The following is a 144,179-nucleotide window of genomic DNA, read 5'->3' as shown; positions in this document are numbered from 1 at the left end:
ATTGAGTGAGTGATTGTTTCGAACTTGAACTCAGAATATCTAAGCACGTAGTCCTTTTATGATCGAGTGAGTGATTTCTTGAACTCGAAGTACGATAGCCCTTTGACTTTAATAATTGAGTGAGTGATTGTTGCGAACTCGAACTCAGAATATCTAAGCCCGTAGGCCTTTTATGATCGAGTGAGTGATTGCTCGAACTCAAAGAAAGATAGCCCTTGGGCTTTAATTATTGAGTGAGTGATTGATTCGAACTCGAACTCAGAATATCTAAGCCTTTTATGATCGAGTGAGTGATTGCTCGAGCTCAAAGTACGGTAGCCCTTAGGCTTTAATAATTGAGTGAGTGATTGTTTCGAACTCAAACTCAGAATATCTAAGCCCGTAGGCCTTTTATGATCGAGTGAGTGATTTCTCGAACTCAAAGTAAGATAGCCCTTAGGCTTTAATAATTGTGTGAGTGATTGTTTCGAACACGAACTTAGAATATCTAAGCCCGTAGGCCTTTTATGATCGAGTGAGTGTTTGCTCGAACTCGAAGTAAGATAGCCCTTAGGCTTTAATAATTGAGTGAGTAATTGTTTCAAAGTCGAACTCAGAATAACTAAGCTCGTAGGCCTTTTATGATCGAGTGAGTGATTGCTCGAACTCGAAGTAAGATAGCCCTTAGGCTTTAATAATTGAGTGAGTGATTGTTTCGAACTCGAACTCAGAATATCTAAGCCCGTAGGACTTTTATGATCGAGTGAGTGATTGCTCGAACTCGAAGTAAGATAGCCCTTAGGCTTTAATAATTGAGTGAGTGATTGTTTCAAACTCGAACTCAGAATAACTAAGCCCGTAGGCCTTTTATGATCGAGTGAGTGACTGCTCGAACTCGTAGTAAGATAGCCCTTAGGCTTTAATAATTGAGTGAGTGATTTTTTCGAACGCGAACTCAGAATAGGTAAGCACGTATGCCTTTTATGATCGAGTGAGTGACTGCTCGAACTCGTAGTAAGATAGCCCTTAGGCTTTAACAATTGAGTGAGTGATTTTTTCGAACGCGAACTCAGAATAACTAAGCCCGTAGGCCTTTTATGATCGAGTGAGTGATTGCTCGAACTCGAAGTAAGACAACCCTTAGGCTTTAATAATTGAGTGAGTGATTGTTTCGAACTCGAACTCAGAATAACTATGCATGTAGTGATTTTATGATCGAGTGAGTGATTGCTCGAACTCGAAGAATGATAGCCCGTAGGCTTTAATAATTGAGTTAGTGATTGTTTCGAACTCGAACTCAGAATAACTAAGCCCGTAGGCCTTTTATGATCAAGTGAGTCATTGCTCGAACTAGAAGAAAGATAGCCCTTAGGCTTTTATAATTGAGTGAGTGATTGTTTCGAACTCGAACTCAGAATATCTATGTCCCGTAGGCCTTTTATGATCGAGTGAGTGACTGCTCGAACTCGTAGTAAGATAGCCCTTAGGCTTTAATAATTGAGTGAGTGATTTTTTCGAACGCGAACTCAGAATAACTAAGCACGTATGCCTTTTATGATCGAGTGAGTGACTGTTCGAACTCGTAGTAAGATAGCCCTTAGGCTTTAACAATTGAGTGAGTGATTTTTTCAAACGCGAACTCAGAATAACTAAGCCCGTATGCCTTTTATGATCGAGTGAGTGATTGCTCGAACTCGAAGTAAGACAACCCTTAGGCTTTAATAATTGAGTGAGTGATTGTTTCGAACTCGAACTCAGAATAACTATGCATGTAGTGATTTTATGATCGAGTGAGTCATTGCTCGAACTCGAAGTAAGATAGCCCTTAGGCTTTAATAATTGAGTGAGTGATTGTTTCGAACTCGAACTCAGAATAACTAAGCCCGTAGGCCTTTTATGATCGAGTGAGTCATTGCTCGAACTCGAAGTAAGATAGCCCTTAGGCTTTAATAATTGAGTGAGTGATTGTTTCGAACTCGAACTCAGAATAACTAAGCCCGTAGGCCTTTTATGATCGAGTGAGTGACTGCTCGAACTCGTAGTAAGATAGCCCTTAGGCTTTAATAATTGAGTGAGTGATTGTTTCGAACGCGAACTCAGAATAACTAAGCACGTATGCCTTTTATGATCGAGTGAGTGACTGTTCGAACTCGTAGTAAGATAGCCCTTAGGCTTTAACAATTGAGTGAGTGATTTTTTCAAACGCGAACTCAGAATAACTAAGCCCGTAGGCCTTTTATGATCGAGTGAGTGATTGCTTGAACTCGAAGTAAGACAACCCTTAGGCTTTAATAATTGAGTGAGTGATTGTTTCGAACTCGAACTCAGAATAACTATGCATGTAGTGATTTTATGATCGAGTGAGTGATTGCTCGAACTCGAAGAATGATAGCCCGTAGGCTTTAATAATTGAGTTAGTGATTGTTTCGAACTCGAACTCAGAATAACTAAGCCCGTAGGCCTTTTATGATCAAGTGAGTCATTGCTCGAACTAGAAGTAAGATAGCCCTTAGGCTTTTATAATTGAGTGAGTGATTGTTTCGAACTCGAACTCAGAATATCTATGTCCGTAGGACTTTTTTGATCGAGTGAGTGATTGCTCGAACTCAAAGTAAGATAGCCCTTAGGCTTTAATAATTGAGTGAGTGATTGTTCCGAACTCAAACTCAGAATAACTATACATATAGTGATTTTATGATCGAGTGAGTGATTGCTCGAACTCGAAGAATGATAGCCCGTAGGCTTCAATAATTGAGTTAGTGATTGTTTCGAACTCGAACTCAGAATATCTAAGCCCGTAGGCCTTTTAAGATAGGGTGAGTGATTTATCGAACTCAAAGTAAGATCGCCCTTTGGCTTTAATAATTGATTGAGTGATTGTTTCTAACTCGAGCTCCGAATATCTAAGCCCGTAGGCCTTTTATGATCGAGTGAGTGATTGCTCGAACTCGAAGTAAGATAGCCCTTAGGCTTTAATAATTGAGTGAGTGATTGTTTCAAACTCGAACTCAGAATAACTAAGCCCGTAGGCCTTTTATGATCGAGTGAGTCATTGCTCGAACTCGAAGTAAGATAGCCCTTAGGCTTTAATAATTGAGTGAGTGATTGTTTCGAACTCGAACTCAGAATAACTAAGCCCGTAGGCCTTTTATGATCGAGTGAGTCATTGCTCGAACTCGAAGTAAGATAGCCCTTAGGCTTTAATAATAGAGTGAGTGATTGTTTCGAACTCGAACTCAGAATAACTAAGCCCGTAGGCCTTTTATGATCGAGTGAGTGACTGCTCGAACTCGTAGTAAGATAGCCCTTAGGCTTTAATAATTGAGTGAGTGATTTTTTCGAACGCGAACTCAGAATAACTAAGCACGTATGCCTTTTATGATCGAGTGAGTGACTGCTCGAACTCGTAGTAAGATAGCCCTTAGGCTTTAACAATTGAGTGAGTGATTTTTTCGAACGCGAACTCAGAATAACTAAGCTCCTAGGCCTTTTATGATCGAGTGAGTGATTGCTCGAACTCGAAGTAAGACAACCCTTAGGCTTTAATAATTTAGTGAGTGATTGTTTCGAACTCGAACTCAGAATAATTATGCATGTAGTGATTTTATGATCGAGTGAGTGATTGCTCGAACTCGAAGAATGATAGCCCGTAGGCTTTAATAATTGAGTTAGTGATTGTTTCGAACTCGAACTCAGAATAACTAAGCCCGTAGGCCTTTTATGATCAAGTGAGTCATTGCTCGAACTAGAAGTAAGATAGCCCTTAGGCTTTTATAATTGAGTGAGTGATTGTTTCGAACTCGAACTCAGAATATCTATGTCCGTAGGACTTTTTTGATTGAGTGAGTGATTGCTCGAACTCAAAGTAAGATAGCCCTTAGGCTTTAATAATTGAGTGAGTGATTGTTCCGAACTCAAACTCAGAATAACTATACATATAGTGATTTTATGATCGAGTGAGTGATTGCTCGAACTCGAAGAATGATAGCCCGTAGGCTTTAATAATTGAGTTAGTGATTGTTTCGAACTCGAACTCAGAATATCTAAGCCCGTAGGCCTTTTAAGATAGGGTGAGTGACTTATCGAACTCAAAGTAAGATCGCCCTTTGGCTTTAATAATTGATTGAGTGATTGTTTCTAACTCGAGCTCCGAATATCTAAGCCCGTAGGCCTTCTATGATCGAGTGAGTGATTGCTCGAACTCGAAGTATGATATCCCTTAGGCTTTAATAATTGAATGAGTGATTGTTTCGAACTCGAATTCAAAATATCTAAGCATGTAGGACTTTTATGATCGAGTGAGTGATTTCTCGAACTCAAAGTAAGATAGCCCTTTGGCTTTAATAATTGAGTGAGTGATTGTTCCGAACTCAAACTCAGAATATCTAAAGCCACTGTCCTTTTATGATCGAGTGAGTGATTTCTTGAACTCGAAGTACGATAGCCCTTTGACTTTAATAATTGAGTGAGTGATTGTTTCGAACTCGAACTCAGAATATCTAAGCCCGTAGGACTTTTATAATCGAGTGAGTGATTGCTCGAACTCGAAGTAAGATAGCCCTTAGGCTTTAATAATTGAGTGAGTGATTGTTTCAAACTCGAACTCGGAATAACTAAGCCCATAGGCCTTTTATGATCGAGTGAGTCATTGCTCGAACTCGAAGTAAGATAGCCCTTAGGCTTTAATAATTGAGTGAGTGATTGTTTCGAACTCGAACTCAGAATAACTAAGCCCGTAGGCCTTTTATGATCAAGTGAGTCATTGCTCGAACTCGAAGTAAGATAGCCCTTAGGCTTTAATAATTGAGTGAGTGATTGTTTCGAACTCGAACTCAGAATAACTAAGCCCGTAGGCCTTTTATGATCGAGTGAGTCATTGCTCGAACTCGAAGTAAGATAGCCCTTAGGCTTTAATAATTGAGTGAGTGATTGTTTCGAACTCGAACTCAGAATATCTATGTCCGTAGGACTTTTTTGATCGAGTGAGTGATTGCTCGAACTCACAGTAAGATAGCCCTTAGGCTTTAATAATTGATTGAGTCATTGTTCCGAACTCGAACTCAGAATAACTAAGCATGTAGTTATTTTATGATCGAGTGAGTGATTGCTCGAACTCGAATAATGATAGCCTGTAGGCTTTAATAATTTAGTGAGTGATTGTTTCGAACTCGATCTCAGAATATCTAAGCCCGTAGGCCTTTTATGATCGGATGAGTGATTTTTCGAACTCGAAGTCAGATAGCCCTTTGGCTTTAATAATTGAGTGAGTGATTGTTTTGAACTCGAACTCAGAATATCTAAACCCGTACTCCTTTTATGATTGAGTGAGTGATTTCTTGAACTTGAAGTACGATAGCCCTTTGACTTTAATAATTGAGTGAGTGATTGTTTCGAACTCGAACTCAGAATATCTAAGCCCGTAGGCCTTTTATGATCGAGTGAGTGATTGCTCGAAATTAAAGAAAGATAGCCCTTGGGCTTTAATAATTGAGTGAGTGATTGATTCGAACTCGAACTCAGAATATCTAAGCCTTTTATGATCGAGTGAGTGATTGCTCGAACTCAAAGTACGGTAGCCCTTAGGCTTTAATAATTGAGTGAGTGATTGTTTCGAACTCAAACTCAGAATATCTAAGCCAGTAGCCTTTTATGATCGAGTGAGTGATTGCTCGAACTCAAAGTAAGATAGCCCTTAGGCTTTAATAATTGAGTGAGTGATTGTTTCGAACTCGAACTTAGAATATCTAAGCCCGTAGGCCTTTTATGATCGAGTGAGTGTTTGCTCGAACTCGAAGTAAGATAGCCCTTAGGCTTTAATAATTGAGTGAGTAATTGTTTCAAAGTCGAACTCAGAATAACTAAGCCCGCAGGCCTTTTATGATCGAGTGAGTGATTGCTCGAACTCGAAGTAAGATAGCCCTTAGGCTTTAATAATTGAGTGAGTGATTGTTTCGAACTCGAACTCAGAATATCTAAGCCCGTAGGACTTTTATGATCGAGTGAGTGATTGCTCGAACTCGAAGTAAGATAGCCCTTAGGCTTTAATAATTGAGTGAGTGATTGTTTCAAACTCGAACTCAGAATAACTAAGCCCGTAGGACTTTTATGATCGAGTGAGTGACTGCTCGAACTCGTAGTAAGATAGCCCTTAGGCTTTAATAATTGAGTGAGTGATTTTTTCGAACGCGAACTCAGAATAACTAAGCCCGTATGCCTTTTATGATCGAGTGAGTGACTGCTCGAACTCGTAGTAAGATAGCCCTTAGGCTTTAACAATTGAGTGAGTGATTTTTTCGAATGCGAACTCAGAATAACTAAGCCCGTAGGCCTTTTATGATCGAGTGAGTGATTGCTCGAACTCGAAGTAAGACAACCCTTAGGCTTTAATAATTGAGTGAGTGATTGTTTCGAACTCGAACTCAGAATATCTAAGCCCGTAGGCCTTTTATGATCGAGTGAGTGATTGCTCGAACTCGAAGTAAGACAACCCTTAGGCTTTAATAATTGAGTGAGTGATTGTTTCGAACTCGAACTCAGAATATCCAGGTCCGTAGGACTTTTTTGATTGAGTGAGTGATTGCTCGAACTCAAAGTAAGATAGCCCGTAGGCTTTAATAATTGAGTTAGTGATTGTTTCGAACTCGAACTCAGAATAACTAAGCATGTAGTGATTTTATGATCAAGTGAGTCATTGCTCGAACTTGAAGAATGATAGCCCGTAGGCTTTAATAATTGAGAGAGTGATTATCTCGAACTCGAAGTCAGAATATCTAAGCCCGTAAGCCTTTTATGATCTGGTGAGTGATTTATCGAACTCGAAGTAAGATCGCCCTTTGACTTTAATAATTGAGTGAGTGATTATTTCGAACTTGAACTCAGAATATCTAAGCACGTAGTCCTTTTATGATCGAGTGAGTGATTTCTTGAACTCGAAGTACGATAGCCCTTTGACTTTAATAATTGAGTGAGTGATTGTTGCGAACTCGAACTCAGAATATCTAAGCCTGTAGGCCTTTTATGATTGAGTGAGTGATTGCTCGAACTCAAAGAAAGATAGCCCTTGGGCTTTAATAATTAAGTGAGTGATTGATTCAAACTCGAACTCAGAATATCTAAGCCTTTTATGATCGAGTGAGTGATTGCTCGAACTCGACGTAAGGTAGCCCTTAGGCTTTAATAATTGAGTGACTGATTGTTTCAAACTCGAACTCAGAATAACTAAGCCCGTAGGCCTTTTATGATCGAGTGAGTGACTGCTCGAACTCGTAGTAAGATAGCCCTTAGGCTTTAATAATTGGGTGAGTGATTTTTTCGAACGCGAACTCAGAATAACTAAGCCCGTATACCTTTTATGATCGAGTGAGTGACTGCTCGAACTCGTAGTAAGATAGCCCTTAGGCTTTAATAATTGAGTGAGTGATTTTTTCGAACGCGAACTCAGAATAACTAAGCCCGTAGGCCTTTTATGATCGAGTGAGTCATTGCTCGAACTAGAAGTAAGATAGCCCTTAGGCTTTTATAATTGAGTGAGTGATTGTTTCGAACTCGAACTCAGAATATCTATGTCCGTAGGCCTTTTATGATCGAGTGAGTCATTGCTCGAACTAGAAGTAAGATAGCCCTTAGGCTTTTATAATTGAGTGAGTGATTGTTTCGAACTCGAACTCAGAATATCTATGTCTGTAGGACTTTTTTGATCGAGTGAGTGATTGCTCGAACTCAAAGTAAGATAGCCCTTAGGCTTTAATAATTGAGTGAGTGGTTGTTCCGAACTCGAACTCAGAATAACTAAGCATGTAGTGATTTTATGATCGAGTGAGTGATTGCTCGAACTTGAAGAATGATAGCCCATAGGCTTTAATAATTGAGTGAGTGATTATTTCGAACTCGAAGTCAGAATATCTAAGACTGTAAGCCTTTTATGATCAGGTGAGTGATTTATCGAACTAGAAGTAAGATCGAACTTTGACTTTAATAATTGAGTGAGTGATTGTTTCGAACTTGAACTCAAAATATCTAAGCACGTAGTCCTTTTATGATCGAGTGAGTGATTTCTTGAACTCGAAGTAAGATAGCCCTTTGACCTTTATAATTGAGTGAGTGATTGTTGCGAACTCGAACTCAGAATATCTAAGCCCGTAGGCCTTTTATGATCGAATGAGTGATTGCTCGAACTCAAAGAAAGATAGCCCTTGGGCTTTAATAATTGAGTGAGTGATTGATTCGAACTCGAACTCAGAATATCTAAGCCTTTTATGATCGAGTGAGTGATTGCTCGAACTCAAAGTACGGTAGACCTTAGGCTTTAAATATTGAGTGAGTGATTGTTTCGAACTCGAACTCAGAATATTTAAGCCCGTAGGCCTTTTATGATCGAGTGAGTTATTGCTCCAACTCGAAGTAAGATAGCCCTTAGGCTTTAATAATTGAGTGAGTGATTGTTTCGAACTCGAACTCAGAATATCTAAGCCCGTAGGCCTTTTATGATCGAGTGAGTGTTTGCTCGAACTCGAAGTAAGATAGCCCTTAGGCTTTAATAATTGAGTGAGTAATTGTTTCATAGTCGAACTCAGAATAACTAAGCCCGTAGGCCTTTTATGATCGAGTGAGTGATTGCTCGAACTCGAAGTAAGATAGCCCTTAGGCTTTAATAATTGAGTGAGTGATTGTTTCGAACTCGAACTCAGAATATCTAAGCCCGTAGGACTTTTATGATCGAGTGAGTGATTGCTCGAACTCGAAGTAAGATAGCCCTTAGGCTTTAATAATTGAGTGAGTAATTGTTTCAAACTCGAACTCAGAATAACTAAGCCCATATGCCTTTTATGATCGAGTGACTGACTGCTCGAACTTGAAGTAAGATAGCCCTTAGGCTTTAATAATTGAGTGAGTGATTTTTTCGAACGCGAACTCAGAATAACTAAGCCCGTATGCCTTTTATGATCGAGTGAGTCATTGCTCGAACTCGAAGTAAGATAGCCCTGACGCTTTAATAATTGAGTGAGTGATTGTTTCGAACTCGAACTCAGAATAACTAAGCCCGTAGGTCTTTTATGATAGAGTGAGTCATTGCTCGAACTAGAAGTAAGATAGCCCTTAGGCTTTTATAATAGAGTGAGTGATTGTTTCGAACTCAAACTCAGAATATCTATGTCCGTAAGACTTTTTTGATCGAGTGAGTGATTGCTCGAACTCAAAGTAAGATTGCCCTTAGGCTTTAATAATTGAGTGAGTGATTATTCCGAACTCGAACTCAGAATAACTATGCATGTAGTGATTTTATGATCGAGTGAGTGATTGCTCGAACTCGAAGAATGATAGCCCGTAGGCTTTAATAATTGAGTTAGTGATTGTTTCGAACTCGAACTCAGAATAACTAAGCCCGTAGGCCTTTTATGATCAAGTGAGTCATTGCTCGAACTAGAAGTAAGATAGCCCTTAGGCTTTTATAATTGAGTGAGTGATTGTTTCGAACTCGAACTCAGAATATCTATGTCCGTAGGACTTTTTTGATCATGTGAGTGATTGCTCGAACTCAAAGTAAGATAGCCCTTAGGCTTTAATAATTGAGTGAGTGATTGTTCCGAACTCAAACTCAGAATAACTATACATATAGTGATTTTATGATCGAGTGAGTGATTGCTCGAACTCGAAGAATGATAGCCCGTAGGCTTTAATAATTGAGTTAGTGATTGTTTCGAACTCGAACTCAGAATATCTAAGCCCGTAGGCCTTTTAAGATAGGGTGAGTGATTTATCGAACTCGAAGTAAGATAGCCCTTTGGCTTTAATAATTGATTGAGTGATTGTTTCTAACTCGAGCTCCGAATATCTAAGCCCGTAGGCCTTTTATGATCGAGTGAGTGATTGCTCGAACTCGAAGTATGATAGCCCTTAGGCTTTAATAATTGAGTGAGTGATTGTTTCGAACTCGAATTCAAAATATCTAAGCATGTAGGACTTTTATGATCGAGTGACTGATTGCTCGAACTCGACGTAAGGTAGCCCTTAGGCTTTAATAATTGAGTGACTGATTGTTTTGAACTCGAACTCAGAATATCTAAGCCCGTAGACCTTTTATGATCGAGTGAGTGATTGCTCGAACTCGAAGTAAGATAGCCCTTAGGCTTTAATAATTGAGTGAGTGATTTTTTCGAACTCGAACTCAGAATATCTAAGCCCGTAGGACTTTTATAATCGAGTGAGTGATTGCTCGAACTCAAAGTAAGATAGCCCATAGGCTTTAATAATTGAGTGAGTGATTTATTCAAACTCGAACTCAGAATAACTAAGCCCATAGGCCTTTTATGATCGAGTGAGTCATTGCTCGAACTCGAAGTAAGATAGCCCTTAGGCTTTAATAATCGAGTGAGTGATTGTTTCGAACTCGAACTCAGAATAACTAAGCCCGTAGGCCTTTTATGATCGAGTGAGTCATTGCTCGAACTCGAAGTAAGATAGCCCTTAGGCTTTAATAATTGAGTGAGTGATTGTTTCGAACTCGAACTTAGAATATCTATGTCCGTAGGACTTTTTTTATCGAGTGAGTGATTGCTCGAACTCACAGTAAGATAGCCCTTAGGCTTTAAGAATTGATTGAGTCATTGTTCCGAACTCGAACTCAGAATAACTAAGCATGTAGTTATTTTATGATCGAGTGAGTGATTGCTCGAACTCGAATAATGATAGCCTGTAGGCTTTAATAATTTAGTGAGTGATTGTTTCGAACTCGATCTCAGAATATCTAAGCCCGTAGGCTTTTTATGATCGGATTAGTGATTTTTCGAACTCGAAGTCAGATAGCCCTTTGGCTTTAATAATTGAGTGAGTGATTGTTTTGAACTCGAACTCAGAATATCTAAGCCCGTACTCCTTTTATGATCGAGTGAGTGATTTCTTGAACTCGAAGTACTATAGCCCTTTGACTTTAATAATTGAGTGAGTGATTGTTTCGAACTCGAACTCAGAATATCTAAGCCCGTAGGCCTTTTATGATCGAGTGAGTGATTGCTCGAACTCAAAGAAAGATAGCCATTGGGCTTTAATAATTGAGTGAGTGATTGATTCGAACTCGAACTCAGAATATCTAAGCCTTTTATGATCGAGTGAGTGATTGCTCGAACTCGACGTAAGGTAGCCCTTAGGCTTTAATAATTGAGTGACTGATTGTTTTGAACTCGAACTCAGAATATCTAAGCCCGTAGGCCTTTTATGATCGAGTGAGTGATTGCTCGAACTCGAAGTAAGATAGCCCTTAGGCTTTAATAATTGAGTGAGTGATTTTTTCGAACTCGAACTCAGAATATCTAAGCCCATAGGACTTTTATGATCGAGTGAGTGATTGCTCGAACTCGAAGTAAGATAGCCCTTAGGCTTTAATAATTGAGTGATTGATTGTGTCAAACTCGAACTCAGAATAACTAAGCCCGTAGGCCTTTTATGATCGAGTGAGTGATTGCTCGAACTCGAAGTAAGATAGCCCTTAGGCTTTAATAATTGAGTGAGTGATTGTTTCAAACTCGAACTCAGAATAACTAAGCCCATAGGCCTTTTATGATCGAGTGAGTCATTGCTCGAACTCGAAGTAAGATAGCCCTTAGGCTTTAATAATTGAGTGAGTGATTGTTTCGAACTCGAACTCAGAATAACTAAGCCCGTAGGCCTTTTATGATCAAGTGAGTCATTACTCGAACTCGAAGTAAGATAGCCCTTAGGCTTTAATAATTGAGTGAGTGATTGTTTCGAACTCGAACTCAGAATAACTAAGCCCGTGGGCCTTTTATGATCGAGTGAGTCATTGCTCGAACTCGATGTAAGATAGCCCTTAGGCTTTAATAATTGAGTGAGTGATTGTTCCGAACTCAAACTCAGAATAACTATACATATAGTGATTTTATGATCGAGTGAGTGATTGCTCGAACTCGAAGAATGATAGCCCGTAGGCTTTAATAATTGAGTTAGTGATTGTTTCGAACTCGAACTCAGAATATCTAAGCCCGTAGGCCTTTTAAGATAGGGTGAGTGATTTATCGAACTCGAAGTAAGATAGCCCTTTGGCTTTAATAATTGATTGATCGATTGTTTCTAACTCGAGCTCCGAATATCTAAGCCCGTAGGCCTTTTATGATCGAGTGAGTGATTGCTCGAACTCGAAGTATGATAGCCCTTAGGCTTTAATAATTGAGTGAGTGATTGTTTCGAACTCGAATTCAAAATATCTAAGCATGTAGGACTTTTATGATCGAGTGACTGATTGCTCGAACTCGACGTAAGGTAGCCCTTAGGCTTTAATAATTGAGTGACTGATTGTTTTGAACTCGAACTCAGAATATCTAAGCCCGTAGACCTTTTATGATCGAGTGAGTGATTGCTCGAACTCGAAGTAAGACAGCCCTTAGGCTTTAATAATTGAGTGAGTGATTTTTTCGAACTCGAACTCAGAATATCTAAGCCCGTAGGACTTTTATAATTGAGTGAGTGATTGCTCGAACTCGAAGTAAGATAGCCCATAGGCTTTAATAATTGAGTGAGTGATTTATTCAAACTCGAACTCAGAATAACTAAGCCCATAGGCCTTTTATGATCGAGTGAGTCATTGCTCGAACTCGAAGTAAGATAGCCCTTAGGCTTTAATAATCGAGTGAGTGATTGTTTCGAACTCGAACTCAGAATAACTAAGCCCGTAGGCCTTTTATGATCAAGTGAGTCATTGCTCGAACTCGAAGAAAGATAGCCCTTAGGCTTTAATAATTGAGTGAGTGATTGTTTCGAACTCGAACTCAGAATAACTAAGCCCGTAGGCCTTTTATGATCGAGTGAGTCATTGCTCGAACTCGAAGTAAGATAGCCCTTAGGCTTTAATAATTGAGTGAGTGATTGTTTCGAACTCGAACTCAGAATATCTATGTCCGTAGGACTTTTTTGATCGAGTGAGTGATTGCTCGAACTCACAGTAAGATAGCCCTTAGGCTTTAATAATTGATTGAGTCATTGTTCCGAACTCGAACTCAGAATAACTAAGCATGTAGTTATTTTATGATCGAGTGAGTGATTGCTCGAACTCGAATAATGATAGCCTGTAGGCTTTAATAATTTAGTGAGTGATTGTTTCGAACTCGATCTCAGAATATCTAAGCCCGTAGGCTTTTTATGATCGGATGAGTGATTTTTCGAACTCGAAGTCAGATAGCCCTTTGGCTTTAATAATTGAGTGAGTGATTGTTTTGAAATCGAACTCAGAATATCTAAGCCCGTACTCCTTTTATGATCGAGTGAGTGATTTCTTGAACTCGAAGTACTATAGCCCTTTGACTTTAATAATTGAGTGAGTGATTGTTTCGAACTCGAACTCAGAATATCTAAGCCCGTAGGCCTTTTATGATCGAGTGAGTGATTGCTCGAACTCAAAGAAAGATAGCCATTGGGCTTTAATAATTGAGTGAGTGATTGATTCGAACTCGAACTCAGAATATCTAAGCCTTTTATGATCGAGTGAGTGATTGCTCGAACTCGACGTAAGGTAGCCCTTAGGCTTTAATAATTGAGTGACTGATTGTTTTGAACTCGAACTCAGAATATCTAAGCCCGTAGGCCTTTTATGATCGAGTGAGTGATTGCTCGAACTCGAAGTAAGATAGCCCTTAGGCTTTAATAATTGAGTGAGTGATTTTTTCGAACTCGAACTCAGAATATCTAAGCCCATAGGACTTTTATGATCGAGTGAGTGATTGCTCGAACTCGAAGTAAGATAGCCCTTAGGCTTTAATAATTGAGTGATTGATTGTGTCAAACTCGAACTCAGAATAACTAAGCCCGTAGGCCTTTTATGATCGAGTGAGTGATTGCTCGAACTCGAAGTAAGATAGCCCTTAGGCTTTAATAATTGAGTGAGTGATTGTTTCAAACTCGAACTCAGAATAACTAAGCCCATAGGCCTTTTATGATCGAGTGAGTCATTGCTCGAACTCGAAGTAAGATAGCCCTTAGGCTTTAATAATTGAGTGAGTGATTGTTTCTAACTCGAACTCAGAATAACTAAGCCCGTAGGCCTTTTATGATCAAGTGAGTCATTACTCGAACTCGAAGTAAGATAGCCCTTAGGCTTTAATAATTGAGTGAGTGATTGTTTCGAACTTGAACTCAGAATAACTAAGCCCGTGGGCCTTTTATGATCGAGTGAGTCATTGCTCGAACTCGATGTAAGATAGCACTTAGGCTTTAATAATTGAGTGAGTGATTGTTTCGAACTCTAACTCAGAATATCAATGTCCGTAGGACTTTTTTGATCGAGTGAGTGATTGCTCGAACTCACAGTAAGATAGCCCTTAGGCTTTAATAATTGAGTGAGTCATTGTTCCGAACTCGAACTCAGAATAACTAAGCATGTAGTTATTTTATGATCGAGTGAGTGATTGCTCGAACTCGAATAATGATAGCCTGTAGGCTTTAATAATTTAGTGAGTGATTGTTTCGAACTCGATCTCAGAATATCTAAGCCCGTGGGCCTTTTATGATCGGATGAGTGATTTTTCGAACTCGAAGTCAGATAGCCCTTTGGCTTTAATAATTGAGTGAGTGATTGTTTTGAACTCGAACTCAGAATATCTAAGCCCGTACTCCTTTTATGATCGAGTGAGTGATTTCTTGAACTCTAAGTACGATAGCCCTTTGACTTTAATAATTGAGTGAGTGATTGTTTCGAACTCGAACTCAGAATATCTAAGCCCGTAGGCCTTTTATGATCGAGTGAGTGATTGCTCAAACTCAAAGAAAGATAGCCATTGGGCTTTAATAATTGAGTGAGTGATTGATTCGAACTCGAACTCAGAATATCTAAGCCTTTTATGATCGAGTGAGTGATTGCTCGAACTCGACGTAAGGTAGCCCTTAGGCTTTAATAATTGAGTGACTGATTGTTTTGAATTCGAACTCAGAATATCTAAGCCCGTAGGCCTTTTATGATCGAGTGAGTGATTGCTCGAACTCGAAGTAAGATAGCCCTTAGGCTTTAATAATTGAGTGAGTGATTTTTTCGAACTCGAACTCAGAATATCTAAGCCCGTAGGACTTTTATGATCGAGTGAGTGATTGCTCGAACTCAAAGTAAGATAGCCCTTAGGCTTTAATAATTGAGTGATTGATTGTGTCAAACTCGAACTCAGAATAACTAAGCCCGTAGGCCTTTTATGATCGAGTGAGTGATTGCTCGAACTCGAAGTAAGATAGCCCTTAGGCTTTAATAATTGAGTGAGTGATTGTTTCAAACTCGAACTCAGAATAACTAAGCCCATAGGCCTTTTATGATCGAGTGAGTCATTGCTCGAACTCAAAGTAAGATAGCCCTTAGGCTTTAATAATTGAGTGAGTGATTGTTTCAAACTCGAACTCAGAATAACTAAGCCCGTAGGCCTTTTATGATCAAGTTAGTCATTGCTCGAACTCGAAGTAAGATAGCCCTTAGGCTTTAATAATTGAGTGAGTCATTGTTCCGAACTCGAACTCAGAATAACTAAGCATGTAGTTATTTTATGATCGAGTGAGTGATTGCTCGAACTCGAATAATGATAGCCTGTAGGCTTTAATAATTTAGTGAGTGATTGTTTCGAACTCGATCTCAGAATATCTAAGCCCGTAGGCCTTTTATGATCGGATGAGTGATTTTTCGAACTCGAAGTCAGATAGCCCTTTGGCTTTAATAATTGAGTGAGTGATTGTTTTGAACTCGAACTCAGAATATCTAAGCCCGTACTCCTTTTATGATCGAGTGAGTGATTTCTTGAACTCGAAGTACGATAGCCCTTTGACTTTAATAATTGAGTGAGTGATTGTTTCGAACTCGAACTCAGAATATCTAAGCCCGTAGGCCTTTTATGATCGAGTGAGTGATTGCTCGAACTCAAAGAAAGATAGCCATTGGGCTTTAATAATTGAGTGAGTGATTGATTCGAACTCGAACTCCGAATATCTAAGCCTTTTATGATCGAGTGAGTGATTGCTCGAACTCGACGTAAGGTAGCCCTTAGGCTTTAATAATTGAGTGACTGATTGTTTTGAACTCGAACTCAGAATATCTAAGCCCGTAGGCCTTTTATGATCGAGTGAGTGATTGCTCGAACTCGAAGTAAGATAGCCCTTAGGCTTTAATAATTGAGTGAGTGATTTTTTCAAACTCGAACTGAGAATATCTAACCCGTAGGACTTTTGTGATCGAGTGAGTGATTGCTCGAACTTGAAGTAAGATAGCCCTTAGGCTTTAATAATTGAGTGACTGATTGTTTTGAACTCGAACTCAGAATATCTAAGCCCGTAGGCCTTTTATGATCGAGTGAGTGATTGCTCGAACTCGAAGTAAGATAGCCCTTAGGCTTTAATAATTGAGTGAGTGATTTTTTAGAACTCGAACTCAGAATATCTAAGCCCGTAGGCCTTTCATGATCAAGTGAGTCATTACTCGAACTCGAAGTAAGATAGCCCTTAGGCTTTAATAATTAAGTGAGTGATTGTTCCGAACTCGAACTCAGAATAACTAAGCATGTAGTGATTTTATGATCGAGTGAGTGATTGCTCGAACTCGAAGAATGATAGCCTGTAGGCTTGAATAATGTAGTGAGTGATTGTTTCGAACTCGAACTCAGAATATCTAAGCCCGTAGGCCTTTTATGATCGGATGAGTGATTTATCGAACTCAAAGTCAGATCGCCCTTTGGCTTTAATAATTGAGTGAGTGATTGTTTTGAACTCGAACTCAGAATATCTAAGCCCGTACTCCTTTTATGATCGAGTGAGTGATTTCTTGAACTCGAAGTACGATAGCCCTTTGACTTTAATAATTGAGTGAGTGATTGTTTCGAACTCGAACTCAGAATATCTAAGCCCGTAGGCCTTTTATGATCGAGTGAGTGATTGCTCGAAGTCAAAGAAAGATAGCCCTTGGGCTTTAATAATTGAGTGAGTGATTGATTCGAACTCGAACTCAGAATATCTAAGGCTTTTATGATCGAGTGAGTGATTGCTCGAACTCGACGTAATGTAGCCCTTAGGCTTTAATAATTGAGTGACTGATTGTTTTGAACTCGAACTCAGAATATCTAAGCCCGTAGGCCTTTTATGATCGAGTGAGTGATTGCTCGAACTCGGAGTAAGATAGCCCTTAGGCTTTAATAATTGAGTGAGTGATTTTTTCAAACTCGAACTCAGAATATCTAACCCGTAGGACTTTTTATGATCGAGTGAGTGATTGCTCGAACTTGAAGTAAGATAGCCCTTAGGCTTTAATAATTGAGTGATTGATTGTGTCAAACTCGAACTCAGAATAACTAAGCCCGTAGGCCTTTTATGATCGAGTGAGTGATTGCTCGAACTCGAAGTAAGATAGCCCTTAGGTTTTAATAATTGAGTGAGTGATTGTTTCGAACTCGAACTCAGAATAACTAAGTCCGTATGCCTTTTATGATCAAGTGAGTCATTGCTCGAACTCGAAGTAAGATAGCCCTTAGGCTTTAATAATTGAGTGATTGATTTTTTCAAACTCGAACTCAGAATATCTAAGCCCGTAGGACTTTTATGATCGAGTGAGTGATTGCTCGAACTCAAAGAAAGATAGCCCTTGGGCTTTAATAATTGAGTGAGTGATTGATTCGATCTCGAACTCAGAATATCTAAGCCTTTTATGATCAAGTGAGTGATTGCTCGAACTCGACGTAAGGTAGCCCTTAGGCTTTAATAATTGAGTGACTCATTTTTTTGAACTCGAACTCAGAATATCTAAGCCCGTAGGCCTTTTATGATTGAGTGAGTGATTGCTCGAACTCAAAGAAAGATAGCCATTGGGCTTTAATAATTGAGTGAGTGATTGATTCGAACTCGAACTCAGAATATCTAAGCCTTTTATGATCGAGTGAGTGATTGCTCGAACTCGACGTAAGGTAGCCCTTAGGCTTTAATAATTGAGTGACTGATTGTTTTGAACTCGAACTCAGAATAACTAAGCCCGTATGCCTTTTATGATCGAGTGAGTGATTGCTCGAACTCGAAGTAAGATAGCCCTTAGGCTTTAATAATTGAGTTAGTGATTGTTTCAAACTCGAACTCAGAATAACTAAGCCCATATGCCTTTTATGATCGAGTGAGTGACTGCTCGAACTCGAAGTAAGATAGCCCTTAGGCTTTAATAATTGAGTGAGTGATTTTTTCGAACGCGAACTCAGAATAACTAAGCCCGTATGCCTTTTATGATCGAGTGAGTGATTGCTCGAACTCGAAGTAAGATAGCCCTTAGGCTTTAATAATTGAGTGAGTGATTGTTCCGAACTCGAACTCAGAATAACTATGCATGTAGTGATTTTATGATCGAGTGAGTGATTGCTCGAACTCGAAGAATTATAGCCCGTAGGCTTTAATAATTGAGTTAGTGATTGTTTCGAACTCGAACTCAGAATAACTAAGCCCGTAGGCCTTTTATGATCAAGTGAATCATTGCTCGAACTAGAAGTAAGATAGCCCTTAGGCTTTTATAATTGAGTGAGTGATTGTTTCGAACTCGAAGTCAGAATATCTATGTCCGTAGGACTTTTTTGATCGAGTGAGTGATTGCTCGAACTCAAAGTAAGATAGCCCTTAGGCTTTAAAAATTGAGTGAGTGATTGTTAAGAACTCAAACTCAGAATAACTATACATATAGTGATTTTATGATCGAGTGAGTGATTGCTCGAACTCGAAGAATGATAGCCCGTAGGCTTTAATAATTGAGTTAGTGATTGTTTCGAACTCGAACTCAGAATATCTAAGCACGTAGGCCTTTTATGATCGAGTGAGTCATTGCTCGAACTCGAAGTAAGATAGCCCTTAGGCTTTAATAATTGAGTGAGTGATTGTTTCGAACTCGAACTCAGAATATCTATGTCCGTAGGACTTTTTTGATCGAGTGAGTGATTGCTCGAACTCACAGTAAGATAGCCCTTAGGCTTTAATAATTGATTGAGTCATTGTTCCGAACTCGAACTCAGAATAACTAAGCATGTAGTTATTTTATGATCGAGTGAGTGATTGCTCGAACTCGAATAATGATAGCCTGTAGGCTTTAATAATTTAGTGAGTGATTGTTTCGAACTCGATCTCAGAATATCTAAGCCCGCAGGCCTTTTATGATCGGATGAGTGATTTTTCGAACTCGAAGTCAGATTGCCCTTTGGCTTTAATAATTGAGTGAGTGATTGTTTTGAACTCGAACTCAGAATATCTAAGCCCGTACTCCTTTTATGATCAAGTGAGTGATTTCTTGAACTCGAAGTACGATAGCCCTTTGACTTTAATAATTGAGTGAGTGATTGTTTCAAACTCGAACTCAGAATATCTAAGCCCGTAGGCCTTTTATGATCGAGTGAGTGATTGCTCGAACTCAAAGAAAGATAGCCATTGGGCTTTAATAATTGAGTGAGTGATTGATTCGAACTCGAACTCAGAATATCTAAGCCTTTTATGATCGAGTTAGTGACTGCTCGAACTCGACGTAAGGTAGCCCTTAGGCTTTAATAATTGAGTGACTGATTGTTTTGAACTCGAACTCAGAATAACTAAGCCCGTATGCCTTTTATGATCGAGTGAGTGATTGCTCGAACTCGAAGTAAGATAGCCCTTAGGCTTTAATAATTGAGTGAGTGATTGTTTCAAACTCGAACTCAGAATAACTAAGCCCGTACTCCTTTTATGATCAAGTGAGTGATTTCTTGAACTCGAAGTACGATAGCCCTTTGACTTTAATAATTGAGTGAGTGATTGTTTCAAACTCGAACTCAGAATATCTAAGCCCGTAGGCCTTTTATGATTGAGTGAGTGATTGCTCGAACTCAAAGAAAGATAGCCATTGGGCTTTAATAATTGAGTGAGTGATTGATTCGAACTCGAACTCAGAATATCTAAGCCTTTTATGATCGAGTGAGTGATTGCTCGAACTCGACGTAAGGTAGCCCTTAGGCTTTAATAATTGAGTGACTGATTGTTTTGAACTCGAACTCAGAATAACTAAGCCCGTATGCCTTTTATGATCGAGTGAGTGATTGCTCGAACTCGAAGTAAGATAGCCCTTAGGCTTTAATAATTGAGTGAGTGATTGTTTCAAACTCGAACTCAGAATAACTAAGCCCATATGCCTTTTATGATCGAGTGAGTGACTGCTCGAACTCGAAGTAAGATAGCCCTTAGGCTTTAATAATTGAGTGAGTGATTTTTTCGAACGCGAACTCAGAATAACTAAGCCCGTATGCCTTTTATGATCGAGTGAGTGATTGCTCGAACTCGAAGTAAGATAGCCCTTAGGCTTTAATAATTGAGTGAGTGATTGTTCCGAACTCGAACTCAGAATAACTATGCATGTAGTGATTTTATGATCGAGTGAGTGATTGCTCGAACTCGAAGAATTATAGCCCGTAGGCTTTAATAATTGAGTTAGTGATTGTTTCGAACTCGAACTCAGAATAACTAAGCCCGTAGGCCTTTTATGATCAAGTGAATCATTGCTCGAACTAGAAGTAAGATAGCCCTTAGGCTTTTATAATTGAGTGAGTGATTGTTTCGAACTCGAAGTCAGAATATCTATGTCCGTAGGACTTTTTTGATCGAGTGAGTGATTGCTCGAACTCAAAGTAAGATAGCCCTTAGGCTTTAATAATTGAGTGAGTGATTGTTAAGAACTCAAACTCAGAATAACTATACATATAGTGATTTTATGATCGAGTGAGTGATTGCTCGAACTCGAAGAATGATAGCCCGTAGGCTTTAATAATTGAGTTAGTGATTGTTTCGAACTCGAACTCAGAATATCTAAGCACGTAGGCCTTTTATGATCGAGTGAGTCATTGCTCGAACTCGAAGTAAGATAGCCCTTAGGCTTTAATAATTGAGTGAGTGATTGTTTCGAACTCGAACTCAGAATATCTATGTCCGTAGGACTTTTTTGATCGAGTGAGTGATTGCTCGAACTCACAGTAAGATAGCCCTTAGGCTTTAATAATTGATTGAGTCATTGTTCTGAACTCGAACTCAGAATAACTAAGCATGTAGTTATTTTATGATCGAGTGAGTGATTGCTCGAACTCGAATAATGATAGCCTGTAGGCTTTAATAATTTAGTGAGTGATTGTTTCGAACTCGATCTCAGAATATCTAAGCCCGCAGGCCTTTTATGATCGGATGAGTGATTTTTCGAACTCGAAGTCAGATTGCCCTTTGGCTTTAATAATTGAGTGAGTGATTGTTTTGAACTCGAACTCAGAATATCTAAGCCCGTACTCCTTTTATGATCAAGTGAGTGATTTCTTGAACTCGAAGTACGATAGCCCTTTGACTTTAATAATTGAGTGAGTGATTGTTTCAAACTCGAACTCAGAATATCTAAGCCCGTAGGCCTTTTATGATCGAGTGAGTGATTGCTCGAACTCAAAGAAAGATAGCCATTGGGCTTTAATAATTGAGTGAGTGATTGATTCGAACTCGAACTCAGAATATCTAAGCCTTTTATGATCGAGTTAGTGACTGCTCGAACTTGACGTAAGGTAGCCCTTAGGCTTTAATAATTGAGTGACTGATTGTTTTGAACTCCAACTCAGAATATCTAAGCCCGTAGGCCTTTTATGATCGAGTGAGTGATTGCTCGAACTCGAAGTAAGATAGCCCTTAGGCTTTAATAATTGAGTGAGTGATTTTTTCGAACTCGAACTCAGAATATCTAAGCCCGTAGGACTTTTATGATCGAGTGAGTGATTGCTCGAACTCGAAGTAAGATAGTCCTTAGGCTTTAATAATTGAGTGATTGATTGTGTCAAACTCGAACTCAGAATAACTAAGCCCGTAGGCCTTTTATGATCGAGTGAGTGATTGCTCGAACTCGAAGTAAGATAGCCCTTAGGTTTTAATAACTGAGTGAGTGATTGTTTCGAACTCGAACTCTGAATAACTAAGTCCGTAGGCCTTTTATGATCAAGTGAGTCATTGCTCGAACTCGAAGTAAGATAGCCCTTAGGCTTTAATAATTGAGTGAGTGATTGTTTCGAACTCGAACTCAGAATATCTATGTCCGTAGGACATTTTTGATGGAGTGAGTGATTGCTCGAACTCGAAGTAAGATAGCCCTTAGGCTTTAATAACTGAGTGAGTGATTGTTCCGAACTCGAACTCAGAATAACTAAGCATGTAGTGATTTTATGATCGAGTGAGTGATTGCTCGAACTCGAAGAATGATAGCCCGTAGACTTGAATAATTGAGTGAGTGATTGTTTCGAACTCGAACTCAGAATATCTAAGCCCGTGGGCCTTTTATGATCGGATGAGTGATTTATCGAACTCAAAGTCAGATCGCCCTTTGGCTTTAATAATTGAGTGAGTGATTGTTTTGAACTCGAACTCAGAATATCTAAGCATGTACTCCTTTTATGATCGAGTGAGTGATTTCTTGAACTCGAAGTACGATAGCCCTTTGACTTTAATAATTTAGTGAGTGATTGTTTTGAACTCGAACTCAGAATATCTAAGCCCGTAGGCCTTTTATGATCGAGTGAGTGATTGCTCGAACTCAAAGAAAGATAGCCCTTGGGCTTTAATAATTGAGTGAGTGATTGATTCGAACTCGAACTCAGAATATCTAAGCCTTTTATGATCGAGTGATTGATTGCTCGAACTCGACGTAAGGTAGCCCTTAGGCTTTAATAATTGAGTGACTGATTGTTTTGAACTCGAACTCAGAATATCTAAGACCGTAGGCCTTTTATGATCGAGTGAGTGATTGCTCGAACTCAAAGTAAGATAGCCCTTAGGCTTTAATAATTGAGTGAGTGATTTTTTCAAACTCGAACTCAGAATATCTAAGCCCGTATGAGTTTTATGATCGAGTGAGTGATTGCTCGAACTCGAAGTAAGATATCCCTTAGGCTTTAATAATTGAGTGATTGATTGTGTCAAACTCGAACTCAGAATAACTAAGCCCATAGGCCTTTTATGATCGAGTGAGTGATTGCTCGAACTCAAAGAAAGATAGCCCTTGGGCTTTAATAATTGAGTGAGTGATTGATTCGAACTCGAACTCAGAATATCTAAGCCTTTTATGATCGAGTGAGTGATTGCTCGAACTCGACGTAAGGAAGCCCTTAGGCTTTAATAATTGAGTGATTGATTGTTCTGAACTCAAACTCAGAATATCTAAGCCGGAAGGCCTTTTATGATCGAGTGAGTGATTGCTCGAACTCAAAGAAAGATAGCCATTGGGCTTTAATAATTGAGTGAGTGATTGATTCGAACTCGAACTCAGAATATCTAAGCCTTTTATGATCGAGTGAGTGATTGCTCGAACTCGACGTAAGGTAGCCCTTAGGCTTTAATAATTGAGTGACTGATTGTTTTGAACTCGAACTCAGAATATCTAAGCCCGTAGGCCTTTTATGATTGAGTGAGTGATTGCTCGAACTCGAAGTAAGTTAGCCCTTAGGCTTTAATAATTGAGTGAGTTATTTTTTCGAACTCGAACTCAGAATATCTAAGCCCGTGGGACTTTTATGATCGAGTGAGTGATTGCTCGAACTCGAAGTAAGATAGCCCTTAGGCTTTAATAATTGAGTGATTGATTGTGTCAAACTCGAACTCAAAATAACTAAGCCCGTAGGCCTTTTATGATCGAGTGAGTGATTGCTCGAACTCGAAGTAAGATAGCCCTTAGGTTTTAATAATTGAGTGAGTGATTGTTTCGAACTCGAACTCAGAATAACTAAGTCCGTAGGCCTTTTATGATCAAGTGAGTCATTGCTCGAACTCGAATTAAGATAGCCCTTAGGCTTTAATAATTGAGTGAGTGATTGTTTCGAACTCGAACTCAGAATATCTATGTCCGTAGGACATTTTTGATGGAGTGAGTGATTGCTCGAACTCGAAGTAAGATAGCCCTCAGGCTTTAATAATTGAGTGAGTGATTGTTCCGAACTCGAACTCAAAATAACTAAGCATGTAGTGATTTTATGATCGAGTGAGTGATTGCTCGAACTCGAAGAATGATAGCCCGTAGGCTTGAATAATTGAGTGAGTGATTGTTTCGAACTCGAACTCAGAATATCTAAGCCCGTAGGCCTTTTATGATCGGATGAGTGATTTATCGAACTCAAAGTCAGATCGCCCTTTGGCTTTAATAATTGAGTGAGTGATTGTTTTGAACTCGAACTCAGAATATCTAAGCCCGTACTCCTTTTATGATCGAGTGATTGATTGCTCGAACTCGAAGTAAGATAGCCCTTAGGCTTTAATAATTGAGTGAGTGATTTTTTCGAACTCGAACTCAGAATATCTAAGCCCGTAGGACTTTTATGATCGAGTGAGTGATTGCTCGAACTCGAAGTAAGATAGCCCTTAGGCTTTAATAATTGAGTGATTGATTGTGTCAAACTCGAACTCAGAATAACTAAGCCCGTAGACCTTTTATGATCGAGTGAGTGGTTGCTCGAACTCGAAGTAAGATAGCCCTTAGGTTTTAATAATTGAGTGAGTGATTGTTTCGAACTCGAACTCAGAATAACTAAGTCCGTAGGCCTTTTATGATCAAGTGAGTCATTGCTCGAACTCGAAGTAAGATAGCCCTTAGGCTTTAATAATTGAGTGAGTGATTGTTTCGAACTCGAACTGAGAATATCTATGTCCGTAGGACATTTTTGATGGAGTGAGTGATTGCTCGAACTCGAAGTAAGATAGCCCTTAGGCTTTAATAATTGAGTGAGTGATTGTTCCGAACTCGAACTCAAAATAACTAAGCATGTAGTGATTTTATGATCGAGTGAGTGATTGCTCGAACTAGAAGAATGATAGCCCGTAGGCTTGAATAATTGAGTGAGTGATTGTTTCGAACTCGAACTCAGAATATCTAAGCCCGTAGGCCTTTTATGATCGGATGAGTGATTTATCGAACTCAAAGTCAGATCGCCCTTTGGCTTTAATAATTGAGTGAGTGATTGTTTTGAACTCGAACTTAGAATATCTAAGCATGTACTCCTTTTATGATTGAGTGAGTGATTTCTTGAACTCGAAGTACGATAGCCCTTTGACTTTAATAATTGAGTGAGTGATTGTTTCGAACTCGAACTCAGAATATCTAAGCCCGTAGGCCTTTTATGATCGAGTGAGTGATTGCTCGAACTCAAAGAAAGATAGCCCTTGGGCTTTAATAATTGAGTGAGTGATTGATTCGAACTCGAACTCAGAATATCTAAGCCTTTTATGATCGAGTGATTGATTTCTCGAACTCGGCGTAAGGTAGCCCTTAGGCTTTAATAATTGAGTGACTGATTGTTTTGAACTCGAACTCAAAATATCTAAGCCCGTAGGCCTTTTATGATCGAGTGAGTGATTGCTCGAACTCGAAGTAAGATAGCCCTTAGGCTTTAATAATTGAGTGATTGATTTTTTCAAACTTGAACTCAGAATATCTAAGCCCGTAGGACTTTTATGATCGAGTGAGTGATTGTTCGAACTCGAAGTAAGATAGCCCTTAGGCTTTAATAATTGAGTGATTGATTGTGTCAAACTCGAACTCAGAATAACTAAGCCCGTAGGCCTTTTATGATCGAGTGAGTGATTGCTCGAACTCAAAGAAAGATAGCCCTTGGGCTTTAATAATTGAGTGAGTGATTGATTCGAACTCGAACTCAGAATATCTAAGCCTTTTATGATCGAGTGAGTGATTGCTCGAACTCGACGTAAGGTAGCCCTTTGGCTTTAATAATTGAGTGACTGATTGTTTTGAACTCGAACTCAGAATATCTAAGCCCGTAGGCCTTTTATGATCGAGTGAGTGATTGCTCGAACTCGAAGTAGGATAGCCCTTAGGCTTTAATAATTGAGTGAGTGATTTTTTCGAACTCGAACTCAGAATATCTAAGCCCGTATGACTTTTATGATCGAGTGAGTGATTGCTCGAACTCGAAGTAAGATAGCCCTTAGGCTTTAATAATTGAGTGATTGATTGTGTCAAACTCGAACTCAGAATAACTAAGCCCGTAGGCCTTTTATGATCGAGTGAGTGATTGCTCGAACTCGAAGTAAGATAGCCCTTAGGTTTTAATAATTGAGTGAGTGATTGTTTCGAACTCGAACTCAGAATAACTAAGTCCGTAGGCCTTTTATGATCAAGTGAGTCATTGCTCGAACTCGAAGTAAGATAGCCCTTAGGCTTTAATAATTTAGTGAGTGATTGTTTCGAACTCGAACTCAGAATATCTATGTCCGTAGGACTTTTTTGATGGAGTGAGTGATTGCTCGAACTCGAAGTAAGATAGCCCTTAGGCTTTAATAATTGAGTGAGTGATTGTTCCGAAATAGAACTCAGAATAACTAAGCATGTAGTGATTTAATGATCGAGTGAGTGATTGCTCGAACTCGAAGAATGATAGCCCGTGGGCTTGAATAATTGAGTGAGTGATTGATTCGAACTCGAACTCAGAATATCTAAGCCTTTTATGATCGAGTGAGTGATTGCTCGAACTCGACGTAAGGTAGCCCTTAGGCTTTAATAATTGAGTGACTGATTGTTTTGAATTCGAACTCAGAATATCTAAGCCCGTAGGCCTTTTATGATCGAGTGAGTGATTGCTCGAACTCGAAGTAAGATAGCCCTTAGGCTTTAATAATTGAGTGAGTGATTTTTTCGAACTCGAACTCAGAATATCTAAGCCCGTAGGACTTTTATGATCGAGTGAGTGATTGCTCGAACTCGAAGTAAGATAGCCCTTAGGCTTTAATAATTGAGTGATTGATTGTGTCAAACTCGAACTCAGAATAACTAAGCCCGTAGACCTTTTATGATCGAGTGAGTGGTTGCTCGAACTCGAAGTAAGATAGCCCTTAGGTTTTAATAATTGAGTGAGTGATTGTTTCGAACTCGAACTCAGAATAACTAAGTCCGTAGGCCTTTTATGATCAAGTGAGTCATTGCTCGAACTCGAAGTAAGATAGCCCTTAGGCTTTAATAATTGAGTGAGTGATTGTTTCGAACTCGAACTGAGAATATCTATGTCCGTAGGACATTTTTGATGGAGTGAGTGATTGCTCGAACTCGAAGTAAGATAGCCCTTAGGCTTTAATAATTGAGTGAGTGATTGTTCCGAACTCGAACTCAAAATAACTAAGCATGTAGTGATTTTATGATCGAGTGAGTGATTGCTCGAACTAGAAGAATGATAGCCCGTAGGCTTGAATAATTGAGTGAGTGATTGTTTCGAACTCGAACTCAGAATATCTAAGCCCGTAGGCCTTTTATGATCGGATGAGTGATTTATCGAACTCAAAGTCAGATCGCCCTTTGGCTTTAATAATTGAGTGAGTGATTGTTTTGAACTCGAACTTAGAATATCTAAGCATGTACTCCTTTTATGATTGAGTGAGTGATTTCTTGAACTCGAAGTACGATAGCCCTTTGACTTTAATAATTGAGTGAGTGATTGTTTCGAACTCGAACTCAGAATATCTAAGCCCGTAGGCCTTTTATGATCGAGTGAGTGATTGCTCGAACTCAAAGAAAGATAGCCCTTGGGCTTTAATAATTGAGTGAGTGATTGATTCGAACTCGAACTCAGAATATCTAAGCCTTTTATGATCGAGTGATTGATTTCTCGAACTCGGCGTAAGGTAGCCCTTAGGCTTTAATAATTGAGTGACTGATTGTTTTGAACTCGAACTCAAAATATCTAAGCCCGTAGGCCTTTTATGATCGAGTGAGTGATTGCTCGAACTCGAAGTAAGATAGCCCTTAGGCTTTAATAATTGAGTGATTGATTTTTTCAAACTTGAACTCAGAATATCTAAGCCCGTAGGACTTTTATGATCGAGTGAGTGATTGTTCGAACTCGAAGTAAGATAGCCCTTAGGCTTTAATAATTGAGTGATTGATTGTGTCAAACTCGAACTCAGAATAACTAAGCCCGTAGGCCTTTTATGATCGAGTGAGTGATTGCTCGAACTCAAAGAAAGATAGCCCTTGGGCTTTAATAATTGAGTGAGTGATTGATTCGAACTCGAACTCAGAATATCTAAGCCTTTTATGATCGAGTGAGTGATTGCTCGAACTCGACGTAAGGTAGCCCTTTGGCTTTAATAATTGAGTGACTGATTGTTTTGAACTCGAACTCAGAATATCTAAGCCCGTAGGCCTTTTATGATCGAGTGAGTGATTGCTCGAACTCGAAGTAGGATAGCCCTTAGGCTTTAATAATTGAGTGAGTGATTTTTTCGAACTCGAACTCAGAATATCTAAGCCCGTATGACTTTTATGATCGAGTGAGTGATTGCTCGAACTCGAAGTAAGATAGCCCTTAGGCTTTAATAATTGAGTGATTGATTGTGTCAAACTCGAACTCAGAATAACTAAGCCCGTAGGCCTTTTATGATCGAGTGAGTGATTGCTCGAACTCGAAGTAAGATAGCCCTTAGGTTTTAATAATTGAGTGAGTGATTGTTTCGAACTCGAACTCAGAATAACTAAGTCCGTAGGCCTTTTATGATCAAGTGAGTCATTGCTCGAACTCGAAGTAAGATAGCCCTTAGGCTTTAATAATTGAGTGAGTGATTGTTTCGAACTCGAACTCAGAATATCTATGTCCGTAGGACTTTTTTGATGGAGTGAGTGATTGCTCGAACTCGAAGTAAGATAGCCCTTAGGCTTTAATAATTGAGTGAGTGATTGTTCCGAACTAGAACTCAGAATAACTAAGCATGTAGTGATTTTATGATCGAGTGAGTGATTGCTCGAACTCGAAGAATGATAGCCCGTAGGCTTGAATAATTGAGTGAGTGATTGTTTCGAACTCGAACTCAGAATATCTAAGCCCGTAGGCCTTTTATGATCAAGTGAGTCATTGCTCGAACTCGAATTAAGATAGCCCTTAGGCTTTAATAATTGAGTGAGTGATTGTTTCGAACTCGAACTCAGAATATCTATGTCCGTAGGACATTTTTGATGGAGTGAGTGATTGCTCGAACTCGAAGTAAGATAGCCCTCAGGCTTTAATAATTGAGTGAGTGATTGTTCCGAACTCGAACTCAAAATAACTAAGCATGTAGTGATTTTATGATCGAGTGAGTGATTGCTCGAACTCGAAGAATGATAGCCCGTAGGCTTGAATAATTGAGTGAGTGATTGATTCGAACTCGAACTCAGAATATCTAAGCCTTTTATGATCGAGTGAGTGATTGCTCGAACTCGAAGTAAGATAGCCCTTAGGCTTTAATAATTGAGTGAGTGATTGTTTCGAACTCGAACTCAGAATATCTATGTCCGTAGGACTTTTTTGATGGAGTGAGTGATTGCTCGAACTCGAAGTAAGATAGCCCTTAGGCTTTAATAATTGAGTGAGTGATTGTTCCGAACTAGAACTCAGAATAACTAAGCATGTAGTGATTTTATGATCGAGTGAGTGATTGCTCGAACTCGAAGAATGATAGCCTGTAGGCTTGAATAATTGAGTGAGTGATTGATTCGAACTCGAACTCAGAATATCTAAGCCTTTTATGATCGAGTGAGTGATTGCTCGAACTCGACGTCAGGTAGCCCTTTGGCTTTAATAATTGAGTGACTGATTGTTTTGAACTCGAACTCTGAATATCTAAGCCCGTAGGCCTTTTATGATCGCGTGAGTGATTGCTCGAACTCGAAGTAAGATAGCCCTTAGGCTTTAATAATTGAGTGAGTGATTTTTTCGAACTCAAACTCAGAATATCTAAGCCCGTAGGACTTTTATGGTCGAGTGAGTGATTGCTCGAACTCGAAGTAAGATAGCCCTTAGGCTTTAATAATTGAGTGATTGATTGTGTCAAACTCGAACTCAGAATAACTAAGCCCGTAGGCCTTTTATGATCGAGTGAGTGATTGCTCGAACTCGAAGTAAGATAGCCCTTAGGTTTTAATAATTGAGTGAGTGATTGTTTCGAACTCGAACTTAGAATAACTAAGTCCGTAGGCCTTTTATGATCAAGTGAGTCATTGCTCGAACTCGAAGTAAGATAGCCCTAAGGCTTTAATAATTGAGTGAGTGATTGTTTCGAACTCGAACTCAGAATATCTATGTCCGTAGGACTTTTTTGATGGAGTGAGTGATTGCTCGAACTCGAAGTAAGATAGCCCTTAGGCTTTAATAATTGAGTGAGTGATTGTTCCGAACTAGAACTCAGAATAACTAAGCATGCAGTGATTTTATGATCGAGTGAGTGATTGCTCGAACTCGAAGAATGATAGCCCGTAGGCTTGAATAATTGAGTGAGTGATTGATTCGAACTCGAACTCAGAATATCTAAGCCTTTTATGATCGAGTGAGTGATTGCTCAAACTCGACGTAAGTTAGCCCTTAGGCTTTAATAATTGAGTGACTGATTGTTTTGAACTCGAACTCAGAATATCTAAGCCTGTAGGCCTTTTATGATCGAGTGAGTGATTGTTCGAACTCGAAGTAAGATAGCCCTTAGGCTTTAATAATTGAGTGAGTGATTTTTTCGAACTCGAACTCAGAATATCTAAGCCCGTAGGCCTTTTATGATCGAGTCAGTGATTGCTCGAACTCGAAGTAAGATAGCCCTTAGGCTTTAATAATTGAGTGAGTGATTGTTTCGAACTCGAACTCAAAATATCTATGTCCGTAGGACTTTTTAGATGGAGTGAGTGATTGCTCGAACTCGAAGTAAGATAGCCCTTAGGCTTTAATAATTGAGTGATTGATTGTGTCAAACTCGAACTCAGAATAACTAAGCCCGTAGGCCTTTTATGATCGAGTGAGTGATTGCTCGAACTCGAAGTAAGATAGCCCTTAGGTTTTAATAATTGAGTGAGTGATTGTTTCGAACTCGAACTCAGAATAACTAAGTCCGTAGGCCTTTTATGATCAAGTGAGTCATTGCTCGAACTCGAAGTAAGATAGCCCATAGGCTTTAATAATTGAGTGAGTGATTGTTTCGAACTCGAACTCAGAATATCTATGTCCGTAGGACTTTTTTGATGGAGTGAGTGATTGCTCGAACTCGAAGTAAGATAGCCCTTAGGCTTTAATAATTGAGTGAGTGATTGTTCTGAACTAGAACTCAGAATAACTAAGCATGTAGTGATTTTATGATCGATTGAGTGATTGCTCGAACTCGAAGAATGATAGCCCGTAGGCTTGAATAATTGAGTGAGTGATTGTTTCGAACTCGAACTCAGAATATCTAAGCCTGTAGGCCTTTTATGATCGGATGAGTGATTTATCGAACTAGAAGTCAGATAGCCCTTTGGCTTTAATAATTGAGTGAGTGATTGTTTTGAACTCGAACTCAGAATATCTAAGCCTGTACTCCTTTTATGATCGAGTGAGTGATTTCTTGAACTCGAAGTACGATAGCCCTTTGACTTTAATAATTGAGTGACTGATTGTTTTGAACTCGAACTCAGAATATCTAAGCCCGTAGGCCTTTTATGATCGAGTGAGTGATTGCTCGAACTCGAAGTAAGGTAGCCCTTAGGCTTTAATAATTGAGTGAGTGACTTTTTCGAACTCGAACTCAGAATAACTAAGCCCGTAGGACTTTTATGATCGAGTGAGTGATTGCTCGAACTCAAAGTAAGATAGCCCTTAGGCTTTAATAATTGAGTGATTGATTGTGTGAAACTCGAACTCAGAATAACTAAGCCCGTAGGCCTTTTATGATCGAGTGAGTGATTGCTCGAACTCGAAGTAAGGTAGCCCTTAGGTTTTAATAATTGAGTGAGTGATTGTTTCGAACTCGAACTCAGAATAACTAAGTCCGTAGGCCTTTTATGATCAAGTGAGTGATTGTTCGAACTCGAAGTAAGATAGCCCTTAGGCTTTATAATTGAGTGAGTGATTGTTTCGAACTCGAACTCAGAATATCTATGTCCGTAGGACTTTTTTGATGGAGTGAGTGATTGCTCGAACTCGAAGTAAGATAGCCCTTAGGCTTTAATAATTGAGTGAGTGATTGTTCCGAACTAGAACTCAGAATAACTAAGCATGTAGTGATTTTATGATCGAGTGAGTGATTGCTCGAACTCGAAGAATGATAGCCTGTAGGCTTGAATAATTGAGTGAGTGATTGATTCGAACTCGAACTCAGAATATCTAAGCCTTTTATGATCGAGTGAGTGATTGCTCGAACTCGACGTCAGGTAGCCCTTTGGCTTTAATAATTGAGTGACTGATTGTTTTGAACTCGAACTCTGAATATCTAAGCCCGTAGGCCTTTTATGATCGCGTGAGTGATTGCTCGAACTCGAAGTAAGATAGCCCTTAGGCTTTAATAATTGAGTGAGTGATTTTTTCGAACTCAAACTCAGAATATCTAAGCCCGTAGGACTTTTATGGTCGAGTGAGTGATTGCTCGAACTCGAAGTAAGATAGCCCTTAGGCTTTAATAATTGAGTGATTGATTGTGTCAAACTCGAACTCAGAATAACTAAGCCCGTAGGCCTTTTATGATCGAGTGAGTGATTGCTCGAACTCGAAGTAAGATAGCCCTTAGGTTTTAATAATTGAGTGAGTGATTGTTTCGAACTCGAACTTAGAATAACTAAGTCCGTAGGCCTTTTATGATCAAGTGAGTCATTGCTCGAACTCGAAGTAAGATAGCCCTAAGGCTTTAATAATTGAGTGAGTGATTGTTTCGAACTCGAACTCAGAATATCTATGTCCGTAGGACTTTTTTGATGGAGTGAGTGATTGCTCGAACTCGAAGTAAGATAGCCCTTAGGCTTTAATAATTGAGTGAGTGATTGTTCCGAACTAGAACTCAGAATAACTAAGCATGCAGTGATTTTATGATCGAGTGAGTGATTGCTCGAACTCGAAGAATGATAGCCCGTAGGCTTGAATAATTGAGTGAGTGATTGATTCGAACTCGAACTCAGAATATCTAAGCCTTTTATGATCGAGTGAGTGATTGCTCAAACTCGACGTAAGTTAGCCCTTAGGCTTTAATAATTGAGTGACTGATTGTTTTGAACTCGAACTCAGAATATCTAAGCCTGTAGGCCTTTTATGATCGAGTGAGTGATTGTTCGAACTCGAAGTAAGATAGCCCTTAGGCTTTAATAATTGAGTGAGTGATTTTTTCGAACTCGAACTCAGAATATCTAAGCCCGTAGGCCTTTTATGATCGAGTCAGTGATTGCTCGAACTCGAAGTAAGATAGCCCTTAGGCTTTAATAATTGAGTGAGTGATTGTTTCGAACTCGAACTCAAAATATCTATGTCCGTAGGACTTTTTAGATGGAGTGAGTGATTGCTCGAACTCGAAGTAAGATAGCCCTTAGGCTTTAATAATTGAGTGATTGATTGTGTCAAACTCGAACTCAGAATAACTAAGCCCGTAGGCCTTTTATGATCGAGTGAGTGATTGCTCGAACTCGAAGTAAGATAGCCCTTAGGTTTTAATAATTGAGTGAGTGATTGTTTCGAACTCGAACTCAGAATAACTAAGTCCGTAGGCCTTTTATGATCAAGTGAGTCATTGCTCGAACTCGAAGTAAGATAGCCCATAGGCTTTAATAATTGAGTGAGTGATTGTTTCGAACTCGAACTCAGAATATCTATGTCCGTAGGACTTTTTTGATGGAGTGAGTGATTGCTCGAACTCGAAGTAAGATAGCCCTTAGGCTTTAATAATTGAGTGAGTGATTGTTCTGAACTAGAACTCAGAATAACTAAGCATGTAGTGATTTTATGATCGATTGAGTGATTGCTCGAACTCGAAGAATGATAGCCCGTAGGCTTGAATAATTGAGTGAGTGATTGTTTCGAACTCGAACTCAGAATATCTAAGCCTGTAGGCCTTTTATGATCGGATGAGTGATTTATCGAACTAGAAGTCAGATAGCCCTTTGGCTTTAATAATTGAGTGAGTGATTGTTTTGAACTCGAACTCAGAATATCTAAGCCTGTACTCCTTTTATGATCGAGTGAGTGATTTCTTGAACTCGAAGTACGATAGCCCTTTGACTTTAATAATTGAGTGACTGATTGTTTTGAACTCGAACTCAGAATATCTAAGCCCGTAGGCCTTTTATGATCGAGTGAGTGATTGCTCGAACTCGAAGTAAGGTAGCCCTTAGGCTTTAATAATTGAGTGAGTGACTTTTTCGAACTCGAACTCAGAATAACTAAGCCCGTAGGCCTTTTATGATCGAGTGAGTGATTGCTCGAACTCGAAGTAAGATAGCCCTTAGGCTTTAATAATTGAGTGAGTGATTGTTTCATACTCGAACTCAGAATAACTAAGTCCGTAGGCCTTTTATGATCAAGTGAGTCATTGCTCGAACTCGAAGTAAGGTAGCCCTTAGGCTTTAATAATTGAGTGAGTGATTTTTTCGAACTCGAACTCAGAATAACTAAGCCCGTAGGCCTTTTATGATCGAGTGAGTGATTGCTCGAACTCGAAGAATGATAGCCTGCAGGCTTTAATAATTGAGTGAGTGATTGTTTCGAACTCGAACTCAGAATATCTAAGCCCGTAGGCCTTTTATGATCGGATGAGTGATTTATCGAACTCGAAGTCAGATAGCCCTTCGGCTTTAATAATTGAGTGATTGATTGTGTCAAACTCGAACTCAGAATAACTAAGCCCGTAGGCCTTTTATGATCGAGTGAGTGATTACTCGAACTCGAAGTAAGATAGCCCTTAGGCTTAAATAATTGAGTGAGTGATTGTTCCGAACTAGAACTCAGAATACATAAGCATGTAGTGATTTTATGATCGAGTGAGTGATTGCTCGAACTCGAAGAATGATAGCCCGTAGGCTTTAATAATTGAGTGAGTGATTGTTTCGAACTCGAACTCAGAATAACTAAGCCCGTAGGCCTTTTATGATCGAGTGAGTGATTACTCGAACTCGAAGTAAGATAGCCCTTAGGCTTTAATAATTGAGTGAGTGATTGTTTCGAACTCGAACTCAGAATAACTAAGTCCGTAGGCCTTTTATGATCAAGTGAGTCATTGCTCGAACTCGAAGTAAGATAGCCCATAGGCTTTAATAATTGAGTGAGTGATTGTTTCGAACTCGAACTCAGAATATCTATGTCCGTAGGACTTTTTTGATGGAGTGAGTGATTGCTCGAACTCGAAGTAAGATAGCCCTTAGGCTTAAATAATTGAGTGAGTGATTGTTCCGAACTAGAACTCAGAATACATAAGCATGTAGTGATTTTATGATCGAGTGAGTGATTGCTCGAACTCGAAGAATGATAGCCCGTAGGCTTTAATAATAGAGTGAGTGATTGTTTCGAACTCGAACTCAGAATATCTAAGCCCGTAGGCCTTTTATGATCGGATGAGTGATTTATCGAACTCGAAGTCAGATAGCCCTTCAGCTTTAATAATTGAGTGAGTGATTGTTTTGAACTCGAACTCAGAATATCTAAGCCCGTACTCCTTTTATGATCGAGTGAGTGATTTCTTGAACTCGAAGTACGATAGCCCTTTGACTTTAATAATTGAGTGAGTGATTGTTTCGAACTCGAACTCAGAATATCTAAGCCCGTAGGCCTTTTATGATCGAGTGAGTGATTGCTCGAACTCAAAGAAAGATAGCCATTGGGCTTTAATAATTGAGTGAGTGATTGATTCGAACTCGAACTCAGAATATCTAAGTCTTTTATGATCGAGTGAGTGATTGCTCGAACTCGACGTAAGGTAGCCCTTAGGCTTTAATAATTGAGTGACTGATTGTTTTGAACTCGAACTCAGAATATCTAAGCCCGTAGGCCTTTTATGATCGAGTGAGTGATTGCTCGAACTCGAAGTAAGATAGTCCTTAGGCTTTAATAATTGAGTGAGTGATTTTTTCAAACTCGAACTCAGAATATCTAAGCCCGTAGGACTTTTATGATCGAGTGAGTGATTGCTCGAACTCGAAATAAGATAGCCCTTAGGCTTTAATAATTGAGTGATTGATTGTGTCAAACTCGAACTCATAATAACTAAGCCCGTAGGCCTTTTATGATCGAGTCAGTGATTGCTCGAACTCGAAGTAAGATAGCCCTTAGGCTTTAATAATTGAGTGAGTGATTGTTTCGAACTCGAACTCAAAATATCTATGTCCGTAGGACTTTTTAGATGGAGTGAGTGATTGCTCGAACTCGAAGTAAGATAGCCCTTAGGCTTTAATAATTGAGTGAGTGATTGTTCCGAACTCGAACTCAGAAAGCATGTAGTGATTTTATGATCGAGTGAGTGATTGCTTGAACTCGAAGAATGATAGCCCGTAGGCTTTAATAATTGAGTGAGTGATTGTTTCGAACTCGAACTCAGAATATCTAAGCCTGTAGGACTTTTATGATCGAGTGAGTGATTTCTCGAACTCAAAGTAAGATAGCCCTTAGGCTTTAATAATTTAGTGAGTGATTGTTTCGAACTCGAACTCAGAATATCTATGTCCGTAGGACTTTTATGATGGAGTGAGTGATTGCTCGAACTCGAAGTAAGATAGCCCTTAGGCTTTAATAATTGAGTGAGTGATTGTTCCGAACTAGAACTCAGAATAACTAAGCATGTAGTGATTTTATGATCGAGTGAGTAATTGCTCGAACTCGAAGAATGATAGCCCGTAGGCTTGAATAATTGAGTGAGTGATTGTTTCGAACTCGAACTCAGAATATCTAAGCCCGTAGGCCTTTTATGATCGGATGAGTGATTTATCGAACTCGAAGTCAGATAGCCCTTTGGCTTTAATAATTGAGTGAGTGATTGTTTTGAACTCGAACTCAGAATATCTAAGCCCGTACTCCTTTTATGATCGAGTGAGTGATTTCTTGAACTCGAAGTACGATAGCCCTTTGACTTTAATAATTGAGTGAGTGATTGTTTCGAACTCGAACTCAGAATGTCTAAGCCCGTAGGCCTTTTATGATCGAGTGAGTGATTGCTCGAACTCAAAGAAAGATAGCCATTGGGCTTTAATAATTGAGTGAGTGATTGATTCGAACTCAAACTCAGAATATCTAAGCCTTTTATGATCGAGTGAGTGATTGCTCGAACTCGACGTAAGGTAGCCCTTAGGCTTTAATAATTGAGTGACTGATTGTTTTGAACTCTAACTCAGAATATCTAAGCCCGCAGGCCTTTTATGATCGAGTGAGTGATTGCTCGAACTCGAAGTAAGATAGCCCTTAGGCTTTAATAATTGAGTGAGTGATTTTTTTGAACTCGAACTTAGAATATCTAAGCCCGTAGGACTTTTATGATCGAGTGAGTGATTGCTCGAACTCGAAGTAAGATAGCCCTTAGGCTTTAATAATTGAGTGATTGATTGTGTCAAACTCGAACTCAGAATAACTAAGCCCGTAGGCCTTTTATGATCGAGTGAGTGATTGCTCGAACTCGAAGTAAGATAGCCCTTAGGCTTTAATAATTGAGTGAGTGATTGTTTCGAACTCGAACTCAGAATAACTAAGTCCGTAGGCCTTTTATGATCAAGTGAGTCATTGCTCGAACTCGAAGTAAGATAGCCCATAGGCTTTAATAATTGAGTGAGTGATTGTTTCGAACTCGAACTCAGAATATCTATGTCCGTAGGACTTTTTTGATGGAGTGAGTGATTGCTCGAACTCGAAGTAAGATAGCCCTTAGGCTTAAATAATTGAGTGAGTGATTGTTCCGAACTAGAACTCAGAATAACTAAGCATGTAGTGATTTTATGATCGAGTGAGTGATTGCTCGAACTCGAAGAATGATAGCCCGTAGGCTTTAATAATTGAGTGAGTGATTGTTTCAAACTCGAACTCAGAATATCTAAGCCCGTAGGCCTTTTATGATCGGATGAGTGATTTATCGAACTCGAAGTCAGATAGCCCTTCGGCTTTAATAATTGAGTGAGTGATTGTTTTGAACTCGAACTCAGAATATCTAAGCCCGTACTCCTTTTATGATCGAGTGAGTGATTTCTTGAACTCGAAGTACGATAGCCCTTTGACTTTAATAATTGAGTGAGTGATTGTTTCGAACTCGAACTCAGAATATCTAAGCCCGTAGGCCTTTTATGATCGAGTGAGTGATTGCTCGAACTCAAAGAAAGATAGCCATTGGGCTTTAATAATTGAGTGAGTGATTGATTCGAACTCGAACTCAGAATATCTAAGCCTTTTATGATCGAGTGAGTGATTGCTCGAACTCGACGTAAGGTAGCCCTTAGGCTTTAATAATTGAGTGACTGATTGTTTTGAACTCGAACTCAGAATATCTAAGCCCGTTGGCCTTTTATGATCGAGTGAGTGACTGCTCGAACTCGAGGTAAGATAGCCCTTAGGCTTTAATAATTGAGTGAGTGATTTTTTCGAACTCGAACTCAGAATATCTAAGCCCGTAGGACTTTTATGATCGAGTGAGTGATTGCTCGAACTCGAAGTAAGATAGCCCTTAGGCTTTAATAATTGAGTGATTGATTGTGTCAAACTCGAACTCAGAATAACTAAGCCCGTAGTCCTTTTATGATCGAGTGAGAGATTGCTCGAACTCGAAGTAAGATAGCCCTTAGGCTTTAATAATTGAGTGAGTGATTGTTTCGAACTCGAACTCAGAATATCTATGTCCGTAGGACTTTTTTGATGGAGTGAGTGATTGCTCGAACTCGAAGTAAGATAGCCCTTAGGCTTTAATAATTGAGTGAGTGATTGTTCCGAACTCGAACTCAGAATATCTATGTCCGTAGGACTTTTTTGATGGAGTGAGTGATTGCTCGAACTCGAAGAATGATAGCCCGTAGGCTCTAATAATTGAGTGAATGATTGTTTCGAACTCGAACTCAGAATATCTAAGCCCGTAGGCCTTTTATGATCGAGTGAGTGATTGCTCGAACTCGAAGTAAGATAGTCCTTAGGCTTTAATAATTGAGTGAGTGATTTTTTCAAACTCGAACTCAGAATATCTAAGCCCGTAGGACTTTTATGATCGAGTGAGTGATTGCTCGAACTCGAAGTAAGATAGCCCTTAGGCTTTAATAATTGAGTGATTGATTGTGTCAAACTCGAACTCATAATAACTAAGCCCGTAGGCCTTTTATGATCGAGTCAGTGATTGCTCGAACTCGAAGTAAGATAGCCCTTAGGCTTTAATAATTGAGTGAGTGATTGTTTCGAACTCGAACTCAAAATATCTATGTCCGTAGGACTTTTTAGATGGAGTGAGTGATTGCTCGAACTCGAAGTAAGATAGCCCTTAGGCTTTAATAATTGAGTGAGTGATTGTTCCGAACTCGAACTCAGAATAACTAAGCATGTAGTGATTTTATGATCGAGTGAGTGATTGCTTGAACTCGAAGAATGATAGTCCGTAGGCTTTAATAATTGAGTGAGTGATTGTTTCGAACTCGAACTCAGAATATCTAAGCCTGTAGGACTTTTATGATCGAGTGAGTGATTTCTCGAACTCAAAGTAAGATAGCCCTTAGGCTTTAATAATTTAGTGAGTGATTGTTTCGAACTCGAACTCAGAATATCTATGTCCGTAGGACTTTTATGATGGAGTGAGTGATTGCTCGAACTCGAAGTAAGATAGCCCTTAGGCTTTAATAATTGAGTGAGTGATTGTTCCGAACTAGAACTCAGAATAACTAAGCATGTAGTGATTTTATGATCGAGTGAGTAATTGCTCGAACTCGAAGAATGATAGCCCGTAGGCTTGAATAATTGAGTGAGTGATTGTTTCGAACTCGAACTCAGAATATCTAAGCCCGTAGGCCTTTTATGATCGGATGAGTGATTTATCGAACTCGAAGTCAGATAGCCCTTTGGCTTTAATAATTGAGTGAGTGATTGTTTTGAACTCGAACTCAGAATATCTAAGCCCGTACTCCTTTTATGATCGAGTGAGTGATTTCTTGAACTCGAAGTACGATAGCCCTTTGACTTTAATAATTGAGTGAGTGATTGTTTCGAACTCGAACTCAGAATGTCTAAGCCCGTAGGACTTTTATGATCGAGTGAGTGATTGCTCGAACTCAAAGAAAGATAGCCATTGGGCTTTAATAATTGAGTGAGTGATTGATTCGAACTCGAACTCAGAATATCTAAGCCTTTTATGATCGAGTGAGTGATTGCTCGAACTCGACGTAAGGTAGCCCTTAGGCTTTAATAATTGAGTGACTGATTGTTTTGAACTCTAACTCAGAATATCTAAGCCCGCAGGCCTTTTATGATCGAGTGAGTAATTGCTCGAACTCGAAGTAAGATAGCCCTTAGGCTTTAATAATTGAGTGAGTGATTTTTTTGAACTCGAACTTAGAATATCTAAGCCTGTAGGACTTTTATGATCGAGTGAGTGATTGCTCGAACTCGAAGTAAGATAGCCCTTAGGCTTTAATAATTGAGTGATTGATTGTGTCAAACTCGAACTCAGAATAACTAAGCCCGTAGGCCTTTTATGATCGAGTGAGTGATTGCTCGAACTCGAAGTAAGATAGCCCTTAGGCTTTAATAATTGAGTGAGTGATTGTTTCGAACTCGAACTCAGAATAACTAAGTCCGTAGGCCTTTTATGATCAAGTGAGTCATTGCTCGAACTCGAAGTAAGATAGCCCATAGGCTTTAATAATTGAGTGAGTGATTGTTTCGAACTCGAACTCAGAATATCTATGTCCGTAGGACTTTTTTGATGGAGTGAGTGATTGCTCGAACTCGAAGTAAGATAGCCCTTAGGCTTAAATAATTGAGTGAGTGATTGTTCCGAACTAGAACTCAGAATAACTAAGCATGTAGTGATTTTATGATCGAGTGAGTGATTGCTCGAACTCGAAGAATGATAGCCCGTAGGCTTTAATAATTGAGTGAGTGATTGTTTCAAACTCGAACTCAGAATATCTAAGCCCGTAGGCCTTTTATGATCGGATGAGTGATTTATCGAACTCGAAGTCAGATAGACCTTCGGCTTTAATAATTGAGTGAGTGATTGTTTTGAACTCGAACTCAGAATATCTAAGCCCGTACTCCTTTTATGATCGAGTGAGTGATTTCTTGAACTCGCAGTACGATAGCCCTTTGACTTTAATAATTGAGTGAGTGATTGTTTCGAACTCGAACTCAGAATATCTAAGCCCGTAGGCCTTTTATGATCAAGTGAGTGATTGCTCGAACTCAAAGAAAGATAGCCATTGGGCTTTAATAATTGAGTGAGTGATTGATTCGAACTCGAACTCAGAATATCTAAGCCTTTTATGATCGAGTGAGTGATTGCTCGAACTCGACGTAAGGTAGCCCTTAGGCTTTAATAATTGAGTGACTGATTGTTTTGAACTCGAACTCAGAATATCTAAGCCCGTTGGCCTTTTATGATCGAGTGAGTGACTGCTCGAACTCGAGGTAAGATAGCCCTTAGGCTTTAATAATTGAGTGAGTGATTTTTTCGAACTCGAACTCAGAATATCTAAGCCCGTAGGACTTTTATGATCGAGTGAGTGATTGCTCGAACTCGAAGTAAGATAGCCCTTAGGCTTTAATAATTGAGTGATTGATTGTGTCAAACTCGAACTCAGAATAACTAAGCCCGTAGTCCTTTTATGATCGAGTGAGTGATTGCTCGAACTCGAAGTAAGATAGCCCTTAGGCTTTAATAATTGAGTGAGTGATTGTTTCGAACTCGAACTCAGAATATCTATGTCCGTAGGACTTTTTTGATGGAGTGAGTGATTGCTCGAACTCGAAGTAAGATAGCCCTTAGGCTTTAATAATTGAGTGAGTGATTGTTCCGAACTCGAACTCAGAATATCTATGTCCGTAGGACTTTTTTGATGGAGTGAGTGATTGCTCGAACTCGAAGAATGATAGCCCGTAGGCTTTAATAATTGAGTGAATGATTGTTTCGAACTCGAACTCAGAATATCTAAGCCTGTAGGACTTTTATGATCCAGTGAGTGATTTCTCGAACTCAAAGTAAGATAGCCCTTTGGCTTTAATAATTGAGTGAGTGATTGTTCCGAACTCGAACTCAGAATATCTAAGCCACTGTCCTTTTATGATAGAGTGAGTGATTGCTCGAACTCGAAGTAAGATAGCCCTTAGGCTTTAATAATTGAGTTTGTGATTGTTTCAAACTCGAACTCAGAATAACTAAGCCCGTAGGCCTTTTATGATCGAGTGAGTCATTGCTCGAACTCGAAGTAAGATAGCCCTTAGGCTTTAATAATTGAGTGAGTGATTGTTTCGAACTCGAACTCAGAATAACTAAGCCCGTAGGCCTTTTATGATCAAGTGAGACATTGCTCGAAATCGAAGTAAGATAGCCCTTAGGCTTTAATAATTGAGTGAGTGATTGTTTCGAACTCGAACTCAGAATAACTAAGCCCGTAGCCCTTTTATGATCGAGTGAGTCATTGCTCGAACTCGAAGTAAGATAGCCCTTAGGCTTTAATAATTGAGTGAGTGATTTTTTCGAACTCGAACTCAGAATATCTATGTCCGTAGGACTTTTATGATCGAGTGAGTGATTGCTCGAACTCAAAGAAAGATAGCCCTTGGGCTTTAATAATTGAGTGAGTGATTGATTCGAACTCGAACTCAGAATATCTAAGCCTTTTATGATCGAGTGAGTGATTGCTCGAACTCGATGTAAGGTAGCCCTTAGGCTTTAATAATTGAGTGAGTGATTGTTTTGAACTCGAACTCAGAATATCTAATCCTGTACTCCTTTTATGATCGAGTGAGTGATTTCTTGAAGTCTAATGTACAATAGCCCTTTGACTTTAATAATTGAGTGAGTGATTGTTTCGAACTCGAACTCAGAATATCTAAGCGCGTAGGCCTTTTATGATCGAGTGAGTGATTGCTCGAACTCAAAGAAAGATAGCCCTTGGGCTTTAATAATTGAGTGAGTGATTGATTCGAACTCGAACTCAGAATATCTAAGCCTTTTATGATCGAGTGAGTGATTGCTCGAACTCGACGTAAGGTAGCCCTTAGGCTTTAATAATTGAGTGGCTGATTGTTTCGAACTCAAACTCAGAATATCTAAGCCCGTAGGCCTTTTATGATCGAGTGAGTGATTGCTCGAACTCGAAGTAAGATAGCCCTTAGGCTTTAATAATTGAGTGAGTGATTGTTTCGAACTCGAACTCAGAATATCTATGTCCGTAGGACTTTTTTGATGGAGTGAGTGATTGCTCGAACTCGAAGTAAGATAGCCCTTAGGCTTTAATAATTGAGTGAGTGATTGTTCCGAACTCGAACTCAGAATAACTAAGCATGTAGTGATTTTATGATCGAGTGAGTGATTGCTCGAACTCGAAGAATGATAGCCCGTAGGCTTTAATAATTGAGTGAGTGATTGTTTCGAACTCGAACTCAGAATATCTAAGCCTGTAGGACTTTTATGATCGAGTGAGTGATTTCTCGAACTCAAAGTAAGATAGCCCTTTGGCTTTAATAATTGAGTGAGTGATTGTTCCGAACTCGAACTCAGAATATCTAAGCCACTGTCATTTTATGATCGAGTGAGTGATTTCTTGAACTCGAAGTACGATAGCCCTTTGACTTTAATAATTGAGTGAGTGATTGTTTCGAACTCGAACTCAGAATATCTAAGCCCGTAGGACTTTTATGATCGAGTGAGTGATTGCTCGAACTCTAAGTAAGATAGCCCTTATGCTTTAATAATTGAGTTTGTGATTGTTTCAAACTCGAACTCAGAATAAATAAGCCCGTAGGCCTTTTATGATCGAGTGAGTCATTGCTCGAACTCGAAGTAAGATAGCCCTTAGGCTTTAATAATTGAGTGAGTGATTGTTTCGAACTCGAACTCAGAATAACTAAGCCCGTAGGCCTTTTATGATCAAGTGAGACATTGCTCGAAATCGAAGTAAGATAGCCCTTAGGCTTTAATAATTGAGTGAGTGATTGTTTCGAACTCGAACTCAGAATAACTAAGCCCGTAGGCCTTTTATGATCGAGTGAGTCATTGCTCGAACTCGAAGGAAGATAGCCCTTAGGCTTTAATAATTGAGTGAGTGATTTTTTCGAACTCGAACTCAGAATATCTATGTCTGTAGGACTTTTATGATCGAGTGAGTGATTGCTCGAACTCAAAGAAAGATAGCCCTTGGGCTTTAATAATTGAGTGAGTGATTGATTCGAACTCGAACTCAGAATATCTAAGCCTTTTATGATCGAGTGAGTGATTGCTCGAACTCGATGTAAGGTAGCCCTTAGGCTTTAATAATTGAGTGAGTGATTGTTTTGAACTCGAACTCAGAATATCTAATCCTGTACTCCTTTTATGATCGAGTGAGTGATTTCTTGAAGTCTAATGTACAATAGCCCTTTGACTTTAATAATTGAGTGAGTGATTGTTTCGAACTCGAACTCAGAATATCTAAGCGCGTAGGCCTTTTATGATCGAGTGAGTGATTGCTCGAACTCAAAGAAAGATAGCCCTTGGGCTTTAATAATTGAGTGAGTGATTGATTCGAACTCGAACTCAGAATATCTAAGCCTTTTATGATCGAGTGAGTGATTGCTCGAACTCGACGTAAGGTAGCCCTTAGGCTTTAATAATTGAGTGGCTGATTGTTTCGAACTCAAACTCAGAATATCTAAGCCCGTAGGCCTTTTATGATCGAGTGAGTGATTGCTCGAACTCGAAGTAAGATAGCCCTTAGGCTTTAATAATTGAGTGAGTGATTGTTTCGAACTCGAACTCAGAATATCTATGTCCGTAGGACTTTTTTGATGGAGTGAGTGATTGCTCGAACTCGAAGTAAGATAGCCCTTAGGCTTTAATAATTGAGTGAGTGATTGTTCCGAACTCGAACTCAGAATAACTAAGCATGTAGTGATTTTATGATCGAGTGAGTGATTGCTCGAACTCGAAGAATGATAGCCCGTAGGCTTTAATAATTGAGTGAGTGATTGTTTCGAACTCGAACTCAGAATATCTAAGCCTGTAGGACTTTTATGATCGAGTGAGTGATTTCTCGAACTCAAAGTAAGATAGCCCTTTGGCTTTAATAATTGAGTGAGTGATTGTTCCGAACTCGAACTCAGAATATCTAAGCCACTGTCATTTTATGATCGAGTGAGTGATTTCTTGAACTCGAAGTACGATAGCCCTTTGACTTTAATAATTGAGTGAGTGATTGTTTCGAACTCGAACTCAGAATATCTAAGCCCGTAGGACTTTTATGATCGAGTGAGTGATTGCTCGAACTCTAAGTAAGATAGCCCTTATGCTTTAATAATTGAGTGAGTGATTGTTTGAAACTCGAACTCAGAATAACTAAGCCCGTAGGCCTTTTATGATCGAGTGAGTCATTGCTCGAACTCGAAGTAAGATAGCCCTTAGGCTTTAATAATTGAGTGAGTGATTGTTTTGAAATCGAACTCAGAATAACTAAGCCCGTAGGCCTTTTATGATCAAGTGAGTCATTGCTCGAAATCGAAGTAAGATACCCCTTAGGCTTTAATAATTGAGTGAGTGATTGTTTCGAACTCGAACTCAGAATAACTAAGCCCGTAGGCCTTTTATGATCGAGTGAGTCATTGCTCGAATTCGAAGTAAGATAGCCCTTAGGCTTTAATAATTGAATGAGTGATTGTTTCGAACTCTAAATCAGAATATCTATGTCCGTAGGACTTTTATAATCGAGTGAGTGATTGCTCGAACTCAAAGAAAGATAGCCCTTGGGCTTTAATAATTGAGTGAGTGATTGATTCGAACTCGAACTCAGAATATCTAAGCCTTTTATGATCGAGTGAGTGATTGCTCGAACTCGATGTAAGGTAGCCCTTAGGCTTTAAAAATTGAGTGAGTGATTGTTTTGAACTCGAACTCAGAATATCTAATCCTGTACTCCTTTTATGATCGAGTGAGTGATTTCTTGAACTCGTAGTACGATAGCCCTTTGACTTTAATAATTGAGTGAGTGATTGTTTCGAACTCGAACTCAGAATATCTAAGCGCGTAGGCCTTTTATGATCGAGTGAGTGATTGCTCGAACTCAAAGAAAGATAGCCCTTGGGCTTTAATAATTGAGTGAGTGATTGATTCGAACTCGAACTCAGAATATCTAAGCCTTTTATGATCGAGTGAGTGATTGCTCGAACTCGACGTATGGTAGCCCTTAGGCTTTAATAATTGAGTGACTGATTGTTTGGAACTCAAACTCAGAATATCTAAGCCCGTAGGCCTTTTATGATCGAGTGAGTGATTGCTCGAACTCGAAGTAAGATAGCCCTTAGGCTTTAATAATTGAGTGAGTGATTGTTTCGAACTCGAACTCAGAATATCTATGTCTGTAGGACTTTTTTGATGGAGTGAGTGATTGCTCGAACTCGAAGTAAGATAGCCCTTAGGCTTTAATAATTGAGTGAGTGATTGTTCCGAACTCGAACTCAGAATAACTAAGCATGTAGTGATTTTATGATCGAGTGTGTGATTGCTCGAACTCGAAGAATGATAGCCCGTAGGCTTTAATAATTGAGTGAGTGATTGTTTCGAACTAGAACTCAGAATATCTAAGCCTGTAGGACTTTTATGATCGAGTGAGTGATTTCTCGAACTCAAAGTAAGATAGCCCTTTGGCTTTAATAACTGAGTGAGTGATTGTTCCGAACTCGAACTCAGAATATCTAAGCCACTGTCATTTTATGATCGAGTGAGTGATTTCTTGAACTCGAAGTACGATAGCCCTTTGACTTTAATAATTGAGTGAGTGATTGTTTCGAACTCGAACTCAGAATATCTAAGCCCGTAGGACTTTTATGATCGAGTGAGTGATTGCTCGAACTCTAAGTAAGATAGCCCTTAAGCTTTAATAATTGAGTGAGTGATTGTTTGAAACTCGAACTCAGAATAACTAAGCCCGTAGGCCTTTTATGATCGAGTGAGTCATTGCTCAAACTCGAAGTAAGATAGCCCTTAGGCTTTAATAATTGAGTGAGTGATTGTTTCGAAATCGAACTCCGAATAACTAAGCCCGTAGGCCTTTTATGATCAAGTGAGTCATTGCTCGAAATCGAAGTAAGATACCCCTTAGGCTTTAATAATTGAGTGAGTGATTGTTTCGAAGTCGAACTCAGAATAACTAAGCCCGTAGGCCTTTTATGATCGAGTGAGTCATTGCTCGAACTCGAAGTAAGATAGCCCTTAGGCTTTAATAATTGAGTGTGTGATTGTTTCGGACTCTAACTCAGAATATCAATGTCCGTAGGACTTTTTTGATCGAGTGAGTGATTGCTCGAACTCACAGTAAGATAGCCCTTAGGCTTTAATAATTGAGTGAGTCATTGTTCCGAACTCGAACTCAGAATAACTAAGCATGTAGTTATTTTATGATCGAGTGAGTGATTGCTCGAACTCGAATAATGATAGCCCATAGGCTTTAATAATTGAGTGAGTGATTGTTTCGAACTCGAACTCAGAATATCTAAGCCCGTAGGCCTTTTATGATCAGGTGAGTGATTTATCGAACTCGAAGTCAGATCGCCCTTTGGCTTTAATAATTGAGTGAGTAATTGTTTTGAACTCGAACTCAGAATATCTAAGCCCGTACTCCTTCTATGATCGAGTGAGTGATTTCTTTAACTCGAAGTACGATAGCCCTTTGACTTTAATAATTGAGTGAGTGATTGTTTCGAATTCGAACTCAGAATATCTAAGCGTGTAGGCCTTTTATGATCGAGTGAGTGATTGCCCGAACTCAAAGAAAGATAGCCCTTGGGCTTTAATAATTGAGTGAGTGATTGATTCGAACTCGAACTCAGAATATCTAAGCCTTTTATGATCGAGTGAGTGATTGCTCGAACTCGACGTAAGGTAGCCCTTAGGCTTTAATAATTCAGTGACTGATTGTTTCGAACTCGAACTCAGAATATCTAAGCCCGTAGGCCTTTTATGATCGAGTGAGTGATTGCTTGAACTCGAAGTAAGATAGCCCTTAGGCTTTAATAATTGAGTGAGTGATTTTTTCGAACTCGAACTCAGAATATCTAAGCCCGTAGGACTTTTATGATCGAGTGAGTGATTGCTCGAACTCGAAGTGAGATAGCCCTTAGGATTTAATAATTGAGTGACTGATTGTGTCAAACTCGAACTCAGAATAACTAAGCCCGTATGCCTTTTATGATCGAGTGAGTGATTGCTCGAACTCGAAGTAAGATAGCCCATAGGCTTTAATAATTGAGTGAGTGATTGTTCCGAACTCGAACTCAGAATAACTAAGCATGTAGTGATTTTATGATCGAGTGAGTGATTGCTCGAACTCGAAGAATGATAGCCCGTAGGCTTTAATAATTGAGTGAGTGATTGTTTCGACCTCGAACTCAGAATATCTTAGCCCGTAGGCCTTTTATGATCGGGTGAGTGATTTCTCAAATTCGAAGTAAGATCGCCCTTTGGCTTTAATAATTGAGTGAGTGATTGATTCGAACTCGAACTCAGAATATCTAAGCCTTCTATGATCGAATGAGTGATTGCCCGAACTCGATGTAAGGTAGCCCTTAGGCTTTAATAATTGAGTGACTGATTGTTTCGAACTCGAACTCAGAATATCTAAGCCCGTAGGCCTTTTATGATCGAGTGAGTGATTGCTCGAACTCGAAGTAAGATAGCCCTTAGGCTTTAATAATTGAGTGAATGATTTTTTCGAACTCGAACTCAGAATATCTAAGCCCGTAGGACTTTTATGATCGAGTGAGTGATTGCTCGAACTCGAAGTAAGATAGCCCTTAGGGTTTAATAATTGAGTGATTGATTGTGTCAAACTCGAACTCAGAATAACTAAGCCCGTAGGCCTTTTATGATCGAGTGAGTTATTGCTCAAACTCGAAGTAAGATAGCCCTTAGGCTTTAATAATTGAGTGAGTGATTGTTTCGAACTCGAACTCAGAATAACTAAGCCCGTAGGCCTTTTATGATCAAGTGAGTCATTGCTCGAAATCGAAGTAAGATACCCCTTAGGCTTTAATAATTGAGTGAGTGATTGTTTCGAACTCGAACTCAGAATAACTAAGCCCGTAGGCCTTTTATGATCGAGTGAGTCATTGCTCGAACTCGAAGTAAGATAGCCCTTAGGCTTTAATAATTGAGTGAGTGATTGTTTCGAACTCTAACTCAGAATATCAATGTCCGTAGGACTTTTTTGATCGAGTGAGTGATTGCTCGAACTCACAGTAAGATAGCCCTTAGGCTTTAATAATTGAGTGAGTCATTGTTCCGAACTCGAACTCAGAATAACTAAGCATGTAGTTATTTTATGATCGAGTGAGTGATTGCTCGAACTCGAATAATGATAGCCCATAGGCTTTAATAATTGAGTGAGTGATTGTTTCGAACTCGAACTCAGAATATCTAAGCCCGTAGGCCTTTTATGATCAGGTGAGTGATTTATCGAACTCGAAGTCAGATCGCCCTTTGGCTTTAATAATTGAGTGAGTAATTGTTTTGAACTCGAACTCAGAATATCTAAGCTCGTACTCCTTCTATGATCGAGTGAGTGATTTCTTTAACTCGAAGTACGATAGCCCTTTGACTTTAATAATTGAGTGAGTGATTGTTTCGAATTCGAACTCAGAATATCTAAGCGTGTAGGCCTTTTATGATCGAGTGAGTGATTGCCCGAACTCAAAGAAAGATAGCCCTTGGGCTTTAATAATTGAGTGAGTGATTGATTCGAACTCGAACTCAGAATATCTAAGCCTTTTATGATCGAGTGAGTGATTGCTCGAACTCGACGTAAGGTAGCCCTTAGGCTTTAATAATTCAGTGACTGATTGTTTCGAACTCGAACTCAGAATATCTAAGCCCGTAGGCCTTTTATGATCGAGTGAGTGATTGCTTGAACTCGAAGTAAGATAGCCCTTAGGCTTTAATAATTGAGTGAGTGATTTTTTCGAACTCGAACTCAGAATATCTAAGCCCGTAGGACTTTTATGATCGAGTGAGTGATTGCTCGAACTCGAAGTGAGATAGCCCTTAGGATTTAATAATTGAGTGACTGATTGTGTCAAACTCGAACTCAGAATAACTAAGCCCGTATGCCTTTTATGATCGAGTGAGTGATTGCTCGAACTCGAAGTAAGATAGCCCATAGGCTTTAATAATTGAGTGAGTGATTGTTCCGAACTCGAACTCAGAATAACTAAGCATGTAGTGATTTTATGATCGAGTGAGTGATTGCTCGAACTCGAAGAATGATAGCCCGTAGGCTTTAATAATTGAGTGAGTGATTGTTTCGACCTCGAACTCAGAATATCTTAGCCCGTAGGCCTTTTATGATCGGGTGAGTGATTTCTCAAACTCGAAGTAAGATCGCCCTTTGGCTTTAATAATTGAGTGAGTGATTGATTCGAACTCGAACTCAGAATATCTAAGCCTTCTATGATCGAATGAGTGATTGCCCGAACTCGATGTAAGGTAGCCCTTAGGCTTTAATAATTGAGTGACTGATTGTTTCGAACTCGAACTCAGAATATCTAAGCCCGTAGGCCTTTTATGATCGAGTGAGTGATTGCTCGAACTCGAAGTAAGATAGCCCTTAGGCTTTAATAATTGAGTGAATGATTTTTTCGAACTCGAACTCAGAATATCTAAGCCCGTAGGACTTTTATGATCGAGTGAGTGATTGCTCGAACTCGACGTAAGGTAGCCCTTAGGCTTTAATAATTGAGTGACTGATTGTTTCGAACTCGAACTCAGAATATCTAAGCCCGTAGGCCTTTTATGATTGAGTGAGTGATTGCTCGAACTCGAAGTAAGATAGCCCTTAGGCTTTAATAATTGAGTGAGTGATTTTTTCGAACTCGAACTCAGAATATCTAAGCCCGTAGGACTTTTATGATCGAGTGAGTGATTGCTCGAACTCGAAGTGAGATAGCCCTTAGGCTTTAATAATTGAGTGATTGATTGTGTCAAACTCGAACTCAGAATAACTAAGCCCATATGCCTTTTATGATCGAGTGAGTGATTGCTCGAACTCGAAGTAAGATAGCCCTTAGGCTTTAATAATTGAGTGAGTGATTGTTCCGAACTCGAACTCAGAATAACTAAGCATGTAGTGATTTTATGATCGAGTGAGTGATTGCTCGAACTCGAAGAATTATAGCCCGTAGGCTTTAATAATTGAGTGAGGGATTGTTTCGAACTCGAACTCAGAATATCTTAGCCCGTAGGCCTTTTATGATCGGGTGAGTGATTTATCGAACTCGAAGTAAGATCGCCCTTTGGATTTAATAATTGAGTGAGTGATTGATTCGAACTCGAACTCAGAATATCTAAGCCTTCTATGATCGAATGAGTGATTGCTCGAACTCAATGTAAGGTAGCCCTTAGGCTTTAATAATTGAGTGACTGATTATTTCGAACTCGAACTCAGAATATCTAAGCCCGTAGGCCTTTTATGATCGAGTGAGTGATTGCTCGAACTCAAAGTATGATAGCCCTTAGGCTTTAATAATTGAGTGAATGATTTTTTCGAACTCGAACTCAGAATATCTAAGCCCGTAGGACTTTTATGATCGAGTGAGTGATTGCTGGAACTCGAAGTAAGATAGCCCTTAGGGTTTAATAATTGAGTGAGTGATTGTTTCGAACTCGAACTCAGAATAACTAAGTCCGTAGGCCTTTTATGATCGAGTGAGTCATTGCTCGACTTCGAAGTAAGATAGCCCTTAGGCTTTAATAATTGAGTGAGGGATTGTTTCGAACTCGAACTCAGAATATCTTAGCCCGTAGGCCTTTTATGATCGGGTGAGTGATTTATCGAACTCGAAGTAAGATCGCCCTTTGGCTTTAATAATTGAGTGAGTGATTGATTCGAACTCGAACTCAGAATATCTAAGCCTTCTATGATCGAATGAGTGATTGCTCGAACTCAATGTAAGGTAGCCCTTAGGCTTTAATAATTGAGTGACTGATTATTTCGAACTCGAACTCAGAATATCTAAGCCCGTAGGCCTTTTATGATCGAGTGAGTGATTGCTCGAACTCAAAGTATGATAGCCCTTAGGCTTTAATAATTGAGTGAATGATTTTTTCGAACTCGAACTCAGAATATCTAAGCCCGTAGGACTTTTATGATCGAGTGAGTGATTGCTCAAACTCGAAGTAAGATAGCCCTTAGGCTTTAATAATTGAGTGAGTGATTGTTTCGAACTCGAACTCAGAATAACTAAGTCCGTAGGCCTTTTATGATCGAGTGAGTCATTGCTCGACTTCGAAGTAAGATAGCCCTTAGGCTTTAATAATTTAGTGAGTGATTGTTTCGAACTCGAACTCAGAATATCTATGTCCGTAGGAATTTTATGATCGAGTGAGTGATTGCTCGAACTCAAAGAAAGATAGCCCTTGGGCTTTAATAATTGAGTGAGTGATTGATTCGAACTCGAACTCAGAATATCTAAGCCTTTTATGATCGAGTGAGTGATTGCTCGAACTCGATGTAAGGTAGCCCTAAGGCTTTAATAATTGAGTGACTGATTGTTTCGAACTCGAACTCAGAATATCTAAGCCCGTAGGCCTTTTATGATCGAGTGAGTGATTGCTCGAACTCGAAGTATGAGAGCCCTTAGGCTTTAATAATTGAGTGAGTGATTTTTTCGAACTCGAACTCAGAATATCTAAGCCCGTAGGACTTTTATGATCGAGTGAGTGATTGCTCGAACTCGACGTAAGATAGCCCTTTGGCTTTAATAATTGAGTGATTGATTGTGTCAAACTCGAACTCAGAATAACTAAGCCCGTAGGCCTTTTATGATTGAGTGAGTGATTGCTCGAACTCGAATTAAGATAGCCCTTAGGCTTTAATAATTGAGTGAGTGATTGTTTCGAACTCGAACTCAGAATAACTAAGTCCGTAGGCCTTTTATGATCAAGTGAGTCATATCTCGAACTCGAAGTAAGATAGCCCTTAGGCTTTAATAATTGAGTGAGTGATTGTTTCGAACTCGAACTCAGAATATCTATATCCGTAGGACTTTTTTGATGGAGTGAGTGATTGCTCGAACTCGAAGTAAGATAGCCCTTAGGCTTTAATAATTGAGTGAGTGATTGTTCCGAACTCGAACTCAGAATAACTAAGCATGTAGTGATTTTATGATCGAGTGAGTGATTGCTCGAACTCGAAGAATGATAGCCCGTAGGCTTTAATAATTGAGTGAGTGATTGTTTCGACCTCGAACTCAGAATATCTTAGCCCGTAGGCCTTTTATGATCGGGTGAGTGATTTCTCGAACTCGAAGTAAGATCGCCCTTTGGCTTTAATAATTGAGTGAGTGATTGTTTCGAACTCGAACTCAGAATATCTAAGCCCGTAGGCCTTTTATGATCGAGTGAGTGATTGATCGAACTCAAAGAAAGATAGACCTTGGGCTTTAATAATTGAGTGAGTGATTGTTTCGAACTCGAACACAGAATATCTAAGCCTTTTACGATCGAGTGAGTGATTGCTCAAACTCGAAGTAATGTATCCCTTAGGCTTTAATAATTGAGTGAGTGATTGTTTCGAACTCGAACTCAGAATATCTAAGACCGTAGGCCTTTTATGATCGAGTGAGTGATTGCTCGAACTCGAAGTAAGATAGCCCTTAGGCTTTTATAATTGAGTGAGTGATTGTTTCGAACTCGAACTCAGAATATCTAAGCCCGTAGGTGTTTTATGATCGAGTGAGTGATTGCTCGAACTCGAAGTAAGATAGCCCTTAGGCTTTAATAATTGAGTGAGTGATTGTTTCAAACTCGAACTCGGAATAACTAAGCCCGTAGGCCTTTTATGATCGAGTGAGTGATTGCTCGAACTCGAAGTAAGATAGCCCTTAGGCTTTTATAATTGAGTGAGTGATTGTTTCGAACTCGAACTCAGAATATCTATGTCCGTAGGACTTTTTTGATCGAGTGAATGATTGCTCGAACTCGAAGTGAGATAGCCCTTAGGCTGTAATAATTGAGTGAGTGATTGTTCCAAACTCGAACTCAGAATAACTAAGCATGTAGTGATTTTATGATCTAGTGAGTGATTGCTCGAACTCGGAGAAAGATAGCCCTTGGGCTTTAATAATTGAGTGAGTGATTGATTCGAACTCGAACTCAGAATATCTAAGCCTTTTATGATCGAGTGAGTGATTGCTCGAACTCGATGTAAGGTAGCCCTTAGGCTTTAATAATTGAGTGACTGATTGTTTCGAACTCGAACTCAGAATATCTAAGCCCGTAGGCCTTTTATGATCGAGTGAGTGATTGCTCGAACTCGAAGTATGAGAGCCCTTAGGCTTTAATAATTGAGTGAGTGATTTTTTCGAACTCGAACTCAGAATATCTAAGCCCGTAGGACTTTTATGATCGAGTGAGTGATTGCTCGAACTCGAAGTAAGATAGCCCTTAGGCTTTAATAATTGAGTGATTGATTGTGTCAAACTCGAACTCAGAATAACTAAGCCCGTAGGCCTTTTATGATCGAGTGAGTGATTGCTCGAACTCGAAGTAAGATAGCCCTTAGGCTTTAATAATTGAGTGAGTGATTGTTTCGAACTCGAACTCAGAATAACTAAGTCCGTAGGCCTTTTATTATCAAGTGAGTAATTGCTCGAACTCGAAGGAAGATAGCCCTTAGGCTTTAATAATTGAGTGAGTGATTGATTCGAACTCGAACTCAGAATATCTAAGCCTTTTATGATCGAGTGAGTGATTGCTCGAACTCGATGTAAGGTAGCCCTTAGGCTTTAATAATTGAGTGACTGATTGTTTCGAACTCGAACTCAGAATATCTAAGCCCGTAGGCCTTTTATGATCGAGTGAGTGATTGCTCGAACTCGAAGTATGAGAGCCCTTAGGCTTTAATAATTGAGTGAGTGATTTTTTCGAACTCGAACTCAGAATATCTAAGCCCGTAGGACTTTTATGATCGAGTGAGTGATTGCTCGAACTCGAAGTAAGATAGCCCTTAGGCTTTAATAATTGAGTGATTGATTGTGTCAAACTCGAACTCAGAATAACTAAGCCCGTAGGCCTTTTATGATCGAGTGAGTGATTGCTCGAACTCGAAGTAAGATAGCACTTAGGCTTTAATAATTGAGTGAGTGATTGTTTCGAACTCGAACTCTGTATAACTAAGTCTGTAGGCCTTTTATGATCAAGTGAGTAATTGCTCGAACTCGAAGTAAGATAGCCCTTAGGCTTTAATAATTGAGTGAGTGATTGTTTCGAACTCGAACTCGAACTCAGAATGTCTATGTCCGTGGGACTTTTTTGATGGAGTGAGTGATTGCTCGAACTCGAAGTAAGATAGCCCTTAGGCTTTAATAATTGAGTGAGTGATTGTTCCGAACTCGAACTCAGAATAACTAAGCATGTAGTGATTTTATGATCGAGTGAGTGATTGCTCGAACTCGAAGAATGATAGCCCGTAGGCTTTAATAATTGAGTGAGTGATTGTTTCGACCTCGAACTCAGAATATCTCAGCCCGTAGGCCTTTTATGATCGGGTGAGTGATTTCTCGAACTCGAAGTAAGATCGCCCTTTGGCTTTAATAATTGAGTGAGTGATTGTTTCGACCTCGAACTCAGAATATCTTAGCCCGTAGGCCTTTTATGATCGGGTGAGTGATTTCTCGAACTTGAAGTAAGATCGCCCTTTGGCTTTAATAATTGAGTGAGTGATTGTTTCGAACTCGAACTCAGAATAACTAAGTCCGTAGGCCTTTTATGATCGAGTGAGTTATTGATCGAACTCAAAGAAAGATAGATCTTGGGCTTTAATAATTGAGTGAGTGATTGTTTCGAACTCGAACTCAGAATATCTAAGCCTTTTACGATCGAGTGAGTGATTGCTCGAACTCGAAGTAATGTATCTCTTAGGCTTTAATAATTGAGTGAGTGATTGTTTCGAACTCGAACTCAGAATATCTAAGACCGTAGGCCTTTTATGATCGAGTGAGTGATTGCTCGAACTCGAAGTATGAGAGCCCTTAGGCTTTTATAATTGAGTGAGTGATTTTTTCGAACTCGAACTCAGAATATCTAAGCCCATAGGACTTTTATGATCGAGTGAGTGATTGCTCGAACTCGAAGTAAGATAGCCCTTAGGCTTTAATAATTGAGTGATTGATTGTGTCAAACTCGAACTCAGAATAACTAAGCCCGTAGGCCTTTTATGATCGAGTGAGTGATTGCTCGAACTCGAAGTAAGATAGCCCTTAGGCTTTAATAATTGAGTGAGTGATTGTTTCGAACTCGAACTCAGAATAACTAAGTCCGTAGGCCTTTTATGATCAAGTGAGTAATTGCTCGAACTCGAAGTAAGATAGCCCTTAGGCTTTAATAATTGAGTGAGTGATTGTTTCGAACTCGAACTCAGAATGTCTATGTCCGTGGGACTTTTTTGATGGAGTGAGTGATTGCTCGAACTCGAAGTAAGATAGCCCTTAGGCTTTAATAATTGAGTGAGTGATTGTTCCGAACTCGAACTCAGAATAACTAAGCATGTAGTGATTTTATGATCGAGTGAGTGATTGCTCGAACTCGAAGAATGATAGCCCGTAGGCTTTAATAATTGAGTGAGTGATTGTTTCGACCTCGAACTCAGAATATCTTAGCCCGTAGGCCTTTTATGATCGGGTGAGTGATTTCTCGAACTCGAAGTAAGATCGCCCTTTGGCTTTAATAATTGAGTGAGTGATTGTTTCAAACTCGAACTCAGAATATCTAAGCCCGTAGGCCTTTTATGATCGAGTGAGTTATTGATCGAACTCAAAGAAAGATATACCTTGGGCTTTAATAATTGAGTGAGTGATTGTTTCGAACTCGAACTCAGAATATCTAAGCCTTTTTACGATCGAGTGAGTGATTGCTCGAACTCGAAGTAATGTATCCCTTAGGCTTTAATAATTGAGTGAGTGATTGTTTCGAACTCGAACTCAGAATATCTAAGACCGTAGGCCTTTTATGATCGAGTGAGTGATTGCTCGAACTCGAAGTAAGATAGCCCTTAGGCTTTTATAATTGAGTGAGTGATTGTTTCGAACTCGAACTCAGAATATCTAAGCCCATAGGTGTTTTATGATCGAGTGAGTGTTTGCTCGAACTCGAAGTGAGATAGCCCTTAGGCTTTAATAATTGAGTGAGTGATTGTTTCAAACTCGAACTCAGAATAACTAATCCCGTAGGCCATTTATGATCGAGTGAGTCATTGCTCGAACTCGAAGTAAGATAGCTATTAGGATTTAATAGTTGAGTGAGTGATTGTTTCGAACTCAAACTCAGAATATCTATGTCCGTAGGACTTTTTTGATCGAGTGAGTGATTGCTCGAACTCGAAGTAAGATAGCCCTTAGGCTGTAATAATTGAGTGAGTGATTGTTCCAAACTCGAACTCAGAATAACTAAGCATGTAGTGATTTTATGATCTAGTGAGTGATTGCTCGAACTCGAAGAAAGATAGCCCTTGGGCTTTAATAATTGAGTGAGTGATTGATTCGAACTCGAACTCAGAATATCTAAGGCTTTTATGATCGAATGAGTGATTGCTCGAACTCGATGTAAGGTAGCCCTTAGGTTTTAATAATTGAGTGACTGATTGTTTCGAACTCGAACTCAGAATATCTAAGCCCGTAGGCCTTTTATGATCGAGTGAGTGATTGCTCGAACTCGAAGTATGAGAGCCCTTAGGCTTTAATAATTGAGTGAGTGATTTTTTCGAACTCGAACTCAGAATATCTAAGCCCGTAGGACTTTTATGATCGAGTGAGTGATTGCTCGAACTCGAAGTAAGATAGCCCTTAGGCTTTAATAATTGAGTGATTGATTGTGTCAAACTCGAACTCAGAATAACTAAGCCCGTAGGCCTTTTATGATCGAGTGAGTGATTGCTCGAACTCGAAGTAAGATAGCCCTTAGGCTTTAATAATTGAGTGAGTGATTGTTTCGAACTCGAACTCAGAATAACTAAGTCCGTAGGCCTTTTATGATCAAGTGAGTCTTTGCTCGAACTCGAAGTAAGATAGCCCTTAGGCTTTAATAATTGAGTGAGTGATTGTTTCGAACTCGAACTTAGAATATCTATGTCCATAGGACTTTTTTGATGGAGTGAGTGATTGCTCGAACTCGAAGTAAGATAGCCCTTAGGCTTTAATAATTGAATGAGTGATTGTTCCGAACTCGAACTCAGAATAACTAAGCATGTAGTGATTTTATGATCGAGTGAGTGATTGCTCGAACTCGAAGTAAGATAGCTATTAGGATTTAATAGTTGAGTGAGTGATTGTTTCGAACTCAAACTCAGAATATCTATGTCCGTAGGACTTTTTTGATCGAGTGAGTGATTGCTCGAACTCGAAGTAAGATAGCCCTTAGGCTGTAATAATTGAGTGAGTGATTGTTCCAAACTCGAACTCAGAATAACTAAGCATGTAGTGATTTTATGATCTAGTCCGTAGTGAGTGATTGTTTCGAACTCAAACTCAGAATATCTATGTCCGTAGGACTTTTTTGATCGAGTGAGTGATTGCTCGAACTCGAAGTAAGATAGCCCTTAGGCTGTAATAATTGAGTGAGTGATTGTTCCAAACTCGAACTCAGAATAACTAAGCATGTAGTGATTTTATGATCTAGTGAGTGATTGCTCGAACTCGAAGAAAGATAGCCCTTGGGCTTTAATAATAGAGTGAGTGATTGATTCGAACTCGAACTCAGAATATCTAAGGCTTTTATGATCGAATGAGTGATTGCTCGAACTCGATGTAAGGTAGCCCTTAGGCTTTAATAATTGAGTGACTGATTGTTTCGAACTCGAACTCAAAATATCTAAGCCCGTAGGCCTTTTATGATCGAGTGAGTGATTGCTCGAACTCGAAGTATGAGAGCCCTTAGGCTTTAATAATTGAGTGAGTGATTTTTTCGAACTCGAACTTAGAATATCTAAGCCCGTAGGACTTTTATGATCGAGTGAGTGATTGCTCGAACTCGAAGTAAGATAGCCCTTAGGCTTTAATAATTGAGTGATTGATTGTGTCAAACTCGAACTCAGAATAACTAAGCCCGTAGGACTTTTATGATCGAGTGAGTGATTGCTCGAACTCGAAGTAAGATAGCCCTTAGGCTTTAATAATTGAGTGAGTGATTGTTTCGAACTCGAACTCAGAATAACTAAGTCCGTAGGCCATTTATGATCAAGTGAGTCTTTGCTCGAACTCGAAGTAAGATAGCCCTTAGGCTTTAATAATTGAGTGAGTGATTGTTTCGAACTCGAACTCAGAATATCTATGTCCGTAGGACTTTTTTGATGGAGTGAGTGATTGCTCGAACTCGAAGTAAGATAGCCCTTAGGCTTTAATAATTGAGTGAGTGATAGTTCCGAACTCGAACTCAGAATAACTAAGCATGTAGTGATTTTATGATCGAGTGAGTGATTGCTCGAACTCGAAGAATGATAGCCCGTAGGCTTTAATAATTGAGTGAGTGATTGTTTCTACCTCGAACTCAGAATATCTTAGCCCGTAGGCCTTTTATGATCGGGTGAGTGATTTCTCGAACTCGAAGTAAGATCGCCCTTTGGCTTTAATAATTGTGTGAGTGATTGTTTCGAACTCGAACTCAGAATATCTAAGCCCGTAGGCCTTTTATGATCGAGTGAGTGATTGATCGAACTCAAAGAAAGATAGACCTTGGGCTTTAATAATTGAGTGAGTGATTGTTTCGAACTCGAACACAGAATATCTAAGCCTTTTACGATCGAGTGAGTGATTGCTCGAACTCGAAGTAATGTATCCATTAGGCTTTAATAATTGAGTGAGTGATTGTTTCGAACTCGAACTCAGAATATCTAAGACCGTAGGCCTTTTATGATCGAGTGAGTGATTGCTCGAACTCGAAGTAAGATAGCCCTTAGGCTTTTATAATTGAGTGAGTGATTGTTTCGAACTCGAACTCAGAATATCTAAGCCCGTAGGTGTTTTATTATCGAGTGAGTGATTGCTCGAACTCGAAGTAAGATAGCCCTTAGGCTTTAATAATTGAGTGAGTGATTGTTTCAAACTCGAACTCAGAATAACTAAGCCCGTAGGCCTTTTATGATCGAGTGAGTCATTGCTCGAACTCGAAGTAAGAAAGCTATTAGGCTTTAATAATTGAGTGAGTGATTGTTTCGAACTCGAACTCAGAATATCTATGTCCGTAGGACTTTTTTGATTGAGTGAGTGATTGCTCGAACTCGAAGTAAGATAGCCCTTAGGCTGTAATAATTGAGTTAGTGATTGTTCCAAACTCGAACTCAGAATAACTAAGCATGTAGTGATTTTATGATCTAGTGAGTGATTGCTCGAACTCGAAGAATGATATCCCGTAGGCTTTAATAATGGAGTGAGTGATTGTTTCCAACTTGAACTCAGAATATCTAAGCCCGTAGGCCTTTTATTATCGAGAGAGTGATTTCCCGAACTCGAAGAAAGATAGCCCTTAGGCTTTAATAATTGAGTGAGTGATTGTTCCGAACTCGAACTCAGGATAACTAAGAATGTAGGCCTTTTATGATCGAAAGAGTGATTTATCGAACCCGAAGTACGATATCCCTTTGGCTTTAATAATTGAGTGAGTGATTGTTTCGAACCCGAACTCAGAATATCTAAGCATGTAGGCCTTTTATGATCGAGTGAGTGATTGATCGAACTTGAAGTAAGATAGCCCTTAGGCTTTAATAATTGAGTGAGTGATTGTTTCGAACTCGAAATTAGAATATCTAAGCCCGTAGGCCTTTTATGATTGAGTGAGTGATTTCTCGAACTCGAAGTACGATAGCCCTTTGGCTTTAATAATTGAGTGAGTGATTGTTTCGAACTCGAACTCAGATTATCTAAGCCCGTAGACCTTTTATGATCGAGTGAGTGATTGAACGAACTTAAAGTAAGATACCCCTTAGGTTTTAATAATTGAGTGACTGATTGTTTTGAACTAGAACTCAGAATATCTAAGCCCATAGGGCTTTTATGATCAAGTGAGTGATTGCTCGAACTCGAAGAAATATAGCCCTTAGGCTTTAATAATTGAGTGAGTGATTGTTCCGAACTCGAACTCATAATAACTAAGAATGTAGGCCTTTTATGATCGAGTGAGTGATTTCTCGAACTCGAAGTACGATAGCCCTTTGGCTTTAATAATTGAGTGAGTGATTGTTTCCAAATCGAACTAAGAATATCTAAGCATGTAGGCCTTTTATGATGTAGTGAGTGATTGCTCGAACTCGAAGTAAGATAGACCTTAGTCTTTAATAATTGAGTGAGTGATTGTTTCGAACTCGAACTCAGAATATCTTAGCCCGTAGGCCTTTTATGATCGAGTGAGTGATTCCCGAACTAGAAGTAAGATAGCCCGTAAGCTTTAATAATTTAGTGAGTGATTGTTTCGAACTTAAACTCAGAATATCTAAGCATGTAGGCCTTTTATGATTGAGAGAGTGATTTCTCGAACTCAACGTAAAATAGCACATTGGCTTTAATAATTGAGTGAGTGATTGTTTCGAACTCGAGCACCGAATATCTAAGCCCGTAGGCCTTCTATGATCGAGTGAGTGATTTCTTGAACTCAAAGTAAGACAGCTCTTAAGCTTTAATAATTGGGTGAGTGATTGTTTCGAACTCGAACTTTGAATATCTAAGCCCGTAGGACCTTTATGATATAGTGAGTGATTGCTCGAACTCGAAGTAAGATAGCCCTTAGGCTTTAATAATTGAGTGAGTGATTGTTTCGAACTCAAACCTCAGAATATCTAAGCATGTTTGCCTTTTATGATCGAGTGAGTGATTGCTCGGACTCAAAGTAAGATATCCCTTAGGCTTTAATAATTGAGTGACTGATTGTTTCGAACTCGAACTCAGAATATCTAAACCCATAGGACTTTTATGATCATGTGAGTGATTGCTCGAACTCGAAGAAAGATAGCCCTTAGGCTTTGATAATTGAGTGAGTGATTGTTCCGAACTCGAACTCAGAATAACTAAGAATGTAGGCCTTTTATGATCGAGTGAGTGATTTCTCGAACTCGAAGTACGATAGCCCTTTGGCTTTAATAATTGAGTGAGTGATTGTTTCCAAATCGAACTCAGAATATCTAAGCATGTAGGCCTTTTATGATGTAGTGAGTGATTGCTCGAACTCGAAGTAAGATAGACCTTAGTCTTTAATAATTGAGTGAGTGATTGTTTCGAACTTGAACTCAGAATATCTAAGCCTTTTACGATCGAGTGAGTGATTGCTCGAACTCGAAGTAATGTATCCCTTAGGCTTTAATAATTGAGTGAGTGATTGTTTCGAACTCGAACTCAGAATATCTAAGACCGTAGGCCTTTTATGATCGAGTGAGTGATTGCTCGAACTCGAAGTAAGATAGCCCTTAGGCTTTTATAATTGAGTGAGTGATTGTTTCGAACTCGAACTCAGAATATCTAAGCCCGTAGGTGTTTTATGATCGAGTGAGTGATTGCTCGAACTCGAAGTAAGATAGCCCTTAGGCTTTAATAATTGAGTGAGTGATTGTTTCAAACTCGAACTCAGAATAACTAAGCCCGTAGGCCTTTTATGATCGAGTGAGTCATTGCTCGAACTCGAAGTAAGAAAGCTATTAGGCTTTAATAATTGAGTGAGTGATTGTTTCGAACTCCAACTCAGAATATCTATGTCCGTAGGACTTTTTTGATCGAGTGAGTGATTGCTCGAACTCGAAGTAAGAGAGCCCTTAGGCTGTAATAATTGAGTGAGTGATTGTTCCAAACTCGAACTCAGAATAACTAAGCATGTAGTGATTTTATGATCTAGTGAGTGATTGCTCGAACTCGAAGAATGATATCCCGTAGGCTTTAATAATGGAGTGAGTGATTGTTTCCAACTCGAACTCAGAATATCTAAGCCCGTAAGCCTTTTATGATCGAGAGAGTGATTTCCCGAACTCGAAGAAAGATAGCCCTTAGGCTTTAATAATTGAGTGAGTGATTGTTCCGAACTCGAACTCAGGATAATTAAGAATGTAGGCCTTTTATAATCGAGTGAGTGATTTATCGAACCCGAAGTACGATATCCCTTTGGCTTTAATAATTGAGTGAGTGATTGTTTCGAACCTGAACTCAGAATATCTAAGCATGTAGGCCTTTTATGATCGAGTGAGTGATTGATCGAACTTGAAGTAAGATAGCCCTTAGGCTTTAATAATTGAGTGAGTGATTGTTTCGAACTCGAAATTAGAATATCTAAGCCCGTAGGCCTTTTATGATTGAGTGAGTGATTTCTCGAACTCGAAGTACGATAGCCCTTTGGCTTTAATAATAGAGTGAGTGATTGTTTCGAACTCGAACTCAGATTATCTAAGCCCGTAGACCTTTTATGATCGAGTGAGTGATTGATCGAACTCAAAGTAAGATACCCCTTAGGTTTTAATAATTGAGTGACTGATTGTTTCGAACTAGAACTAAGAATATCTAAGCCCATAGGACTTTTATGATCAAGTGAGTGATTGCTCGAACTCGAAGAAATATAGCCCTTAGGCTTTAATAATTGAGTGAGTGATTGTTCCGAACTCGAACTCAGAATAACTAAGAATGTAGGCCTTTTATGATCGAGTGAGTGATTTCTCGAACTCGAAGTACGATAGCCCTTTGGCTTTAATAATTGAGTGAGTGATTGTTTCCAAATTGAACTCAGAATATCTAAGCATGTAGGCCTTTTATGATGTAGTGAGTGATTGCTCGAACTCGAAGTAAGATAGACCTTAGTCTTTAATAATTGAGTGAGTGATTGTTTCGAACTCGAACTCAGAATATCTAAGCCCGTAGGCCTTTTATGATCGAGTGAGTGATTCACGAACTAGAAGTAAGATAGCCCGTAAGCTTTAATAATTTAGTGAGTGATTGTTTCGAACTTAAACTCAGAATATCTAAGCATGTAGGCCTTTTATGATTGAGAGAGTGATTTCTCAAACTCAAAGTAAAATAGCACATTGGCTTTAATAATTGAGTGAGTGATTGTTTCGAACTCGAGCACCGAATATCTAAGCCCGTAGGCCTTCTATGATCGAGTGAGTGATTTCTCGAACTCAAAGTAAGACAGCTCTTAAGCTTTAATAATTGGGTGAGTGATTGTTTCGAACTCGAACTTTGAATATCTAAGCTCGTAGGACCTTTATGATATAGTGAGTGATTGCTCAAACTCGAAGTAAGATAGCCTTTAGGCTTTAATAATTGAGTGAGTGATTGTTTCGAACTCAAACTCAGAATATCTAAGCATGTTTACCTTTTATGATCGAGTGAGTGATTGCTCGGACTCAAAGTAAGATATCCCTTAGGCTTTAATAATTGAGTGACTGATTGTTTCGAACTCGAACTCAGAATATCTAAACTCATAGGACTTTTATGATCATGTGAGTGATTGCTCGAACTCGAAGAAAGATAGCCCTTAGGCTTTGATAATTGAGTGAGTGATTGTTCCGAACTCGAACTCAGATTAACTAAGAATGTAGGCCTTTTATGATCGAGTGATTGATTTCTCGAACTCGAAGTACGATAGCCCTTTGGCTTTAATAATTGAGTGAGTGATTGTTTCGAAATCGAACTCAGAATATCTAAGCATGTAGGCCTTTTATGATGGAGTGAGTGATTGCTTGAACTCGAAGTAAAATAGATAGAAATTAGGCTTTAATAATTGAGTGAGTGATTGTTTCGAACTCGAACTCAGAATATCTAAGCACGTAGGCCTTTTATGATCGAGTGAGTGATTCTCGAACTCGAAGTAAGATAGCCCTTAGGCTTTAATAATTTAGTGAGTGATTGTTTCGAACTCGAACTCAGAATATCCAAGCCCGTAGGGGTTTTATAATCGAGTGAGTGATTGCTCGAACTCGAAGTAAGATAGCCCTTAGGCTTTAATAATTGAGTGAGTGATTGTTTCAAACTCGAACTCAGAATAACTAAGCCCGTAAGTCTTTTATGATCGAGTGAGTGATTGCTCGAACTCGAAGTAAGATAGCCCTTAGGCTTTAATAATTGAGTGAGTGATTGTTTCGAACTCGAATTTAGAATATCTAAGCCCGTAGGACTTTTATGATCGAGTGAGTGATTTCTCGAACTCGAAGTACGATAACCCTTTGGCTTTAATAATTGAGTGAGTGATTGTTTTGAAATCGAACTCAGAATATCTAAGCATGTAGGCCTTTTATGATGGAGTGAGTGATTGCTCGAACTCGAAGTAAGATAGACCTTAGGCTTTAATAATTGAGTGAGTGATTGTTTCGAACTCGAACTAAGAATATCTAAGCACGTAGGCCTTTTATGATCGAGTGAGTGATTCTCGAACTCAAAGTAAGATAGCCCTTAGGCTTTAATAATTTAGTGAGTCATTGTTTCGAACTCGAACTCAGAATATCTAAGCCCGTAGGCCTTTTATGATCGAGTGAGTGATTGCTCGAACTCGAAGTATGATAGCCCTTAGGCTTTAATAATTGAGTGAGTGATTGTTTCAAACTCGAACTCAGAATAACTAAGCCCGTAAGTCTTTTATGATCGAGTGAGTGATTGCTCGAACTCGAAGTAAGATAGCCCTTAGGCTTTAATAATTGAGTGAGTGATTGTTTCGATCTCAAACTAGGAATATCTAAGCCCGTAGGCCTTTTATGATCGAGTGAGTCATTGCTCGAACTCGAAGTAAGATAGCCCTTAGGCTTTAATAATTGAGTGAGTGATTGTTTCGAACTCGAACTCAGAATAATTAAGCCCGTAGGCCTTTTATGATTGAGTGAGTGATTTCCCGAACTCGAAGAAAGATAGCCCTTAGGCTTTAATAACTGAGTGAGTGATTGTTCTGAACTCGAACTCAGAATAACTAAGAATGTAGGCCTTTTATGATCGAGTGAGTGATTTATCGATACCGAAGTACGATAGCCCTTTGGCTTTAATAATTGAGTGAGTGATTGTTTTGAACTCGAACTCAGAATATCTAAGCATGTAGGCCTTTTATGATCGAGTGAGTAATTTGATCGAACTCGAAGTAAGATAGCCCTTAGGCTTTAATAATTGAGTGAGTGATTGTTTCGAACTCGAAATCAGAATATCTAAGCCTCTAGGCCTTTTATGATCGAGTGAGGTATTTCTCGAACTCGAAGTACGATAGCCCTTTGGCTTTAATAATTGGGTGAGTGAATTTTTCGAACTCGAACTCAGATTATCTATGCCCGTAGGACATTTATGATCAAGTGAGTGATTGCTCGAACTCCAAGAAAGATAGCCCTAAGGCTTTAATAATTGAGTGAGTGATTGTTCCGAACTAGAACTCAGAATAACTAAGAATGTAGGCCTTTTATGATCGAGTGAGTGATTTCTCGAACTCGAAGTACGATAGCCCTTTGGCTTTAATAATTGAGTGAGTGATTGTTTCAAAATCGAACTCAGAATATCTAAGCATGTAGGCCTTTTATGATGGAGTGAGTGATTGCTCGAACTCGAAGTAAGATAGACCTTAGGCTTTAATAATTGAGTGAGTGATTGTTTTGAACTCGAACTAAGAATATCTAAGCATGTAGGCCTTTTATGATCGAGTGAGTGATTCTCGAACTCGAAGTAAGATAGCCCTTAGGCTTTAATAATTTAGTGTGTCATTGTTTCGAACTCGAACTCAGAATATCTATGCCCGTAGGCCTTTTATGATCGAGTGAGTGATTGCTCGAACTCGAAGTAAGATAGCCCTCAGGCTTTAATAATTGAGTGAGTGATTGTTTCAAACTCGAACTCAGAATAACTAAGCCCATAAGTCTTTTATGATCGAGTGAGTGATTGCTCGAACTCGAAGTAAGATAGCCCTTAGGTTTTAATAATTGAGTGAGTGATTGTTTCAAACTCGAACTCAGAATAACTCAGAATGTAGGCCTTTTATGATCGAGTGAGTGATTGACTGAACTCGAAATAAGATAGCCCTTAGGCTTTAATAATTGAGTGAGTGATTGTTTCGAACTCGAACTCAGATTATCTATGCCTGTAGGACATTTATGATCAAGTGAGTGATTACTCGAACTCGAAGAAAGATAGCCCTTAGGCTTTAATAATTTAGTGAGTGATTGTTCCAAACTCGAACTCAGAATAACTAAGAATGTAGGCCTTTTATGATCGAGTGAGTGATTTATCGAACCCGAAGTACGATAGCCCTTTGGCTTTAATAATTGAGTGAGTGATTATTTCGAACTCGAACTCAGAATATCTAAGCATGTAGGCCTTTTATGATCGAGTGAGTGTTTGATCGAACTCGAAGTAAGATAGCCCTTAGGCTTTAATAATTGAGTGAGTGATTGTTTCGAACTCGAACTCCGAATATCTAAGCCCGTAGGCCTTCTATAATCGAGTGAGTGATTGCTCGAACTCAAAGTAAGATACCACTTTGGCTTTAATAATTGAGTGAGTGATTATTTCGAACTCGAACTCAGAATATCCAAGCCCGTAGGCTTTTTATGATCGAGTGAGTGATTGCTCGAACTCAAAGTAAGATAGATCTTAGGGATTAATAATTGATTGAGTGATTGTTTCGAACTCGAAAGCAGAATATCTAAGCCCGTATGCCCTTTATGATCGAGAGTGATTGCTCGAACTCGAAGTAAGATAGCCTATAGGCTTTAATGATTGAGTGAGTGATTGTTTCGAACTCGAACTCAGAATATCTAAGCATGTTAGCCTTTTATGATCGAGTGAGTGATTGCTTGGACTCGAAGTAAGATATCCCTTAGGCTTTAATAATTGAGTGAGTGATTGTTTCGAACTAGAACTTAGACTATCTAAGAATGTAGGCCTTTTATGATTGAGTGAGTGATTGCTCGAACTCAAAGTAAGATAGCTGTTAGGCTTTAATAATTGAGTGAGTTATTGTTTCGAACTCGAACTCAGAATATCTAAGCCCGTAGGCCCTTTATAATCGAGTGAGTGATTGCTCGAACTCGAAGTAAAATAGCCCTTAGGCTTTAACAATTGTGTGAGTGATTGTTTCGAACTCGAACTGAGAATATCTAATCCTGTGGGACTTTTATGATCGAGTGAGTGATTTCTTCAACTCGAAGTAAGATAGCCCTTACTCTTTAATAATTGAGTGAGTGATTGTTTCGAACTTTAACTCAGAATATCTAAGCCTGTAGGCCTTCTATGATCGAGTGAGTGATTGCTCGAACTCAAAGTAAGATAGCTCTTAGGCTTTAATAATTGAGTGAGTGATTGTTTCGAACTCGAACTCAGATTATCTAAGCCCGTAGACCTTTTATGATCGAGTGAGTGATTGATCGAATTCAAAGTAAGATACCCCTTAGGTTTTAATAATTGAGTGACTGATTGTTTCGAACTAGAACTCAGAATATCTAAGCCCATAGGACTTTTATGATCAAGTGAGTGATTGCTCGAACTCGAAGAAAGATAGCCCTTAGGCTTTAATAATTGAGTGAGTGATTGTTCCGAACTCGAACTCAGAATAACTAAGAATGTAGGCCTTTTATGATCGAGTGAGTGATTTCTCGAAATCGAAGTACGATAGCCCTTTGGCTTTAATAATTGAGTGAGTGATTATTTCCAAATCGAACTCAGAATATCTAAGCATGTAGGCCTTTTATGATGTAGTGAGTGATTGCTCGAACTCGAAGTAATATAGACCTTTGTCTTTAATAATTGAGTGAGTGATTGTTTCGAACTCAAACTCAGAATATCTAAGCCCGTAGGCCTTTTATGATCGAGTGAGTGATTCACGAACTAGAAGTAAAATAGCCCGTAAGCTTTAATAATTTAGTGAGTGATTGTTTCGAACTTAAACTCAGAATATCTAAGCATGTAGGCCTTTTATGATTGAGAGAGTGATTTCTCGAACTCAAAGTAAAATAGCACATTGGCTTTAATAATTGAGTGAGTGATTGTTTCGAACTCGAGCACTGGATATCTAAGCCCGTAGGCCTTCTATGATCGAGTGAGTGATTGCTCGAACTCAAAGTAAGACATCTCTTAAGCTTTAATAATTGGGTGAGTGATTGTTTTGAACTCGAACTTTGAATATCTAAGCCCGTAGGACCTTTATGATCTAGTGAGTGATTGCTCGAACTCGAAGTAAGATAGCCCTTAGGCTTTAATAATTGAGTGAGTGATTGTTTCGAACTAGAACTCAGAATATCTAAGCATGTTTGCCTTTTATGATCGAGTGAGTGATTGCTCGGACTCGAAGTAAGATATCCCTTAGGCTTTAATAATTGAGTGACTGATTGTTTCGAACTCGAACTCAGAATATCTAAGCCCATAGGACTTTTATGATCAAGTGAGTGATTGCTCGAACTCGAAGAAAGATAGCCCTTAGGCTTTAATAATTGAGTGAGTGATTGTTCCGAACTCGAACTCAGAATAACTAAGAATGTAGGCCTTTTATGATCGAGTGAGTGATTTCTCGAACTCGAAGTACGATAGCCCTTTGGCTTTAATAATTGAGTGAGTGATTGTTTCGAAATCGAACTCAGAATATCTAAGCATGTAGGCCTTTTATGATGGAGTGAGTGATTGCTTGAACTCGAACTCAAAGTAAGATAGCCCTTAGGCTTTAATAATTGAGTGAGTGATTGTTTCGAACTCGAACTCAGAATAATTAAGCCCGTAGGCCTTTTATGATCGAGTGAGTGATTTCCCGAACTCGAAGAAAGATAGCCCTTAGGCTTTAATAATTGAGTGAGTTATTGTTCTGAACTCGAACTCAGAATAACTCAGAATGTAGGCCTTTTATGATCGAGTGAGTGATTGACTGAACTCGAAATAAGATAGCCCTTAGGCTTTAATAATTGAGTGAGTGATTGTTTCGAACTCGAAATCAGAATATCTAAGCCTGTAGGCCATTTATGATCGAGTGAGTGATTTCTCGAACTCGAAGTACGATAGCCCTTTGGCTTTAATAATTGACTGAGTGATTGTTTCGAACTCGAACTCAGATTATCTATGCCCGTAGGACATTTATGATCAAGTGAGTGATTGCTCGAACTCAAAGTAATATAGCCCTTAGGCTTTAATAATTTAGTGAGTCATTGTTTCGAACTCGAACTCAGAATATCTAAGCCCGTAGGCCTTTTATGATCGAGTGAGTGATTGCTCGAACTCGAAGTAAGATAGCCCTTAGGCTTTAATAATTGAGTGAGTGATTGTTTCAAACTCGAACTCAGAATAACTAAGCCCGTAGGCCTTTTATGATCGAGTGAGTTATTTCCCGAACTCGAAGTACGATAGCCCTTTGGCTTTAATAATTGAGTGAGTGATTGTTTCGAACTCGAACTCAGAATATCTAAGCATGTAGGCCTTTTATGATCGAGTGAGTGATTGATCGAACTCGAAATAAGATAGCCCTTAGGCTTTAATAATTGAGTGAGTGATTGTTTCGAACTCGAAATCAGAATATCTAAGCCTGTAGGCCTTTTATGATCGAGTGAGTGATTTCTCGAACTCGAAGTACGATAGCCCTTTGGCTTTAATAATTGAGTGAGTGATTGTTTGGAACTCGAACTCAGATTATCTATGCCCGTAGGACATTTATGATCAAGTGAGTGATTGCTCGAACTCCAAGAAAGATAGCCCTTAGGCTTTAATAATTGAGTGAGTGATTGTTCCGAACTAGAACTCAGAATAACTAAGAATGTAGGCCTTTTATGATCGAGTGAGTGATTGCTCGAACTCGAAGTAAGATAGCCCTTAGGCTTTAATAATTGAGTGAGTGATTGTTTCGAAATCGAACTCAGAATATCTAAGCATGTAGGCCTTTTATGATGGAGTGAGTGATTGCTCGAACTCGAAGTAAGATAGACCTTAGGCTTTAATAATTGAGTGAGTGATTGTTTCGAACTCGAACTAAGAATATCTAAGCACGTAGGCCTTTAATGATCGAGTGAGTGATTCTCGAACTCGAAGTATGATAGCCCTTAGGCTTTAATAATTGAGTGAGTGATTGTTTCAAACTCGAACTCAGAATAACTAAGCCCGTAAGTCTTTTATGATCGAGTGAGTGATTGCTCGAACTCGAAGTAAGATAGCCCTTAGGCTTTAATAATTGAGTTGGTGATTGTTTCGAACTCGAATTTAGAATATCTAAGCCCGTAGGACTTTTATGATCGAGTGAGTGATTTCTCGAACTCGAAGTACGATAGCCCTTTGGCTTTAATAATTCAGTGAGTGATTGTTTCGAAATCGAACTCAGAATATCTAAGCATGTAGGCCTTTTATGATGGAGTGAGTGATTCCTCGAACTCGAAGTAAGATAGACCTTAGGCTTTAATAATTGAGTGAGTGATTGTTTCGAACTCGAACTAAGAATATCTAAGCACGTAGGCCTTTTATGATCGAGTGAGTGATTCTCGAACTCAAAGTAGTATAGCCCTTAGGCTTTAATAATTTAGTGAGTCATTGTTTCGAACTCGAACTCAGAATATCTAAGCCCGTAGGCCTTTTATGATCGAGTGAGTGATTGCTCGAACTCGAAGTAAGATAGACCTTAGGCATTAATAATTGAGTGAGTGATTGTTTCAAACTCGAACTCAGAATAACTAAGCCCGTAAGTCTTTTATGATCGAGTGAGTGATTGCTCGAACTTGAAGTAAGATAGCCCTTAGGCTTTAATAATTGAGTGAGTGATTGTTTCAAACTCAAACTCAGAATATCTAAGCCCGTAGGCCTTTTATGATCGAGTGAGTCATTGCTCGAACTCAAAGTAAGATAGCCCTTAGGCTTTAATAATTGAGTGAGTGATTGTTTCGAACTCGAACTCAGAATAATTAAGCCCGTAGGCCTTTTATGATCGAGTGAGTGATTTCCCGAACTCGAAGAAAGATAGCCCTTAGGCTTTAATAATTGAGTGAGTGATTGTTCTGAACTCGAACTCAGAATAACTAAGAATGTAGGCCTTTTATGATCGAGTGAGTGATTGATCGAACTCGAAATAAGATAGCCCTTAGGCTTTAATAATTGAGTGAGTGATTGTTTCGAACTCGAAATCAGAATATCTAAGCCTGTAGGCCATTTATGATCGAGTGAGTGATTTCTCCAACTCGAAGTACGATAGCCCTTTGGCTTTAATAATTGAGTGAGTGATTGTTTCGAACTCGAACTAAGAATATCTAAGCACGTAGGCCTTTTATGATCGAGTGAGTGATTCTCGAACTCAAAGTAATATAGCCCTTAGGCTTTAATAATTTAGTGAGTCATTGTTTCGAACTCGAACTCAGAATATCTAAGCCCGTAGGCCTTTTATGATCGAGTGAGTGATTGCTCGAACTCGAAGTAAGATAGACCTTAGGCATTAATAATTGAGTGAGTGATTGTTTCAAACTCAAACTCAGAATAACTAAGCCCGTAAGTCTTTTATGATCGAGTGAGTGATTGCTCGAACTTGAAGTAAGATAGCCCTAAGGCTTTAATAATTGAGTGAGTGATTGTTTCGAACTCAAACTCAGAATATCTAAGCCCGTAGGCCTTTTATGATCGAGTGTGTCATTGCTCGAACTCAAAGTAAGATAGCCCTTAGGCTTTAATAATTGAGTGAGTGATTGTTTCGAACTCGAACTCAGAATAATTAAGCCCGTAGGCCTTTTATGATCGAGTGAGTGATTTCCCGAACTCGAAGAAAGATAGCCCTTAGGCTTTAATAATTGAGTGAGTGATTGTTCTGAACTCGAACTCAGAATAACTAAGAATGTAGGCCTTTTATGATCGAGTGAGTGATTGATCGAACTCGAAATAAGATAGCCCTTAGGCTTTAATAATTGAGTGAGTGATTGTTTCGAACTCGAAATTAGAATATCTAAGCCTGTAGGCCATTTATGATCGAGTGAGTGATTTCTCGAACTCGAAGTACGATAGCCCTTTGGCTTTAATAATTGACTGAGTGATTGTTTCGAACTCGAACTCAGATTATCTATGCCCGTAGGACATTTATGATCAAGTGAGTGATTGCTCGAACTCCAAGAAAGATAGCCCTTAGGCTTTAATAATTGAGTGAGTGATTGTTCCGAACTCGAACTAAGAATATCTAAGCACATAGGCCTTTTATGATCGAGTGAGTGATTCTCGAACTCGAAGTATGATAGCCCTTAGGCTTTAATAATTGAGTGAGTGATTGTTTCAAACTCGAACTCAGAATAACTAAGCCCGTAAGTCTTTTATGATCGAGTGAGTGATTGCTCGAACTCGAAGTAAGATAGCCCTTAGGCTTTAATAATTGAGTGAGTGATTGTTTCGAACTCGAATTTAGAATATCTATGCCCGTAGGACTTTTATGATCGAGTGAGTGATTTCTCGAACTCGAAGTACGATAGCCCTTTGGCTTTAATAATTGACTGAGTGATTGTTTCGAACTCGAACTCAGAATATCTAAGCATGTAGGCCTTTTATGATGGAGTGAGTGATTCCTCGAACTCGAAGTAAGATAGACCTTAGGCTTTAATAATTGAGTGAGTGATTGTTTCGAACTCGAACTAAGAATATCTAAGCACGTAGGCCTTTTATGATCGAGTGAATGATTCTCGAACTCAAAGTAATATAGCCCTTAGGCTTTAATAATTTAGTGAGTCATTGTTTCGAACTCAAACTCAGAATATCTAAGCCCGTAGGCCTTTTATGATCGAGTGAGTGATTGCTCGAACTCGAAGTAAGATAGACCTTAGGCATTAATAATTGAGTGAGTGATTGTTTCAAACTCGAACTCAGAATAACTAAGCCCGTAAGTCTTTTATGATCGAGTGAGTGATTGCTCGAACTCGATGTAAGATAGCCCTTAGGCTTTAATAATTGAGTGAGTGATTGTTTCGAACTCAAACTCAGAATATCTAAGCCCGTAGGCCTTTTATGATCGAGTGAGTCATTGCTCGAACTCAAAGTAAGATAGCCCTTAGGCTTTAATAATTGAGTGAGTGATTGTTTCGAACTCGAACTCAGAATAATTAAGCCCGTAGGCCTTTTATGATCGAGTGAGTGATTTCCCGAACTCGAATAAAGATAGCCCTTAGGCTTTAATAATTGAGGGAGTGATTGTTCTGAACTCGAACTCAGAATAACTAAGAATGTAGGCCTTTTATGATCGAGTGAGTGATTGATCGAACTTGAAATAAGATAGCCCTTAGGCTTTAATAATTGAGTGAGTGATTGTTTCGAACTCGAAATTAGAATATCTAAGCCTGTAGGCCATTTATGATCGAGTGAGTGATTTCTCGAACTCGAAGTACGATAGCCCTTTGGCTTTAATAATTGACTGAGTGATTGTTTCGAACTCGAACTCAGATTATCTATGCCCGTAGGACATTTATGATCAAGTGAGTGATTGCTCGAACTCCAAGAAAGATAGCCCTTAGGCTTTAATAATTGAGTGAGTGATTGTTCCGAACTCGAACTAAGAATATCTAAGCACATAGGCCTTTTATGATCGAGCGAGTGATTTCTCGAACTCGAAGTACGATAGCCCTTTGGCTTTAATAATTGAGTAAGTGATTGTTTCGAAATCGAACTCAGAATATCTAAGCATGTAGGCCTTTTATGATGGAGTGAGTGATTGCTCGAACTCGAAGTAAGATAGACCTTAGGCTTTAATAATTGAGTGAGTGATTGTTTCGAACTCGAACTAAGAATATCTATGCACGTAGGCCTTTTATGATCGAGTGAGTGATTCTCGAACTCGAAGTAAGATAGCCCTTAGGCTTTAATAATTTAGTGAGTCATTGTTTCGAACTCGAACTCAGAATATCTAAGCCCGTAGGCCTTTTATGATCGAGTGAGTGATTGCTCGAACTCGAAGTAAGATAGCCCTTAGGCTTTATTAATTGAGTGAGTGATTGTTTCAAACTCGAACTCAGAATAACTAAGCACGTAAGTCTTTTATGATCGAGTGAGTGATTGCTCGAACTCGAAGTAAGATAGCCCTTAGGCTTTAATAATTGAGTGAGTGATTGTTTCAAACTCGAACTCAGAATAACTAAGCCCGTAGGCCTTTTATGATCGAGTGAGTCATTGCTCGAACTCGAAGAAAGATAGCCCTTAGGCTTTAATAATTGAGTGAGTGATTGTTTCGAACTCGAACTCAGAATAATTAAGCCCGTAGGCCTTTTATGATCGAGTGAGTGATTTCCCGAACTCGAAGTAAGATAGACCTTAGGCTTTAATAATTTAGTGAGTCATTGTTTCGAACTCGAACTCAGAATATCTAAGCCCGTAGGCCTTTTATGATCGAGTGAGTGATTGCTCGAACTCGAAGTAAGATAGCTCTTAGACTTTAATAATTGAGTGAGTGATTGTTTCAAACTCGAACTCAGAATAACTAAGCCCGTAAGTCTTTTATGATCGAGTGAGTGATTGCTCGAACTCGAAGTAAGATAGCCCTTAGGCTTTAATAATTGAGTGAGTGATTGTTTCAAACTCGAACTCAGAATAACTAAGCCCGTAGGCCTTTTATGATCGAGTGAGTCATTGCTCGAACTGGAAGTAAGATAGCCCTTAGGCTTTAATAATTGAGTGAGTGATTGTTTCGAACTCGCACTCAGAATATCTAAGCATGTAGGCCTTTTATGATCGAGTGAGTGATTGATCGAACTCAAAGTAAGATAGCCCTTAGGCTTTAATAATTGAGTGAGTGATTGTTTCGAACTCGAAATCAGAATATCTAAGCCTGTAGGCCTTTTATGATCGAGTGAGTGATTTCTCGAACTCGAAGTACGATAGCCCTTTGGCTTTAATAATTGAGTGAGTGATTGTTTTGAACTCGAACTCAGATTATCTATGCCCGTAGGACATTTATGATCAAGTGAGTGATTGCTCGAACTCCAAGAAAGATAGCCCTTAGGCTTTAATAATTGAGTGAGTGATTGTTCCGAACTAGAACTCAGAATAACTAAGAATGTAGGCCTTTTATGATCGAGTGAGTGATTTCTCGAACTCGAAGTACGATAGCCCTTTGGCTTTAATAATTGAGTGAGTGATTGTTTCGAAATCGAACTCAGAATATCTAAGCATGTAGGCCTTTTATGATGGAGTGAGTGATTGCTCGAACTCGATGTAAGATAGACCTTAGGCTTTAATAATTGAGTGAGTGATTGTTTCGAACTCGAACTAAAAATATCTAAGCACGTAGGCCTTTTATGATCGAGTGAGTGATTCTCGAACTCGAAGTAAGATAGCCCTTAGGCTTTAATAATTGAGTGAGTGATTGTTTCAAACTCGAACTCAAAATAATTAAGCCCGTAGGCCTTTTATGATCGAGCGAGTGATTTCCCGAACTCGAAGAAAGATAGCCCTTAGGCTTTAATAATTTAGTGAGTGATTGTTCCGAACTCGAACTCAGAATAACTAAGAATGTAGGCCTTTTATGATCGAGTGAGTGATTTATCGAACCCGAAGTACGATAGCCCTTTGGCTTTAATAATTGAGTGAGTGATTGTTTCGAACTCGAACTCAGAATATCTAAGCATGTAGGCCTTTTATGATCGAGTGAGTGATTGATCGAACTCGAAGTAAGATAGCCCTTAGGCTTTAATAATTGAGTGAGAGATTGTTTCGAACTCGAATTCAGAATATCTAAGCCTGTAGGCCTTTTATGATCGAGTGAGTTATTTCTCGAACTCGAAGTACGATAGCCCTTTGGCTTTAATAATTGAGTGAGTGATTGTTTCGAACTCGAACTCAGATTATCTATGCCTGTAGGACATTTATGATCAAGTGAGTGATTACTCGAACTCGAAGAAAGATAGCCCTTAGGCTTTAATAATTGAGTGAGTGATTGTTCCGAACTCGAACTTAGAATAACTAAGAATGTAGGCCTTTTATGATCGAGTGAGTGATTTCTCGAACTCGAAGTACGATAGCCCTTTGGGTTTAATAATTGAGTGAGTGATTGTTTCGATATCGAACTCAGAATATCTAAGCATGTAGGCCTTTTATGATGGAGTGAGTGATTGCTCGAACTCGAAGTAAGATAGACCTTAGGCTTTAATAATTGAGTGAGTGATTGTTTCGAACTCGAACTCAGAATATCTAAGCCCATAGGCTTTTTATGATCGAGTGAGTTATTTTCGAACTCGAAGTAAGATAGCCCTTAAGCTTTAATAATTTAGTGAGTGATGGTTTCGAACTTAAACTCAGAATATCTAAGCATGTAGGCCTTTTATGATTGATAGAGTGATTTCTCGAACTCAAAGTAAAATAGCACATTGGCTTTAATAATTGCGTGAGTGATTGTTTCGAACTCGAACTTCGAATATCTAAGCCCGTAGGCCTTCTATGATCGAGTAAGTGATTGCTCGAACTCAAAGTAAGATAGCTTTTAGGTTTTAATAATTGGGTGAGTGATTGTTTCGAACTAGAACTTAGAATTTCTAAGCTCGTAGGCCCTTTATGATCGAGTGAGTGATTGCTCGAACTCGAAGTAAGATAGCCCTTAGGCTTTAATAATTGAGTGAGTGATTGTTTCGAACTCAAACTCAGAATATCTATGCCCGTAGGCCTTTTATGATCGAGTGAGTCATTGCTCGAACTCGAAGTAAGATAGCCCTTAGGCTTTAATAATTGAGTGAGTGATTGTTTCGAACTCGAACTCAGAATAATTAAGCCCGTAGGCCTTTTATGATCGAGTGAGTGATTTCCCGAACTCGAAGAAAGATAGCCCTTAGGCTTTAATAATTGAGTGAGTGATTGTTCTGAACTTGAACTCAGAATAACTAAGAATGTAGGCCTTTTATGATCGAGTGAGTGATTGATCAAACTCGAAATAATATAGCCCTTAGGCTTTAATAATTGAGTGAGTGATTGTTACGAACTCGAAATCAGATTATCTATGCCCGTAGGACATTTATGATCAAGTGAGTGGTTGCTCGAACTCCAAGAAAGATAGCCCTTAGGCTTTAATAATTGAGTGAGTGATTGTTCCGAACTAGAACTCAGAATAACTAAGAATGTAGGCCTTTTATGATCGAGTGAGTGATTTCTCGAACTCGAAGTACGATAGCCCTTTGGCTTCAATAATTGAGTGAGTGATTGTTTCGAAATCGAACTCAGAATATCTAAGCATGTAGGCCTTTTATGATGGAGTGAGTGATTGCTCGAACTCGAAGTAAGATAGACCTTAGGCTTTAATAATTGAGTGAGTGATTGTTTCTAACTCGAACTAAGAATATCTAAGCACGTAGGCCTTTTATGATCGAGTGAGTGATTCTCGAACTCGAAGTAAGATAGCCCTTAGGCTTTAATAATTTAGTGAGTCATTGTTTCGAACTCGAACTCCGAATATCTAAGCCCGTAGGCCTTTTATGATCGAGTGAGTGATTGCTCGAACTCGAAGTAAGATAGCCCTTAGGCTTTATTAATTGAGTGAGTGATTGTTTCGAACTAGAACTTAGAATTTCTAAGCCCGTAGGCCCTTTATGATCGAGTGAGTGATTGCTCGAACTCGAAGTAAGATAGCCCTTAGGCTTTAATAATTGAGTGAGTGATTGTTTCAAACTCAAACTCAGAATATATAAGCCCGTAGGCCTTTTATGATCGAGTGAGTCATTGCTCGAACTCGAAGTAAGATAGCCATTAGGCTTTAATAATTGAGTGAGTGATTGTTTCGAACTCGAAATCAGAATATCTAAGCCTGTAGGCCTTTTATGATCGAGTGAGTGATTTCTCGAACTCGAAGTACGATAGCTCTTTGGCTTTAATAATTGAGTGAGTGATTGTTTCGAACTCGAACTCAGATTATCTATGCCCGTAGGACATTTATGATCAAGTGAGTGATTGCTCGAACTCCAAGAAAGATTGCCCTTAGGCTTTAATAATTGAGTGAGTGATTGTTCCGAACTAGAACTCAGAATAACTAAGAATGTAGGCCTTTTATGATCGAGTGAGTGATTTCTCGAACTCGAAGTACGATAGCCCTTTGGCTTTAATAATTGAGTGAGTGATTGTTTCGAAATCGAACTCAGAATATCTAAGCATGTAGGCCTTTTATGATGGAGTGAGTGATTGCTCGAACTCGAAGTAAGATAGCCCTTAGGCTTTAATAATTGAGTGAGTGATTGTTTCGAACTCGAACTCAGAATAATTAAGCCCGTAGGCCTTTTATGATCGAGTGAGTGATTTCCCGAACTCGAAGTAAGATAGCCCTTAGGCTTTAATAATTTAGTGAGTCATTGTTTCGAACTCGAACTCAGAATATCTAAGCCCGTAGGCCTTTTATGATCGAGTGAGTGATTGCTCGAACTCGAAGTAAGATAGCCCTTAGGCTTTATTAATTGAGTGAGTGATTGTTTCAAACTCGAACTCACAATAACTAAGCCCGTAAGTCTTTTATGATCGAGTGAGTGATTGCTCGAACTCGAAGTAAGATGGCCCTTAGGCTTTAATAATTGAGTGAGTGATTGTTTCAAACTCGAACTCATAATAACTAAGCCCGTAGGCCTTTTATGATCGAGTGAGTCATTGCTCGAACTCGAAGTAAGATAGCCCTTAGGCTTTAATAATTGAGTGAGTGATTGTTTCGAACTCGAACTCAGAATAATTAAGCCCGTAGGCCTTTTATGATCGAGTGAGTGATTTCCCGAACTCGAAGTAAGATAGCCCTTAGGCTTTAATAATTTAGTGAGTCATTGTTTCGAACTCGAACTCAGAATATCTAAGCCCGTAGGCCTTTTATGATCGAGTGAGTGATTGCTCGAACTCGAAGTAAGATAGCCCTTAGGCTTTAATAATTGAGTTAGTGATTGTTTCAAACTCGAACTCAGAATAACTAAGCCCGTAAGTCTTTTATGATCGAGTGAGTGATTGCTCGAACTCGAAGTAAGATAGCCCTTAGGTTTTAATAATTGAGTGAGTGATTGTTTCAAACTCGAACTCAGAATAACTAAGCCCGTAGGCCTTTTATGATCGAGTGAGTCATTGCTCGAACTCGAAGTAAGATAGCCCTTAGGCTTTAATAATTGAGTGAGTGATTGTTTCGAACTCGAACTCAGAATATCTAAGCATGTAGGCCTTTTATGATCGAGTGAGTGATTGATCGAACTCGAAGTAAGATAGCCCTTAGGCTTTAATAATTGAGTGAGTGACTGTTTCGAACTCGAAATCAGAATATCTAAGCCTGTAGGCCTTTTATGATCGAGTGAGTGATTTCTCGAACTCGAAGTACGATAGCCCTTTGGCTTTAATAATTGAGTGAGTGATTGTTTCGAACTCGAACTCAGATTATCTAAGCCCGTAGGACATTTATGATCAAGTGAGTGATTGCTCGAACTCCATGAAAGATAGCCCTTAGGCTTTAATAATTGAGTGAGTGATTGTTCCGAACTAGAACTCAGAATAACTAAGAATGTAGGCCTTTTATGATCGAGTGAGTGATTCTCGAACTCGAAGTAAGATAGCCCTTAGGCTTTAATAATTTAGTGAGTCATTGTTTCGAACTCGAACTCAGAATATCTAAACCCGTAGGCCTTTTATGATCGAGTGAGTGATTGCTCGAACTCGAAGTAAGATAGCCCTTAGGCTTTAATAATTGAGTGAGTGATTGTTTCAAACTCGAACTCAGAATAACTAAGCCCGTAAGTCTTTTATGATCGAGTGAGTGATTGCTCGAACTCGAAGTAAGATAGCCCTTAGGCTTTAATAATTGAGTGAGCGATTGTTTCAAACTCGAACTTAGAATAACTAAGCCCGTAGGCCTTTTATGATCGAGTGAGTCATTGCTCGAACTCGAAGTAAGATAGCCCTTAGGCTTTAATAATTGAGTGAGTGATTGTTTCGAACTCGAACTCAGAATAATTAAGCCCGTAGGCCTTTTATGATTGAGTGAATGATTTCCCGAACTCGAAGAAAGATAGCCCTTAGGCTTTAATAATTTAGTGAGTGATTGTTCCGAACTCGAACTCAGAATAACTAAGAATGTAGGCCTTTTATGATCGAGTGAGTGATTTATCAAACCCGAAGTATGATAGCCCTTTGGCTTTAATAATTGAGTGAGTGATTGTTTCGAACTCGAACTCAGAATATCTAAGCATGTAGGCCTTTATGATCGAGTGAGTGATTGATCGAACTCGAAGTAAGATAGCCCTTAGGCTTTAATAATTGAGTGAGTGATTGTTTTGAACTCGAATTCAGAATATCTAAGCATGTAGGCCTTTTATGATCGAGTGAGTTATTTCTCGAACTCGAAGTACGATAGCCTTTGGCTTTAATAATTGAGTGAGTGATTGTTTCGAACTCGAACTCAGATTATCTATGCCTGTAGGACATTTATGATCAAGTGAGTGATTACTCGAATTCGAAGAAAGATAGCCCTTAGGCTTTAATAATTGAGTGAGTGATTGTTCCGAACTCGAACTTAGAATAACTAAGAATGTAGGCCTTTTATGATCGAGTGAGTGATTTCTGGAACTCGAAGTACGATAGCCCTTTGGGTTTAATAATTGAGTGAGTGATTGTTTCGAAATTGAACTCAGAATATCTAAGCATGTAGGCCTTTTATGATGGAGTGAGTGATTTCTCGAACTCGAAGTAAGATAGACCTTAGGCTTTAATAATTGAGTGAGTGATTGTTTCGAACTCGAACTCAGAATATCTATGCCCGTAGGCTTTTTATGATCGAGTGAGTTATTTTCGAACTCGAAGTAAGATAGCCCTTAAGCTTTAATAATTTAGTGAGTGATTGTATCGAACTTAAACTCAGAATATCTAAGCATGTAGGCCTTTTATGATTGATAGAGTGATTTCTCGAACTCAAAGTAAAATAGCACATTGGCTTTAATAATTGAGTGAGTGATTGTTTCGAACTCGAACTTCGAATATCTAAGCCCGTAGGCCTTCTATGATCGAGTGAGTGATTGCTCGAACTCAAAGTAAGATAGCTTTTACGCTTTAATAATTGGGTGAGTGATTGATTCGAACTAGAACTTAGAATTTCTAAGCCCGTAGGCCCTTTATGATCGAGTGAGTGATTGCTCGAACTGGAAGTAAGATAGCCCTTAGGCTTTAATAATTGAGTGAGTGATTGTTTCGAACTCGAACTCAGAATATCTAACCATGTTTGCCTTTTATGATCGAGTGAGTGATTGCTCAGACTCGAAGTAAGATATCCCTTAGGCTTTAATAATTGAGTGACTGATTGTTTCGAACTCGAACTGAGAATATCTAAGCCCATAGGACTTTTATGATCAAGTGAGTGATTGCTCGAACTCGAAGAAAGATAGCCCTTAGTCTTTAATAATTGAGTGAGTGATTGTTTCAAACTCGAACACAGAATAATTAAGCCCGTAAGTCTTTTATGATCGAGTGAGTGATTGCTCGAACTCGAAGTAAGATAGCCCTTAGGCTTTAATAATTGAGTGAGTGATTGTTTCAAACTCGAACTTAGAATAACTAAGCCCGTAGGCCTTTTATGATCGAGTGAGTCATTGCTCGAACTCGAAGTAAGATAGCCCTTAGGCTTTAATAATTGAGTGAGTGATTGTTTCGAACTCGAACTCAGAATAATTAAGCCCGTAGGCCTTTTATGATCGAGTGAGTGATTTCCCGAACTCGAAGAATAGATAGCCCTTAGGCTTTAATAATTTAGTGAGTGATTGTTCCGAACTCGAACTCAGAATAACTAAGAATGTAGGCCTTTTATGATCGAGTGAGTGATTTATCGAACCCGAAGTACGATAGCCCTTTGGCTTTAATAATTGAGTGAGTGATTGTTTCGAACTCGAACTCAGAATATCTAAGCATGTAGGCCTTTATGATCGAGTGAGTGATTGATCGAACTCGAAGTAAGATAGCCCTTAGGCTTTAATAATTGAGTGAGTGATTGTTTTGAACTCGAATTCAGAATATCTAAGCATGTAGGCCTTTTATGATCGAGTGAGTTATTTCTCGAACTCGAAGTACGATAGCCCTTTGGCTTTAATAATTGAGTGAGTGATTGTTTCGAACTCGAACTCAGATTATCTATGCCTGTAGGACATTTATGATCAAGTGAGTGATTACTCGAACTCGAAGAAAGATAGCCCTTAGGCTTTAATAATTGAGTGAGTGATTGTTCCGAACTCGAACTTAGAATAACTAAGAATGTAGGCCTTTTATGATCGAGTGAGTGATTTCTGGAACTCGAAGTACGATAGCCCTTTGGGTTTAATAATTGAGTGAGTGATTGTTTCGAAATTGAACTCAGAATATCTAAGCATGTAGGCCTTTTATGATGGAGTGAGTGATTTCTCGAACTCGAAGTAAGATAGACCTTAGGCTTTAATAATTGAGTGAGTGATTGTTTCGAACTCGAACTCAGAATATCTATGCCCGTTGGCTTTTTATGATCGAGTGAGTTATTTTAGAACTCGAAGTAAGATAGCCCTTAAGCTTTAATAATTTAGTGAGTGATTGTTTCGAACTTAAACTCAGAATATCTAAGCATGTAGGCCTTTTATGATTGATAGAGTGATTTCTCGAACTCAAAGTAAAATAGCACATTGGCTTTAATAATTGAGTGAGTGATTGTTTCGAACTCGAACTTCGAATATCTAAGCCCGTAGGCCTTCTATGATCGAGTGAGTGATTGCTCGAACTCAAAGTAAGATAGCTTTTAGGCTTTAATAATTGGGTGAGTGATTGTTTCGAACTAGAACTTAGAATTTCTAAGCCCGTAGGCCCTTTATGATCGAGTGAGTGATTGCTCGAACTGGAAGTAAGATAGCCCTTAGGCTTTAATAATTGAGTGAGTGATTGTTTCGAACTCGAACTCAGAATATCTAACCATGTTTGCCTTTTATGATCGAGTGAGTGATTGCTCAGACTCGAAGTAAGATATCCCTTAGGCTTTAATAATTGAGTGACTGATTGTTTCGAACTCGAACTGAGAATATCTAAGCCCATAGGACTTTTATGATCAAGTGAGTGATTGCTCGAACTCGAAGAAAGATAGCCCTTAGTCTTTATTAATTGAGTGAGTGATTGTTTCAAACTCGAACTCAGAATAACTAAGCCCGTAAGTCTTTTTTGATCGAGTGAGTGATTGCTCGAACTCGAAGTAAGATAGCCCTTAGGCTTTAATAATTGAGTGAGTGATTGTTTCAAACTCGAACTTAGAATAACTAAGCCCGTAGGCCTTTTATGATCGAGTGAGTCATTGCTCGAACTCGAAGTAAGATAGCTCTTAGGCTTTAATAATTGAGTGAGTGATTGTTTCGAACTCGAACTCAGAATAATTAAGCCCGTAGGCCTTTTATGATCGAGTGAGTGATTTTCCGAACTCGAAGAAAGATAGCCCTTAGGCTTTAATAATTTAGTGAGTGATTGTTCCGAACTCGTACTCAGAATAACTAAGAATGTAGGCCTTTTATGATCGAGTGAGTGATTTATCGAACCCGAAGTACGATAGCCCTTTGGCTTTAATAATTGAGTGAGTGATTGTTTCGAACTCGAACTCAGAATATCTAAGCATGTAGGCCTTTTATGATCGAAAGAGTGATTGATCGAACTCGAAGTAAGATAGCCCTTAGGCTTTAATAATTGAGTGAGTGATTGTTTCGAACTCGAATTCAGAATATCTAAGCCTGTAGGCCTTTTAAGATCGAGTAAGTTATTTCTCGAACTCGAAGTACGATTGCCCTTTGGCTTTAATAATTGAGTGAGTGATTGTTTCGAACTAGAACTCAGATTATCTATGCCTGTAGGACATTTATGATCAAGTGACTGATTACTCAAACTCGAAGAAAGATAGCCCTTAGGCTTTAATAATTGAGTGAGTGATTGTTCCGAACTCGAACTTAGAATAACTAAGAATGTAGGCCTTTTATGATCGAGTGAGTGATTTCTCGAACTCGAAGTACGATAGCCCTTTGGGTTTAATAATTGAGTGAGTGATTGTTTCGAAATCGAACTCAGAATATCTAAGCATGTAGGCCTTTTATGATGGAGTGAGTGATTGCTCGAACTCGAAGTAAGATAGACCTTAGGCTTTAATAATTGAGTGAGTGATTGTTTCGAACTCGAACTCAGAATATCTAAGCCCATAGGCTTTTTATGATCGAGTGAGTTATTTTCGAACTCGAAGTAAGATAGCCCTTAAGCTTTAATAATTTAGTGAGTGATTGTTTCGAACTTAAACTCAGAATATCTAAGCATGTAGGCCTTTTATGATTGATAGAGTGATTTCTCGAACTCAAAGTAAAATAGCACATTGGCTTAAATAATTGAGTGAGTGATTGTTTCGAACTCGAACTCCGAATATCTAAGCCCGTAGGCCTTCTATAATCGAGTGAGTGATTGCTCGAACTCAAAGTAAGATAGCTCTTAGGCTTTAATAATTGGGTGAGTGATTGTTTCGAACTCGAACTTAGAATATCTAAGCCCGTAGGCCCTTTATGATCGAGTGAGTGATTTCTCGAACTCGAAGTAAGATACCACTTTGGCTTTAATAATTGAGTGAGTGATTATTTCGAACTCGAACTCAGAATATCCAAGCCCGTAGGCTTTCTATGATCGAGTGAGTGATTGCTCGAACTAAAAGTAATATAGCTCTTAGGGATTAATAATTGATTGAGTGATTGTTTCGAACTCGAACTCAGAATATCTAAGACCGTATGCCCTTTATGATCGAGTGAGTGATTGCTCGAACTCGAAGTAAGATAGCCTTTAGGCTTTAATAATTGAGTGAGTGATTGTTTCGAACTCGAACTCAGAATATCTAAGCATGTTTGCCTTTTATGATCGAGTGAGTGATTGCTCGGACTCGAAGTAAGATATCCCATAGGCTTTAATAATTGAGTGAGTGATTGTTTCGAACTAGAACTCAGAATATCTAAGCATGTAGGCCTTTTATGATTGAGTGAGTGATTGCTCGAACTCAAAGTAAGATAGCTCTTAGGCTTTAATAATTGAGTGAGTTATTGTTTCGAACTCGAACTCAGAATATCTAAGCCCGTAGGCCCTTTATTATCGAGTGAGTGATTGCTCGAACTCGAAGTAAGATAGCCCTTAGGCTTTAATAATTGAGTGAGTGATTGTTTCAAACTCGAACTCAGAATATCTAAGCCCGTAGGCCTTTTATGATCGAGTGAGTGATTGCTCGAAGTAGATGTAAAATAGCCCTTAGGCTTTAATAATTGAGTGAGTGATTGTTTCGAACTCGAACTGAGAATATCTAATCCTGTAGGACTTTTATGATCGAGTGAGTGATTTCTTGAACTCGAAGTAAGATAGCCCTTACTGTTTAATAATTGAGTGAGTGATTGTTTCGAACTTGAACTCAGAATATCTAAGCCCGTAGGCCTTGTATGATCGAGTGAGTGATTGCTCGAACTCAAAGTAAGATAGCTCTTAGGCTTTAATAATTGAGTGAATGATTGTTTCGAACTCGAACTCAGAATATCTAAGCCCGTAGGCCTTTTATGATCGAGTGTGTGATTGCTCGAAGTAGATGTAAGATAGCCCTTAGGCTTTAATATTTGAGTGAGTGGTTGTTTCGAACTCGAACTCAGAATATCTAAGCCCGTAGGCCTTTTATGATCGAGTGAGTGATTGCTCAGACTCGAAGTAAAATAGCCCTTAGGCTTTAATAATTGAGTGAGTGATTGTTTCGAACTCGAACTCAGAATGTCTAAGTTCGTAGGCATTTTATGATCGAGTGAGTGATTCTCGAACTCAAAGTAAGATAGCCCTTAGGCTTTAATAATTGAGTGAGTGATTGTTTCGAACTCGAACTCAAAATATCTAAGCCCGTACGCCTTTTATGATCGAGTGACTGATTTCTCGAACTCAAAGTAAGATAGCTCTTAGTCTTTAATAATTGAGTGAGTGATTGTTTCGAACTCGTACTCAGATTATCTAACCCGTAGGCCCTTTATGATCGAGTGAGTGATTGCTCGAACTCGAAGTAAGATAGCCGTTAGGCTTTAATAATTAAGTGAGTGATTGTTTCGAACTCGAACTCAGAATATCTAAGCATGTTTGCCTTTAATGATCGACTGAGTGATTGCTCGAACTCAAAGTAAGATAGCTCTTAGGCTTTAATAATTGAGTGAGTGATTGTTTCGAACTCGAACTCAGAATGTCTAAGCCCGTAGGCATTTTATGATCGAGTGAGTGATTCTCGAACTCAAAGTAAGATAGCCCTTAGGCTTTAATAATTGAGTGAGTGATTGTTTCGAACTCGAACTCAAAATATCTAAGCTCGTACGCCTTTTATGATCGAGTGACTGATTTCTCGAACTCAAAGTAAGATAGCTCTTTGTCTTTAATAATTGAGTGAGTGATTGTTTCGAACTCGAACTCAGATTATCTAACCCGTAGGCCCTTTTATGATCGAGTGAGTGATTGCTCGAACTCAAAGTAAGATAGCTCTTAGGCTTTAATAATTGAGTGAATGATTGTTTCGAACTCGAACTCAGAATATCTAAGCCCGTAGGCCTTTTATGATCGAGTGTGTGATTGCTCGAAGTAGATGTAAGATAGCCCTTAGGCTTTAATATTTGAGTGAGTGGTTGTTTCGAACTCGAACTCAGAATATCTAAGCCCGTAGGCCTTTTATGATCGAGTGAGTGATTGCTCAAACTCGAAGTAAAATAGCCCTTAGGCTTTAATAATTGAGTGAGTGATTGTTTCGAACTCGAACTCAGAATGTCTAAGTTCGTAGGCATTTTATGATCGAGTGAGTGATTCTCGAACTCAAAGTAAGATAGCCCTTAGGCTTTAATAATTGAGTGAGTGATTGTTTCGAACTCGAACTCAAAATATCTAAGCCCGTACGCCTTTTATGATCGAGTGACTGATTTCTCGAACTCAAAGTAAGATAGCTCTTAGTCTTTAATAATTGAGTGAGTGATTGTTTCGAACTCGTACTCAGATTATCTAACCCGTAGGCCCTTTATGATCGAGTGAGTGATTGCTCGAACTCGAAGTAAGATAGCCGTTAGGCTTTAATAATTAAGTGAGTGATTGTTTCGAACTCGAACTCAGAATATCTAAGCATGTTTGCCTTTAATGATCGACTGAGTGATTGCTCGAACTCAAAGTAAGATAGCTCTTAGGCTTTAATAATTGAGTGAGTGATTGTTTCGAACTCGAACTCAGAATGTCTAAGCCCGTAGGCATTTTATGATCGAGTGAGTGATTCTCGAACTCAAAGTAAGATAGCCCTTAGGCTTTAATAATTGAGTGAGTGATTGTTTCGAACTCGAACTCAAAATATCTAAGCTCGTACGCCTTTTATGATCGAGTGACTGATTTCTCGAACTCAAAGTAAGATAGCTCTTTGTCTTTAATAATTGAGTGAGTGATTGTTTCGAACTCGAACTCAGATTATCTAACCCGTAGGCCCTTTTATGATCGAGTGAGTTATTGCTCGAACTCGAAGTAAGATAGCCTTTAGGCTTTAATAATTAATTGAGTGATTGTTTCGAACTCGAACTCAGAATATCTAAGCATGTTTGCCTTTAATGATCGACTGAGTGATTGCTCGAACTCAAAGTAAGATAGCTCTTAGGCTTTAATAATTGAGTGAGTGATTGTTTCTAACTCGAACTCAGAATATCGAAGCATGTTTGCCTTTAATGATCGAGTGAGTGATCGCTCGAACTCAAAGTAAGATAGCTCTTAGGGATTAATAATTTATTGAGTGATTGTTTCGAACTCGAACTCAGAATATCTAAGCCCGTAGGCCCTTTATGATCGAGTGAGTGATTGCTCGAACTCGAAGTAAGATAGCCCTTAGGCTTTAATAATTGAGTGAGTGATTGTTTCGAACTCGAACTCAGAATATCTAACCATGTTTGCCTTTTTATGATCGAGTGAGTGATTGCTCGAACTCGAAGTAAGATATCCCATAGGCTTTAATAATTGAGTGAGTGAGTGTTTCGAACTAGAACTCAGAATATCTAAGCATGTAGGCCTTTTATGATTGAGTGAGTGATTGCTCGAACTCAAAGTAAGATAGCTCTTAGGCTTTAATAATGGAGTGAGTTATTGTTTCGAACTCGAACTCAGAATATCTAAGCCCGTAGGCCCTTTATAATCGAGTGAGTGATTGCTAGAGCTCGAAGTAAAATAGCCCTTAGGCTTTAATAATTGAGTGAGTGATTGTTTCGTACTTGAACTGAGAATATCTAATACTGTAGGACTTTTATGATTGAGTGAGTGATTTCTTGAACTTGAAGTAAGATAGCCCTTACTCTTTAATAATTGAGTGAGTGATTGTTTCGAACTCGAACTCACAATATCTAAGCATGTAGGCCTTTTATGATCGAGTGAGTGATTTCTCGAACTCAAAGTAAGATAGCCCTTTGGCTCTAATAATTGATTGAGTGATTGTTTCGAAATTGAACTCAGAATATCTAAGCCCGTACGCCATCTATGATCGTGTGAGTGATTGCTCGAACTCAAAGTAAGATAGCTCTTAGGCTTTAATAATTGAGTGAGTGATTGTTTCAAACTCGAACTCAGAATATCTAAGCCCGTAGGCCTTTTATGATCGAGTGAGTGATTGCTCGAAGTAGATGTAAAATAGCCCTTAGGCTTTAATATTTGAGTGAGTGGTTGTTTCGAACTCGAACTCAGAATATCTAAGCCCGTTGGCCTTTTATGATCGAGTGAGTGATTGCTCAAACTCGAAGTAAGATAGCCCTTGGGCTTTAATAATTGAGTGAGTGATTGTTTCGAACTTGAACTCAGAATGTCTAAGCCCGTAGGCCTTTTATGATCGAGTGAGTGATTCGCGAACTCAAAGTAAAATAGCCCTTAGTCTTTATTAATTGAGTTAGTGATTGTTTCGAACTCGAACTCAAAACATCTAAGCTCGTACGCCTTTTATGATCGAGTGACTGATTTCTCAAACTCAAAGTAAGATAGCTCTTAGTCTTTAATAATTGAGTGAGTGATTGTTTCGAACTCGAACTCAGATTATCTAACCCGTAGGCCCTTTATGATCGAGTGAGTGATTGCTCGAACTCGAAGTAAGATAGCCCTTAGGCTATAATAATTGAGTGAGTGATTGTTTCGAACTCGAACTTAGAATATCTAAGCATGTTTGCCTTTTATGATCGAGTGAATGGTTGCACGGACTCGAAGTAAGATATCCCTTAGGCTTTAATAATTGAGTGAGTGATTGTTTAACTCGAACTCAGAATATCTAAGCATGTAGGCCTTTTATGATCGAGTGAGTGATGGCTCGAACTCGAAGTAAGATAGCCCTTAGGCTTTAATAATTGAGTGAGTGATTGATTCGAACTCGAGCTCAGAATATCTAAGCCCGTAGGCCTTTTATGATCGAGTGAGTGATTGCTCGAACTCGAAGTTTTATAGCCCTTAGGATTTAATAATTGAGTGAGTAATTGTTTCGAACTCGAACTCAGATTATCTAACCCGTAGGCCCTTTATGATCGAGTGAGTGATTGCTCGAACTCGAAGTAAGATAGCCCGTTAGGCTTTAATAATTAAGTGAGTGATTGTTTCGAACTCGAACTCAGAATATCTAAGCATGTTTGCCTTTAATGATCGACTGAGTGATTGCTCGAACTCAAAGTAAGATAGCTCTTAGGCTTTAATAATTGAGTGAGTGATAGTTTCGAACTCAAACTCAGAATATCTAAGCCCGTAGGCCTTTTATGATCGAGTGTGTGATTGCTCGAAGTAGATGTAAGATAGCCCTTAGGCTTTAATATTTGAGTGAGTGGTTGTTTCGAACTCGAACTCAGAATATCTAAGCCCGTAGGCCTTTTATGATCGAGTGAGTGATTGCTCAAACTCGAAGTAAAATAGCCCTTAGGCTTTAATAATTGAGTGAGTGATTGTTTCGAACTCGAACTCAGAATGTCTAAGTTCGTAGGCATTTTATGATCGAGTGAGTGATTCTCGAACTCAAAGTAAGATAGCCCTTAGGCTTTAATAATTGAGTGAGTGATTGTTTCGAACTCGAACTCAAAATATCTAAGCCCGTACGCCTTTTATGATCGAGTGACTGATTTCTCGAACTCAAAGTAAGATAGCTCTTAGTCTTTAATAATTGAGTGAGTGATTGTTTCGAACTCGTACTCAGATTATCTAACCCGTAGGCCCTTTATGATCGAGTGAGTGATTGCTCGAACTCGAAGTAAGATAGCCGTTAGGCTTTAATAATTAAGTGAGTGATTGTTTCGAACTCGAACTCAGAATATCTAAGCATGTTTGCCTTTAATGATCGACTGAGTGATTGCTCGAACTCAAAGTAAGATAGCTCTTAGGCTTTAATAATTGAGTGAGTGATTGTTTCGAACTCGAACTCAGAATGTCTAAGCCCGTAGGCATTTTATGATCGAGTGAGTGATTCTCGAACTCAAAGTAAGATAGCCCTTAGGCTTTAATAATTGAGTGAGTGATTGTTTCGAACTCGAACTCAAAATATCTAAGCTCGTACGCCTTTTATGATCGAGTGACTGATTTCTCGAACTCAAAGTAAGATAGCTCTTTGTCTTTAATAATTGAGTGAGTGATTGTTTCGAACTCGAACTCAGAATATCCAAGCCCGTAGGCTTTCTATGATCGAGTGAGTGATTGCTCGAACTAAAAGTAATATAGCTCTTAGGGATTAATAATTGATTGAGTGATTGTTTCGAACTCGAACTCAGAATATCTAAGCCCGTATGCCCTTTATGATCGAGTGAGTGATTGCTCGAACTCGAAGTAAGATAGCCTTTAGGCTTTAATAATTGAGTGAGTGATTGTTTCGAACTCGAACTCAGAATATCTAAGCATGTTTGCCTTTTATGATCGAGTGAGTGATTGCTCGGACTCGAAGTAAAATAGCCCTTAGGCTTTAATAATTGAGTGAGTGATTGTTTCGAACTCGAACTCAGAATGTCTAAGTTCGTAGGCATTTTATGATCGAGTGAGTGATTCTCGAACTCAAAGTAAGATAGCCCTTAGGCTTTAATAATTGAGTGAGTGATTGTTTCGAACTCGAACTCAAAATATCTAAGCCCGTACGCCTTTTATGATCGAGTGACTGATTTCTCGAACTCAAAGTAAGATAGCTCTTAGTCTTTAATAATTGAGTGAGTGATTGTTTCGAACTCGTACTCAGATTATCTAACCCGTAGGCCCTTTATGATCGAGTGAGTGATTGCTCGATCTCGAAGTAAGATAGCCGTTAGGCTTTAATAATTAAGTGAGTGATTGTTTCGAACTCGAACTCAGAATATCTAAGCATGTTTGCCTTTAATGATCGACTGAGTGATTGCTCGAACTCAAAGTAAGATAGCTCTTAGGCTTTAATAATTGAGTGAGTGATTGTTTCGAACTCGAACTCAGAATGTCTAAGCCCGTAGGCATTTTATGATCGAGTGAGTGATTCTCGAACTCAAAGTAAGATAGCCCTTAGGCTTTAATAATTGAGTGAGTGATTGTTTCGAACTCGAACTCAAAATATCTAAGCTCGTACGCCTTTTATGATCGAGTGACTGATTTCTCGAACTCAAAGTAAGATAGCTCTTTGTCTTTAATAATTGAGTGAGTGATTGTTTCGAACTCGAACTCAGATTATCTAACCCGTAGGCCCTTTTATGATCGAGTGAGTTATTGCTCGAACTCGAAGTAAGATAGCCTTTAGGCTTTAATAATTAATTGAGTGATTGTTTCGAACTCGAACTCAGAATATCTAAGCATGTTTGCCTTTAATGATCGACTGAGTGATTGCTCGAACTCAAAGTAAGATAGCTCTTAGGCTTTAATAATTGAGTGAGTGATTGTTTCTAACTCGAACTCAGAATATCGAAGCATGTTTGCCTTTAATGATCGAGTGAGTGATCGCTCGAACTCAAAGTAAGATAGCTCTTAGGGATTAATAATTTATTGAGTGATTGTTTCGAACTCGAACTCAGAATATCTAAGCCCGTAGGCCCTTTATGATCGAGTGAGTGATTGCTCGAACTCGAAGTAAGATAGCCCTTAGGCTTTAATAATTGAGTGAGTGATTGTTTCGAACTCGAACTCAGAATATCTAACCATGTTTGCCTTTTTATGATCGAGTGAGTGATTGCTCGAACTCGAAGTAAGATATCCCATAGGCTTTAATAATTGAGTGAGTGAGTGTTTCGAACTAGAACTCAGAATATCTAAGCATGTAGGCCTTTTATGATTGAGTGAGTGATTGCTCGAACTCAAAGTAAGATAGCTCTTAGGCTTTAATAATGGAGTGAGTTATTGTTTCGAACTCGAACTCAGAATATCTAAGCCCGTAGGCCCTTTATAATCGAGTGAGTGATTGCTAGAGCTCGAAGTAAAATAGCCCTTAGGCTTTAATAATTGAGTGAGTGATTGTTTCGTACTTGAACTGAGAATATCTAATACTGTAGGACTTTTATGATTGAGTGAGTGATTTCTTGAACTTGAAGTAAGATAGCCCTTACTCTTTAATAATTGAGTGAGTGATTGTTTCGAACTCGAACTCACAATATCTAAGCATGTAGGCCTTTTATGATCGAGTGAGTGATTTCTCGAACTCAAAGTAAGATAGCCCTTTGGCTCTAATAATTGATTGAGTGATTGTTTCGAAATTGAACTCAGAATATCTAAGCCCGTACGCCATCTATGATCGTGTGAGTGATTGCTCGAACTCAAAGTAAGATAGCTCTTAGGCTTTAATAATTGAGTGAGTGATTGTTTCAAACTCGAACTCAGAATATCTAAGCCCGTAGGCCTTTTATGATCGAGTGAGTGATTGCTCGAAGTAGATGTAAAATAGCCCTTAGGCTTTAATATTTGAGTGAGTGGTTGTTTCGAACTCGAACTCAGAATATCTAAGCCCGTAGGCCTTTTATGATCGAGTGAGTGATTGCTCAAACTCGAAGTAAGATAGCCCTTGGGCTTTAATAATTGAGTGAGTGATTGTTTCGAACTTGAACTCAGAATGTCTAAGCCCGTAGGCCTTTTATGATCGAGTGAGTGATTCGCGAACTCAAAGTAAAATAGCCCTTAGTCTTTATTAATTGAGTTAGTGATTGTTTCGAACTCGAACTCAAAACATCTAAGCTCGTACGCCTTTTATGATCGAGTGACTGATTTCTCAAACTCAAAGTAAGATAGCTCTTAGTCTTTAATAATTGAGTGAGTGATTGTTTCGAACTCGAACTCAGATTATCTAACCCGTAGGCCCTTTATGATCGAGTGAGTGATTGCTCGAACTCGAAGTAAGATAGCCCTTAGGCTATAATAATTGAGTGAGTGATTGTTTCGAACTCGAACTTAGAATATCTAAGCATGTTTGCCTTTTATGATCGAGTGAATGGTTGCACGGACTCGAAGTAAGATATCCCTTAGGCTTTAATAATTGAGTGAGTGATTGTTTAACTCGAACTCAGAATATCTAAGCATGTAGGCCTTTTATGATCGAGTGAGTGATGGCTCGAACTCGAAGTAAGATAGCCCTTAGGCTTTAATAATTGAGTGAGTGATTGATTCGAACTCGAGCTCAGAATATCTAAGCCCGTAGGCCTTTTATGATCGAGTGAGTGATTGCTCGAACTCGAAGTTTTATAGCCCTTAGGATTTAATAATTGAGTGAGTAATTGTTTCGAACTCGAACTCAGATTATCTAACCCGTAGGCCCTTTATGATCGAGTGAGTGATTGCTCGAACTCGAAGTAAGATAGCCGTTAGGCTTTAATAATTAAGTGAGTGATTGTTTCGAACTCGAACTCAGAATATCTAAGCATGTTTGCCTTTAATGATCGACTGAGTGATTGCTCGAACTCAAAGTAAGATAGCTCTTAGGCTTTAATAATTGAGTGAGTGATAGTTTCGAACTCAAACTCAGAATATCGAAGCATATTTGCCTTTAATGATCGAGTGAGTGATCGCTCGAACTCAAAGTAAGATAGCTCTTAGGGATTAATAATTTATTGAGTGATTATTTCGAACTCGAACTCAGAATATCTAAGCCCGTAGGCCCTTTATGATCGAGTGAGTGATTGCTCGAACTCGAAGTAAGATAGCCCTTAGGCTTTAATAATTGAGTGAGTGATTGTTTCGAACTCGAACTCAGAATATCTAACCATGTTTGCCTTTTATGATCGAGTGAGTGATTGCTCGGACTCGAAGTAAGATATCCCATAGGCTTTAATAATTGAGTGAGTGATTGTTTCGAACTAGAACTCAGAATATCTAAGCATGTAGGCCTTTTATGATTGAGTGAGTGATTGCTCGAACTCAAAGTAAGACAGCTCTTAGGCTTTAATAATTGAGTTAGTTATTGTTTCGAACTCGAACTCAGAATATCTAAGCCCGTAGGCCCTTTATAATCGAGTGAGTGATTGCTAGAACTCAAAGTAAAATAGCCCTTAGGCTTTAATAATTGAGTGAGTGATTGTTTCGAACTCGAACTGAGAATATCTAATCCTGTAGGACTTTTATGATCGAGTGAGTGATTTCTTGAACTCGAAGTAAGATAGCCCTTACTCTTTAATAATTGAGTGAGTGATTGTTTCGAACTCGAACTCAGAATATCTAAGCATGTAGGCCTTTTATGATCGAGTGAGTGATTTCTCGAACTCAAAGTAAGATAGCCCTTTGGCTCTAATAATTGATTGAGTGATTGTTTCGAACTTGAACTCAGAGTATCTAAGCCCGTAGGCCTTCTATGATTGAGTGAGTGATTGCTCGAACTCAAAGTAAGATAGCTCTTAGGCTTTAATAATTGAGTGAGTGATTGTTTTAAACTCGAACTCAGAATATCTAAGCCCGTAGGCCTTTTATGATCGAGTAAGTGATTGCTCGAAGTAGATGTAAAATAGCCCTTAGGCTTTAATATTTGAGTGAGTGGTTGTTTCGAACTCGAATTCAGAATATCTAAGCCCGTAGGCCTTTTATGATCGAGTGAATGATTGCTCAAACTCGAAGTAAGATAGCCCTTGGGCTTTAATAATTGAGTGAGTGATTGTTTCGAACTTGAACTCAGAATGTCTAAGCCCGTAGGCCTTTTATGATCGAGTGAGTGATTGCTCGAACTCGAAGTAAGATAGCCCTTAGGCTTTAAAAATATAGTGAGTGATTGTTTCGAACTCGAACTCAGAATATCTAACCATGTTTGCCTTTTTATGATGGAGTGAGTGATTGCTCGGACTCGAAGTAAGATATCCCATAGGCTTTAATAATTGAGTGAGTGAGTGTTTCGAACTAGAACTCAGAATATCTAAGCATGTAGGCCTTTTATGATTGAGTGAGTGATTGCTCGAACTCGAAGTAAGGTAGTCCTTAGGCTTTAATAATGGAGTGAGTTATTGTTTCGAACTCGAACTCAGAATATCTAAGCCTGTAGGCCCTTTATAATCGAGTGAGTGATTGCTAGAGCTCGAAGTAAAATAGCCCTTAGGCTTTAATAATTGAGTGAGTGATTGTTTCGAACTTGAACTGAGAATATCTAATCCTGTAGGACTTTTATGATTGAGTGAGTGATTTATTGAACTTGAAGTAAGATAGCCCTTACTCTTTAATAATTGAGTGAGTGATTGTTTCGAACTCGAACTCACAATATCTAAGCATGTAGGCCTTTTATGATCGAGTGAGTGATTTCTCGAACTCAAAGTAAGATAGCCCTTTGGCTCTAATAATTGATTGAGTGATTGTTTCGAAATTGAACTCAGAATATCTAAGCCCGTAGGCCTTCTATGATCGTGTGAGTGATTGCTCGAACTCAAAGTAAGATAGCTCTTAGGCTTTAATAATTGAGTGAGTGATTGTTTCAAACTCGAACTCAGAATATCTAAGCCCGTAGGCCTTTTATGATCGAGTGAGTGATTGCTCGAAGTAGATGTAAAATAGCCCTTAGGCTTTAATATTTGAGTGAGTGGTTGTTTCGAACTCGAACTCAGAATATCTAAGCCCGTAGGCCTTTTATGATCGAGTGAGTGATTGCTCAAACTCGAAGTAAGATAGCCCTTGGGCTTTAATAATTGAGTGAGTGATTGTTTCGAACTTGAACTCAGAATGTCTAAGCCCGTAGGCCTTTTATGATCGAGTGAGTGATTCGCGAACTCAAAGTAAAATAGCCCTTAGTCTTTATTAATTGAGTTAGTGATTGTTTCGAACTCGAACTCAAAATATCTAAGCCCGTACGCCTTTTATGATCGAGTGACTGATTTCTCGAACTCAAAGTAAGATAGCTCTTAGTCTTTAATAATTGAGTGAGTGATTGTTTCGAACTCGAACTCAGATTATCTAACCCGTAGGCCCTTTATGATCGAGTGAGTGATTGCTCGAACTCGAAGTAAGATAGCCCTTAGGCTATAATAATTGAGTGAGTGATTGTTTCGAACTCGAACATAGAATATCTAAGCATGTTTGCCTTTTATGATCGAGTGAATGGTTGCTCGGACTCGAAGTAAGATATCCCTTAGGCTTTAATAATTGAGTGAGTGATTATTTAACTCGAACTCAGAATATCTAAGCATGTAGGCCTTTTATGATCGAGTGAGTGATGGCTCGAACTCGAAGTAAGATAGCCCTTAGGCTTTAATAATTGAGTGAGTGATTGATTCGAACTCGAACTCAGAATATCTAAGCCCGTAGGCCCTTTATAATCGAGTGAGTGATTGCTAGAGCTCGAAGTAAAATAGCCCTTAGGCTTTAATAATTGAGTGAGTGATTGTTTCGAACCTGAACTGAGAATATCTAATCCTGTAGGACTTTTATGATTGAGTGAGTGATTTCTTGAACTTGAAGTAAGATAGCCCTTACTCTTTAATAATTGAGTGAGTGATTGTTTCGAACTCGAACTCACAATATCTAAGCATGTAGGCCTTTTATGATCGAGTGAGTGATTTCTCGAACTCAAAGTAAGATAGCCCTTTGGCTCTAATAATTGATTGAGTGATTGTTTCGAAATTGAACTCAGAATATCTAAGCCCGTAGGCCTTCTATGATCGTGTGTGTGATTGCTCGAACTCAAAGTAAGATAGCTCTTAGGCTTTAATAATTGAGTGAGTGATTGTTTCAAACTCGAACTCAGAATATCTAAGCCCGTAGGCCTTTTATGATCGAGTGAGTGATTCCTCGAAGTAGATGTAAAATAGCCCTTAGGCTTTAATATTTGAGTGAGTGGTTGTTTCGAACTCGAACTCAGAATATCTAAGCCCGTAGGCCTTTTATGATCGAGTGAGTGATTGCTCAAACTCGAAGTAAGATAGCCCTTGGGCTTTAATAATTGAGTGAGTGATTGTTTCGAACTTGAACTCAGAATGTCTAAGCCCGTAGGCCTTTTATGATCGAGTGAGTGATTCGCGAACTCAAAGTAAAATAGCCCTTAGTCTTTATTAATTGAGTTAGTGATTGTTTCGAACTCGAACTCAAAATATCTAAGCCCGTACGCCTTTTATGATCGAGTGACTGATTTCTCGAACTCAAAGTAAGATAGCTCTTAGTCTTTAATAATTGAGTGAGTGATTGTTTCGAACTCGAACTCAGATTATCTAACCCGTAGGCCCTTTATGATCGAGTGAGTGATTGCTCGAACTCGAAGTAAGATAGCCCTTAGGCTATAATAATTGAGTGAGTGATTGTTTCGAACTCGAACTTAGAATATCTAAGCATGTTTGCCTTTTATGATCGAGTGAATGGTTGCTCGGACTCGAAGTAAGATATCCCTTAGGCTTTAATAATTGAGTGAGTGATTATTTAACTCGAACTCAGAATATCTAAGCATGTAGGCCTTTTATGATCGAGTGAGTGATGGCTCGAACTCGAAGTAAGATAGCCCTTAGGCTTTAATAATTGAGTGAGTGATTGATTCGAACTCGAGCTCAGAATATCTAAGCCCGTAGGCCTTTTATGATCGAGTGAGTGATTGCTCGAACTCGAAGTTTGATAGCCCTTAGGATTTAATAATTGAGTGAGTGATTGCTCGAACTCGAAGTATGATAGCCCTTAGGCTTTAATAATTGAGTGAGTGATTGTTTCGAACTCGAATTCAGATTATCTAACCCGTAGGCCCTTTATGATCGAGTGAGTGATTGCTCGAACTCGAAGTAAGATAGCCCTTAGGCTTTAATAATTACGTGAGTGATTGTTTCGAACTCGAACTCAGAATATCTAACCATGTTTGCCTTTTATGATCGAGTGAGTGATTGCTCGGACTCGAAGTAAGATATCCCATAGGCTTTAATAATTGAGTGAGTGATTGTTTCGAACTAGAACTCAGAATATCTAAGCATGTAGGCCTTTTATGATTGAGTGAGTGATTGCTCGAACTCAAAGTAAGATAGCTCTTAGGCTTTAATAATTGAGTGAGTTATTATTTCGAACTCGAACTCAGAATATCTAAGCTCGTAGGCCCTTTATAATCGAGTGAGTGATTGCTAGAACTCGAAGTAAAATAGCCCATAGGCTTTAATAATTGAGTGAGTGATTGTTTCGAACTCGAACTGAGAATATCTAATCCTATAGGACTTTTATGATCGAGTGAGTGATTTCTTGAACTCGAAGTAAGATAGCCCTTACTCTTTAATAATTGAGTGAGTGATTGTTTCGAACTCGAACTCAGAATATCTAAGCATGTAGGCCTTTTATGATCGAGTGAGTGATTTCTCGAACTCAAAGTAAGATAGCCCTTTGGCTCTAATAATTGATTGAGTGATTGTTTCGAACTTGAACTCAGAATATCTAAGCCCGTAGGCCTTCTATGATCGAGTGAGTGATTGCTCGAACTCAAAGTAAGATAGCTCTTAGGCTTTAATAATTGAGTGAGTGATTGTTTCAAACTCGAACTCAGAATATCTAAGCCCGTAGGCCTTTTATGATCGAGTGAGTGATTGCTCGAAGTAGATGTAAAATAGCCCTTAGGCTTTAATATTTGAGTGAGTGGTTGTTTCGAACTAGAATTCAGAATATCTAAGCCCGTAGGCCTTTTATGATCGAGTGAGTGATTGCTCAAACTCGAAGTAAGATAGCCCTTGGGCTTTAATAATTGAGTGAGTGATTGTTTCGAACTCGAACTCAGATTATCTAACCCGTAGGCCCTTTATGATCGAGTGAGTGATTGCTCGAACTCGTAGTAAGATAGCCCTTAGGCTATAATAATTGAGTGAGTGATTGTTTCGAACTCGAACTCAGAATATCTAAGCATGTTTGCCTTTTATGATCGAGTGAATAGTTGCTCGGACTCGAAGTAAGATATCCCTTAGGCTTTAATAATTGAGTGAGTGATTGTTTAACTCGAACTCAGAATATCTAAGCATGTAGGCCTTTTATGATCGAGTGAGTGTTGGCTCGAACGCGAAGTAAGATAGCCCTTAGGCTTTAATAATTGAGTGAGTGATTTATTCGAACTCGAGCTCAGAATATCTAAGCCCGTAGGCCTTTTATGATTGAGTGAGTGATTGCTCGAACTCGAAGTATGATAGCCCTTAGGCTTTAATAATTGAGTGAGTGATTGTTTCGAACTCGAATTCAGATTATCTAACCCGTAGGCCCTTTATGATCGAGTGAGTGATTGCTCGAACTCGAAGTAAGATAGCCCTTAGGCTTTAATAATTACGTGAGTGATTGTTTCGAACTCGAACTCAGAATATCTAACCATGTTTGCCTTTTATGATCGAGTGAGTGATTGCTCGGACTCGAAGTAAGATATCCCATAGGCTTTAATAATTGAGTGAGTGATTGTTTCGAACTAGAACTCAGAATATCTAAGCATGTAGGCCTTTTATGATTGAGTGAGTGATTGCTCGAACTCAAAGTAAGATAGCTCTTAGGCTTTAATAATTGAGTGAGTTATTGTTTCGAACTCGAACTCAGAATATCTAAGCCCGTAGGCCCTTTATAATCGAGTGAGTGATTGCTAGAACTCGAAGTAAAATAGCCCTTAGGCTTTAATAATTGAGTGAGTGATTCTTTCGAACTCGAACTGAGAATATCTAATCCTATAGGACTTTTATGATCGAGTGAGTGATTTCTTGAACTCGAAGTAAGATAGCCCTTACTCTTTAATAATTGAGTGAGTGATTGTTTCGAACTCGAACTCAGAATATCTAAGCATGTAGGCCTTTTATGATCGAGTGAGTGATTTCTCGAACTCAAAGTAAGATAGCCCTTTGGCTCTAATAATTGATTGAGTGATTGTTTCAAACTTGAACTCAGAATATCTAAGCCCGTAGGCCTTCTATGATCGAGTGAGTGATTGCTCGAACTCAAAGTAAGATAGCTCTTAGGCTTTAATAATTGAGTGAGTGATTGTTTCAAACTCGAACTCAGAATATCTAAGCCCGTAGGCCTTTTATGATCGAGTGAGTGATTGCTCGAAGTAGATGTAAAATAGCCCTTAGGCTTTAATATTTGAGTGAGTGGTTGTTTCGAACTAGAATTCAGAATATCTAAGCCCGTAGGCCTTTTATGATCGAGTGAGTGATTGCTCAAACTCGAAGTAAGATAGCCCTTGGGCTTTAACAATTGAGTGAGTGATTGTTTCGAACTTGAACTCAGAATGTCTAAGCCCGTAGGCCTTTTATGATCGAGTGAGTGATTCGCGAACTCAAAGTAAGATAGCCCTTAGGCTTTATTAATTGAGTTAGTGATTGTTTCGAACTCGAACTCAAAATATCTAAGCCCGTACGCCTTTTATGATCGAGTGACTGATTTCTCGAACTCAAAGTAAGATAGCTCTTAGTCTTTAATAATTGAGTGAGTGATTGTTTCGAACTCGAACTCAGATTATCTAACCCGTAGGCCCTTTATGATCGAGTGAGTGATTGCTCGAACTCGTAGTAAGATAGCCGTTAGGCTTTAATAATTGAGTGAGTGATTGTTTCGACCTCGAACTCAAAATATCTAAGCCTGTAGGGCTTTTATGATCGAGTGAGTGATTGCTTGAACTTGAAGTAAGATAGCCCTTACGCTTTAATAATTGAGTGAGTGATTTATTCGAACTCGAGCTCAGAATATCTAAGCCTGTAGGCCTTTTATGATTGAGTGAGTGATTGCTCGAACTCGAAGTATGATAGCCCTTAGGCTTTAATAGTTGAGTGAGTGATTGTTTCGAACTCGAATTCAGATTATCTAACCCGTAGGCCCTTTATGATCGAGTGAGTGATTGCTCGAACTCGAAGTAAGATAGCCCTTAGGCTTTAATAATTACGTGAGTGATTGTTTCGAACTCGAACTCAGAATATCTAACCATGTTTGCCTTTTATGATCGAGTGAGTGATTGCTCGGACTCGAAGTAAGATATCCCATAGGCTTTAATAATTGAGTGAGTGATTGTTTCGAACTAGAACTCAGAATATCTAAGCATGTAGGCCTTTTATGATTGAGTGAGTGATTGCTCGAACTCAAAGTAAGATAGCTCTTAGGCTTTAATAATTGAGTGAGTTATTGTTTCGAACTCGAACTCAGAATATCTAAGCCCGTAGGCCCTTTATAATCGAGTAAGTGATTGCTAGAACTCGAAGTAAAATAGCCCTTAGGCTTTAATAATTGAGTGAGCGATTGTTTCGAACTCGAACTGAGAATATCTAATCCTATAGGACTTTTATGATCGAGTGAGTGATTTCTTGAACTCGAAGTAAGATAGCCCTTACTCTTTAATAATTGAGTTAGTGATTGTTTCGAACTCGAACTCAAAATATCTAAGCCCATACGCCTTTTATGATCGAGTGACTGATTTCTCGAACTTAAAGTAAGATAGCTCTTAGTCTTTAATAATTGAGTGAGTGATTGTTTCGAACTCGAACTCAGATTATCTAACCCGTAGGCCCTTTATGATCGAGTGAGTGATTGCTCGAACTCGTAGTAAGATAGCCCTTAGGCTATAATAATTGAGTGAGTGATTGTTTCGAACTCGAACTCAGAATATCTAAGCATGTTTGCCTTTTATGATCGAGTGAATGGTTGCTCAGACTCGAAGTAAGATATCCCTTAGGCTTTAATAATTGAGTGAGTGATTGTTTAACTCGAACTCAGAATATCTAAGCATGTAGGCCTTTTATGATCGAGTGAGTGATGGCTCGAACGCGAAGAAAGATAGCCCTTAGGCTTAAATAATTGAGTGAGTGATTGATTCGAACTCGAGCTCAGAATATCTAAGCCCGTAGGCCTTTTATGATTGAGTGAGTGATTGCTCGAACTCGAAGTAAGATAGCCCTTAGGCTTTAATAATTGAGTGAGTGATTTTTTCGAACTCGAACTCAGAATATCTAAGCCCATAGGCCTTTTATGATCGAGTGAGTGATTGCTCAAACTCGAAGTAAGATAGCCCTTGGGCTTTAATAATTCAGTGAGTGATTGTTTCGAACTTGAACTCAGATTGTCTAGGCCCGTAGGCCTTTTATGATCGAGTGAGTGATTCGCGAACTCAAAGTAAGATAGCCCTTAGGCTTTATTAATTGAGTTAGTGATTGTTTCGAACTCGAACTCAAAATATCTAAGCCCGTACGCCTTTTATGATCGAGTGACTGATTTCTCGAACTCAAAGTAAGATAGCTCTTAGTCTTTAATAATTGAGTGAGTGGTTGTTTCGAACACGAACTCAGATTATCTAACCCGTAGGCCCTTTATGATCGAGTGAGTAATTGCTCGAACTCGAAGTAAGAGAGCCCTTAGGCTATAATAATTGAGTGAGTGATTGTTTCGAACTCGAACTCAGAATATCTAAGCATGTTTGCCTTTTATGATCGAGTGAATGGTTGCTCAGACTCGAAGTAAGATATCCCTTAGGCTTTAATAATTGAGTGAGTGATTGTTTAACTCGAACTCAGAATATCTAAGCATGTAGGCCTTTTATGATCGAGTGAGTGATGGCTCGAACGCGAAGAAAGATAGCCCTTAGGCTTTAATAATTGAGTGAGTGATTGATTCGAACTCGAGCTCAGAATATCTAAGCCCGTAGGCCTTTTATGATTGAGTGAGTGATTGCTCGAACTCGAAGTAAGATAGCCCTTAGGCTTTAATAATTGAGTGAGTGATTTTTTCGAACTCGAACTCAGAATATCTAAGCCCATAGGCCTTTTATGATCGAGTGAGTGATTGCTCAAACTCGAAGTAAGATAGCCCTTGGGCTTTAATAATTCAGTGAGTGATTGTTTCGAACTTGAACTCAGATTGTCTAGGCCCGTAGGCCTTTTATGATCGAGTGAGTGATTCGCGAACTCAAAGTAAGATAGCCCTTAGGCTTTATTAATTGAGTTAGTGATTGTTTCGAACTGGAACTCAAAATATCTAAGCCCGTACGCCTTTTATGATCGAGTGACTGATTTCTCGAACTCAAAGTAAGATAGCTCTTAGTCTTTAATAATTGAGTGAGTGGTTGTTTCGAACACGAACTCAGATTATCTAACCCGTAGGCCCTTTATGATCGAGTGAGTAATTGCTCGAACTCGAAGTAAGAGAGCCCTTAGGCTATAATAATTGAGTGAGTGATTGTTTCGAACTCGAACTCAGAATATCTAAGCATGTTTGCCTTTTATGATCGAGTGAATGGTTGCTCGGACTCGAAGTAAGATATCCCTTAGGCTTTAATAATTGAGTGAGTGATTGTTTAACTCGAACTCAGAATATCAAAGCATGTAGGCCTTTTATGATCGAGTGAGTGATGGCTCAAACTCGAAGTAAGATAGCCCTTAGGCTTTAATAATTGAGTGAGTGATTGATTCGAACTCGAGCTCAGAATATCTAAGCCCGTAGGCCTTTTATGATCGAGTGAGTGATTGCTCGAACTCGAAGTATGATAGCCCTTAGGCTTTAATAATTTAGTGAGTGATTGTTTCGAACTCGAACTCAAAATATCTATGCCTGTAGGACTTTTATGATCGAGTGAGTGATTTCTCGAACTCAAAGTAAGATAGCCCTTTGGCTTTAATAATTGATTGAGTGATTGTCTCAAACTTGAACTCAGAATATCTAATCCCGTAGGCCTTCTATGATCGAGTGAGTGATTGCTCGAACTCAAAGAAAGATAGCTCTTAGGCTTTAATAATAGAGTGAGTGATTGTTTCGAACTCGAACTCAGAATATTTTAGCCCGTAGGCCTTTTATGATCGAGTGAGTGATTTCTCGAAGTAGAAGTAAGATAGCCCTTAGGCTTTAATATTTTAGTGAGTTGTTGTTTCGAACTCGAACTCAGAATATCAAAGCATGTAGGCCTTTTATGATCGAGTGAGTGATGGCTCAAACTCGAAGTAAGATAGCCCTTAGGCTTTAATAATTGAGTGAGTGATTGATTCGAACTCGAGCTCAGAATATCTAAGCCCGTAGGCCTTTTATGATCGAGTGAGTGATTGCTCGAACTCGAAGTATGATAGCCCTTAGGCTTTAATAATTTAGTGAGTGATTGTTTCGAACTCGAACTCAAAATATCTAAGCCTGTAGGACTTTTATGATCGAGTGAGTGATTGCTCGAACTCGTAGTAAGATAGCCCTTAGGCTTTAATAATTGAGTGAGTGATTGTTTCGAACTCGAACTCAGAATATCTAAGCATGTTTGCCTTTTATGATTGAGTGAATGGTTGCTCGGACTCGATGTAAGATATCCCTTAGGCTTTAATAATTGAGTGAGTGATTGTTACGAACTCGAACTCAGAATATGTAAGCATGTAGGCCTTTTATGATCGAGTGAGTGATTGCTCGAACTCGAAGTAAGATAGCCCTTAGGCTTTAATAATTGAGTGAGTGATTGTTTCGAACTCGAACTCAGAATATCTAAGCCCGTAGGCCTTTTATGATCGAGTGAGTTATTGCTCGAACTCGAAGTAAGATAGCCGTTAGGCTTTAATAATTGAGTGAGTGATTGTTTCGACCTCGAACTCAAAATATCTAAGCCTGTAGGACTTTTATGATCGAGTGAGTGATTGCTTGAACTTGAAGTAAGATAGCCCTTACGCTTTAATAATTGAGTGAGTGATTGTTTCGAACTCGAACCCAGAATATCTAAGCATGTAGGCCTTTATGATCGAGTGAGTAATTTCTCAAACTCAAAGTAAGATAGCCCTTTGGCTTTAATAATTGATTGAGTGATTGTATCGAACTTGAACTCAGAATATCTAAGCCCGTAGGCCTTCTATGATCGAGTGAGTGATTGCTCGAACTCAAAGTGAGATAGCTCTTAGGCTTTAATAATTGAGTGAGTGATTGTTTCGAACTCGAACTCAGAATATCTAAGCCCGTAGGACTTTTATAATCGAGTGAGTGATTGTTCGAACTCGAAGTAAGATAGCCCTAAGCCTTTAATAATTTAGTGAGTGATTGTTTGGAACTCGAACTCAGAATATGTAAGTAAGTAGGCCTTTTATGATCGAGTGAGTGATTTCTCGAACTCGAAGTAAGATAGCCCTTAGGCTTTAATAACTGAGTGAGTGATTGTTTTGAACTCGAACTCAGAATATCTACGCCCGTAGGCCTTCTATGATCGAGTGAGTGATTGCTCGGACTGAAAGTAAGATAGCTCTTAGTCTTTTATAATTAATTGAGTGATTGTTTCGAACTCGAACTCAGAATATCTAAGCCCGTAGGCCCTTTATGATCGAGTGAGTGATTCTCGAACTCGAAGTAAGATAGCCCTTAGGCTTTAATAATTGAGTGAGTGATTGTTTCGAACTCGAACTCAGAATATCTAAGCATGTTTGCCATTTATGATCGAGTGAATGGTTGCTCGGACTCGATGTAAGATATCCCTTAGGCTTTAATAATTGTGTGAGTGATTGTTTCGAACTCGAACTCAGAATATGTAAGCATGTAGGCCTTTTATGATCGAGTGAGTGATTGCTCGAACTCGAAGTAAGATAGCACTTAAGCTTTAATAATTGAGTGAGTGATTGTTCCGAACTCGAACTCAGAATATCTAAGCCCGTAGGCCTTTTATGATCGAGTGAGTTATTGCTCGAACTCGAAGTAAGATAGCCGTTAGGCTTTAATAATTGAGTGAGTGATTGTTACGAACTCGAACTCAGAATATCTAAGCATGTAGGCCTTTATGATCGAGTGAGTAATTTCTCAAACTCAAAGTAAAATAGCCCTTTGGCTTTAATAATTGATTGAGTGATTGTTTCGAACTTGAACTCAGAATATCTAAGCCCGTAGGCCTTCTATGATCGAGTGAGTGATTGCTCGAACTCAAAGTGAGATAGCTCTTAGGATTTAATAATTGAGTGAGTGATTGTTTCGAACTCGAACTCAGAATATCTAAGCCCGTAGGACTTTTATAATCGCGTGAGTGATTGTTCGAACTCGAAGTAAGATAGCCCTTAGGCTTTAATAATTTAGTGAGTGATTGTTTCGAACTCGAACTCAAAATATGTAAGCAAGTAGGCCTTTTATGATCGAGTGAGTGATTTCTCGAACTCGAAGTAAGATAGCCCTTAGGCTTTAATAATTTAGTGAGTGATTGTTTCGAACATAAACTCAGAATATCTAAGCTTGTAGGCCTTTTATGATTGAGAGAGTGATTTCTCGAACTCAAAGTAAGATAGCACTTTGGCTTTAATAATTGAGTGAGTGATTATTTTGAACTCGAACTCAGAATATCTACGCCCGTAGGCCTTCTATGATCGAGTTAATGATTGCTCGAACTCAAAGTAAGATAGCTCTTAGTCTTTTATAATTAAGTGAGTGATTGTTTCGAACTCGAACTCAGAATATCTAAGCCCGTAGGCCCTTTATGATCGAGTGAGTGATTCTCGAACTCGAAGTAAGATAGCCCTTAGGCTTTAATAATTGAGTGAGTGATTGTTTCGAACTCAGAATATCTAAGCATGTTTGCCTTTTATGATCGAGTGAATGGTTGCTCGGACTCGATGTAAGATATCCCTTAGGCTTTAATAATTGAGTGAGTGATTGTTTCGAACTCGAACTTAGAATATGTAAGCATGTAGGCCTTTTATGATTGAGTGAGTTATTGCTCGAACTCGAAGTAAGATAGCCCTTAGGCTTTAATAATTGAGTGAGTGATTGTTTCGAACTCGAACTCAGAATATCTAAGCCCGTAGGCCTTTATGATCGAGTGAGTTATTGCTCGAACTCGAAGTAAGATAGGCGTTAGGCTTTAATAATTGAGTGAGTGATTGTTTCGAACTCGAACTCAAAATATCTAAGCCTGTAGGACTTTTATGATCGAGTGAGTGATTGCTTGAACTCGAAGTAAGATAGCCCTTACGCTTTAATAATTGAGTGAGTGATTGTTTCGAACTCGAACTCAGAATATCTAAGCATGTAGGCCTTTATGATCGAGTGAGTAATTTCTCAAACTCAAAGTAAGATAGCCCTTTGGCTTTAATAATTGATTGAGTGATTGTTTCGAACTTGAACTCAGAATATCTAAGCCCATATGCCTTCTATGATCGAGTGAGTGATTGCTCGAACTCAAAGTGAGATAGCTCTTAGGCTTTAATAATTAAGTGAGTGATTGTTTCGAACTCAAACTCAGAATATCTAAGCCCGTTGGACTTTTATAATCGAGTGAGTGATTGTTCAAACTCGAAGTAAGATAGCCCTTAGGCTTTAATCATTTAGTGAGTGATTGTTTCGAACTCGAACTCAGAATATCTAAGCATGTTTGCCTTTTATGATCGAGTGAATGGTTGCTCGGACTCGAAGTAAGATATCCCTTAGGCTTTAATAATTAAGTGAGTGATTGTTTCGAACTCGAACTCAGAATATCTAAGCATGTAGGCCTTTTATGATCGAGTGAGTGATTGCTCGAACTCGAAGTAAGATAGCCCTTAGGCTTTAATAATTGAGTGAGTGATTGTTTCGAACTCGAACTCATAATATCTAAGCCCGTGGGCCTTTTTTGATCGATTGGGTGATTGCTCGAACTCAAAGTAAGATGTCCCTTAGGCTTTAATAATTCAGTGAGTGATTGTTTCGAACTCAAACTCAGAATATCTAAGCCCGTAGGACTTTTATGATCGAGTGAGCGATTGCTCGAACTCGAAGTAAGATAGCCCTTAGGCTTTAATAATTGAGTGAGTGATTGTTTCGAACTTAAACTCAGAATATCTAAGCCTATAGGCCTTTTATGATTGAGAGAGTGATTTCTCGAACTCAAAGTAAAATAGCACATTGGCTTTAATAATTGAGTGAGTGATTGTTTCGAACTCGAACTCAGAATATCTACGCCCGTAGGCCTTTTATGATCGAGTGAGTTATTTCTCGAACTCAAAGTAAGATATCCCTTTGGCTTTAATAATTGTGTGAGTGACTGTTTCGAACTCGAACTCAGAATATCTAAGCCCGTAGGTCTATTATGATCGCTTGTATCAAAAATACTTTTGATGGTAGTTGATCTTTAAGCCTGTTTGAATCATGAAACAGGAAGATCTTTTCAAAGTGCGAGACATCTGAAAAAAGAAGTTCTCCTTTATAAATCATTATACATGTATTTGTATCTTGTGCCAGAGTTCGAGCAAAACTACATGGGCATGGTTTGTTTTGACCATTTGGCCCTTACACTTTTCTCTATCAAGACCCTGTTCGATTTGATTTTGATATGAAACAACTTTCTTGTGCCGAACTTGATTTATTCGATTTGTAGCCCCCTAGTATTCGAGGTTAATTACGAAGGAGCCTCGGATACTATTGATTTGTCCCTGGGTAGCATATAGTTGTTGTCTCATTAAAACTCTTGCCGAAAAAATCCATTTGGGATAAAAGCCGAACTTAAGGGAAAAAGAGTACAACACGTGCTTTGAAACCAGAGGTCTTGATTTTTTTTTGTCAAATTCCTGCAATGAGTTAGTGTCGAATATACGTATATAGACGGTAGAGAAGAGAAAATCATACCTTAACAGTAATATCGTTTGAGAAGCGATATGTTCCAATTGTTTGGTAATGGTTTTCCATCCATTGCCCCAAGTTTATAAGACCATTTCCTGACTATATCGAGGACTTGATAGGGTCCTTACCAATTTGGGTCGAGCTTCCCTTCATTAGGATCTCGAGTGTTGACGGTGACCTTCCTTAGGACCAAGTCCCCGGTCTTGAAACGGCGGAGGTTGGTTCTTCTGTTGTAGTACCTTTCGATTCGTTGTTTTTGTGTAGCCATTCGAACCAGTGCTTCTTCTCGTTTTTCATCTAATAATTCGAGGCTAGTATTCATTGCCTCATAGTTTGATTCTTCCGATGTATGTCGGAACCTTCCGCTTGGTTCCCCGACTTCGACCAGAATTAAAGCTTCAGAGCCATACACTAAGGAAAATGGGGTCGCTCATGTATTGGACTTAGATGTTGTTCGATATGCCCAAAGGAATTCGGGCAAAATTTCTCTCCACTTTCCTTTAGCTTCGTTCAATCTTTTCTGTATTTTTGGATGATAATCTTGTTCGTTGATTCGGCATGTCCGTTCCCGCTAGGAAGATATGGTGTAGACAGTATTCTTTTTATTTTATGGTCTTCGAGGAATTTTGTCACCTTACCGCCGATAAACTGTTTACCATTATCGCATGTTATTTCTGTTGGTATCCTAAATCGACACACGATGTGGTCCTAGATAAAATATATAACCATTTTTTCTATCACTTTTTTGAACGCATGTGATTCAACCCATTTAGAAAAATAGTCAGTCATAAACAAAATGAATTTAGCTTTATTTGGGGCCAATGGTAAAGGGCCAACGATATCCATTCTCCATTTTATGAATGGCCATGGAGAAATGACCGAATGAAGCTGCTCTCCGGGTTGGTGGATCATCGGTGCAAACCTTTGACATGTATCACATTTTCGAACAAACTCCTTAGTGTCCTTCTCCATGTTATCCCGGTAGTATCCTGCTCTGATGATTTTGCGAATTAATGGTTCGGCGCCGGAGTGGTTTCCACAAGTGCCTTCATGGACATCTTGTAAAACATAATCGGTGTGTCCTGCTCCCAAACATACCGCAAGTGGTCCATCAAACGTCCTTCTGTATAATGTTCCATCTTCTACCAGCGTGAATCGAGCATCCTTGGTTCGTTGAACCCTCGATTCTTTAGGGTTCGATGGGAGTTTTTCATTCTTTAAGTATTCAATATACTTATTCCTCCAATCCCAGGTTAAGCTCGTGGAATTTATTTCGACATGCCCCTCCTCGATTACAGATCTCGAGAGTTGAACGACAGTCCCTGAGTTGATCTTATCTTCCTCGACCGACGACCCCAAATTTACGAGTACGTCGGCCTCACAGTTTTTTTCTCGAGGCATATGTTGTAGGGTCCATTCTTTGAAATGGTGTAGAGTTACCTGTAATTTGTCCAAATACCTTTGTATCCTATCTTCTCGAACCTCGAAAGTTTTCTTTACTTGGTTCACCACTAGTAAAGAGTCACATTTGGCTTCAATGACTTCTGCTCCCAGGCTTTTAGCTAGCTCGAGACCTACAATCATGGCCTCGTACTCAGCCTCATTGTTGGTTAATCTAGTGGTTTTGATGGATTGCCTAATGATGCCACTTGTGGGGGGGTTCATTACCATGCCAAGCCCGGACCTCTTCACATTCGAAGCACCATCTGTGTAGAGGGTCCAAACCCCCAACGACGTACCTAATTTAAACAAGACTTCCTTTTCAACTTCGGGTACGAGGGTTGGCGTAAAATCGGCCACAAAAACTGCTAAAATTTGGGACTTGATGGTCGTACGGGGTTGATATTCGATATCGTACCCACTGAGTTCGACGGCCCATTTGGCCAATCGACCCGATGATTCGGGCTTGCGCAAAATATTACGAAGTGGGTAAGTGGTTAAAACGCATATAGGGTGACATTGAAAGTATGGTCTTAACTTTCTAGAGGCACTTATTAGAGCAAGTGCTAATTTCTCTAAGTGAGGATATCTGGTCTCTGCTTCTCCTAAGGTCCGACTTATATAATAAACCGGAAACTTTGTACCTTGCTCTTCTCGAACTAGGATGCCACTTAGCGCAATTTCCGATACCTCCAAGTATAAGTAAAGGTTTTCATCTGCCCTCGGAGTATGAAGAAGTGGTGGGCTCGATAGGTACCGTTTCAATTGTTCTAGTGTCTGTTGGCATTCCGGGGTCCAGGAGAAATCGTTCTTCCTTTTGAGTAGAAGGAGAATTTGTGGCTTCGATCTGATGACCTCGAAATGAATCGGCCTAAGGCAGCTATCCGTCTGGTTAGCCTTTGCACTACTTTCATACTATCCACGATGGTGATGTCTACGATAACCTTAATTTTGTCGGGGTTGATCTCAATTCCCCGATTCGATACCATGAAACCAAGGAACTTGCCAGATCCAACCCTGAAATCACATTTCTCGGGGTTGAGCTTGATGTTATATTTCCTTAAGATCTTGAACGTTTCCTGCAAATGAGTCAAATGGTCCTCTGCGCGCAGGGACTTAACTAGCATGTCATAAATGTAAACTTCCATTGATTTACCTATTTGTTCTTCGAACATTTTATTCACTAGGCGTTGGTAAGTAGCTCTTGCGTTTTTTAGCCCAAATGGCATTACATTATAGCAATAGGTCCCGAACTTGGTGATAAATGAAGTCTTTTCCTAGTCCTCCGGGTTCATTCGAATTTGATTGTACCCGGAGTAGGCATTAAGAAAAGTAAGGATCTCGTGGCCGGTTGTGGCATCGATCATGTGATCGATGCTAGGCAGTGGAAAAGAATCTTTGGGGCATGCTTTGTTTAAGTTTTTATAATCTACGCACACTCTAAGTTTGTTCCCCTTTTTAGGGACTACAACTACGTTGGCTAACCACTCGGGTGGCGTCAGAGTCGTCAGGGACGATGAAAGCTCGAGGTGTCAGAAACTCATCCTCGTCATCCTCTATTTCCTGTTCCACTGATTCGGTCGAAACTAGTGGTTGCGATTCCTACTTGGTTTCTCGTCTGTCTTTAGTGCTCAATCTTTCCGAGGCCAATAGTGTTGGTATCAGTGTCACATCATCGACCGCAAATATTTCCTTCGCAACATGTTTCTCCCCGTATACTATTTCCACACCGTCCGACGTAGGGAATTTCATTACTTGGTGGAGGGTCGAAGGCACTGCCTTCATATTATGGATTCAAGGCCTTCCGAGTAGGGCATTGTACCTCATATCTCCTTCGATTACGTGGAATTTTGTATTTTGGATGGTTCTAGCTACATTCAATGGTAGAGTAATCTCCCCTTTAGTCATTTTACTGGCCATACTGAAGCCATTCAAGACCCGAGATGCGGGCACGACTTGATTCTGCAAACCGAGCTGCTCTACTACCCAAGATTGGATGATATTCGTAGAGCTACCTGGATCCACCAAGACATGCTTAACTTGAACTTTATTTAATAGGATAGAAATTACTAGAGCGTCGTTGTGATATTGAGAGATTCCCTCGGCTTCTTCAATTCCGAATGATAAAGTGCCCTCGGGTACATAACCTCGAGTTCGTTTTTCCCCTGTGGCTGGTATTTTTCCGTATTTGAGCACGGGTCCTTGTGGAGTATCGACCCCACCGATGATCATATGAATGATATGAAGAGGTTCCTCTTGCTTATCTTTTTTGTTGGCGTCCCTTTCTATGAAGTGATTATTGGCTCGTTCACTGAAGAACTCTCGAAGGTGGCCCTCATTGAATAGACGGGCTACCTCTTCTCTTAATTGTCTGCAATCCTCGGTCATGTGACCATGCGTACCATGATACTTGCACATCGAATTTGGGTTCCTTTGGGAAGGGTCGGTTTGCATGGGTATGGGCCACCTAGTATCTTTGATTATTCCGATCGCCGATACAATGCCCGATGCGTCGACGCTGAAATTCTACTTCGATAGCCGAGATGCCTCTATAGGATCGGCATATTTATAAAAACCACTCTTGCTCATAAGCCCCCGAGAATTTTGTCCTCGATCACTCCTTCGATTGTTCTGAACGGCATTGCACGTTGAACCGTTGTTCATTCGATCTACGACGTATGGTTGATATCGGTCTCTATTCGGCCTTTGCTCTTCGTCAATATCCCTCTAGTTTTTAATAGCTGTCCTGTTCTGATGCATGGATCCGGAAGGAGCTCCCAATTGGTCGTCTTCGAAACCTAATGTTTGACTGATATCGGTTGTTTACATCCGCCCAAGTTATTGTTGGATACTCGATCAAATTTTGCTTCAGGCGACGTGATGCTATTGAACTTTGCTCGTTTAACCCTTGGGTAAAAGGTTGGACGGTCCAGTCGTCTGTCACCGGTGGCAATTCTATGTATTCCATTTGAAATCGGGACACGAACTCCCTTCGCATTTCATTACCCCTTTGCTTTACTTTGAAGAGGTCTGATTTCCTTGTTGCAGCCTTTATGGCACCAGCATGTGTCTTTACAAACGAATCCGCTAACATGGCAAAAGAATCAATGAAATTTGGTGGCAAATTATGATACCAAATCATCGCTCCCTTCGAGAGGGTCTCTCCGAATTTTTTCAATAACACGGATTCGATCTCATCGTCTTCTAAATTATTACCCTTGATGGCACAAGTGTAAGAGGTGACGTGTTCTCTGGGATCGGTCGTACTATTATATTTGGGAATTTTGGGCATACGGAATTTTTTGGGGATTGGTTTTGGGGCTGCACTCGAGGGAAATGGCTTTTGAATAAATTTTTTCGAATCATGCCCTTTTATCATTGGTGGAGCTCCCCGGATCTGATTGACCTTGGAATTATACGTTTCTACTTTTTTATCGTTGGCTTCGACTCGTTTTGTGAATTCCTCGAACAATTTAGTAATTTCGGGAGTAGTCCCCGATTCTTACTCGTTTGACTTCACTATGGCTGGCTCCGTTCTGTGGGTGATTTCTCGAAGCGGATCGGGCGTCGGCCTGCTTTGTACTTGAGTTTGGCTCTGCAACTGGGCTATCGCTATTTGCTGGGCTTGTAACATCTCGAAAATCATCTGTAAGCTGACTCCGATCTCCTCCACGTTATGGGCGTCTCGAGCTACGGATCGAGTACCGCCCTGAATGCTTTTTTCCAGTTCGGAACGTTAGTTCGCCTCAAGAGCCACTTGTGAATTGACATCTAGCGGTACTTCGACTCGGATTTCAAGTTGTTGGTGACATCGTTAAGTGGCCTTCCGGCCCGGGGTATCAAGTTGTTGGTTTTATCCTGAAGGCCGACTTCGTGGTCAATAGGTAAAGCCATCAATCGAGGGTTTGCCATTGCTGATTCGGAGTTGTAAACTGGTGCGTATTGCGGATTTATATCAAACAACCACTATTATCCTTAGCCCCATGGTGGGCGCCAAACTGTTTACCCAGAAAGTCGGATATAGTTGAATTTATAAGTAGTTCTAAAGATATGTGATATAGATTGACATAAACCGTATGTAGAAGTGAAAAATGTTTTAATTCTTGGCTATAAAAACGGGATATAAATTATTGAACAAGAAGAGTGAGTATGCTTGAGTAAAACAAGCTCAAGAGATTTATTCTTCAATAAATAGAAGTAGTCTTTTATTACAACGTGTGAACCTGCCCTATGCTTGCAAGGATTCCCCCCTTTATAGTAAAGAGATCTTACTTTATTTATAATAAAAAATATATAGTGGAGAACCCATAATGAATTGTCTCTTCCTCGATTCCCGCCAAAATTCTCTTCCCTAGTGCGGTTGTAACGGCTCTTGTCTGCGAGCTCGATACTCGCTCGAGCTTGGTATTGGGTCGAGCCCTCGGCCTGAGTTCGAGTTCGACATTCTTATTGAGTGTCAATCGGTCTGTGCATCTCCGACAATCTTCATGTTGCCTTGCGGTTCGATTTGGTCATGGGCCCGATAATAATACTGAGCCGATTCCTCAATCGGTCTTAGAGCTCGAAGCTTGTTTGTACTATCATCGGAACTCGTCTCGAAGTCTTACTTCGATCGCTTACCATTCTAACTCGATCAAACATACGGAGGCGGAAACCTATTTTGACAGTATACAAAGAATAACTCAATTTTGGTTCTTAAAGCATGTCAATTTATATTACTAGCTCCCAGTGTCATCAGTACCCTTGGTTCTTGATTTCTTTTTTACTTTTCGTAATTTTAAATAGAAGTTAAAATCTTTGACAAAACAATTTTGCTATTGCATTTAGTACGCAAAATTGCAACAACTTTACAAACACTCAGAATAAGTGCTGCCATTACCAACTAGAAGTGAACAGCGACCTACAATTTCAAGTGTAAGGAAAGGAGATTTCGAATAAATATAGAAACAACAATATTAAGAAGCAAAGTGGCACACAACAATAAACAAAAACAAAAGCTTATAAATAAATAAAAGAATAAATTTAAAAAGTCTTGCTTACGCTTTTTTTTATAGCGCAACAATATTTGGTTTAACTGATATTTTCCGAAGAAAAGATAGAACTTTGAAAGTTATAAAAAGAGAGAGCAACAAATAAAATTGAGATATGTAACGCATGCACTTTAAGGGCTGAAAAAGCTCATCATTCAGATGAATTTGGTCCCTCTTCGTGCAATCGTTTCAGAAGAGATATTAATGAAGTCTCATTTCGGGACATTTTTAGATACCCACTTTTTGGGTCTGTCATTGAAGTTAAATTCATTGCACAAAAATTTGCAAAATTTATCCACCGGGATCTAAAGTTTTTTTATTTTTCCAATGCAACTTCAAGATCAGGTATGAAAATCTTCTTTCTTTCCAATAATTTCAAAAATTCGGATGTTAAGTAGTTCTATCTCTTCAATGCAATTTCAGAATCGGATGTGATATTCTTCTATCTGTAATAATCTGGCCGGTCATTTTGTGTATTTGCGCTTCGTTTCCTTATTTATTGTTTTCTATGTGTATTTGTTGTGTTGTGACTTGCGAGATTGGTAAGCTTAGTTTTGGAAAGGTTTAAGAGTGATTGAAAACACTTAGTCTCATTTTGGAAGCTTAAGTGGTTACAAATTGATAAAGGTTTGACTTTTGAGTAGACGACCTCGGATCGGTGATTTAATGGTTTGACGAGCGCAAAACACAACATGAAATTAATGCTCGCTAGCCAAAGATAGTATAGTTTAATTATCATCTCCACATAGATTGAATTTAAATAATGTTCAAGTAATTTCTGGCTTAAATGCTATTCAAAATGATTAACACTTTGGTTAGAATGATTATGAGCTAAATTAACTATAACTACATCAATTAACAAATAATCACGGAAAGACAAGATTTGAGCAACACTGAAATAATCAATGGGAGAAATATGGGTCATGACCGGATACGTGCAAGATAGCTATTCGGGATCTAACTCTAGTTCAATTCACTGTAATGTTCTAATTATTCTTACGAATTCACTACATGATTAGTTCAATCGTATAGCCAAGACTCTTCTCTCAATTAAATTTGAACCCTACGAGGTGAATTAATATAAAGCACTATGAAGGTATGCAAGAATACGTTAATGGACTAGTCTTTAGGAAAACGTCTCTCGAATATCCTCCTAACTTGATTTAATTAACAATTCAACAAATTTTTTCGATTACTTAAAAGAATCACTGTCGCGCCCCTTTTTCTCTCGCGAAAGCGGGTTTCGACATGTGACAGCTCTTTTAAATGGGTATTAAAAGAGAAGAGTCGCCACCTAACGATTTTAAAGTGTGTTGGGGCACCTATTTGCGGGTAACTCTGATTAAAACTAGTCTATGTCACCAAAGATCGGGTATGGGCTCAAATTACCTCAAAGAAAAGGTGTTAGGCACTCTTCGAGGTCCACAATTGTGGGTCCCGGCCAAAGTTTAAACTATGTGGGATTATCGGATTATAATTTTCCTAAGTGATCATATAAGTGAAGGAAGATAAAGAATTTAACGGTTCTATTATGAACGAATGTAAACGAAATCGAGCAACAATTAAACTATATAGATGATTAATACTAGTCTTTTGAGGTTACAAGGTACCACTTAACTATTCTATATTTGATGACTAAGTGTGAACAGCAAGCACATGGGAGGGGGGGGGATCCTAAGTTTTTTAGCCTCAAGGATCACCCCGTGCAACATAAATAATATTTCGCAATTCTCTTAAGGTAGGGATTGCTCATATTATTCAACAGGCACAGACTATCATCCCCTTCTACCCGATTACTATGTTAAAGTTATTTACTTAAAGGCGCTCTAATTCGATTCCAAGTTGTATCCAATGCGTGCAGTACTCGCCCCAGGCCTATGGTCCAGTTGGACCTATTATTAGGTAGTTATAGACTCTACTTAGGATGCTCAAAAATAGTAAAACTAGCGCACATTCAAAACATATAGGATTTCACATAAATGCAACAAAAGGCTCAAATTAACCCCCACATATAAACAGCAAATGCACACGGCAGATTAGGCAGTAGACAGTTTCAGAATTAAGAAGCAGTATAGTCGTTAAGTCCTATAGGCATGGCTTCTAGGTGATTCTGATTTTCAACGTTGTACAGGCAGCATTGCAGCTTTAGGCTAACGGATTTGTATATTAAAGGCGTTACAGGACTTATAGGCGTAATTTATACTTGTTCATGCGATGAGGCAGCAAGACTGTTTGAAAACTCAGAGTTTACGGCATTGATTATATAAACATGTTTTCTAAGATGAGTAACACTATCCTATAGGCAGAATTTCTAACGGTTGACAATTAAAATTGGTTTTATAATACTTTATCCCTATAGGCATATTTTATAGGTGGGCAGTGCGAGAAGAATAGCAACAACGGCAGTTTAATTGATCAATTAAGGTCATATAGACGTGATATCTAGATGAATACCAATAGGAGCAGGTCTTTATCACTTAATGCGATCCTATATGCATGATATCTAACACATGGCAATAGAGCAAATTGAGCAAATAACCAATGATGTTGGAGTACAATAGGCAACTGATGACGTATAGCAGTAGAGCATGTGAACAAGTAAAGCACTTAGGTCCTATAGGCATGTTATCTAACAATACAGAGAAATAGAGCATGTTGAGCAAAATGAAATACTTAGATCCTATAGGCATAATTTCTACCCGTTTATGCGAGAATTAAAGTATCTCAGCCCTCCCCTCCCCCCCCCCCACCACACTTTCACTAATCCCCATCCGTTATTATTACAAATTATTACATGCCTAAAATGAAAGAATACATGCTCAAACGTTACAAACTAACACGAATACAAGCCCAATATATAGTTGCAGGCCCAAAGAAAATAACCCAGTGATGTTTCTAGGCCTTCGGCAGGCTTATAAGCAGTAAACCAAGTCCCAGGCTCACCCAAGGCATTAGAGGGTGTGAATTACAAGGTTCAACTCAGACATGGACCAACACCAGGCCCAAAGTGGAAACTTACTCACCCTGCAGTTGCAGATGAACCAAACTTAACCCCACGAGTCAACAAATCACACATGGAAAATTAAAATAGCTTTGAGGCCTAGTAACAACAGTTTTCATTAAGACATAGATATAGGAGCATATAACATGTTGAAAGGGCACATATAGATAGGTTCATGCTTACATTTCTAGAAGCTACGGGGGCAAGATTGACCAACATAGGATAGCAAACTACTTCAAAAGAGGTTTCAAACAAAGCATAGCCAGAACTAGCAAGAGCACTCCCAAGCAGGGGATTTGATCATGAAAGCTAAGGGAAAAATATGGTAAGTTTAACGTGGAAACTAACAAAATAGGTTCATGGTCGAGCAAATAACATAACAGGAAAAATTATCATGCTGAACATTAATTATAATATAAGAGACATATCAAACTTCAACAGTAAGAGGAGCAAGCATCAAATCTAATGCTATTTAGCCACGTGTGGTGAAAGAAGGCTATCTATAAGGCTTATTCCTAAGGTCTTATGATGAACCGATAGGTCATCTTAGGTTTCAGAACCTAATTCTGTATTTCAAGGTCTCAAAAATCTTATTTTAGCCTTTCTCTATTTGCGTGCGCAGTCCGGGTGTTCTTCCGGAAGGCTTATATGTTAAAACTAAGAACAATATGAACTTTTGCCTTAAAATCCACTTGTGTTGACTTCGGTCTACGTTTTGAGCAAATAGACTCGGATTCATGTTTTGACTATCTCGGTGGGTCCGTATCGTGATTTGGGGTTTGGGCGTATGCCTAGAATCGAATTTGAAAGTCCCTAGCTAGAGTTATTGGACTTTGTTAAAATTTGAAAGTTAAAGGCTTAATATTTTTGAAATGTTTGACCGATGTTCGACTTTATGGATATCGGATCCGTATTTTAGTTCTAAAACCCGGTATAGGTTCAATACTATATTTATGACTTGACTGTCAAATTTGGTGAGAAACGGAGTTGGTTGGCGTGATCCGGACGTCCGGTTGTTAATATAGCAATTCTAAAGTTTTTTGGAAATTTCATTTGATTTTGGTGTCCGATTCATAGTTCTAGATGTTATTTTGGTGATTTCATCATGCGAGCAAGTTCGTATGAGGTTTTTAGACTTGTGTGCACTTTTGGTTTAGAGCCCCGAGGGCTCGGCCGAGTTTTGGATAGGCTACGGAGTGAAAATTAGACTTAGAGCATTGGTGGTATGCTTTAGTTTTATTGCAGGCCTCAGACCTCGCAATTGCGAGGTCAATCATTGCAATTGCGACCACTGATAGGTTCGTATTTGCGAGCTAGTCTTCACATGGGAAGGCCTGAGTTCGCATTTGCGAACAAAGCTTCGCATTTGCGAAAAGGGATAGGGGGAGACAGTGATCGCAAAATGCGATCAAATGGTCGCATTTGCGGAGATCATTGTTCACAATTGCGAACCATTCTTCGCATTTGCGAAGAAAGCAGAAGTGTGGAGAGCTTCGCATTTGCGATGATTTCTTCATATTTGCGGGGTTCGCATTTGCAAGGTTTGCATTTGCGTACCCCAGGTTGCAAATGCGACTTCTGGACTTGATCTAATATGACTTAGACGGGATTTTTCGTTCATTCTTCAAATTTTCAAACTCAAGAACCCTAAAGGCGATTTTTCAAAGAACCTTTCTTCCCCAAATCATTGGTAAGTGATTCTAAACTAGTTTTTTTCAATCTTTCACTACTTTTCCTAAGATTGTAACCTAAAATCTAAAGTTTTCATGGTGGAAATTGGGGGTTTTGGGTAGAATTAGGGATTTTTGAAAAAATGGGAATTTAGACCTCAAATTAAGGTCGGATTCCAAAACAAATTACATACCAGGATCGGGGTGAATGGGTAATCGGTTTTTGGTCCAAATTTCGGGTTTGGACCAAGCGGGACCGGGTGTTGACTTTTGTTGACTTTTTGAATAATGGCCTAAATTGAATTCTTTACAATCGTAGGTAGTTCCTAAGGCTTAAATTAAATCGTTTGATTGGGAAATTGCTAGATTCTATTAGTTCAGAGTCTTGTTTGAAAGGAAAAGCCGTGGTTGAGCTTTGAGTTTGGTCTTCGGAGCGAGGTAAGTGTCGTGGTTAACCTTGACTTGAAGGAATATGACTTGTTTGTCTATTTGGTATATGTTTAAATGTTTGGTAATAACGTATATGTGAGATGACGAGTACTTATGCGTTGTAGTCGGGTTAAAGCATGCGGGCGGGGCTTGGTTTCTTGCAATTATAGCTTCCTTTGTTCAGGTTATCCATGTTTAGACTAGTATTGTTTAGTTGATCGTTCTTATCATGTTTACGGATCTTCTAGTGATAATTGAGTATTGATTCTGAAGTTGAGGTTGATATTGTGGAACCAAATGTTGAAGTAAGGCTTGAACTTGTTATTCTATCTCCCTGTTGTTATTTGTTCATTGCATTATGGTAAAGGAGAGTGTTAATGCTCGAAGGGTGATGTCGTTCCATATTGTGAGTGTTAATGCACGAAGGGTGATGTCGTGCCATATTATGAGTGTTAATGTACGAAGGGTGATGCCGTGCCATATTGTGAGTATTAATGCATGAAGGGTGATGTCGTGCCATATTGTGAGTGTTAATGCACGAAGGGTGATGTCGTACCGTGTTATGACAGTTAATACACGAAGGGTGATGTCGTGCTGTTTCTATTGATTTTATGGTGAGGTTGAGAGTAAAATCACGAAGGGTGATGCCGCGCATGTTTTCTTTACTGTGTTTACTTGATCTTATTGGTTCATAGTATATTGGATGTTCAAGTTACTATTCTGATGTAGTTCTCTATCTCGTATTCCCCTCAGCATGTTTCCCCCTCCCAATAGTACATGATTAGCTGTTATTAGTACATATACTGTTAAATTGCACATGTTTGTTATGTAGGTGTCTTGTCATAGCCTCATCATTATTTCATCGAGGTTAGGCTCGACACTTACCAGTACATGGGATCGGTTGTACTGATATTGCACTCTACACTTCCTGTGCAGATATTGGTATTGGTCCCAGCTGATCGAGAGGTGTAGTAGCTCAGACTGGTTCATCGGAGACTCGAGGTAGATCTGTTGGTGTTCACAGACCTTGAAGTCCCCGTCTATTTTTCAGTTTTTTTTTCTTTACTGTTTCTTTCGTTCAAATAGTTGTATTTCTTTCAGACTTTTACTAGTAGTAAATCCTTGAAGTTCGTAAATTGTGACTCCAGATTCGGGTGATAGTAATTAATAAAGTTTTTATATTATTCCACACTCGCTGTATTTTATTTTAGCTTATTTGCTATTATTTACTGAATTGAATAAGGATTGGCTTAATGATTCTCTAACGTTGGCTTGCCTAGCAAGTGAAATGTTAGGCGCCATCACGATCCCGACGATGGGAATTTCGAGTCGTGACAAGTCAGCAAACACACAATAGAATCACAAATACGTGATAATAGGTCCTAATGAACAGCAAGACCATAAGAGTAACAAGTTAAGCATGAATGCCTTACCATGAATTAAATTACTTCCTAAGCATGAGTTTGGTTGACATAACAATACAGAACACGACAGAGAGGCAAACTTAAGATTGACAACAAACATCAGCATAACATAGTAGACTAAACAAGTTTAGTAGAGTCAAAATTCATAGTAGGCAAAGACACATTAAGAAATACATTGTCACATAAAGGCTAGATATTCCATCTCACCTTATAGGGTATATGTAGTATTAAACAACAAAGGATTGAACTGGCATGGAACACACTAAAGCTCACAATTGGCTGACACCATAGTTAGGAATTGGTCATAGTAGAGTATCAAATACATTAGAACACATGAGTTGATCTATCACAAGGATGCAGAATAAAGTAGGAGGGAAAACACAGGAAGAGTAGCAGGTAATAAGTATTTGAACACAGAAATTAGGGTAAACGTGCTTAAGGGAGCCAGAATCAAGGTTAAAAATTAGGCAAGTTCAGATACTAGAGACGTATAGAGCCTCAAGAATAACTTCAGATCATATAGGGATACGAATAATAGCATGTTGATTCAAAAAGCTTTCAGGGACACAAATATACAAAGCAGGAACTCAAATGAAAAGAGAATGAGATTGCAAGGGCCAAAGGTACATACCAGTTACAGATTAGCAAACAAGTAAACAATAAGAATAATTTTATCAGCGCTCCAATAATCAATAGTAGAAGAGAAGAGCAGAACCCAAACCTAGTGTGTCAAGGTTCACGAGGGCTTCAGATGAGCCTCGAGCAAGGCTCGCACTAGTAAGGCTGATAGAACAAACTCTGGAGGCCTTGGATTTCAGCCGGCCAAGAAACAAAATATTTAGAATAAAGTGAGTGATTGAGTGAGAGAGTGATAGTGATAATACAGTAGTTAAGTGGTAGTTGTTGCAGTATTCGTTTCGACCTAAAGGGGAAGCGGTGAAGGGGATTTATATAGTAGTTAAATCAACGAGTAAACAAGGAAGGAAAATTAAGTAAACACAAATAAGGGAAGGAGAATGATACATATTCAATTAGTAAAGTAATCGGAAAAGAAAAATATCAAATTCCAACCCCTAGTTTGGGTTTGACGCTTAAAATCGGCCAACTAGTATGAAGAATCAGGCCTTTCTTTATCTATATGGATGAAATATTATCCAAATCTCCAAGATTGAGGTCGATTCCAGTCCGATTTGGAGATGGTACTTGCCAAAATAGGGCAAGTACCTAAGTAATACCATAGACGTGTGACCAGTAACGGGGACACACAGATATGGTAAGCAAATAATAGAAGAATTTCATTATCAACGGGAGTAGGAGAGGGATTTAAGGGGAAGGCGGCTAGGATTCTTCAGAGAAAGAGGGAGTGTAGAGAGGATTTAGGGGAGGCGGCTTAGGAGAATGGGTCTTTTGGGTTGGGTTATGGAGATATAAGGAAAGAAGGGGAGGTATTGTGAGCAAGATCAACGGCTGTGATTTTAAAGAGAGAGATGGGTTGGGTCACTCGGGCCCCGACTGGGTTGAAATAAAGGGGTCGTTTGGTTTCGGCCAAGGAGATTAGGCTAAGGTTTGGGCGATCTCTTGGTCTGAAAATTGGCAATAGGATTGTGCTATGAATTAAAATTATGCGAAAATTATTTAAATTAATTTATAACAAGTAATTTATAAATAATAAAAATATTACTTATGTAGTAAAATGATTTAAAATAATAGCTTAACATTACAAAAAATATAAAAAAATGCTATTTTAGCACAAAATATGCAATTATGCATAAAATATAGGCTATTATTGTAAAATTATATAAATAGCTCAAAAATACCAATATATTTATATGAAATGTAGTAAAAATAATATAAAATATATATGTGAATGTAAATAATAAATTTGGATGGTTAAGCCATTACAAAATAATTTGAAGGGTAATTAATAAATATTTGATCAATTTAAATGCAAGAAAATCAATTTTAAAGCCTTAAAGAATTATGGAAAAATTATAGAAAATACTCATATAACTTTTGTAAATTGGTGAGATGCAAAAAATGAGATTTTGAAAGTATATATGATATTTATAAAATATGAGGGAAATATTGGGTATCAACAGCTGCCCCTCTATACCCGGGAATGATGAAAGAGTTGTCGAGTAAAGCAAATGATATCTAATGTTTTCCGAATGAGCGAGGATGAGGTGTGTTTGAAAAACAATGGGGGTCGAACCGTAATTCTTGAGTTTTCTACATATCTCTGGTGTTACGGGAATCAGGCCGTGTGTAATTCTGGATCCAACGGCGGACGAAACCGATGAAGTTGTTATAAGAGTGGTTGTGTGTTTCGAAAAAGGATCTTTTGGATATGATAGTGTCGTGAGTAACAAATAATTTTGGGTGGAGCTATGAATGTGAATTTGAACGTTATGGATGTATAAGGAGAATATTTGAGCGGTTACGGTATAAAGGGTAATCAATTGCTGATCATTGGTTACATTTGAGATGATCGAAGGATGTGAACGTTGTGAACGGAAACTAGAGCAAGAATTGCTCCTGTTTGTAGGACGGTTACATCCTGAGTTACCTGTAAAACATAAAATATGATGCACGCAAATATATATGGGGATATTGCAAAAATTAAAACATGATGCAAATTACTTTCGGACCATGAGAGTTGTCCTTGGACGATGAGGATGATGTCCTTAGACCATGACGTCCTAGGCCATGAAGCGTATGATAAGAGATTCGCAGGCCATGCATTGGTATCCTCGGGCCATGAGGATGGTGCCTCTGGACTATGATGCCTTTGAATAATGATATGCAGTTTCGAGAGATCCTCCGACCATGGCATGATGTCCTTAGGCTGTGAGGATGATGCCTTCAGACTATGACACCTTCGGACAATGTGGCGATGTTTCAGCCCATGAAATGCACGGATGCATTGATATTGATTACTTGACAAAGGGAATAAGCGATGCTTAGTCATGTGACAGAACGAGACAAGGAAATGCTTGGCCTTATGCAAATGATGGAGACAACACTTAGTCTCATGCAATGTAGTGAGGGCAGTGCTTGGCCCTGTACAGGGGAGGGCAGTTCTTAGCCTTATGCAATAATAGAGGTAGTGCTTAACCTCATGTAATGTAATGGAGACAGTGCTTAGTCTCATGCAAAAGAAGGCAGCGTTTAGCCTTATGCAATAATTGGGGCAATGCTTAGACTCATGCAATGTAATAGAGGCAGTGCTTAGTCTCATGCAAAGGAAGACATTGTTTAGCCCTATGCAATTATGGAGACAGTGTTTAGTCTCATGCAAAGGAAGGTAGTGCTTAGCCTTATGCAATGATGAGGACAGTACTTAGCTCAATGCAAAGAATGAGGGTAGTGTTTAGCCCTATAAATGAATGAGGGTAGTGTTTAGCTTTATGCAGGAATGAGGACAGTGTTTAACCCTATACAGGAAAAGCAATGATTAAATGTTATAGGAAAAAGTGGTCCTCAGCTTGACGCGTTTATGCTTGGCGACTTCTGTCGGGGTGAATATAGTGATCTTATTGTATGTATATATATTCGGACGTGCATGTTATGTCCATTGTGCATGCATCCAAAGACAAATCGTCAGTTTCGGGGAAAAGGTTGGTTCGTGCCTTTGATTCTTTGTTTCATCTTTGCTCCTTATCTTGATGTCTTGTTCGAGTCGCCCTGGGTAACGTCTGGCTACTACAGAATATGAAATTGTCGAAAAATATGCATTTATGACTAATTATTTATAAAATTTAGTTGTTCAAAATATGTGATGATGCATAAAACAAATAATTTTGTCGAATCGGCGACTGTGACACGCTTTGAGATATTACAACCTCCTCAAGTCGAAATTTTGAGGAACCTCCTCAAAATTCTTCCCCAGTTTAAATACATTCTTTTGGCAACATTTCTTGGTAATCCTTGACATAACGAAATCTTGCCCCAGCTTTTGACCATAGAGGGGAATGAAGATTTTATTATGATGTAATCGAACCTACAAGGCTACCTATGTATCCCCTCTTAAACAGGAATCACGTCAATCTTAGTTCAAGTGACATCAAATACAAAGTGCAAACATGATCTTAAACGTAATATCCCTTGACTGCATCCAAATTGATAGGTTTTGGCCATATTTCTCCATCCATCTCTACAAGTATAAGCGCTCCTCCTATCAGTACTCGGTGAACCATGTAAGGCCCTTGCCACTTAAGTGAGAATTTCTTTTTTGCTTCGTCCTGATGGGGGAAGATCCGCTTCAACACCAATTGCCCTAGTGTGAATTGCCTCGATCTAACCTTTTTTTTTTAAAGCCTCTTCTATTCTATTCTGATAAAGTTGACCGTGACTCACTGCGTTCATCCTCTTACCGTAAATGAGAGCAAGTTGCTCATACCGGCTATGTATCCATTCTGCATTGCTGAGCTCGACCTCCTGTATGATTCTTAGGGATGGAATCTCCACTTCGGCCGGTATAACATCTTCGATACTATAGACCAGTAGATAGTGGTTTCCCCAAGTGTCATACGAACAGTTGTGCGGTACCCGAGAAAAGAAAATGGTAGCTTCTCGTGCCATTATTTGTAGTTTTCCACCATCTTCCTCAATATCATCTTAATGTTTTTACTGGCGGCTTCTACGACTCCATTCATTTGGTGCTTGTATGTTGTAGAATTCTGGTGCTTGATCTTGAATGTTTCACACATGGCTTTCATCATATCACTATTGAGATTGGCAGTGTTATTGGTAATGATAGACTCAGGTTCTCCAAATCGACAAACAATACAATCACGAATGAAATCTGCTACGACCTTCTTGGTCACAGACTTATAAGAAGTGGCTTCAACCCATTTTGTGAAGTACTCTATAGCCACCAAAATGAACATGTGTCTATTTGAACCAGCAGGCTCAACTGGTCTGATGACATCCATGCCCGGGGCAGATAAGGGTCAGGGTGAACTTGTTGAATTGAGTTCGTTGGGTGGAACTCGTATCATAGTAGCATGTACCTGGCATTGGTGGCACTTATGTACATACATAATGCAGTCCGTCTCCATAGTCATCCAGAAATACCCTGCCCTTAATATCTTCTTGGCCAAAACAATCATGTTCATGTGAGGTTCGTAGGTTCCAGCATGTATTTCTTCGATAAATCTATATGCCTCCTTGGAATCGACATATTGCAGCAATCCCAAATCAGGCGTTCTTCTGTACAGAATTCCTCCGCTCTAAAAGAAATGGTTGGCCAATCTTCGGAGCGTGCGCTTCTAAGTGTGCATAGCATTCTCTAGGTATTCTTTTTTTTTCAAATACTCTTTGATATCGTAGGACCATGGATTTCCATCAAACTCTTCTTCAACATGAGCATAATAAGTTGGCTACTTACGAATCTCTATTGAGATAGGATCAATAAAATTCTTGTCTGGATGTTGTATCATGGAAGACAAGGTAGCCAATGCATTTGCGAACTCATTCTGAATCCTTGGAACATGTTTGAATTCTATCATTGTGAACCTCTTGACCAACTCTTGTACACAATGCAGTGCGGAAATATTTTAGTTTTCTTGATGGCCCATTCTCTAAGTACCTGGTGTACCAATAGATCTGACTCTTCGATTACTAACAAATCTTGAGCATTCATGTCGATGGCCAATCTGAGTCCCAAGATGCAAGTCTCGTATTCTGCCATATGTTGGTGCACGAAAACTTGAGATATGCGGATACCGGATAATGTTGACCGGTTTATGATACTAAAATAGCTCTGATGCCCACTCCCTTGAAGTTGCACTACAAGAAAATAAGCCTTTAGCGAGGAAAAATTTGGTCGTTAAAAATCCAAAATCCGGTCGTTATAAGTTGTTAACGACCAGAAAATATCCGGTCATTAAAAGCCCCGACGTTAAAAGTTAACGACCGGATTGTGATTACAATCCGTTCGTTAAATATCCTTTAGCGACAACCTAATCTTTGATCGTTATAAATCCCTTTTAACGACATGATTTTCCCTTCGTTAATTTGTTATCCAGTCATTAAAAGCCTTTAATGACAACAACTAATTCAGTCATTACAAGTGCCTTTAGCGACCGATATTCCCTTCGTTAGTTTTATAATTACTTTTAAGACCCAAACTTCCCTTCGTTAATGCAAATTTATCAGTTTGAGAAACCTATAATTAAAGAGTTTCAGTGACCACAATTTCCTTTGCTACTGGAAAATTGTACCAATAATTACGAAAATTTAAATTAGATAAATAGAAATAATTATTTATACACACTCAACAACACTCGAAAATAAACCAAATACTTCATATTTTTGTTATTACAAAGAACTAAAGTATCATATTTACCAGAAACTAATCTAAATCGTATGACATCATTTTTTATAATTCCTAAAAGAGAAACATAAAATTGCAGCATATGTACAAGATCTTCAAATCATCCCTAACAAAATATAAACCTCTTATACTTCAACTTGTTGTACACTTTCTTCAATGATAGGTTCTTCGGACTTTAAATGTTTAATATGTTAACAAAATAAATATATGTCAGTTTCATAATAAAGAATAAATAACTAAAGAAGAAAGAGCACATGTATGCTAGTTAATAAAGAAAGATCAGATCTGTTAACATAATAAATGTATGCCAATTTAATAATTCCATTAAAGGCTACATTGATGACCATAAACAAGAAATTAAAATAATACAAAGATCAGGTGAAATATTAGTGGGACAATATTGTAGTAGAAAAATGAAGCATTAAATTTTATATGTCTGTGTACAATGATCAGAAGACTGACTAATGACGTATAGTTTTACATCACTCAATCCTATTATATTAAAACCTGCACAACGAGCACTTTTTGGGAAGCAAATCATGTATCGAGCTTCTTGCAATTCTACAGATCATGGGGACAGGCGATTGAGATACAAAAAATGAATTAATTTTCCTAATTAAAATTTTTAATGGGCACATGAAAAAGTTGTTTCTGATGCAGCACCAACAATATCAATACATTTAGATTTCATAAGACATATTCTGATCAAAATAACTAAAGAAGAAAGATCATTCAATATGTTCTTGAAAGAAATCAGTCAAATACTGCACTTAAGACATATCAACACAGTCAATATGTTCTTGAGATATATAACATTTTGTGGGTTGTAGTATATTTCATAAGATGACATTCTGATAGCTACTTGAGTTTGTATAAGTACACATCGTAATTTGTCTACCATTCCATTGTTCTTCATACGACACTAGTTGAGGCTACCTAAGTACTGCCCTTTGACATTATATTCTTTTTTTATTTCAGTTCTTGGAACCACACTTTACGGAATGTGAGCAACTAATGTAAAGGAATCTTCCACTTGGAAAAGCATGGACCCTAAAGCTTTTCCATCAAAAGGACGATACTAAATCTATGACTGGCGTAGATTGTTATGGAAGTTTAAGGGAAAAGTTATGCAATTGTATGTGACTTACTTATATTCACTTGTTTCAATGACTATATATATATATATTCATAAACCTTAATAACATAAGGAAAAACTTTCACATGAGCATTGCAATAATTTGGTCACACAATACAATAGGATTTCAATCTACTAACCTATTAAATGCTTCAATCTATTGCTCACTTGAAGATGGTGATGAAGTCTGATAAAATACTGCACTTGCAAGTTGTGCGTATTTACTCTCTAACACAGCATATTTATTCTCTAGCTCTTCCAGACGTCCTTTTTGTGATTCGTTTCTTTTTCATTAGCATTCAGCTTCTCTAATAATGCAGCTTTTGAACAAATCCAGAGAATCAACAAGAAAGCTTTACTCAATTTTAAATGAATGGATTCGTAAAGAAATCGATTATATAACTAAAAAATTTATACCCCAAACTCGTCTTATCCTTAAACGACTCATTTTGAAGCTCGATTCACAATTAGTTAGATAAAATAGAAAGGGGGTGATAGAAATAGACGTGTTAAGCCATAACTTTCCTTATTAGCAATTGAAGAATCAGCAACAATACAAATTTTGACTCCAAAATTCAAGCGAGGGAATCATGAACTTCGTCCTCGAGCAGTCACGCTGGAACCCGTGAAACACCAACCAAGCTCAAGCAAGATCCATAAATGAAGATCAAACAGGGCGGAAACTAAATATTTTTTTTCTGTTTTTGTTTTATATCTATGTATATGTATATGAAAGAAATTTATCTCCAAAATCAGCGGAGTAATAGCCGAAAATCAAAGAAGAAAACTTAAATCTTTGTATATCTCTTTTTGTATTTTTTTTATGAAATTTGAAACGCGAACAGAAAATCGAAGAAGAAAACTCAAGAGCAGAGAAGAAATTTTTCCCTTAACACCCTAGCTTTTCACCTACTTTTTATGTTCAAAACTTAATAATTGAATTTGAACTGCCATGGTTTAGAACTGAGGTTTCATCTAAACTAAAATTAACATAAGAAGGGTACAATTTCGAACCATACCTTGATGAGAAGAAACTGAAGATCAGAAGTTGTTGTCAATGGAGGAGACCAGCAGTTTCTCTAATACGATGATATTGACTGAACACCAGCACTTTCGCTGAATTTTACTTCGCAATTGCAGGAGAAATAGCAGTTGCAGGTTTACAAAAAAAAGTGTTCACAACAGAGGTGTTGGAGAAGTCTTAGGGTTTTTTCCTTCTTTTTATGGGAAGGGAGGGAGGGGGAGGTTGACGGATCTAGATGTGGGTTGGGAAAAAAGAGGGAAAAGTTAGTGCTACTTTTATTAAATAACTGTTTAACGACCGGCTATGTTATATTTTAAGGGCGAATACTATCCCCCCCCCCCCCCGAATAATTAGTTTCAATGAATGGAAAAACATTTGTTTGCTATAAGTACACTTATAACGACTGGATTTATACCCCTTCGTTAAGAAGTGGTCGTTAAAAATCAAATTTGTTGTAGTGTTGGCTGCTCCGTCGAAAAACATCCTCCAACCATCATATATTTCGGCAATATTTTCACCTATAAATAACACTTCCTCATCGGGAACATACGTCTTCAATGATTCGTATTCTCCGTCTACGGGGTTCTCTGCCAAGTGATCGACCAATGCTTGCCCCTTGAATGCCTTATGAGTTACATAGATGATGTCGAACTCACTTAGTAATATCTGCCACTTTGCTAACTTACCTGTAGGCATGGGTTTTTGAAAGATGTATTTTAGTGGATCCATCCTTGATATGAGTTATGTAGTATACGCACAGAAATAATATCTCAACTTCTGGGACTATCCATGTCAAAGCACAACAGGTGCGCTCCAGCAAAGAGTACCAGGCCATGTAAGGTGTGAACATTTTACTCAGATAATATATTGCCTGCTCTTTCTTCCTGGTTTCATCATGTTGCCCCAGAACGCAACTAAAGGCTCAATCCAACATGGACAGATATAGCAGCAGAGGTCTTCCTGGCTCAGGCGGGACTAACACGGGTGGTTTAGAAACGTACTCCCTGATTTTTTCAAAAGCCTTTTGACATTCTTCGGTCCAGCTCGTCGCAACATCTTTCCTCAACATCTTGAAGATTGGCTCACATATCACCATTGACTGTGCTATAAAATGGCTAATATAATTTATATCCTTCTTGTTCTTTGGCGTTGGCAATTGCTGAATAGCTTTGATTTTTGACGGGTCTAGCTAAATACTAAGGCAGCTGACGATGAAATCCAACAACTTTCCAGCAGGGACTCCGAAGGCACATTTTACAGGGTTTAACTTCAAATTGTATTTTCGAAGTCGGTCGAAAAACTTCCTCAGGTCTGCTATGTGCTATGAACTTCTCCTAGATTGGATGATAACATCATCCACGTACACCTCTATCTCTTTGTGTATTATATCGTGGAAAAGAATCGTCATGGCCCTCATGTAGGTGGCCATAGCATTCTTCAAACGAAATTGCATCATTTTGTAATAATATGTCCCCCATGGCATGATAAAGGCTGTCGTTTTGGTGCCTCATCGTCCATCCAAATCTGGTGGTATCCTGCGAAAAAATCCACAAAGGATTGGAGTTCATGTTTAGCATAGTTGTTGATCAGTATGTGTATGTTGGGCAATGGGAAATCATCCTTAGGACTTGCTCTGTTTAGATCTCGATAGTCAACACATGCCCTAACATTCCCATCCTCTTCGGAACCGGCACAATGTTGGATAACTAAGTCTGGTACTTGACCACTCGAAGGACCTTGGCTTTGATTTGCTTGGTAACCTCCTCCTTTATCTTCAGACTCATATATGGCTTGCATTTCCTGAGTTTCTGCTATACTGGCAGACACATGGGGTTGGTTGATAGCTTGTGAGCTACTATGGATATGCTTAACCCGGTCATGTCGTCGTAGGACCGGCAAAAATATCTTCATATTCCCTTAGAAACCTGACATACTCTTCCTTCTCTGATGGTGACAGATGAATGCTAATGCGAGTTTCTTTGACTGTTTCAGAATCCCCTAAGTTAACTGCCTCAATTTCTTCCAATTAGACTTCGGTTTGTTCTCAAAATTTTCTAATTCTTTGATAATTTCCTTAGGTATTATATTATCTTCCAAATCTTCTGAATCATGTTTCTTATGTTGTGTTGTCTCATTATATGTCACAGTTGTAGTTTCATCAGGATATGTAATAATTACGCCGAAAAAGAATGTAGAAAGATAATAATAAATAAACAAAAACCAATAATGCATTAAAACTTAAAATTGTCAACAAGTAAAACTCTATGGCTCGAGTAATTATTTCAAAACAAAATGCTGAAAATGTCTTAAATGCCCAAAAATAATTTTAAAATAAATCATGTTAATTCTGCCAAAGCTACCCGCGTACTCGGGGAGCCCGGGATTATGCAGCAATCCAGTTTTTTAGAACAACTCCTTCTCTCACAGTCGGAATGATAAGGTCTTCCTCCTCCTCCTCTAAAATTGCACTGCAGTCCATATCTTCTTCGTATAGAAACAACTTCTTCATACCGGCCAAAATCTCATCTTCCTCGGATCCCCAAATCACATCAGTCTGGCAAAATATCTGGTGCATCAGTGGTATGAGTTGTTCTAGAAGATGTTAATTGGTGTGCCACGGCGGTGTCCAATCCTGGTATTCTTGCACAGTATATTCATTTCCGAGACCAAAGATTATGCCATGATATTATGGTTGTATGGGTTCTGTGATCCCTTGAAGCTTTCAGCCAACACCCTTGCCTGGTTCATACCCCAATCACATCAATATCCTTCTCAATTACGTTTACCCACTCAATGTGGTGGTATGTCTCTCCTCCCAATTTCCTCATGTTCTCGATAATGGGCACGGTCTGTTTGGTGTAGATAGGCTTGCTTCCATCCCCATGAATAATTACCTCTTGATGATTCCATTCGAACATCACAACCTGATGCACAGTAGAAGCGACTTCCCCAACTGCGTGTATCCATGGTCATCCCAATAATAGGTTATAGGTGGTGGATATGTCTAGCACTAAGAATTCGACATCAAACCAGTTCGGGCCCATCTACAGATCAAGGTTGATTTCTCGAATAGTGGCTCTCTAAGATCCATCGAACGCTTTCACATTCATGCTTCCCATCTGTATCACGTGCAGGACTTTACCTAGTCTTCTCAAAGTGGTCAGCAGGTATACATTTAGGCTCGAACCTCCATCTATCAGGACCGTGGCAATGAACTTGTCTTCAAATTGTACAGTGATGTGCAATGCTTTATTGTGACTTAACCCTTCCGGCAGTAGCTCATCTTCGTGGAAAGTAATTTTGTGACTCTCCAGTACCTATCTTATCATGTTATCCATCTCCCCACTAGTGATACCGGTGGGTACATAAGCTTCACTTAATACTTTCATCAAACCATTCTTGTGCGCGTCTGAATTTTACAACAGCGACAAGATGGATATCTAGGCATGAATCTTGTTTAGGTGATCAACAACAGTGTACTCCCTCGCCTGAATCTTGTTCCTCCAAGATTTTTAGGTGTATAAACTCTGCTAGTTCTAGTTATACCTTGCGCAGCACCTGTCTCTTCAATCTTGGCTTTTCCTTTTCTTCTTTCCTTCGCAATATAATCCCATGGTACGGTATCAGACTTATAAGACGGTGTGGGAGCTACCATCACAGTGAAAGGCATAGCTACTTCGACCTCAAATGGTGCCTGGGTTTGAACCACAATCGGCGAGAAGGTGAAATGAGATATTTTAGGAGCATCTCCGGGAGAGGGTTGTTACGTACATTTGGTGCGGCTTTCTTTGATTGTATAACTTTGGTGTCGATCAGTGTGTGAATCTTGTCCTTCAACATGCGGAATCCTAATTTGGGGACCTCATTGTGCCCGAGGTAGGCCTAAGCGACTCATAGACTTGGAGAAGATTCATGCCAATGTTTGCCTCATTCCATTAATGTGAAAATAAGCCAAATCCATCTTTTACTAAATTAAAAACAATTATAAAGTCACTAATGGCATTAAGCTTTATTACATTAAAATCTAATCTAGAAAGCAGTAAAGAACATTATCTCCTAGTCTACTTGGTCCCTGAAGGACCTTCTCCATACTTGGCTCTCTTGACTCCATCAATCACGTTTCGCAAATCGCTCATGTCGAGTATAAAGTATGCCATTGCCAACTTCCCTCCTTTATCCGGATCCATGCCTTGGCAATCCCAAAAGTCTTTCTCATCTTCCCCTCTAGCTCCACCAGTCCTTTCTCTAGATGTGTCAACCTCTCTGTTGACTTATTTAAAGTTTCCTTCCATTCTGTGATCATTTCCATATCTACCTTATGTTTAGCTTCAAATTTGAACACCCTTTTTCGTAGCCCCTTGTACTTTACCTGCACCTCTGCCACCTCATCTATGATCCTATCTTTCAGATTGACCCCCTGATTTGATGTCCCCGGCTATGTCGTCTTCCAACCACGAGAGATAGTAATGCATATGACCGGCATGATAACTGCCCGGCTCGATAGTCTCTCCCTCCACGATGATATTTTGATTCCACATGTGTTGGGCTTCAAACTTGAATGGAATGACATCTCTGTTAAAATCTGCTTTATACTGAACCATGTTGGAAACCCGAGGTATGACTTGTTTCCTCCCAACTTGCCTCATCACCCTTATAGGAGCATAAGGGAAGATGTCTCGCAGCCCGATCAATACTAAGTGAGTAGTTCCTTTGGATCTGATCATGAACTCACTACTAGGAAACCATTCAAGCATCCAATGCACCTGCTCGTCTATCAAGTTGCTGAAGAAATGTACCCAGCCTATAGTATTTCCAGGCTTTGCAAACCTGTCTGAAATGAATGTCATCTTCTTTGGATGATGACTGTCTATGTAGTCGGTCAGTGGCTTCGTAGAAGCTCCTGGCGATAATCGCCCCTCTGAAATTGTTCCAGCTGCCAAACTTGTAGCAAGAGATTACAACCCTTGAAGTGTCCGAATCTATGCTTGCACCAATACAGAGCACGGTACATCTCAGCTAAGATCATCGGGATAATAGTTTACTTCTGCCCCTCGATAACCTCCATTAAGGTCCTGGCGACCATAGCTATGCGAGTATGAATCCTTCCCCTTTGCATAGGAAAGATCATCAAACCCAAGAAACAAACTATAATGATATATACTCGATGGTGCACCCATTCCAAAGAGGTAATGGCTAGCTCCTCATGATGAAGGCGATATGATTTGCTATGCCCATAACGCTCATAGAGAAATTCAAAGGGGATGTATGATTGCTTCAGACAGACTAGTTCATCATTCTTCTTAAAACCCAACATTTTCAGAAAATCAGGTGGAGTGCAATTTTCTGGCACCAATAGTTCAGGACTATCACATAGTAACATAAACCCCCTATTTCTTCCAAGAGAGGACTCATTTCTATATTGCTAAATCAGAAAACGACTCTCTTCTCATCCCAAAACATGGTAGCAGCCTCGATCAATTCCCTGTTTGGTTGAATGTTCAACAAAGGTGGCAGGTTACCCAATACCCTTCTTACAAGATTTTTGTCATATGGCGCAAGGTCATTCAACCAGTCAATTAGCAGAGGCGGGATATTCTGGATCATACCAAACCTGGGGATTTCGTGCTTTATTTTCTGCAAACAAATAAAAGTTAGCCCTTTCCCCCCTTCAGATTCGACTATTTACGCAATAATGATTAGCATGTTGGCATGTTTTCTCCAAGTAATGCACATAATATAATGGGTTCCTTTGTGATTATGGAAATCCCATTGGACTTTGGACAAGGTTCATCTAAGTGGGTTGATACGTCGATGACGTCTCAACCCATACTAGGTTTAGCATGATGCATTTACATATCAAATCAGAGTGTGCTTTCTAGAAAGGTCTAGACTGGTACTCTCAAGTGGACAACTTGAGAGGGAAAGGAATGGGACCGTCGACTGCACCGTTGATCGACTAGTATACCGCAAATAAGCATTTTCGATTTAAAGGGTGTTTTTAGGAAAGCGTAGACACTCATCAAGCGCCGATATGTTGATGATAGGAACGAATGAAGTATGATGCGGAGCATGCTTTATGCAAAAACAGTAACACGTTGCCAAATATTTACATGATAAAAGTGCATAAAAACAGTAAGTAATATGATAAAGATGGACAGGAGAAAGAAAAGAACAGGAAAGACAAAAGAGGGAAGTAAGTTTAACTGATGAAAACGTGCAACAATTAAATGAAGCAAATAAGGGGATAGGGATGGGAGAAAAATGATATAGCAGCTTCAAAAAAGATGACGGAAAGGGAGAGAGGGTGTGCATGTCATAGAAAATAAAGGGAAATAAGGTGAGGGAATGTACATGTCTTAGCGATTTAAACAAATAAGGGGAAATAAGGGAAAGGATGTTCATGTCATCAAATAATTCACATAACACAAATTCGTTATGGTAAGAGCCTAAGTGTAATTCTCCAGCATAGTCGCCATGCCGTCGCACCCCTTTTTTTCTCGTGAAAGTGGGTTTCAACATGTGACAACACTTTTAATTGGGTATAAAAGAGAAGAGTCGCCATCTAACGATTTTAAGGTGTATTAGGGCACCTATTTGCGAGTAGCTATGATTAGAACTAGTCTGTGTCACCAAATATCGGCTAAGGGCTCAAATTACCTCAAAGAGAAGGTGTTAGGCATTTTTTGAGGTCCACAACTGTGGGTCCCGGATGAAGTTTAAACTATGTGGGATTATCGGATTACAATTGTCCTAAGTGATCATATAATTGAAGGAAGACAAGGAATTTAAAGGTTCTATTGTGAACGAATGTAAAGGAAACTAAGCAACAACTAAACTATGTAGATGATTAATACTAGTCTTTTGAGGTTACAAGGTACAACTTAACTATTTTATATTTGATGACTAAGTGTGAACAAAAAGCATATGAATGGGGGGTCCTAAGTTTTTTAGCCTAAAGGATCACCCCTGTGCAACATAAATAATACTTTGCAATTCCCTTAAGGTAGGGATTGATCATATTATTCAGCGGGCACAAACCATCATCTCCTGCTACCCGATTACTATGTTAAAGTTGTTTACTTAAAGGCCCTCTAATTCGATTCTAGGTCGTATCCTATGTGTGCACTACCCGTCCCATACCTATGGTCCAGGATGCTTTGGACCTACTATTAGGTGGTTCTAGACTCTGCTTAGGATGCTCAAAATGGTAAAACTAGCGCACATTCAAAACATATAGGACTTCACATAAATGCAGCAAAAGGCTCATGTTAACCCCCACATATAAACAGCGAATGCACTCGGCAGATTAGGTAGTAGGCAGTTTTAGAATTAAGAAGAATTATAGTCGTTACGTCCTATAGGCATGGCTATTAGGTAATTCTAATTTTCAGCATTGTACATGCAGCATTGCAGCTTTAGGCTAACAGATTTGTATATTAAAGGCGTTATAGGTCTTATAGACGTAATCCTTACTTGTTCGTATGATGAGGCAGTATGACTGTTTGAAAACTCAGAGTTTACTACATTGGTTATATAAACATGATGTCTAAGATGAGTAACAGTATCCTATAGGCGGGATTTATAACGGTTGACAACTAAAATTGGTTTTATAACACTTTATCCCTATAGGCATATTTTTTAGGTGGGCAATGCGATAAGAATAACAAGAACGGCAGTTCAATCAATCAATTAAGGTCCTATAGATATGATATCTAGATGAATATCAATAGGAGCAGGTCTTTATCACTTAACGCAATCCTATAGGCATGATATCTAACAAATGGCAATAGAGTAAATTGAGAAAATAACCAATGATGTTGAAATACAATAGGCGCATGTGAACAAGTGAAGCACTCAGGTCCTATAGGCATGTTATGTAACAACACATAGAAATAAAGCATGTTGAGCAAAATAAAATACTTAGATCCTATAGGCATGTTTTCTATCCTTTCATGCAAGAATTAAAGTATCTCACCCCTCCCCCCCCCAACTTTCACTAATCCCCAGTTGTTATTATTAAAAATTATTACAAGACCAAAATGAAAGAATACATGTTCAAATGTTACAAACTAAAATGAATACAGGCCCAATAAATAGTTGCGGGCCCAAAGAAAATAACTCAGTGATGTTTCTAGGCCTTCGACAGGCTTATAAGCAGCAAACCCAGTCCCAGGCTCACCCAAGGCATTAGAGGGTGTGAATTACAAGTTTCAACTCATGCATGGACCAACACTGGGCCCAAATTGGAGACTCACTCACCCAGCAGTTGCAGATGAACCAAACTTAATCCCACGAGTCAACAAACCACACATGGAAAACTAAAACAACTTTGAGGTCTACTAACAGCAGTTTTCATTAAGACATAGAGATAGGATCATAGAACATGTTGACATGGAACACATATATAGGTCCATGCTTGCATTTCTAACAGCTAAGGGGACAAGATTGACCAACATAGGATAGCAAACTACTTCAAAAGAGGTTTCAAACAAAACATAGCCAGAACTAGCCTAGAGCACTCCCAAGTAGGGGATATGATCATGAAAGCTAAGGGAACAATATGGTAAGTTTAACATGGAAACTAACAATATAGGTTCATGGTCGAGAAATTACTTAACAGGAAAAATTATCATGTTGAATATTAATCACAGTATAAGAGACATATCAAACTTCAACAGTAAGAGGAGCAAGCATCAAATTTAGTGTTATTTGGCCACATATGGTGAAAGAAGGCTAGCTATAAGGCTTATCCCTAAGGTCTTAACTGGTACTGAGGAATGCAGGATTTGAACAAGTCAGCAAACACATAATAGAATCACAAATGCGTGATAACATATCATAATGAACATCATGACCATAAAAGTAACAAGTTAAGCATGAATTAAATTACTTCCTAAGCATGAGTTTGATTGACATAACAATCCAGAACAGGGTAAAGAGGCAAACTCAGGATTAACAACAAACATCAGCATAACATAGTAGACTAAATAATTTTAGTAGTGTCAGAATTCATAGTATGCAAAGACACATTAAGAACTATATTATCACATAAAGGCTAGATATTGCATCTCACCTTATAGGCTATAAGTAGTATTAAACAACACATGATTGAACTAGCATGGAACACACATTAAAGCTCACAATTGGTTGACATCATAGTTAGGAATTTATCATAGTAGAGTATCATATACATTAGAACACATGAGTTGATCTATCACAAGGATGCAGAACAAAGTAGAGGGATAAACCCAGGAAGAGTAGCAGATAATAAGCATTCGAACACACACATTAAGGTAAACATTATTAAAAGAGCCGGAATCAAGGTTAAAATTAGGCAAGTTCAAATAATAGAGAAGTATAGAGCCTCAAGAATAACTTTAGAGCAGATAGGGATACGAATAATAACATGTTGTTTCACAAAAGTTTCATGGACATAGCAGGAACTCAAATGAAAAGAGAATGAGATTGCAAGGGCCAAAGGCACTTACCAGTTACAGATTAATAAACAAGTAAACAAGAAGATTAATTTTAGTAGCGGTCTAATAATAAATAGTAGAAGAGAATAGCAGAACCCAAAACCAGTGCGTTAAAGTTCACGAGGGCTTCAGATGATCCCCGAGCAAGGCTCGCACTAGGAAGGCCGATAGAACAAACTCTGGTGGCCTTGGCTTTCAACCGGCCAAGAACAAAAAATTTCCAAATAAAGTGAGTGAGAGAGTGATAGTGATAATACAATAGTTAAGTGGTGGTTGTTCTTGCAGTAGTCGTTCCGGCCTAAAGGGGAAGTGGGGAAGGGGTTTATATAGTAGTTAAATCAATGAGTAAACACAGAAGGAAAATTAAGCAAACACAAACAGGGGAAGGAGAAAGATACACATGGAATCGGTAGAGTAACCGGAAAGAAAGAAATCAAACTCCAAACCCTAGACGAAATATATGGACGAAACCAACTTGTATGAAGAATCAAGCCTTTCTTCATGTATATGGACGAAATATTGTCCAAATCTCCAACATTGAGGTCGATTCCAGTCCGATTTGGAGATGGTACTTGCCAAAATTGGGCAAGTACCTAAGTAATACCATAGACGTGTGACCAGTAACGGGGAAACACAGATATGGTAAGCAAATAATGGAAGAATCCCATTATCAACGGGATTATGAGAGGGATTTAAGAAGAGGGCGGCTAGGGTTCTTCAAAGAAAGTGGGAGAGTAGAGAGGATTTATGGGCGGCAGCTTAGGAGAATGGGTCTTTAGGGTTGGGTTATGGAGTATAAGGAAAGAAGGGGAGGTATTGTGAGTCATTGATCTTGAAAGATCAACGACTGTGATTTCAAAGAGAGAGATGGGGCGGGTCAGTCGGCCCCCGGCCAGGTTGGAATAAAGAGATCATTTGGTTTGGGCCAGGGAGATTGGCCTAAGGTTTGGGCAATCTCTTGGTCCGAAAATTGGCTTAGGATTTGGCTATGAATTAAATTATGCGAAATTTGTTTAAATTAATTTATAACAAGTAATTTGTAAATAATAAAAATATTAATTATGCAGTAAAATTATTTAAAATAATAGCTTAACATTATAAAAATATAAAAAATACTATTTTAGCAAAAAAATATAATTATGCATAAAATATTGGCTATTATTGCAAAATTGTGTAAATAGTTCAAAACTACAAATATAATTATATGAAATGAAGTAAAAATATTATAAAACTTATATGTGGGGGTAAATAATAAATTTGGATGATTAAATCATCACAAAATAATTTGAAAGGGTAATTAATAAATATTTGAACAATTTAAATGCAAGAAAATCAATTTTAAAGCCTTAAATAATTATGAAAAAATTATAGAAAATACTCATATGACTCTTGTAAATTGGTTATGATGAAAAAACTTATATTTTTAAAGTATATATAATATTTATAAATATGAGGGCATTAGGTATCAATAATCACGGAATTAAACCAAACGAAATAATGAAAAGATAATCACCCAAAAATATTCCTCTTTCGATTAAATAATCTGGTGAACAAAATTGCAATCAATTCAAAGCTCCGTAAACGAATTCATATAAAATAACTAGAGTTAAAATTCACAAATATAATCAAACACCATATCCGTCAAACTTTTAAGTTAATTACTCCATAATCATGGATAAAGTCATCACAAATAGAGTTAAATAATAGAAAAACATGAATTCAATCCAAACATGGGTGTTAAGTTGAGGAAAGAATGATGAATCCTTGTGCCTCAGAGTCTACAAAGCTCTTCCAATCTTCCGTAGGTCAAAAGCCCTCTAAATATTGTATTTTTGGTGTATTTATACCATGTAGGAATGGGCCCGGATGAGACTACCCTCTCTGAGCCGAAGTGGAAAAAGTTGGACGAAAAATCACACTATTGCTGCAGCCTGGGCGGCGCACCATGCGCCGCATTAGTGAAACAATTCAAAGGCCTATTTTTCCACTATGCATGAATTTGGTACTAGCATCCCGCGCCCCGCGGCGCACGACGCGGGGCGATATTATTTTTTTCTCAGAGTAATCTTTTTATTTTCTTTTCTTATATCCAAACTTGGTCCTCGGCCTCCGAACGTTATCCCGGTTTAATTGTTTGGGCTTCTACTCAGACTTTAAAGTTTCAAATCATCCATTTTAGCTCCAAACTTGGTTCTTTACTCGAAAGCACATCCTACACATCATAACACACATAATAAGTACCAAGTACTAACAATTAGGCTCAAATACATTAAATGTATAGTAATTAGAGTGTAAAATATAGCCAAAATATGGGTTCCTAGTCTACCATCGGAACTCCACACTTATATAATTGCTCGTCCCCGAGAAATCAAACTACACTTCAAATAGAGATGACCTTTTCAAGCAACTCTCCTAAATCATCATGCCAAGAATAATTAAAGTAGACTAAGCACCATACCGTAACATCCTAGCTTCAAGACTCAAATCACAAGCACCACATATTTTTAAAAACCCTGCTCAGTTACTCTAACAAAAATGCCAAAGACATTACCTTTCCTTCACAAGTCATGTGCCCAGACACAAATAATAGAGAGTAGTTCCACACGTAATAAAGTTTAAGAAGAAATAGAAACTCAAGATAGAAAGAATTCACTCATTCTCAAAATTAAGATTCATATGCCACAGAAGACGTACCATAGGCTTACCCACAATGTAATACCCTTCTAATTCGAGATCATTCAGTCTAGGATCAAGTAGGACTTTAATTAGTTGTAATGTAGGATGCGCGACGAGTAAGATATATTTGGATATAGTGGCTACATCTCCCTAAGCACTTTCACATATACAATTCACAATCTAAACCCCACACTTATGTTGAACCAAACCCAAACTTTCACAATATAACAACAAAAAGCTCTCAATTTTTCAATACAAACAAGATGAGAACCACCACTCTCAAGGAACCAAATTGATTTTTTTTAATACATACACAAACATTTTTTTTACAGTTCTGATTTTTTTCTTCATCAAGCGAATTCACTTTTTTCAATTCCTTACAAGTGGATCTCATAATTTTCCAAACATTGCATCTTTTTCTAGTTTCCTCAGTTCCTCTCAAAAACCTAACCATACCTCTACTTAGCTTTTAATAAGGTAATAACAATTTCAAGTGCTCAAGAGAGGTAAAAGGTTCAAACAGATTAAATCAAACAAAAGGGCACGACTTAAAGTGTGGTTGCCAAAGAAATATGAGTACTGGCTCAAAGAGGTTAACTAATATACACATTAATTAGGTGGGTAACAAGCAAATATCTGTCTTAACAAAGAAACTCTTCTATCACTTTCTCGACTGTACAAGACTGCTATTTCGCTTTGCAAATACTCGGGGCAAGTTCTAGACATCAATTGACATGCAGAGAATATCAACAAAAGCCTCACACTCACTTAGGATAAGATCTATCCCGACTCTCTAGTCAAAGCAGTTAAGCAAAGTCAAATATTTTAATCACTTATACATGAGTTACAAACCGAGCCTAGGCATTGTACTAAGGCACTCACTTCTCTCAA

The sequence above is a fragment of the Nicotiana tomentosiformis genome, chromosome 1 (genome assembly GCF_000390325.3).
Source record: "Nicotiana tomentosiformis chromosome 1, ASM39032v3, whole genome shotgun sequence".
Lineage (NCBI taxonomy): Eukaryota > Viridiplantae > Streptophyta > Magnoliopsida > Solanales > Solanaceae > Nicotiana > Nicotiana tomentosiformis.
This window is presented reverse-complemented; position numbering follows the sequence as displayed.